Consider the following 121,896-nt stretch of genomic DNA (forward strand, 5'->3'; position numbering starts at 1 on the left):
GCACCCAGGCTTCAGCAGTTGCAGCGTGTAGGCTCAGCAGTTGCGGCTCCCAGGCTCTAGAGCACAGGCGCCATAGTTATGCTCAATGTGGGATCTTCCCGGATCAGGGAATCAAACCCACATCTCCTGTGTTGGCAGGTGAATTCTTTCCCACTCAGCCACCAGAGAAGCCCTGTGATGAGAACTTTTATGATTTATTCTTAGCAACTTTCACATATGCGATGTAGAGTTTTTAATGACAATACCCCCAAGCTTCTTCACATTCATTCAAAAGCTAGTCCCTGAGGGCTAACCACGTGCCAGGCCCTCTGCCCCACCACTCTCCAAAGGACTGTCATTCTGCACCTTCCCTCTGCTGTAGGGACCTTCCCGTAGCTTTGCGGCCTGATGAACTCATCTTCAAATTTCAGGCCAGGTTTCCTATCCCCACCCTCCCAGGGAACCCCCTGACCCCCGCTGTGTTGGGGGCCTCCCCACAGGTCTCCTACAGCCCCTGAGCTTCCCTGTGTCCTAGCACTGAGCAACTGTTTTGACATTGTCATTGCTCGTGTTCACACCTGTCTCCCCTCCAGACTGTGACCTCAACCTGGACAAAGGTCAGGTCTGATTCATCTCGGGGTCCCCAGCTCCAGCTTGGGGCCTGGAGTGGAGCCAGCATCAGGAAAGGTGTGTGGAGGGAATTCCCTGGCCGTCCAGTGGTTAGGACTCAGCACTTCCACCGCAGGGTGCATGAGTTCAATATCTGATGGGGAAACTAAGATCCCACGTGCCACTTGACACTGCCAAAAAAGCGTATGGAGTAAGTGGAGGAAAGGGGTGATAAATGAGCCAAAGGAGCGGAGTCCTGGAGTTTTCCAGGAGATTGTGATTTCAGTTTCTTTCCAGTTGCCCTGGTAAGAGCTCAGCTATTAGCAGACATGCAGAACTTGTGTCTCTACTGATGTTTCAGAAAGCACAGTCTGGGCAGAAAGCACCTCTGTGCAGGCCCAGGGCCTGGGAGGTGGGGTGGCGTACGTAGTGGGCTGTGACGCCTGAGTTGGGGTTTGAGCTGTGACTCTGCCTCAGTGGGTCCTTGTTCCCTCTGCTCCCCAAATTTCAGTCCCCACGCTGTGATTGGAAACTGGGAAGTGTTTGAGGGTCCTTGCAGGCAGCCATCTCGGCCCTCGCTGTGTCTTCTCCACGTTGCCCTTGGCTTTCACGCTCTGGTGCCTACGGCTCTGGGAGGTGAGACCAACAGCAGCAGAGGTGGAGCCCCGGCGCATTAATGGGACTTGTGTTTACCCAGGCCGGGCCCATAAAATGCCTCAAGCGGAACTGTGCTTGGCTTAGAGGGATCTGGCATTGTCCGTTCCAGCTCTTGAACCTTGGAATGGACCATCTGGATAGGCATCTCATTCCTAGACACCTTGGGAAACTCCAGAGGGAAGCCTGGCAAGGCCTCGGAGCAGAGGAGTGGACAAAGCTGGGTTTGTAAGACTTGGGGACCTGAGGGGTCAATTTGTCCAGCCCCCAGTCCCAGGTAAGGATCCCCTGCAGGCTGCATAATGGCCTAAGAGGAGAAGGACTTGAGCTTGTCTTGCATGCTACCTCTCAGCAGAACCCTGCACTGGTACCCAGGAGGTACGGCTCTCTGACACGTCACCTCTGCCCAGTCTGGTTTCTTTCCCTATATTGATTCTGCACTCCTGAGGGCAGGGATTTGGGTCTCCTCACCCTTCTGTCCCCAGCCCGGCCCTTCTAAGTTCCTCCTTTGTGCCCTGCCCTGTGCTGAGTTCTTGGAGCCAGAGAAGCATCAGATTCAGTCTTTCCTTTGGGTCATTTATGTCTAGCAGGAAAAATAGCTGGGTACCCAATGCACCAGAGGGTAAGTCAGGAATCCATCCATCCATCCAACTAACCACCTACTGTCCATCCCTCCATCTACCCATCCATCCTTCCATCCATCTCTTGACAATAGTCCCATCAGGTTCTGGGAAGCAAAGCTATAAGTGAAAGCTTTGGCGTCATATCATTTCAAGGTCAGAACTGTCCTATATTGCATGACCCTTGGCTTCTCTCTCCATCTCTCTCTGGGCCTCAGTTAAAAAACCTGCCTCGCTGGGTAGTTATGAGATTCCCTGAGACAAGACAGGCAAACTGATGGGAATAGTCCCTGGCACCAAGGCAGACTCAGCTGGCAGGTAATGAGTCCTCTGGAAGATACTCTCAAAACATGTTCTCACAGCCACATATTTTTTAAAGCTTTTGTAAAAAATAAGTTATTGGCCACAAAGGTAGCACTTTTTCTCCATGAATTCCCTCCATCTTCCTTTCCTATTGAATGGTGTTGAGTGGCTGAGGCACTTTGGAGATCTGGCTAAAGGGAAGTTAAGCTGAGGATACATCTACAGCATTGGGGGATGAGTGATGTGTATGTATACCCTTTGTAGTCACCTATGGGTACAAATATTGCTAGCTGTCCTGGAGTAGAAAGAGCTTCCAGCATGAAGACCCCTGCCGCCCACTGCGCCAACTCCCTTTAGCCTTGAAACAGCATGCAGCCCCGGGAAGTATCAGTGGGAGAAAAACAAATCTTGAAATGAATGCACCTGGAAGTTAGTCTGTGGAATATTCTTTCAAGCATCAGCTGTGCCAAACCACAGGCAAAGAATTTGGGCCTTATCAAAATAGAAACTCTCTCCTGTCGATAATGGCACTGATAACAAAGTCTGTATAATTAGAAATTATAAATATAGCTTTTTGTCTTGCTGGGAATCATGGGGAATAGAACTGATCTGAAGTTCTGTGTTTGTAGGGCACCATTTGTAGCTGTACACAAATGGTAAGTAGCTCTCGGTCGCAGGGGGCATATTGTATGTATCCCAACCAATAGTAAAGTAGTTTTAACTGATCAGACAAGAGGAAAGACTGAAATATCTTTCTACAGATGATATTACAAAAGTTATTATGAGAAGGCAAAGAAAGAGCATGTAACCCAAAATTACATGGAAAAAAAGTGTTATAAAGGTATTTGTGACAATTTTTTTTAAAGATTATATTTTTCTGAAATTTTTGGTGTTTGTGGTATTCATCCACTTTTTAAAATTTGTAATTAGTTGTGACCTCTTTTCTCATTCTGATTATTTACTTTTGTACTTGGTTTTATAGATTTTTGTGTGTATTTTCCTCTTGAAGATTGCTCCCAGAACTGTGCAGTTTTCGAGTCCCTCAAAACTGGATCAGGCCCCATCTAGTACATAGTAAATGCTCAGTAGTGCCGGAAACTTCTGAGTTGGTCCTTTTGCTCTAGCCAGGATGCCCGTCAAGGCCTTCCCTCTCCTCCCACCATAGAACCCAAAGCCCCCCACCCATGTTGCAGTTATCGGCAGATACATGGCAGCAGATAGCAGGGCAGATGCAAGGTCAACGCTGGCTTAGCCAGCCAGTGTCTCTATCACACATCTGTCTATCCCACCAGAAGGAAGGCTCCAAGGCAGAGATGTGTCTGACTTCTTTGGGTCCCCAATGCCCAACACGAGCCTGGTGTGGATGAGGCCTGCAAACCCTTGAAGCAATCTGTCTCGGGCTCAGTGCCAGCCACAGCTGGCACTAGTTCCTTCACTTTTCGTCCAATGGACCAAGAAGAGTATAGTTTGGTGGTGTTGAACTGAGACCTCAGGACCCCCAGAGGGGCCCGGGAGCAGCCAAGAGGGTGGAGGGAAGGCTGAGAGGTTGGGTTTCTGAGGCCCCCCTCCCCTCCCTCAATCCAGAGCACTTTCTCTTTGGTGGATGTATTCACTGGGGTTCTGCTTATGAGTTCCTCTGGAAATATGTTGTAATGCGAGAAACGGGATGGAAAAGCGGTGGTATGTCTCTGCCTCCTGTGCCTCACAGGCGTCCAGCTGGGCAGAAGGGATGGCAGACCTAGGCACTGCCGCACTAGGCTCACAAGTATTTGCTGAACAAATGAACAAGTGAGTGAGTGAGTGAGTTGGGTCCCCCTGGGCAAAGTGAGGACCAATAGAAAGGCAGCACAGGGAGGGAGAGGTTTGGACCAGTCACTCTGTGAAGGAGCCCGGGTCGGGATTGCTAGAGCCAGAGTTCCGGCTCCTGAAGATCTGGTGTCTCTGAGATTCTTTGCACGGAGCTGCTGGGGACCACAGCTGATCATGTCAGGAAGAGGAAAGTTCCTGCAGACTGGACATCCATCAGGCTGAAAGGTGACTCCTCTGAAGATCTGGAGGAGGCGGGGGCCTGCAGAGGACTTGAGGCCTCCACACCAGACAGCCTCCTGGTCTAAACGGCCCAGGCCAGCCTGCCACCAGCTCACCGTGAGGCTTCCTGTAAGTCTGGCCCCCTCAGTGCCCTTACCCGCTCTGTCTGCTCTCAGGGTTGTTCTAAGGCGAAAAAAAAAATCCTATCCTCCCACACAGTTTGCAAACTAAAGACACAGTTACATTACTCCACTTATATACAGTGGGGAAAAAAAAAACAACACAACTCAAGTTTGGATGCATGTCTTAGATGCAAGAATTTCTTACCATAGTTGGAGGCGGAGGGCTGTGAGATGGCCCCCAGAACAGTCCCGCTCTCATTCTCATCTTCCCCAGAGCCACCTCATTCTTCAAGTCCCTTTGGCTCTCCAAACCTCAGTTTCATATTCCTTAAAATGAGGGTATAAGACTGTTTTACAAAATCAAAACAAACTAAAAAAAGAAAAAGTTCTTAAGAAAGGGATGGCTCTTATCTGACCCCAGGACTTCAATGGCAGATGTGATGCCTAGCAGATGCCCACCCTGGGCCCGGCTCCCACGGATGCCCCCGTTGGCCCCCAGGTCAGGTGCCAGCATGGAGACTAGGCCAGCGTGTGGAGCAGCCCTACCACGTGCTGCTTCTGAAGCTGCTCGCTCCTCTTACTTTGGCCCCAAGCCGGGAAGACATGGAAACTCTGAGGGCCTCAGACTCCATGTGTTTTATGAGCTCCAAGAACACGGCAGCCCCATAAAGTCACTTCAGATGGCTTACAAGGCCCGAGACCTACCGGAATCACCTGACCCAGGGAGCCCTGAGCTCACTGGGGAGCGATGGGGCCTCAAAACCCAAGGATGGGCCTCCAGGGCCAAGGGACTGGACCACCAAAGTGAATCCCCCGCCTGCCTCGCTGCTCCTGTGGCCTGACACACTTGGGACTGCATCTCAGCCAGCCAGACCCAACTGAGAAGGCACTGCGAGACTGCTCCCCTGTGCACTGGGTGAGCTGAGGCTAGACTCATCCCCAAACCCAGGCTGAGCCTGTGTGGCTCCTGGAGAGCAGTAGTAGGAAGGGAGCCATCCCGCGGGGCCCTGGTCAAAGGTGCAGGCTTTGCAGTCAGCCCCGGGATTGATCCTGCTTCTGCCATTAACCCTGTGGCCTTAAGCACAGCACCAGCAAGCCAGCTCCACACTTTCTCACCTCTTCAGTGAGAGTAAGAGCAGCTGTTTCTACCTCACGTGGTTGTTTTGGGAGTCAAACAAGATAAATGTGCCCAACAGGTGCTATTATTTCATCCCAGCTTTGCCCTCCAGGCACGATGGTGTCAACCCCTGACTCAGTGGATGGGCACATTTTGTTCTCATCACAGTTGCTTCTCTCAGGGATTTACCCCACTCCACTCGACTCAGTCTTCTTGTTCCAGGATTGCCAAGATCTTCCAACAGAGATCTCGGCTCAAGTGTCCAATATCCACACCCAGTAGCCCCCCTCAAACTCTCTAACCTGATTTTCAGGGGGCCCTCCTCCACCCAGCCCATGTACACCTATCATTGCCCTCTGACTCCCCCAACCTGAAGGACCCAACGTGCTTCGCTCACACAGGTAATGTTATTACTACTACTAACAATGACTAGCATTTATGGAGTGCTCAGGCTTCCTTCCCAGGTGGCTCAGTGGTAAAGAATCCGCCTGCAATGCAGGAGACATGGGTTTGATCCCTGAGTCAGGAAGATCCCCGGAGAAGGAAATGGTAACCCACTCCAGTATTCTTGCCTTGGAAAATCCCATGGACAGAGGAACCTGGGGGGCTACAGTCCACGGGGTTAAAAAAGATTTGGACAGATCTGGGCCACTAAACAACAACAATGGAGTGCTCACTCACCGTGTATCGCGTGCGACACGTCATTGAGTTACACGAACAAACTCAATTAATCCTCACAACCACCTTAGGGGATAGGTACCCATATTATCCCACATTTCAGATGAGGACACTGAGGCCGAGAGAGAAGTAACCTGCCCAAAGGCAACTGAAAGGCAGCAGAGCTGGGTTTCGAGCTTACGCAGCCTAGCTCCAGAGCCCCAGGATGGCCGCTCTTGGCGCACACTATGTTCACTCACGAGCCTGAGCGGAGACTGGAGGGCGTGGCGAGCACGTGGAGGAGGGGCGATGTCTGGCCTTGGCACCTGGGGCTGCCCCGTCACCTGCGGTGCTATTCTTACCACACAGACAGCAAAGTGAGGCGGTGTTTCTGGGACATGCTCTCTGGACCACCTACCTGAACCGGAGCTTTTCACAGGAGCTCGTGGAAATGCAGAGGCCTTGCCCCCACTCCTGATCTGAATCAGAGTTTTGGGGCGTTGAGCTTGAAGGCCAAAAAAAGAAGTGCTACGGTAGAAAGTTCTGCCCAGACGCTTAAGTCCATTCAAATCCTGATTCAGGGGCCCCTGGGCAAGCCATTGAGTTTCTCTGAATCTATTTTTTTCATCTATAATTAAGCAATGATGATAAAATTGACTTCAGGAATGGTGTAAGATTCCTTGGAATAATGGTTATGTAACTGGCATGTGGAACAGGCTACATTCTATAGTGTGCAAAAGATTAAAAAAACTGAATTTTTTCATCACTGTCGCTCAAACCTGCCTTAAGGTCTCTCCCTCTCCAGCCCTAACAAGGACCTAGGCTGGACCCCAGCACTCCTGTTCCAGTCTCATTTTTAGGTGGAAACGGGTGCACTCAGTTTGACCTCAGAAGGTCACTCACACGATATAAAGTTCCTTCTCCCCCTACTCAGGCCCATTTCCAGATTTAGCCACTGGGAGGGGGAAAGGAGCTTAGGGGCTTCTATTTTCTCACTTCCCTCCACTCTGTGTCACTCACTGCTTTCAGAGTCAGGTCTGGATGGGGGGACAGAGTAAAGGGGGATGTAAGGGGGACAGACACAAAATGACAACAGCCAGGCTTGCCTAAGGGGTGCTGGAATCTGTCTTGGAGTTGTGGGGGGAGTCCCTTTGCGGGAGCAATGTCCCAGACCAGCTTTCTCTCTTTGGCTGTATTGTGGATTTTTCAATGACTCTCACTCCTTGCTAAGAAAATTGTGTTGACATAGGAGATGCCCCCTCTTCCAGTTGATGTCCACTCACTCTTCGATGCCAGGCAGACACTTTTGGGTTGGGTCACCTGATCCTGGCAGACAGCAGACCCTTGACTGGTCCTTGCTATATGATTCGTGCCTCACTCCATTCCAGAGCCCCCACTTGGCCCACAGAAATCTTGTGTTCTTTGTCTGCAAAGCCTAGTAGGGAAGGGTTGGACCCTGCAGCCCTCTCTCTTCTCTCTCCAGTCTCAAGGCTTCAGATGCTGTTTCAGGAAAGAATCAGACATACAGCCCTCTGTCCCCAAACTCCAGGACCAACACGAGGAGGGTACAGTCCTTGCACATCAAGCCTGTCCTTCCAACTCCTCCTTGGACTGGAAGTGAGGGTCAGACACAGAACTGGTCTGAGGTCATTCTTTTAACCTGTCCTGCACAGATGCTTTTAAATGTGGGGTTCTGGGTATCCGTGGTATGCAATTTAGGGCCTCAGCATCCAAGTCAAAGAAGGTGTCCATCAAGAATTCCAGGCCCTTCTCTTCCTAAACCAAGAGGAGTTAGGGATTCAGGGAAGGAAACAGAAAAGCAGAAGCAGGGCTACACAAAGCATCAGGCAGAGCAGAGCCTCCGTGGGCTCCCGGAGATGCACGTAAAACCAGGGATTGGATGGATTCGGTTTTAATTAAAAAGCAATCGAGGCCCAGATATAAAGTATCATGATACTAATGGTTCAGGAAATCTGGAACCTTAAATCATAGCAATCTCTCCCCAGAGGGCAGGCCTGGGACCCCAGGATTAGATAGGGGGCTCGGCGTGTGCCAAGGCAGGAAATGCTGAAGGTGAGTGCAGATTCCTCCCTGCTAAAGCATTCAGATAAACAGCGGGTGAGAGCTCAGAGGCCTCTGGGTCCAGTTTGGCACTGTCATTTCACAGATGGGGAAACTGAGGTTCAGAGGTGGGGTGGGTCCTGCCCCAGGTCACACAGAAAGCAGAAACAAAGCCAGAACCAGAACCTGAGCCGGAGGCCATATCCCAGTATCAGCATTGTGATCACACCCCAGGATGGATGCTTTCCCATGGTCCCTTACCAGAGTCCTCCAATGGGCTCTGGGAATCTGCCAGGGTCATGGAGCTGAATGGTTTTTTGAGTTTCAGCATGGCTCTTGGGTAGTGGTGGTGAACAGGGTTAACCCAGAAGCCTTGCAAACAGGGTGAGCCAGCTGTCTCCCCTAGGTCAGGGGCCACCTGCACTTACATCACCGTGGTCCTCACCACTGGCGGAATCGCCTTCCATCAGCGACTCACCAAGTGACTCTAGGAAACCTTGACAGCCTCTCCCTATCCAGCCTCGGTTTTACCATCTGTATGATGAGAAGGCTGGACTGGACCCTCTGTAGAGGCCCCTCAGTGCTGACAGTCTGTGAGTCTATGAGTCTATTAGCCTGCCATTCCATCCCCCAAAGAGGGGTATTGTGAAGACAGCGACCAGCAGGGTGGAGTGATGATGAATGAGGAGACAGGAAGCATTTTGAGCTCCCAGGGAAAGCTGCAACACAGCCCCCAGCTGCAGGGATCCTTCTGTGCCCCCCTAAATTCTCTGGATTTCCCTCCTCGGGGCTGGCCTGAGCCCAAAGTCAGACACTTCATTCATTCATCCCACAAGGATTTATCACTTCCTGGAATGCTCTGTGCTTCTACAAATCTTGAGAATGTCTGAGAGCATCTAGCCTAAGTGGGTGGGTCTCCCTGCTGCTGCTGAGTAAAAGGCAAGTGGCCAGCCATTGACTTCTTTGGCCATATCAATAGAGATTGTGTCCGAGTCCAAGGAGGTGATTTTCTCAATCTAATCCACACTGATGCGATTCCTAGAGAGCAGTGATCAGTGTGGAACTGTGTGACCAGAGGAGGTGACTAGGGAGGTGAGAACTCTGGAAGCTGGAGAAGAGCAGACTCGGGGGACAGAGATGCCTGTTCCAAACCTCTACAAGGATGCTGGGTTAGGTGGCCCTGTGTGTTTGGTGGAATAACAGACCCGAGAACCAGAAGACAGCGGAGATGTCTGGTTCAAGCTCTGTTCCCACAGCCTCCTTGACTGATAAACCCCTACCTGGCATCTGCTCCCATAGTAAGAAGACTTTGGCAAATAGAAAGCTCTGTTATTGGTGGTGCCCCCACTGGGTACCTCTGCGCCGACCTCTGCCAGAACCCGGGTGGGGTGTTTACCGACCTTCTTTTATTTAATTCTCACAGTTCCCAGATGTTTGAATTATATCCCATTCTCTACAAACTCTGAGGTGCAGACAACCCAGCAGAGTCCTACAGCTAGGAAGAGCAGTGCTAGGATTTGATCTCGGGTCTATTGCTAGGAAGAGCAGTGCTAGGATTTGATCTCGAGTCCTACAGCTAGGAAGAGCAGTGCTAGGATTTGATCTCGGGTCTCTTTGGTTCCAGAACCATTTACATCAGGAAGCAGTCACCACTTTCTTGATTCAGCAACATAGAAATTTGCACTCCTGTCCAAACCCACGACGCCCTTTCATGAGTCACTGCCTTGCCTAGAGCTTCTTCTGCTGGGAATGCCTTCCCTCCACACCGGTCTGAAGACTTCTTTTCTCAGGGTTATGTCTTTCTTCGTCTCTGTTTTACACACAGCATCACCATCTTCATCTAGTATGTTTTCTGACATAAAGTAGGTATTCACTCCATGTTTACCTAATCAATATATAAATGCATCAGCAATTCCATCCTCAACAAAACTCTCCCTCACTGTGAAAACTCTTTCCTGCCTTTTGTCCCCAGCTGAGTGACCTGGTTTGGGGGCTCCCCCAGTGCGCTTCCCTGTCCCCACCCTCCCACACGCACACCAACAGGCCCCCAGCAGCTCTCTAGACCCCAGCACTGGCAGAAGAACGAGCTCAGAAAGGAATGTGAGTTGCAGTGGAACATGAGACCACTAATAAAACTTGTAGATGGCTTTATCCAACCTCTGATTGCTACAGAAAAAGAAACTGAGGCCCAGAGAAGGCAGTCCTGATCGGAGAAATGTGAAGAGGAGGCCTGTGGCAGCACAGGGCCGGAGCTGGCCCCAGGCTTCCTGCAAGTCAGCCTTTCCCGCAGCTCAGCCAGCGAGGCCTGCCTCTGGGGCCTTGGAGGGGTGAGCCGGGGGTCAGGGGGGTTACAAAGGCTCCTGCCTCCTCGCGGATGCCTTTCGTTTTCCCAGCCAAGAGCCTGCTCCCGCTGGCTGGAGGAAAGGACCCTGGTGGGCTCTGAGTGTGGGGCTGAGATTCAAAGGCTGCCTGTAGCAAGCGCTGGCCCTCCGCTTCTGCCATAAATTTATAACCCCGAAAAGGTCCAGTGTTTTTGGACGGAGGTGGGGAGGGTGAGTTTTTCCGTGGTTGGCCCCATGGCCCTACAGAGTCAACGGCTTGTTGGAAAGTCTGATGGAGATAAAGTATACTTTCCACACGGGGCTGGGGGTGGGGGAGGCAGGGCCTGCCCAAAGGGACCGCACGTATAGGAATCTTAAGGCAAGTTTATTGCCTGAGCCCCAATCTGACCAGGCCATTTCCTGTCTTGCAGGGACTCCCACGTTTCTTAGGTGATGTTCATGCTTCCTTATCTGGATTCAAAAAACAGAGGGTCAAATTGAGGGAGAGGGGGAAGTTGACTCCATACCCATAGACTCTTCAGGGGTCTCTCTGGGGCTCAGAGCCATGCGGGCCTGCCTGACGTTCCCAGCCCTGCAGAGGGCAGCCAGGACCCCAAAGTGAAGTACCCCTGGCAGAAGTGGCAGCAGGGACCCAGCACACTGAGCATTTGATAAAGATCTGTAGAAAGAGCCCTGCCTGCCCAGGAGAAGGCAGCAAGGAGGCCCACTTCCTGGGAAACCCCTCGCGCAGCCTGCAGGCTGGGGCTGAGCCCCAGGGCCCACCTCTGCCACCCCTCACCACATAGCATCAGCACCGGCCTCTACTCTCTGCAGCCAGACCTACACCAGAAACTGCTGGAATACCCGAGCAGTTTCCCCAGGCACAGGGCACCGAGTGCTACACTCTGCAGAATAGGAAACCAAAGGGAAGGAAGTAACTGTCTCAGGTCAGTGGCTGAGCTGAGTCATGAACGAGGCACCTGGTTCTTCACCCAGTGTGGCCTGTGCAGCTGAATGATCACCCGGGCCTGGGCTGGGGCCTTGACAGGGTCACAGTATTAGCGCTGTGGGAGACACTTGACACAATAGAAACTTCCTTGGCACCGCCTCGGCACCAGGTTCTGTCCTGGCCCTGGGATCATAGGAAGGTGGGGGAAGTCAGATCTGCCCTGTGCCCCATTTCCTGGAGAGACAGGGGACTGCACTTAGGGTGTTAAGGGTAGGGATGGGGCAAGGATCAGGTGCTCTCTAGGGAAACTAGGGGAGAAGGACAGCCTGAACCAGGAAACCACAAGGGCAAAGGCCCAGGGAGATGGGAACAGGGGTGCAGGCAAAGCTCGCCAGTCAGAGAACTATAGGCAGATACAGAGCATCTCCAGTGTCGGGTGGGAGTAGGTGGGACAGAAGGAGGGGGGCAGGGCAGGGGCTGGATCGGGGGAGGGCTCTAGGAGCCTGTTAAGGAAATGGGCTTCACTGTCAGCCCAGAGGGGTTCAAATATATCCTTCACACAGCAAGCTGCAGGCAGAGCCCAGACAGCAGCCCAGATACCCAGCTCTCTCTTGCACCCACCCACTCACCACAAAGAGCCACATGTCCCCTTGCCTGGGATTGTGAGGGACAGAGGCTTGGCCATGGGTGAGGATCTCCCCAAGTGATCCCTTCAAGCCCCGCACCCACCCAGACCTTGGGAATCAGGCCTTAGCTAGATCTGCCAGTCCTTACCATCCCTAACCAGGAATTTGCTTCCTAAAGTCTTTGTTTAATGAGGGTCATTTTCTCCCAACTTGCACATCAGGCTGGAAACGAAACAACAATCCTGACCTCTCCCTCTGCAGCTCTGCTTTCCCACCAAGGAAGGAGCAAGCCCCCACACCCAGCTCACTGCTGCCTTTCAGAACTCCCAGGGGTCAAGGCGTGATGGGTCAGGCCTGCCGCACCATCGAGGGAGGGGCCCGAAGCATAGAGTCCATATAAATTAATTTAATTGGGCCCTATTATCACTTTGCTCCGAGCCTGCAAGTCTAATCTAGCGTTGAAGTAATTCATTGAGTGTGAATGTTCTGGAGCCAAGACTTCCCTCTGCTCTCGGAACAGAACTCTCCACGCTTGGCCTGGGCCCCAGGCCGCTGCAGCCTGGCTCAGCAGAGGGGCTGCGTGAGGAGCAGGGCGGGCAGAGGAGGCCTTAAAATAGTTCTTTGCTTTGGCTGCGTCCCCTGACTTTCCCAGAATGAGGCCCTGGTCCACACCTCCAGGACGCACACGCTCGGCCACAAAGGCACACGCCTGGTGACACTTGGGCCCTCGCAGAACCCAAAGTTGGCTGAAGAGTTCCCCGGAGACCTCAGTACACCCCAAATGACAACAAGAGGTTGGACAAGTCTTTCTTGCCCTTCTGTGCCTCAGTTTCCCATCCTGCCAAGTTTCCTGAAATCTCACTTTAGCAGCTGTGTGACCTTAGGGAAGTTATGAAATCCCTCTGAACTCAGCTTCTTCATCTGTGAGATCCAATGTTTATCCCATGGGGTCATTAGGGTGATGAAATGAATATATCTGTGAAATGATTAGAACCCTGCCTGGCATACTGAGTGCTCCACAGGTGTTCTCCCGTTATGGTTGTGAGACTCGGATGGGATGGGGGCAGAGAACCCTTCACGCTACTGTAATCGGTGAGGCCAAGGTACACATTGTAGTTATAACTTCAGAAAAGTAGGAGGAAGCTGTATGGAGTGGTTCCCACGGAAGTTCTGTCCCAGGAGCAGGGCACCGGAGAGCTGAGAGAATGTGAGTTTTGCAGCGTGGTATTGTTATGCTTAGATTTGCATACTTTATGGTGCAATTATTCATACCCTGATGCCAAGCTCATTAAGCAATCAGGCACCATGAACAGAACCTACCTGGGTTGGGCCCCAATCTGAAGGAGAGACATGGCCTGGGGGCCCTGGTCTGCGGGAAGAAGCAGCACGCCCACGGGTGAATGCAAGTGTGCATACCACACACCCACAGGGGACCCAGGCCCTGCCAAGGACCCTCTCGTGAAGAGGCAAGGGGCACAGGCCCTAAAAGGGGTGGGATGTCCTGTCTGCCTGCTCCTTCCCTTGCCCACCTTGAAATACCAACCAACCTGGGGCACAGGACTCCCTCCACAGCCATCCCCCAACCCCAACCCCTGTGCACCAAGCCCTCAGCCTATGCTAACCCCTGAGCCACACAGCGTCCAGAAAAGCAGAGTCTGTATATTAGCACCGCTGCTGCTGCTAAGTTGCTTCAGTCGTGTCCGACTCTGTGCGACCCCATCGATGGCAGCCCACCAGGCTCCCCTGTCCCTGGGATTCTCCAGGCAAGAATACTGGAGTGGGTTGCCATTTCCTTCTCCAATGCGTGAAAGTGAAAAGTGAAAGTGAAGTCGCTCAGTCGTGTCTGACTCTTAGCGACCCCATGGACTGCAGCCTACCAGGCTCCTCTATCCATGGGATTTTCCAGGCAAGAGTACTGGACTGGGGTGCCATTGCCTTCTCCAATATCAGCACTACTCCTAGTATTAACACTGATTTACAGATAGGAAAAGTGAGGGTTCGCAGGTCCAGCCAAAATCTCTCCCCAATAAAAATAAAGTCAAACCAGAGGTTCTTTCCCACTGATGTTTGCTTCCTAATTTGGGAATTATATGAGATGGGAGTTATGGTTTGGGGCAGTAATTAGGAAAAGTCGAGAGAACTTTAGGAGATCTGGGTAAGGCCCTGCATGTCTTTGGACCTCAGTCTCCCCATCAGAGCAATGGGAGTGATCAGCTCTCTCCCATTGGGCCCCGGTTTGGATTGGGTGAGACCACTGATTATAAGCCTTCACAGGGGCATGCACACGTCAAGTACACACAAGATAAAGCAGATGTGAACACAGTCCTAGAGCTGCCAAGTGAGGACCACAGTCAAATTGCTCTGGCAAGTCTTATTTATTTATTCTTTTTCACTGCACTGGGTCTTCAGTGCTTTTCGTGGGCTTACTCTAGCTGGAGAGAGCAAGGACTGCTCTTTGTTGCAGAGCATGGCTGCTCATCGTGTTGGCGTCTCTTGTGGACCACAGGCTCTAGGTGCGCAGGCTCAGTAGTTGTAGCACACAGGTTTAGCCGCTGCGCAGCTTGTGGCATCTTCCCAGACCAGGGATCAAACCCATGTCCCCTGCATCAGCAGGCGGATTCTTATCCACCACACCACCAGGGAAATCCCAAGAACAGGCTTTTTGATAGTAAATCCTTGACCCCTACATCTAGCCTTAGCTGGAGAATCTCTACAAGGGGTTGGAAGGTAGGAAATCAGGCCCCCAGCCTCCTCACCCAGGATGGAACTTCTCTTGTTCTGTGGCTAATGACTGTGTTGTCAAGGGAGGGCGTCTACTCCCATTTATTCTCTTCCTTCTTTCCAGGGCTCAGCAGAAGCAGAAGGAAGATTCAGGCAAGATTCATCCAGGGCTCTGAGGCTGAGGCAGCTTGAACCTGTCCCACTTCAACTCACCTCCAGGCATGGACTCAAGAGGAACTGGCCAGGCCTGCGCTTGGAGGGGCTTCCGCTCCACCCTCCTGGGAGGCTGCCAGAGCTCCAGGAAAGTGTGGTGGCTCCCCCTGACTCTCCATTCTGAATTCTCCTCCTCTCATCTATGTTCCTTCTGTCCACCATTTATTAATTGGATACCACCGTGCAAGTCACTGCAGCTCCCCAAGCCTCAGTTTCTCCATCTTTCAAATGGGATAATACATTGCACATCTTCACAGCGTTGTGAGAACTGCCGCAGTGTACACAGAGCGCAGGAAAGGCACTCACAAGCACTTCCAGACGGCTGAGGAGTTGAGCGTTTTGCTTTGCTTGTTTCGCTTTGTTGTTTATCCTGTCTAACCCATGATCCTGGGAATGGCAGGGCCCAGCTCTGCCTCACCTGTCTTTCCACTAAAACACACGACTTACATCACCTGCTGGCTCTCTGCCGGTACCCAGGCTGTGCTTCTGAAGGGCGTTGGGGGACCAGAGATGGAACCAAGGGCCAAGTGAGGACACTCCTGAGGCTGTGAAACACCAGCAGGAGGTGTGAGATCATCCCCTCCCTCTTGGGTCCCCCAGAAGTGGCTTCCGCAGCATTCTTCTAAGCCCCAAGTGAGGTCACCTGGCAGAGGGATCAGCCTTTCACGGTCCCTGCACTGGATCATTGAATTATGTGGCACCCCCTCAGACCCGCTGGTACTCTGCTGCCCCCATGGCTCCCAAAGGGTACAGCTGGTGCCAAGGGCAGAAAGAAAGGTTGGGGGCAGATGGACGAGCTGAGACTGAGAAGCCATGCCATCACAGAGCAAATACAAAAGCAAATCTTGGAACCTCTGCAAGCCTCATTTTCCCCATGCGTTACACATGGGTGACATGTACCTCCCATGTACTGTGCTGGGCCGGCCAGGACCTTCTTATGGAATGAAGTGCTGGGAATGCTGTGTCAGCCCTTCCCGAGGACTGGATGGCTCTGCTTACAAGGATCGCTCCCCCTTCTAGGGGAAGACTTTGTCAAGGATGGACCAACTTGCAGGAGGGAGGGCCCAGCTCCCCACCACTACTGGGCCAGGTCTGAGGCAGTCCCAGCTCCAGAGCTCCCCGTGGGTCTGGCCATGGCCACCTTCTCCCTCTGCCCAACCCTGCTTCCTCCTTCCCATCCATAGCAGGTGGTTCCAAGAGCACACCTAATAAACACCTTGCGAGCCTGTCTCCATCTCAGAGAACACTTCTCATGGAAGCCAACCCATGACAGATGCTGCTGAGACATGATAAATGCCTGTCCCAGTGTGTCATTATTTACAGGGCATTCTTTGTCTAATTAAGCCTCTCACTGGACTCTAAGCTCCAAAAGGGCAAGGACCACGCTTACTCTTGTGTATTTCTAAGCCTCGTATGTAGAAGGTGCTTAATGAAGATGGGTAGAGAAGGACTTCCCAGGTGGCTCAGTGGTTAAAGAATCCACCTGCAGTGCAGGAGACACAGGAAGCTCAGGTTCAATCCCTGGGTCGAGAAGACCCCCTGAAGGAGGGCATGACAACCCACTCTAGATATTCTTGCCTGGAGAATCTCCATGGACAGAGGAGCCTGGCGGACTACAGTCCATAGAGTCACAGAGTCACAGAGTCAGACACGAATGAACTGACCGAGCACCAGAGAGAAGGGAGGTAAGAAATGGAGAAGTAAAATGATCTTGACAGAGGGAAGAGAGGAGGGAGTCGGAGAGTATACACAGAAACGAACTGGATTCGAAAGGGCAGGTAAGACGGCTTCAGGAACGCGATGTTTAAACTGAGAGCTGACGGAGGGTGGAAGGTGGCCAGTAGTGGATGCCCGGAGGGGTGGATCGAGGGAGCAGAAAGACATATTCTTCCAGACAAAGACAACAGCCCAAGCAAAGACCGAGGCAGGAGTCTGGGGAGTTGAAAGAAAACTGGGCATAGATGACTGAGGGGCACAAGATGAGCCTGGAAAGGTGGGCACAGCTGGACACAGATCCACAGAACATGGCTTTAGTCTACAGGCACTGGGAACCTGGAAGAGTTTTCAGCAGAGAGAGACAAGTCAGGTGTGCATTGTGGAAAGATATCCCACTGCTGCGTGGAAGACGGGTGAGAGAGACCAGTCAGGTAATTGGACCTGAGTGACGAGGGTTCAAAGAGGGTAGTGCTGGTGGAGACAGAGAAAACGGGAAAAAGCAGAAACATATCTGAAGGTGATATCCTTAGAAAAACTATGACAAACTTAGTGTATTAAAAAGCAGAGACATTACTTTGTCAACAAACGTCCGTCTAGTCAAAGCTATGGCTTTCCCAGTAGTCATGTATGAATGCGAGAGTTGAACCATAAAGAAGGCTGAGCACCGAAGAACTGATGCTTTTGAACTGTGGTGTTGGAGAAGACTCTTGAGAGTTCCTTGGTCAGCAAGGCAATTAAACCAATCAATCCTAAAGGAAATTGACCATGAATATTCATTGGAAGTACTGACGTTGAAGCTGAAGCTCCAGTACTTTGGTCACCTGATGCGAAGAATTGACTCATTAGAAAAGACCCTGATGCTGGGAAAAATTGAAGGCAGGGGGAGAAGGGGATGACAGAGGGCGAGATGGTTGGATGGCATCATTGACTCAATGGGTGTGGGTCTGAGCAAGCTCCAGGAGATGGTAAGGACAGGGAAGCCTGCGTGCTGTAGTCCATGGGGTTGCAAAGAGTCAGACACGACTACGTGACTGAACAACAACAACAAGCCTCAGAGTTTACTGCTTGCTTGTTGGGTGTCAGAGGCAAATGGAAGAGAGAGAGGAGTCTGGAAAGATGCTGACATTTTAGGGGTCATTTACTGACCTGGGAAAACTGGAAGAGAAAAGTGTGGAGCTAATGATGCTCAAGTGGTCTGATTTGAGGAGCCTGGGGGCACCCAAGGAGTGAAGTTCAGGCATCTGTGAGATATAAGAACCCATTGTTCAGTCGCTAAGTTGTGTCTGATGCTTTGCGACCCCATGGACTGCAGCACACAGGGCTTTCCTGTCCTCCACTATCTCCCAGAGTTCACTCACGTTCCTGTCCATTGAGTCGGTGATGCTGTCTAACCATCTCATTCTCTGCTGCCCTCTTTTTCTTTTACTTTCAATCTTTCCCAGCATCAGGGTCTTTTCCAATGAGTTGGCTCTTCACATCAGGTGAGAGAATAAGAATCCATACTTGAGAATAAAGTCCAGGCTAGTGACAGAGATATCGGGACAGCTGGGAGATGGACTGTGGGTCTTTGAGGGCAGGGACCCAGTGGGGGTCTACTCTGCCATCATAGTATAGCCTAGGCTTGGGACAGCGACCCTGCTGGGTAAATATTTGCTGGGTGGATGGATGGACTAATGGATATATGTGTTCCCCCTTGGAGAACTTTAAGATCTCTCAGGCTGTGATGCCTACCACCCAGCCCAGGCCTGAAAAGCGACCAGGACACAGGATGGTGCTGTATTCACCACCCTCTGTGTGAGGCTGAGAGAGAGAGAGAACGGGGAGGAACAGGACATAGTCAGGGTCCTGTTTGTACAGACATGTTGCTGAGGTCCAGAGAGAGACAGAGCCAGGCCTGTCTCCTGGTCTAGAGTTTTTTCCCCACAAACAGCCGCTCCATCTTTACAAGCACCTTCAGGAGTACTGGGCAATAATTATCTTCTTGCAACAGATAAAGAAACGAGGCCCAGAGGAAGTCATCCACTTGCCCAAATTCACAGCTTCAGGCAGAACTGGAGGTTCAAGTTAACCAGTTTGGAGTTCAAGTTAACCAGTTTGGAGTTCAAGTTAACCAGTTTGGACTTGATTTCAGATTCGCAGCTGGGTCTCTGATCACTCAGTGCTAAGGGGCCACGTGACCCCTCCCTCTGCAGGTCCCAGATTCCTCACTGAGAGGCTGGTCCCCGGGCTGTGAGGAGGGATGCAGGCTTGGTGACCTGCAGAGCACTGCAGAACCATCCAACCCTGGGAGTGAATTCCAAGACCTGCCCCCAGCAAAGCCTTGGCTGATGTCAGTGGGTCTGCTGGCCAAGCAGGCTTGCTCAGGGCAGAAAGATCAGAGCTGAGATGGAGCAATTCTGAGATGAGATGATGTGAAGCAGCGTGGGGTTAAAGCAACTTGCTAGGCCCTTCTCACACCCTGGCCTTGTGGGGCTCAGGGCTGAAGGGACAAGAACAGGGCAGCGGCTGGGGGGCAGCGTCATGCTGGGCGTGCGCCTCACTCCCAGTTTCTGAGGGGCTGCTGGAGGATCCCGTCACCTCAGTGGACAGATGGGAGACTTAAAACCAGAGTGGAACAGGGCTCTACCCAACATCTTCAGGTGCCTCTTGGTAGAACCGAGGCCCAAAATTTGCCAGCTGGGGATATTTGACCTTTCTGATTCTTTCATACATTTATTTGTTCATTCATTCATTTATTCACCCATCCAACAACCTTCCTTCTTGGCTGTGTCATGGGAGCTGCAGACTCAGAGAGGAATCAGACAAGCCCTGCCCTCAGGGAACTCCTGGTCTGATGGGCAAACAACCACATTACTAGTCAATGACAGCATGGAATTGTGACAACAGCTCACAAGGCTGGAGAGCTGGGAGTGAAGCCCAGTCCAGGCTGGGGTACCAAGTGGCTTCCGGGAGCACGTGGAGACTGTGGGAGAAGAGGGGCCCCCCCGGGCGTGTTCCCAGCAGAGCGGGGAGCACAGAGATAGGAGAGCCACATGGGAGGATGAGACACAGGAGCCCAGAGGGGACACCCCACTGCTAATTCAGTGCCCACCCAACCCTGGTTCTCTCCCCCTCCTCAGACTGGCATTGCTTACCCCTCAATGAGGGGAAAGTGGAGAGGAAATGACACTCCAGCCAGTTGCCAGGGACAAATGTGGCTCTGCGTTCAGGGCCCCAATGGGCAGCCTTCCCTGGGCTGGGACAGAACACCGATAAGGGCAGGTCCTCTCATCCAGCCGCCTGTCCTTGAGACTTAGTTCATTCACTCACTCCTTCCCACAACAAACACTTCTTAGGCCCATACTACGTGGTCCATGGGGTCACAAAAGTCATATCAGACTCTCTGCAAGCCCATGGACTATAACCCACTAGGCCCCTCTGTCCATGAAATCCTCCAGGCAAGAATACTGGAATGGGTAGCCATTTCTTTCACCAGGGCATCTTCCCAGCCCAGGGATCGAACCTGGGTCTCCTGCACTGCAGGCAGATTCTTTACCTTCTGAGCCACCAGGGAATGGTTATTCTCACCAGTCACAATCATTTTAAGAAGGAGCAATCATGGTCTTTCCCTGTGCATGAATGGGGACAGCTTTTTTTTAAAAAAAAAAAAGGTATTTATTTGGCTGTGCTAGGTTCCAGCTGCGGCAGGCGGGATCCATCAGTTGTGACGTGCTACTGGACTCCCCAGCTGCAGCATACAGGATCCAATTTCCCGACCAGGTATGGAACTTGGGGGCCCAGCACTGGGAGCGTAGAGTCTCAGCCACTGGACCACCAGGGAAGTCCTGGGACAGCTTCTGAAGCTATGCAAGATTTAGAAAGGCTCACATTCAAGTCCTGGTTCCCCTGCTGAGTGACTTGGAAATTTGGGGTCTCAGCAGCCCATCGGAGTAGTGACACCCACACCACTCAGAGTGACTGTGAGGACTGCCCAGGGAAGGCAGGCACAGCAAGCGCCAGCGGGAGCTCAGAAGAGGCTTCTCCCCTCTCCCCCTGACCGTCAGGGCGAGCACCCTTCCCCAGGAAGGGAGAGGATGTTTCAGGGATGGGGCAGGGCCTGAGGAAGAGCCAGGGGGCCAGGGGCAGAGGCTCTGGAGCATGCTGAGACTCGCCTGATTGCCCCACTTGGGGAAGGGAGACGCTTTCCCCCATGAGTCCCCCAAGGCGAGCTGGCGGCACCATCCCAGGGGCTGATCTGACTTTTCCCACCAGGAAACCAGCAAGGATTCTCCACCAGAAACCCTGTCATCTAGAATCAGATGGCTGGAAGAGGTGCCCTATCCTGAGGCTGATGATCCACGGGAAGAGCTGCCTGCTAGAAGTGGCTGGGCCCCTCGGCTGAGTCCGCGAGAAGACCTGACTAGGACCCCATGGGAAGCCCCGGGAGCAGGCCTCCCCAAGAGAGGATGACCTCACCAAGCCGAGTGATGCCACTGGGTGGGCATGCGTCAGGCTGAGCTGGGCGTCACCACTAGGCAGACACCTCCCTCCTCACCAGCAACTCCACACAACGCCCTGTCCCCACACATCCCCAAGCAGCCTGGTTGCAGCTAGGGTGGGCAGGGGTAGACCCAAGGAAGTTCTCCAGCACTGCTCAGAGTGGATTTAGGCCAGCAAAGCACTCTGGACAGTACCTCCTAGAGGGTAAGGGTAAGTCCAGCTATAGGGGCAGCCCTAAGTGACCCCAGAATGTTCCCCCCAAAGAATCTGAGCACAAGTCTTAGAAGAACAGGAGGGAACGTGCTAGAGTCATCACCAAGTCAGCCTGGGAGTCAGGAGACCTGGGTCCTGGGCCTGGCTTGTGGGACTGGGCAGGCGCAGTCCCGCTCTGTGCCTCAGTTTCTCCTTCAGACAACACAGGGCTCAGGTTTCGACACCAAGGGCCCTTCTATCTCTGACTTGTGCGTGGCTTCAAAACTGGGCACCAGACACAGGGATCCCAAGGTGGACTATGGGCTAGAATTTTCCTCACTGGCACCTAGACCAGGCCAAGGTCACACAGCAAGCGGAGGACACACTCATCATTGTACTGTGACCCAGAAGTGCAAAACACTCTGTGGGCCCCTCCTTCCACCCATCCCCAGCCCTGGGATTCTCTGCAGCAAATACTGGCAGCTCGTTACCACGTCCTGCTCCTACCGGCCGGGTTCCTGGGGGCAGCCTGACCTCTGGCTGTTGCCAGCATCCGGCCCACTCACCACAGGGCTCCTTGGAAAGTCTTGGTGTTTGGGCCTGTTCTGATCTCAGACCATGAGCCACCCACCTGCCCAGCAGGGTCTGCCCCTCCCTGGATCACCGGGTCAGCCTCTTCCCGGGCCTCGGCCGCTGCTCGCTGTCTCACAGCCGCCATGTGACCATCTGGTACTCAGGCCCCAGGGCCTTGCCTGACTCAGAACAACTGAGGGCCTCCCAAGCCCCAAGACAGGGAGGGAGTTCACTTTTAAGGGCCATCTTCCCCAGGTACCCCTGGCGGCCCCACACAGGCCTTACTCAGACCCTTGGGTACTTGTGGCTCCTGCTAACCTTCAGCTGAGACCTTGCCCTCCCTGCCCACAGCCAGCCAAGCTCCATTCCACTCACTCACTCACCTTCTGCACTTCTGTTTCCTGTTCTGCAAAGCCAAGGTAATAACTGCAGCCTCTTACCTGCCCAGGCTTTGTTGGGATCAGAGAGGCTGTGAGTGTGCAAAAGCGCCTAGCACGGTGCCTGTCTCATGCAGCACGCACTGACCTGGTTAGCGCTCTGCCCTGAGTGCTCCTGTAGGTCACCCGGTCACCCAGAGAGGCTGCCCTGAGCTCCAGCTGGCACTCCCCGCCCAGAGGCTCTCCAGGGCACCCAGCAGAGGAGCCAAGCCCAGGGGTGCCCAGTCATACAGTATAGTCACAGCCTCAGGAGCCCAGGAAGGGGTACCTAAACTCCCACACCTCAGAAGCCCCACCAGGTCATGGAGGCTGAATAGGAGTCTGACAGAGGACAGGGAAGGATCAGCTTGACAGACCCAGAGCAGATGAGGTCTGTGAGAGAGACATGGGCCTTGTTCCAGGGCCTGAATTCCAGGCTCAGGAGCATCCCCCATGGTTGGTGGGGCAGGGAAGTGCTTCAGCAGGGAGGATGAAGGTCAGATCTGTATATGAGAAAAATCCTTGGCTTGAGTGGGGGCACGGTGGGGTGGGGAGAGCCACAGGCAGGCATGGAAGAGACCACCCTGCAGGGGGCTGCGAGGAGATGGGGACGAAGGTCCAGGCCAGGCAGATGGATGAGGACTGAGCAGAAAAGAGGCAGTGAGGATGGCGAGGCAGAGGCAAACTGGAAGAGGGACTCAGGAGGAGGAAGGGACAGCAGGTCTCCCCACATCAGGCACTCAGGAGCACCCCTGAGATACTAACCCACTTAGCAACTCGAGCAAGCTGCTCCCTCTCTGGACCTTAGTTACCTTACACATTCTGCAATTCTGTAAAGCAAAGCAAGTGGCCCTCTTTGCTCTTGGAAGAGGGGGATTAAAGCCCACCCACCCCGGGGAGTAAAGCCCACCCATCCCTGCCCCACACACATACACCCCAACCCAACCTTTCTCAGCACCTCATCAACAGAGATAGGGCCCAAGCAGGACTGGGGGTCTCCCTGCCCAGGTGAGGGGCAGGTAGCGCTGCCCACGGGGCTGGATGCACAGGGAGGCAGCGCCACCTACTGTCGAGCTGGGAAGAAGTCGCCATTCCCAGGAGCCTGGCTCCAACCTTGACAAGTCCCCAGGGACTGAAGCCTACGCAAGGGTTCCTACTAGGCCCTCTTCCCTGGTTCCCTCTCCCCTGGGCCTCTCCAGGTGGCTTACCAAATACATTTCCTTCTCTAGTGGATTCTGACCACATCATTCTCTTGCTCAGAAATATTTCATGGCTCCCCATTGCCCTGGGGTTCCATGCACACTCAGCTTAACAGTCAAGGCCCTACACCATTCCAGAGCCCCCAGCCTCAATTCTTAAACAGCAAAGCATGCAACAGCCTCCTAAACCCTCCACATTTTCCCAACCCCCATGACTTTGCCTTTGTAGAAAATATCCTTCTCTGCCTTCTTGGCTTAGAAAACTTCTGCATGGCCATCAGGTGAAAGCCGCTCAGTCGTGTCCAACTCTTTTCAACCCCATGGACTGTACAGTCCATGGAATTCTCCAGGCCAGAATACTGGAGTAGGTAGCCTTTCCCTCCTCCAGGGGATCTTCCCAACCCAGGGATCAAACCCAGGTCTCCTGCTTTGCAGGTAGATTCTTTACCCACTGAGCCACAAGGGAAGCCCAAGAATACTGGAGTGGGTAGCCTAGCCCTTCTCCAGGGGATCTTCCCAACCAGGGATCAAACCACGGTCTCTTGCATTGCAAGGCAGATTCTTTATCAACTGAGCTATCAGTGAAGCCCACACAGACATCAAAGTCCAATGCAAATACCACCTCTTTGGTGAAGCCTTCCTTAACACACCTTATATCCGAAGTTCAACACTGAGCCCCAAGCCTGCCCCACTGCAGGGATTCAAGCCAATCTTCTTCTGGGTACTCCTGCCAGTCCCTGGGCTGCCCTTTATTTCTGCATAAACCAGGAATGTTTCTGTGTTCATCTCTTGCTCTTCTCAGGCTCTGAGCTCCTTGAGGAAAGAGAGTGTGGGTGTGAACCATTGCTTCCCCACAAAAGGTCTGGTGTTCAATTAAGTAGCATTTATTAAGCATCTACTCAGTGTTATTGGATTAGAATCTTTCCCATGCCGTACCCCATTTCAGTAACTCAATTTACATGTGTTGAACAAAGAAGCCTTTACCATTTTGTTCCCACCAGTAGCCTGCTGCATGACCATGGGTGGCTCGCTTAATTTTCATTGGAGCAAAGAGAAGGGTGTGATAACACCACAGTAATGGTTCCTTTGGCTGGGCTCTCCCATGGCTCTGCTAACATATGTCTCATCCTGCTGTTCCCAAGATGCCCATGTCCCATGCCCTGATACCTGCTGCAGCCATTCCAAGCCAGGCCCTTGCCAGTTAGTCCTCTTGGAACTGCAGCTCGGGGCTTGTGCTCCAGATGCCTCTGCCTCCCAAGGAACCCCTGGCCTAATCCCATGAGACTCCAAGCCCTCCTGGGGGACTAGGCCCAGGTCTGGCCTCTAGAGGTCAGAAGGAGGGGGTACTTTTGCTTCCCCATGAGGATGGCTATAGGCAGAAACCAGATTCACAAGCTGGAGGAGGAGCTCATGGCAGCCTGGGAAAGAGTACGCCTAATCCTGCAGTGCTCAGGGCTTTCTGGGAGCTATGGAACTCCACTGGATACTGGATGACTGAAGGGTCAACAGTGGGGACTCCAGGAGCTCTGTTACCTACCCCTGCAGTCCAAGGTGGGCAAAAGGGCCCTGATCTGCCTTTTGGGAGGTCCAAAGCAGAGCCTTGTACCTTCCAATCCCAGCCTTAAAATCATTCTGCTAACCCACTCTGCGACTTCCTTCTGAAAGTTCCAGAAAAGAAGTTTTAGGAGACACTCTTAGAGACCTTTGGTTGGCTCACGGCTGACCAACTTTAGTTGGGGGGAAGAAAGCTCACTCATTGAGCACACCCCTCATGCCTGGCATACAGAACCCTTCAAGGGAGGATTATTATCCCCATTTATGGATGAGGAAAGCAAGGCTGGAGAGAATGAATGACTTTTCCAGGTCACAGAGCAGGCCTGCTAGGATTCTGTGATCTTAACCACCATGCTGGGCTCCCTTGAAGGCTGCTGCAAAATTAATTCTACAACAATGCAAGACAGCAAATAACCAAACACAAGTTCTGATGTTCTGAAATCCATAAAGGAGCAGGGAAGGCTTCCTGGAAGTGGTGGGGTGAGGCACACTGAATAAGGCCTTAGATCTAAGCTGGATGGATAGGAAAGGAGGCGCACATCATGGGAGGAACGCATTATCTTCCCCCTTGCTTCCTGCTTGGGAAAGGGCGGGCCACGCACCCGTCATCCTGTCTAGCACTGAGTCCTATCCATAGCCCTCACAAGTTTTCCAGGCCACCTCCTTTCCTGCATTCCCACTGTAGCCACCCTGGCCCAGGCACCATGACCTCTGTCTACAGTCTCCATACTCATGTCCTGCCACCCCTCTATTCCACCTCCCACACCATGCCAGAGTGCTCTTTCCTAAAAGCGAAGAAACTGGTCAAAACACATGTCCTGCTTACAAGGCTACAGTGCCTGCCCCACAGGGGATGGCTCAGATGGTAAAGAATCTGCCTGCAACGTGAGAGACCTGGGCTCCATCCCCGGGCTGGGAAGATCCCCTGGAGAAGGGAATGGCTACCACTCCAGTATTCTTGCCTGGAGAATTACTTCCACGGACAGAGGCTACATTCATGGGGTCGCAATGAGTTGGAAACGACCGAGCAGCTAACACTTTCACACCTTGCCGCTTTCTCCAGAGCCATCCTGTGACACTTCACCTTGAACTCAATACTTCATTAACACAAAATACCTGTAATTTCCCCAACTGCCACCCTCTTGGCCTTTTCATATTCTGTTCCTTCGGTCCGGATGCGTTCATCTTTCAGAGCTTAGCTTAAATATCCCCAGGAAGCCTTCCCTGACCCTTGGGTCGAGTGCAGAACCCTCCTGCAGATTTCCCTCATGGGTCTGTTTGCCTCCGCTGCCGGGGCCGGCACTTGGGCAGCGCGGGGCTGGAGCTCGGGCGCCGTAGCATTTACCCTATCCGGGACTGCGCATGCGTTCTCAGGCTTGCCGGGCGGAAACGCGCTGACTCGCGTCCAGGCTTCTGCTCGCACAGTTCGCGCGCGGAGGAGATGGTCCAGGTCCGGAAGGCGCGCTGGAAAGTCCGTTTCCGCCCGCTCTGACCCAGGGAATATTTATGGGCTGCTGGAGGCTGGTCGGAGGGAGGCGGGGGCCTCGGCTGCCCGGCAGGCGGGGAGCGCCGTGCACTCGGGTCCCCTGCGGTCCCCGCCGGGGGGCCGGCGCGTGCGGAAGGGGGATCCTGAGCCCCCAACCTCAGGGCGCGTCCGCAGCCTATTAGGGAGGCGACCGCAGCCTGGAACCAAAGAGCCCCCAGCTGTTTCCTTCCATCTCCGGGCGGGGGCGGGTGATTGCGGCAAGGGTCCTGGGGAGGCAGGCAGGTGTGGAAAGTGCCCGCGGCACTTCGGCCTTCGGATCCTCGCGTGACTCTCCCACTTCGCAGGCAGGAAAATGAGGCGGTCCCAAAACAAAGCCAAGAAGGGCGGTGCTGACTCCAGGGTCCCCGCTCTGCCCACTGCGCCGTTTGGCATCAGTGCAGGCCTAGGGCGGTTCATTCTTTGGTGAGCACAAGAATCAAGGGGACAGTTGTTAAAATGCGGATTCTAGGGTCCCGCCTCCCATTGATTAGGTAGGTCTAGGGTGGGAGCCAATAACCAGATTTTTTAAATAAGCAAGAGTCAAATATGAAAAGAGTTCTATTGGACTTAATGCAACTGTACACATTTGTCAAAGCCCATTGAACTGTACATTTAAAGCTTGTGAATTTTATTGTATGGAAATATTTCACAAAAGCTGAATTTGAAAAGTTGAAACCCCCTCCAAAAAAAAAAAGTAATAAAATAAGCAAGCGGGCCATACACCACGCATTGTGAAACATTGGTGAAGAGATATTTTGGAATGGGAAGGCTCCCCTCAACTGATGGCCAGGATAAAGCTAGAGTGAAGAGGGTAGGAGATGCAGGGAACCTGGAATTAGAAGGGATGGATTTGAAGTCCGAAACCAACATTTTCTTCTGGGTTACCAGGAGCTAGTGATAAACTTCTCTGTGCCTTCATTTTTTTCTTGCCTAAAATGGAAATAACCTTCCGCCCACTAAGTTCTATGATATCAAAGAGATCTCTGTAAAAATGCTTTGCACACTGACCCACCACCATCATTATTATTTGCTGTCACTGCCAGTCCTCTAGGCAAGGAGAGAAGCCAGGCTGAAGTGGTGGTGGTGATGAGGTCAGATGCCACCTCCTCTGTAAAGCCCACAGGGATTCAGTCACTTGGGATGAAGCCCTCCTTCCCCTGGACTGCACAGCACTTGACTTCTTCACCGCTATTCGGTGCTCCTTCTCTGACTGGGGCTGACTCTGCAGTACATACGCCATTTTTTCACCGGAATGTGAGCTTCTTTGAGGAGCTTCTGAGTTAAGGATAATGTCAGAGAGGCTGGATAGTAGAGACAGGAGTTCAGTCCTGTCACTCATTAGTTGTGGGATCTTGGTCTGTGGATCCACCTCTCTGAGCTTCTGTAGCTATAACCTATGAAAGATTAAGTGGAATGATGTCTGTAAGTTTCTGTAATGTCTATCACTCAGTAAGTCCAACTTGGGAAAAATAAGATATAAGCTTGGGAGACTGAGGAAGGCATCACAAGGGGTGGCTTTTGACCTGCGCTTTTAAAGCTAGGAGAGACTGTAACAGGTAAAGAACTGGTGGGCAGTGCCCCTACAGGCCCTCTTCATATTCTAGTTACACTCTATTTACTTCTGTAAATTGGAAGTAGAGAATTCCAGCTCTGAAATGTGTCGCTGTTCATTTAAAAATTGAAATGGGATAAAGATAGCAAGTTGAACACACACTGTGGTCTTTCCTGAAACCAACTAAAACAACAGTAAAGGAATTTAATCAAAATATTGGAAACCAGATGCAGCCAACAAAGAATGGTAACTAACTGACTCCTAAACAGGCAATAAAGAAAGTTGAAGAGCAGCCCAGTTTACACGTGAAACCCCCAAATGGTCCAGGAATTGGCTGTCCCAGGTATTTCTGGAAATTGGGTGGGTGGGGAGGCTTAAAAACAGGAAAATTGTTTGAAAATCTATTTAAGAAGCAGTCAGACTCCAGACTCTCTCCCCAGCTGGTTGAAAAGTGAAGGTCTATTCTCAGGAGAGGTAACGGAGGATTTCTATTCTGGGAGCACACTGACAACAGGAATAAAGCCAACACTTTGTATGCAATATTGAGGCCTCTAGCCTTCTTTCCCCACTCAGCTACCCAGACTCTGGCTGCCAGGAGAGTACCCTCCAGGCAGGAGACTGGAAGAGTTTTCTCTTGACCAGCTCAACAGATAAGACACGGAATGGCCCAATAGATCCATGTAGACAGCCCCAGTCATGACCATCATGTATCAAGTCTTTCAGTGTCCCATTCTTCATTATAAAAAGACAGTACAGGATGAGTAAATATTTGAGGAAGGCCTCTAATAAGAGTAAAGTTAAATATTGGGACAAAAAAAGGAACTTAAAAGATAGTGAGTACGCAAAAAGAAGACGTAGGAGAGAACACTGTCATTAATGTCTTAAGAGATAAGATATTGCATCCATGAACAAGAATAGGATGCTATGAAAAAGAAAAAGAAAAGAAAAACAGAACTCTTGGAAATTAAAACTACAAAAGCAAAAAAAAAAAAACCTTTAAAAAATGATTGGAATATAAATTTGAGAAAATAGAGCAAAAGGGCCGAGAGATGGAAAACAGAAAAGATATGATAGTTTGCAGACTAGTCAAGCGAACTCAACATCTGAATAACAGGAATTCTAGAAAGAGGGATTAGAGAAAATATCCTAGAATTGAAATACATCAATTTCAGATTCAAATGCCCAGTTGAGGATTCAGCACAACTGATGAAAGTAGATTGACACCAAGACAGCAAAATTTCAGAACCCTGAGAACAAAGAAGTCACAAAAGCTTCCAGTAAAAGAAAAAATAAGCAGGATACAAAGGCGTAAGTATCACAATGGGGACTTCCCTGGTGATCCAGTGGCTAAGACTCTGCACTCCCAATGCAAGGGGGCCAGGGTGTGATCCCTGGTCATGGAAATAGATGCTACAACCAAGTTCTCATGCCACAACGAAAAGATCCCACATGCCGCAAATAAGATCCACATCCCACATGGCTGCTCTGGTGCAGCCAAATAAATATTTTTTTAAAGAAAAGAATCATAGTGACATTGGATTCCTAAATAGCAAGGTGAGAACTGGGAGACAGTGGCAAGAGAAAGGTACTTAACACTAAAATGTCCCTTCAAAATGCTGAGGGAAATTATCTCCATCCCCAGATTATACCAGCCAAATGATCATAAAGATTAAAAACAGTCATGTAAGGTCTCTTTGCGCATCTTCTCAGGAAGCTACTGGAGGATGTGCTGCAACAGCAATGAGTGAGCAAACCAAGAGGAAGGAGGACATGGCATTGGAGGAGAAGACAACACAAAGGAGGAGGCAGAGGAATGCCCAGGTCAGTGGTTGTATGGTCGAAGGTAGCTGATCCTGACTGGAACAGGATGGAAGACTCTGAAATCAGAGATTCCTTCAAGAAGGTGAAATTGGTTGACTATCCAGTGCATTTAAACATATTGAGAGGAGATTACATAACTGTAATTGTCATGCAGGAAAGGAAAGGAAAAGTGATCATTGCCTATTACATGGCTCCCTTGTCAACGCCATTTATACTGCCTAATAATGCACACAGTGAATACTGTTCCAACCAAACCTGTGAGGTAATTATACTGGGAGGGTGACAGGGAACACCAAGTGGACATGTGGGTGTGGAGAGAGCAAGGATAGAGGGGGTGGGTGGGGAGAGAAAGGTACTCAACACCAACATAAATCAAGAAGTAGCAACATAAAGAAAGAAATTTAGAATTGAAAGCAATTGCCTCTGCAGAGTGCCAAGTGGCCTGTGTGTATGCATTGAGTGGGGGACTACTATTTTTTATTACCAGCCTTATAGATTTTCTAAACTACGTACATGGACAACTAAAGCCTGTAAAAACTGAGTGAATGGCAAAAAGCTCCTAAGCAAAGGTCACTAGTGCCAGAAGGGCAGTTTTTTTTTTCAGCACACGGCTTAGTCTGACACTGACCAACTCTGAAATGCTAGCAGGAGAGGAACATCCTGGAAGACTCTGGGGAACTGAGTAAATGGAATGCAATTCATCTGTCAAGGGCAAATTCAAATACCATGCCTTCCAGAAGCCACTTTCTGTGGTTCCTGCAACCTCATGGATACTTCCTGTCCCCTCGCCCCTTAGCCCACTGTCATTACTGTGTTGTCTGGCTTCAATGGGAGATATTCTGTTTGTCCCACCAAGCTGTGAACTCTTTTAGACAGTGACTTCAGCCAAGTGACATGGAGAAGCTGCTCAATACTTAGCTTGCTGAAAGCCTGAGTGGTCAGCACCTAGTGAGGCCTGGGCACATACTTATTGAACACAATAATACTTATTTGAACAGGGATCGTCTTTCCTAGAATCACTCTCGCCCGAGTTCTTGGGACAAGTCAAGTCCTTGATAAATGTGCATTGCCTCAGTGGAGCGCATACAGCTTCCTGGATTCCTAGCCTGCTGTATGATTTTATCAAATTCCTTAACCTTTCAGAAAGGTGCCAGGATTTCCTCATGTATCAATGAAGAGAACAAAAGAGGTAAAGAATGATTTTCTGCATCTAGGAGGGTTGACCTGGGAATTGAGTAGCAGGGAGAGGAGGTGGTGATGATGGTGCACAAAAGAACCTCCAGGGATTATTGTGTGTCTCGGTGTCGGGGCTGGGGGCCGAGTGGGTGGAAGAAAGAGTTACAGCTAATGAAAAGCAGCTAGCAGCAGCCTCAGTGGGAGCAATGATTCATCCCCGGCATTGCCTGCCCAAAAGCCACTCCTCCTCACTGTCTCTTGGCCCTGGCTTCCAGCAGCCAGCAGTGCTTCGTCCCACATCCGGAGGGACATTTGTCCAGATCCTCCCTATCTATCCCCCAGGACTGGGCGGCAGAATCCCAAGCCGGGACTGCTTCCCCCTGGTTGGTGCATCTCTGAAGATGCCAGTTCCAAGGACTCAGTTTGAACTGCAGGGTGCTCACCGTGCACAGGACATGAGGTCATCTAGCCACATTTTAAGTCTTACAGATGAGTAAATCTTAAATAAAGAGAGGGGAGACCAGCCTAAAGTTGCCAACTTTTTATTTCGCTTGGTAAAAAAAAAATTTTTTTTAAGAATTATCACAACGTTCTATTTCTTAATCTGGGAGGTGGTGATGGAGTGTGTTCACTTAGTGCAAATGCATCAAGCTGGACACGTGTAAGTGTGACTATGTGTTAGAATTTGTAAAAAGTTCACTCGTATAACTATCATGTACTATCACACCATCATTTCATCTTTAAAGACATTTTAATGCTATAAAATGGGAAAGGCATAATCTAAGGACAGTCAGTCCTTCTAAAAAGGGTTAGTAGTAAATTCACAATAGCATAGTTTGCATGTATGAGAGTAAAAAAAACCTCATCAGGGATGAAACAAAGCTTTATTTTACAAGATTACTCATACATCAGTTTTGTCAATTTAGGACTCTATTTCCAGGCTGTACTTAAGCTTTATCACAGTTCTTGTTTCATTTGTTTATCTTGAGGAAAATGGAATGTACTTCCACTGAATTTGGAACGTTCCACTAGAGCTGAGAGAGGCTGAGGACCAGGACAGCAACCACCAGCCCCTGCTCCCTCTACTGCTTGAGGGAGCAGGTGGCCAGGTGGTGTGGGACTCAGAGCCAACAGGCACCCTGATCACCCAGCACAGAGTAGTAAGACATTCACCTAAAGGGATGCTGCAGAGACTTTCTGGGGACCTTGGTCAATAAGTGCATCTGCAAGCTTTTGGACTCCACCCCTCTATTAGATTGAGGCCCAGAGACAGGAGGTGGTTTACCTAAAGTCACACAGCAAATTAGTGAAGACTTGGGGCTAGAACCTGGGTTTCTGTCCTGTCAGCCCCATATTCTCCCCACCCCTCTTGGCTCTGGGGCTCCTGGCAGTCTCCTTTCCTAATTCTGAAAGGGGCTCACAGGTCTTGCTGTGTTGCCATAAACTTTTCAAGGCTCCAGCTCTGGTGGCCAGAGATAGGCTGGTCCTGGGCTGCAGAGGATCAAGTTTCCTGCTTGGAGTGGGTCTCCCCCAGGAGCCAGCCGCTCTCCAGCTTGGCTGGAGGACAACTTGGCGAGGCTGGGTTCATGGAAGATGCCAGAGTTTCTACAATGGAGGGCTTCAGCGATCCAACACCTCCTTTGAGGCTGCTGTCACCAAACCCAAGCTGACACCCTGGCTCCAGGCAGAGGATGGTGGGGGCCACTACGGGGGTGGGGGGGTGGAGCATGGTTGGGGGGTGTTCAAAAGGCTCTGCCAGGTAGGGGAGGGAAGGGGGTGGGAAGGCCTGGCCTCTGCAAAACTTCTTTCCCTCCTTGAGGGCTTTGCTTAGGCCATGCCTTTTTCCTGCTTCTCTTTCCTCTTAGACACGCCTGCTTCCACAAAGCCTCTTTGACTAGGGACCCGAGACCTGTTCTACATTTGGGGCCTTCATCACCTATCTGTGAAATGGACAGTTGTGAGCATGGGAATATCTCTAAGGATCCTTTCAGCATAGACATTGAGCCTCTCGGGTCAGCTCTGTGGTGGGTGGGCTCCCAGATGAGGACATGGACTCCTGGCAGCCCAGGTGGCTGATTCCTGGCCTGAATAGAGAGGTAGGGACCCTTAATTTTTCTGCCATGTCAGAGTGCCTCAAAGCAGGAAGAAAATCCAGTGAACCATATGTTCCGGGCACCTGGAAGGTCTCAATACTTTGTTGAATGGATGAAAAAATATTAAGGTTTAGCTTAAAAGGTTGTTTTTAAGAAAGTCACCACTGCTTTAAAAAAAGACAATCAAAGACCTAGTCCAGCTGTGCTCATATGACAAAGAGGAAACACGCCTGATGAAGGCCTTTCCTTGCTGAAGGTCACACATGAAACACTCAGGGCCAGGCAGGTGTCCTGAGCCCAGCTCTTAGACTGCCGCTTTTCTGATGGGTGAGAGCCCATCGAGGGTCAGGGCTGAATGACAGCCTCACTACTTCACCCTCAAATTTGTTATTTCCAGATACACTCCCAGTTGGTACCGAGCTTCTTGAAAATCCCCTGTCATTCCTTGGGCTAGCTTGCTCCACTCTACACCCCCCTTCTTTTGAATTTTTCCCAAGTTCCTGAACCCCTGCTGTGTGACCTTGAGCAAGTTGTTCAACTTCTCTGATCTTGCATCATTACATGGAGAGACACAGTACTGACCTTGAAGGGTTGCTGTGAGCTTCACAAGCTCTAGGAGAGAGAGTACATGACACAGTCAACATTTGTGGGACACCCTTCCTTACTCTTTGCCAAACACATGGGAGACACAGGGTCATTTTTTGCACAAAGCAGTGTAGAGGTTAAGGAGACATTAGATTCACAGGCAGGACTAACCTGAGGTAGAATTCTGGCCCTACCTACCCCTGATTCACTATGTGACCCTGGCAAGACACGCAGCCTTTCTAGGACTCTCTTCTCATCTATTAAATGTAGATAATAATACCTACCTTGTTGGATTGTTGAGAGGGTTAAGTGTGAAACCTGTAAATGCTCAGTGCTTGACATATGCTAGGTGCTCAGTGAAGGGCAGCCTTCATGCATTTCTTTCTCCATGAAGTGCTCCCTGGGCCAGTGCTGCACTCCAACCCCCCCAGCCCTCACCCCCAGGTCCACAGGTAAGCCCTGGCCCCTAGTGTTTCCTAAGTCTCCAACTTAAGGCTGTGGAATCCTACTTGGGTCTAGCCAGGGGCACCAAAATATAGGAAAATGAAGAGGCCCCAAGATGGGGAGCTTGGAGTGGGGGTGCTGTGCTTGGCTGGCAGCCAGCAGGCCTGGCCTTGAGCCCCCGGCAATCACCTTTCTAAATCATATCCTTCCCTCTGAGCAAGTGAGCAAGCAGGCCCTGGCGGAGGCCCTGGCCAAGCACAGCAGAATCTTTGTGAGCTCTTGGCTCTCCCTGCAGCTCCCCGCCGTCATCCTGTCATCACCTACAAGGAGCCCTGGGGTGGGGCTCCAGGCAGGGAAGCAGTTCCCAGGCTCCCTGGCCCCCTTCACCTCCAGGAATCTCTAACTGCCTGAGCCTGACATTCAAGGCCCAAGGTTCTGGTCTCAACCCCCTCTCCTGTTATCTCCCTCCAGGGTCCTTCCTCCCCTACCTGCCTACCACCTGGTCTTTGAGTCTCTGGACAGATATGAACAGGGACAGGGTTATGGAGAGGCAGGAAGAGGACTTCCCTCCAGGAGAGGTCAGCATTGTCTTCCCACCAGAGAGCAACACTTCATCACCACCCTGGCCAGTCCTGACCACTCACACCTCGGTTTGAGTCTCCACTGGCCAGATGACTTCAGGCCCAAGACTCACTTTCTTCCCTTATACACAGAGAGGAAACCCCTGCCTAGAGCAGGCCCTAGTGGAGCAGCTTTCAGTCTACTCAGCGGCTCGAAGAGACTCCTTGGACGCCATTCCTTGGCTCCCAGATCCACACAGGCATAGCTGTGCCAGGTGTCTCATCACCCACCCAAGGACAGACTGGGCTCCAGAAGCCTGCCTCTGAAACCTGTCTCTTTGGGATTTAGACTTGTATGAGTCACTGCTCAGAACTTTTCCCCTGCAGCCTGGACCCTGGTTGTCCCTCCTCATTCATCAGATAGAGCCACGGAGGTGCCCCGGTGACATTCTCGCTGAACACTGCCTAACGCCCAATGCCCATCACTGCCATCACTGCTTGTCTCCTTCACCACTGGATTCCCAGGGCCTGGAACAAGGTAGGGGCTCAATGAAGAGAACTATCTACCTGACTTAGGACCCCCACTCCTTCTGCTGCCAGCACTCAAATGCAACTTCACTTTACTGAGAAGTGAGCGTTTCCATATTAAAAAAAAAAAAAGACAAATGACAAATGGAGAAAACATACCCAACAGACAAAATGCTAATTCCCTTAATTTTTTAAAACTCATTCATTTATTTTTGGCTGTGCTGGGTCTTTGTTGCTGCACCCAGGCTTTATCTAGCCGTGGCAAGCGGGGGCTACCCTCTAGTTGCAGTGCGCAGGCTTCTCTTGTTGTGGAGCACAGGTTCTAGGGCACACGGGCTCAGTAGCTGTGATACATGGGCTCAGTTCCCCCGAGGCATGTGGGATCTTCTCAGACCAGGGATCAAACCAGTGTCAATTGTACTGCAAGATTCTTAACCATTCCTAGGAAAACAAGGAAAAGTTACACTGCACTTCCTCTGGAAGGAGGAATTTGCGAGACCAGGAGAGCAAGGGTGGGAGCAGAACTTCTCAAAGCATACCCCATTGCTCTGTTTGAACTGTAAACAGACACTAACTTAAAAAAACAAAATTAACCCCCTAGTCCCCCAAATAAAGATGTCCCCAGAAACAAATGGATTTCTGGTGAAATAAGTTTGGTCCATGTAGAGTTAAGCAAAGTTAAAGTGTCTTTGTGCAGGATTTGGGGGTGAGGTGCCCTTTAAATACTACTGTGCCTTGTGGTTCCTGAGGAAGACTCTGCACGTGTAGCTTCCTACGCTAATTGCAGGACAGTGTTTCCACAGAGCATCTCTGGGGGCTAGTATTCTGTGACTAGATGCTGGGAATCCCCATCTCTAGGAGCAAGCACAAATGCCTTCACCCTCACTATATTCTCTCCCTCCCTCCTACCCGCCCTCCCTCTCTCCCTCTCTCTCTCACACACACATGCAAACACAGGATACCAAAGAATTTCCTCAAGGGCATTCTTTAGGTCACTGATCTCACAAGATGCTCCATGGTCAAATATTCTTGGGAAATGCTGCTCTGCCAGTGCGGATGACAGATCACTGCTTAACCCTTCTCCCAGATTTTACAGATTCTCTGTCTTTGCTCACACCATCCCTTCCATCTGAACTGTTCTTTGTTTTAACCCACTTCTTCCTGCCAAAGTTCCGGCTCATCTGTCAAGGTTTGGGTCTCATGTTTTCTGCACCATGATGAAGGCTTCTTGGATCCTGGCAAAATCCTAGAGATGCCTGACAAGTGTCCCAGACCCTTGTTGAAAGAAAGAAAGAAATTACTGAGTACAGTAGAGGAATGCCTGAGGGAGGGAGAAGGAAGGGATGCCTGAAGGATGCATGAGTGGAGGGTTAGCGTGTTGGGGGTGACTGTGATTGGGTTGAGTGGGGATACAGTAGCTTGTCATACCTGTGTCTGCAGATCTATTCATCACGGTTGCTGCAGCACAACTTCAGCTGCACAGATCTGACTGAGGGCCCCAAAGCAGCCTGTTGGCCTGCTCTTGGGCAGTCCCAGGCAGAGGGGAGAAGTCTCTCTCTCCAAAGCCTCTCCCCTTGGCCCTCATCCCTATCCAAAGCCCCACCAAGAAAAATGCCCACCTTTGGATGTGGATCCGGGGATGTCTTGCCACATTTTGTGCTCTTGCCCTTGTCTGCACAGGCACTTCCTAGGAGGTGGGTATCCTCTGAGTTCTTTTGACCAGAGAACCCGCAGGGGTCTGTAGAAACTAAGCTATCCTCACTCCCCACCCAGACTCTTCAGCCTGACAGACACCCAAACACACATGGCTCAGAGGCCGTATGAGAGTGGACCTGCACAGGGATCCAAAATGGAGAGGCCAGTTCTCCTACCTACCTGCTGCTGCTGCTGCTAAGTTGCTTCAGTCGTGTCCGACTCTGTGCGACCCCACAGACGGCAGCCCACCAGGCTCCCCTGTCCCTGGGATTCTCCAGGCAAGAACACTGGAGTGGGTTGCCATTTCCTTCTCCAATGCATGAAAGTGAAAAGTGAAAGTGAAGTCGCTCAGTCATGTCCGACTCTCAGCGACCCGATGGACTGCAGCCTACCAGGCTCCTCCATCCATGGGATTTTCCAGGCAGAAGTACTGGAGTGGGGTGCCATTGCTTTCTCCTACTTACCTACTTATCTTTATTTCCTCAAAGCAATTTCCTCTGGAACCTTTAGCAAATTGCCTAATCTCTTTGAACATTCTTTTCCCTCACTCCACAATGGGTATGTCTACCTCACTACTTATGTGTATTAAATTAAACAAAGTAGATGAAGGTATCTGGCACACAGTAGGTTTTCAGCAGCAGTTTCTCACTCCCTTTTACCCCAGTGTGGATTCTGAGCAGCTGGAGAGGCTGCTTCTTAAGTTTTCCACTGTGTAGTGTCAGCACTCTGAATGAAGGATAAACGGGGACTGATGGGAGAAGGCAGCTGTGGCCCAGTCTGTGCCAAGTACAGGTATGCAAATTTCAAAAGCAGCCTCAGCCCCAGGGAAGGCTTCCTTGAGCCTTTCCCTGCAAGGGTTGCTTTGATCATTTTGCAAGTGACCAGCTGCTTTTCTCATCAGTCTCCACTCTCACCCCCACCCACTATCCACAGATGTAGATTCCCCTCAGGTGCTGGGGATGACTCAGCTCTGTGTCCCCAGTCCCCCTCAGTGCTTGGCACAGAACAGGCTCAGCAGACGGAATACTGGGAAAAGCTAGTTTCTGCGGCTGTCACTGAAGTTCCCTTAAAAGACAGTTTGACTTGTTGCCAAGAGGGTATCACGGTCTCAGCCAGAGAGAGGAGGCACCGGGAATCCAGGCAAGAAGCGATGAGGTGGTAAGAGGCAAAGAGGTCAGAGGTGGATGAGGAACAAGTTACTTTGTGATTTGCCCTTGGGTATTCATTCATCAAACACAATGAACAGATATTAAGTGCCTGGTGTTTGCCAGGCTCTTTGCACTTAATATCTGTTCATTGTGTTTGATGTTTACTGGGCTTCCCTGGTGGCTCAGATGGTAAAGAATCCGTCTGCAATGTGGGAGACCTGGGTCTGATCCCTGGGTTGGGAAGATCCCCTGGAGAAGAAAACGGCTACCCACTCCAGTATTCTGGTCTGGAGAATCCCCATGGACAGAGGAGCCTGGCAGGCTACAGTCCATGGGGTCACAAAGAGTTGGATACAACTGAGTGACTTTCACTTGCACATTCCAGCTTGTGATACTACAAGGTGTTTGGTCAAGAGAATTGTGGATCTGGCTCTATGCATTCTCGGGCAAGTTGCTTACTGTCTTTGAGCCTCAGTGATAGCACCAGCAATAAGGCCATAATACTCAATGTTTCACAAAGTTGTTCTGAGAGTTGTATTAATTTATTTATGTGAACTGCTTGACACAATCCCTGCTAGGTTACTGTTTACAGATGTAATTGTTAAGGATGATAATAATCCTGACTCAATCCTGTGTGGTTAGAGCCAAGACTTCAGGAAGCCTTGGAGTCCAGGCCGGCAATCCAGCTTCCTCATCTGAGAAAATCAGGGCCACAGAAGACCAAGGAGGAACAGGAACAGAGCCCTGGCCAGGGGTGTTGAGGGCACTCTTTCCATCTGAGCTGTTGCTTCTGAGTTTAGAGCCTGCAGAGCAAGCGTGTATGCTGATTCTCCAAGCACTCCTCTGGGAAAAGTGGTATGTGAAGCTGGGGCGCAGTTTGCACATAACAGCGCAATAAAGGCGACTTCCTGCATCCACAGCTGAGGATATACTTAAGGCACAATCCACTGCTGGCCCGCAATGTGCTGCTCGGAGCACCTCCTCTCTCTGGCTGTCCCTTCTGCTGAGTTACAGCCTGGCCCAGGAGACTCGATTGCTTCACCCCTAGAACATTCTCCTATTGGAGTTGAGGCAATGATGATACAAGTGTATCTGTAAGACTTTCCAGTTTCCTTTGTGCTGTCATATCCATGATTTCATCTGACCTCCACAACACTTTTTTTTTTTAACAGATGGAGAAACTGAGCAACAAGGAGTTAAGTAACTTATCTGACGTCCTGGTACCAGTCACAGTATTCTCGCAAAGTCTAGTGCTTATTCAATTGCTTAAAATAAAGAGTGGACATTCACTAGTTGCCTCGTGGAAGGCAATCTCCATTCAAAATGCTCTACCAACATTTAGTCCTAGAAATTGTCACAAGCACCCTCTGTGGTAGAAACTTACTATATTCTTTCCCAGATGACAGAGGTCACGTTAACGGACCCAAGGTTACAAAGCTCTAGCAGGGGCCAGAGCTAGGGTTCAAAGCCAGATAGTTGGGCTCCACAATCCTCCTTCTGTTTTTTGACTGCACTGGGTCTTTGTTGCTGCACGTGGGCTTTCTCTAGCTGCAGCAACCAGGGCTACTCTTGGTTTCAGTGCGTGCGCTTCTCTTGTTGTGGAGCACAGGCCCTAGGTGCGAGGGCTCAGTAGGTGTGGCACACGGGCTTATTTGCTCTGCAGCAAGTAGAATCTTCCCAAACCAGGGATTGAACCCACGTCCCCTGCACCACCAGGGAAGATCTCAATGCATATTCTTAATCTCTATGTCAGCACTTCTTTGCTATGCACATTTGGGGCCAGAAAATCCTGTTTCGAGGGCCTGTTCTGTGCAATGTAGGATGTTTAGTGGTATCTGTAGACTCTGAATATTAGATGCCAGTAGCCCCCTCAACCACAGTTATAACAACCGAAAACACCTCCACACATTGCCAGATGTCATTTGGGTGGGTGGGGGGGGGCGGTGTGTAAAATCACCCCTCAGTGAGAAACACTGCTCTGTGTTATGCTCTTCTAAAATCACAATATATGTAGTTGTTTTTTTAATATAGCAACCTCTGATTTCAGACAAAATATGTTCTACAGATCTCTCTCCGAAATGAATCAACATTCAAATTCAAACCACCTTAACTGCTCACCTCCTATGCCCAGGCAATTTATAGACCATTTTAAAAATGAATTGATGCTTAGGGAACTTAAGCAACTTGCCCAGAATAACAAAGTTGGTATGTGGCAGAACAAGAATGTGAACATCTGTCTCAATCTCTGCAGACAAATGTTTCTGGTAGTATTCATTCTAAAGTGACATATACTGTATTTTCTCAATGCTAAGATACATTCTCTCCCTCCAATTTAATAGCTTTGAAACTGAGATGCAACTAAAACCCAGTTTGTTTACATAGAACTATTGTTTTAATTCTCTCCAAAGCTATTATTTAGTTAAAAGTGTCTCACAACTAACAGCCTCTTAGAATTGAGAATTGAGGGCAGGAGCTGTGAATGTGGGAGATGCTGATGGAGTCAGATGGGAAGGAAAGAGACAGCAGTAGTGCTCCCTGCAATGGGATGTTGCCTGGTTCTCTGCCCCAGCTGTCCATCAAAACCCTGCAATCCTTCCCTGCTGATCCCCATCCAGCCTCTGTGACCTAGCTCATACCACACTCCTCCAGAAGTCTTTCCAGGTCCTTTGGCATGAAGTTCATCCTTTCTAATTTCATCTAGAGGCGTTTCTCCTTTCACAGCATTGCAGGGACATGACAGAACACAGAGCTGACCTTCTCCTCAATCATGGGTGATATTTGCAAACTTGCCTTAACAGATGAGAAGACTGAGACCCAGAGAAGGGCAGCAACTTGCCTAGCCTCTCTCTCAAGAGCACGGAAGAGAAGGGAGTGTCCAGGTTCTTTTCGTCAGTGCTCAGGCTTGTTCTGGGATCGATAACCATAACCATCTGATTAGCCGTCACGTTAGCAGTCACTTGACCTTGGAGAAAGTGGCGTTCCATGCTGTGGTGAGGTCTATGACTGTACAATAAACACCATGACATCTAAGCTCAGAGTGGTGAAGTGGTTTGCTCAAGGGCCCACAACTCCAAAGTAGCAGCCCTTGGACTGGGTCTCCTCACACCAGACCTCTGCCCTTTCTCCTGTTCCTTATGGCCAGGTTGTCCAACCTTCTCTCACTCTGATGTTTCCAGGTCTTGGCCAGGCCTGCCTCCACTCTCACCAGCAGGAAAGGGACAGCAGCTCTTCCAGGCCTCCCTCAGAGAATGAGAACCCACCCCCCTGCTGCCACTGATGTCACTGGGACTGTGGTCTGTTCACCACCCCGCCCCCCCAACACACACACTGCCCATCAATGATCTAACTCTTCCAGAGCTGGGTTCGAATCCTGCACCCAGCACAGCGACAAGCACAGGTCCCTGCTCAAGCCCCAGACTCCAAAGCAGGGAGCAGTAGGGCTGGAGGAAGTCCCCAGGCTGGTGCATTGTGACAAGTCAGCTGGGAATGACTCTGGCAGTCCTACAGGTTGTCATGAAGACTGAATTGACAATGTCTGTGAAGACCCTTGGTGCACTCTCAAGTGCTACAGCAGGTTGGGGCTGGCTGTGCAGTGTGTACAAGGACACAGGCTCTGGCTCTGGACAGACACTGACCATGTGACTGCAGGCAAATAATGTCTTTGAAATTCAGTTCTCTCATGGGGATAAAATACCAACCTCATCAAAATAGGAGCCTAAATGAGATTATACATTAAGCATCTTACACAGTGCCTGGCATATAGGAGGCACTAAATAAATACTCTTGGAAAGAAAAGTTATGACCAACCTAGATAGCATATTCAAAAGCAGAGACGTTACTTTGCCAACAAAGGTCCATCTAGTCAAGGCTATGGTTTTTCCTGTGGTCATGTATGGATGTGAGAGTTGGACTGTGAAGAAGGCTGAGCACCGAAGAATTGATGCTTTTGAACTGTGGTGTTGGAGAAGACTCTTGAGAGTCCCTTGGACTGCAAGGAGATCCAACCAGTCCATTCTGAAGGAGATCAGCCCTGGGATTTCTTTGGAAGGAATGATGCTAAAGCTGAAACTCCAGTACTTTGGCCACCTCATGAGGAGAGTTGACTCATTGGAAAAGACTCTGACGCTGGGAGGTATTGGGGGCAGGAGGAGAAGGGGACGACAGAGGATGAGATGGCTGGATGGCATCACGGACTCGATGGACGTTCTGAGTGAACTCCGGGAGATGGTGATGGACAGGGAGGCCTGGAGTGCTGCGATTCATGGGGTCGCAAAGAGTCAGACACGACTGAGCAACTGAACTGAACTGAACTGAAATAAATACTAAATTCCTCCCTAAGTATAAGCGTCATTACATGAAGCACAGCAGAAATCAATACCTTAATTCTATTAATTACACTGACAAATCTTATGCTATGAGTAGGGACTCTAACCTCAATGAGAACTGAGATCACTAATGACTAAAGCACCAGCAGCCATCTTTGTGTTTAGTGATCTGTCCTTCAGGAGGACTTCAAAGCTGGAAAATGAATTGCAGCCCAGAGGAAAATGCCACTATGTAACGGAGGTAAATTAACAATGCACATCTCCTTCCACACTGTTTCAGGTCTGCTCCCCTTTCCTATAAAAAGGTTGGAGCTGAGACACAAGCAGGTTCTAAAGAGGGCAATGAAAATTATATGGGCTGTGGTTTGAGAAGGGAAGGAAGAGAAGAAAAAAACAAGGCAAAAAATTACTTGACTTGGAAAGGAAAGGGTAAGACGGGTGATAAATAGAAGGGTATTATATGGCAGGTGAGGGTGGTAAGTCACATGCCAAGGCTGTTTTTGTGGCAGGGTCTTGGGGGACCAAAGGGATCATGTCTCAAGACTTGGAACACTTTGGAAGAAAGATTATACAAATCACAGACGCTATTAATTATGATTAACAGTGACCAACGTGGGATTTGCTTTTCAGTTCAACCATGTTCTCTTTTTCTAAACATGCCCAGAAACTGCAGGCCAGACTTTACCACACAGCCCACCTTTGAAGGCTCCATTCCTATGGCCAGTTCACACAGACAAAGGACTGAGGCTCAGCATCTCTTGGAGGATTCCTCTGACCAGAGGGTAATGGCCAGCTCCTAAGCATAAATTACAAGGGTTTTCATGGATTGGTCCCTAATTGCCTTTACATCTTTATCTCCAGTTTCTTCCCCCGCCCCCCCCGGCCCGAATCTTCCAGCCACTTTGAATTTTCCATTGATCCTAGAACACATCATTTGTGCATTCATTCAACAAATATGGAGCACCAGCTACATGTCAGGCACTACTAAAGGCAGTGGGATACAACCACAGCAAACACTACAACCTCCCAGCCCTTGTAGAACTTATATACTAATGTAGGAAGTCAACTCATTTCTAGAAAAAGGTAGGCTAGTTTCAGAAGGGTCAGCAGAGAAAGTTGTACTGTGGAAGATAATATTTAAGCAAACATCAGAATAGTGCAAAAAAAGAGCTAGGAGTTAATTGGGCTAACAGCTTTCAAGGCTCAGCAAGTGTAAAGGTCGTGAACAGGCTTCTCTCAATGAGCCTGATGAGTGATCATCACAGCTGGGCAGAGTGAACAAGAATCAGACTAGGAAATGCGACCAGAGGTAGGCATGGACCAGGTTACACAGGGCCTTAGGGTCATGGTCAGAGTTTGGATTCTGGCCTAAGACCACTGGAAGGGTCTGTGAAAAGGAGGTTCATGATAACTCTGCCTGTTACATGGAAAATAGCCTTGGAGAAAAAGGTAAGTGAGAGGCGATAGGGGTTTGAACTGAGGTGATAATAGCAGAGGTCCTAAGAAGTAACCGGGAGCAACTGATTCACTTGCACTTGAGCTGGGACTTGAAGAATCAGCAGCCTAACAACTGGGCACCAGGGTCAATGACTTATCTTTGTAGACAAAACACCTGGCATAATGCTTGGCATGATGTGTATTAAATGGAACTGGAAACAGCAACAAATCTTTCGGAAGAAAAATTTTCATGTAACTAATCTTGAGTTTTCCATTTCAGAATGCTACACAATCCTTCCAAAGACGAGAAAAATAAATATGTTGTAGAAAATAAGGAAAAGATTTAATTCCCCATACTCTCACCACCTAGAAACAAACGTTAGTAATTTGATGTACTTCCTTCCACCCCAGTCTTTTCACACCTTTTTTTTTTTTTTTTTGAAGGTGAGGATTTCCATTCTGAGAAGCAGCCTGCTCTACCAGCATTGGTTGGTCAGGATTTGACTCTCACTCCACAGCTGAATGGCCTTTTGCAAGTCACTTTCAAATCTAAAAACAAGGATAGTAACACCTACTGCTTCAGGTTACCGTGAACCTAAATAAAATGATTCATACCAAGTGCCTAATACGATGCTTGGAACATAAGTGCTCAATATATGGTAGTTGCTATTAATAAAAGGAAGTCCAAATCCCACAAGACACAATTATAAGGAAAGTTTTCAACATCTCATTTTTTAGGAAAAAGGCTTTGCAAACCCACAATCTAACCGCATGTACCATTCCAAAGAAAAATAATCATACCAAGAATAGGAATTTGCCAAATAAGATGTAAGCAATACCAAATATTTTTAAAAACCAAAATTTTATGGTAACACAAAATAGCAATGTGCCAAGAACTAACCCCCGGCTCTGGCCTGTATAATAAATCTCTCTCCTATAAAGCTGACATACTTATGGGATTACCGTTTACATTAATAAGTTTTAAGGGTGGACACTGCTCACCTGCCAAGAAATGGTTCTCTCAGGCTTTCCATCTTCAGCGTTGGCTGTGTGGCAGGACAGACCACGGCACTGTCAGGAACGTCTGCTCTCCCTGGCCTCTGCCACCACCGAGTGGTGTGATCCTACGCAAGCTGTCCTGTTTAGTTGTCTGTAAAATGAAGTGCTGGCTATACAATTCTGCTGCTCTAAAGCTTCTACAACCATGCAGATTTTAATATGTATAAAACTGGTTTAAGTAAGAACTATCGCTTCTTAAATTAGCAATTTTAAAAACCTTATATAGCATACTGAATATCAGAATGATCTGGGGCTTTTTTTTGGGGGGCGGGAGGGGGCGAGAGATGATTCACATTATATGGATTTCTATACTAAAATAAAATTGTCATATTTTCTTTGAGAAGTAAGAGGTTAACTTAAAAAATATTGGGGGTTATGTGGTCCCATGGTACATACCATTTCCAAGGTGGATCTTCTCTTAGCAAATGTCACTTTCTCAGTGGCTTCAAACTTATTCCAAATGGATCTCTTATTATGTTAGTGGTCAATTTGGCTTACTTTTACATACCATTATCACTCATTAATTAGATGAGGTAATATATGAGAAAATAAACGTTGCTGTTTTTGTAGATTTCTGCAAAAGCTGTTGCCTAGCCTTTGAATTTCTATGCTCAACGTTAGCCATCTACTCTTAGCTATATTCAGGGAGATGTGCTGGACCCACACAGGTTCTTGCTGGACTTCCATCTAGTAGAAGATCCATCCAGGCAAAACTGAGAGGTCGTGTAAGGAACACTTGACTCAGATTTCAAGGGAGGGGAAGGCCCTAGGGAAAGTGATTCTCAGCTGAAATCTGAAGATGAACAGCAAGGGTTTAAGGGTGATGACTGGAGACAAGAGCACGCCTCACCCTTCTCTAGGTCTAGCTAGGGCATCTCCTCCTCTAGCTGCTCAGGGCCCTCCCTTCACACCGTAGGTTTTCCTGAAGCTGGGTGACTAAGTCCTGGTTTGTTCCAGGCAGTCCGGTTCTGTCGATCTGGCACTAACTAGTAATAGTGACCCCTTACACTATCAAAATGGCAATCCACTCCAGTACTATTGCCTGGAAAATCCCACGGACAGAGGAGCCTGGTAGGCTACAGTCCACGGGGTTGCAGTCGGACACGACTCAGTGACTTCACTCCACTTTACACTATCAAAAGTGCCCTGGTTGGGATGATCAATGATAGGATTACCCTATCCTAGTCTTGCTCCTGGCTTGCATGTCTGGCTCCCCCACAAGACTGAGCTCCCTGAGGATATGGGCTCCATCGTACCTCTAAATCCACGGAGTGGGCTTCATCTTATTCATCTTTGTATCCATAACCCTAGTCTCATGCCTGAGGCTCAATTCAGATTGAACATCACAGGCTTTCAATACAATATTTGAAGTAAGAATGAAAAGCAAATATGAGGCAAAGAATTAGACTTGCAATCTTTACATCATGTTAAAAATATGGTTACATCTTTCACTAGCTGTGTGGCCTTCTAATCCTTAGGTTTTCACCTAAAAACTTAGGGATAATATTACCTTTTTCATAGGTGGAAAAGTTTAAAGGAGACAATGCAGGTAAAGTGCCTGAGCACAGCACTGAAATTCAGTGAGAACTCTTGCTTGCAGCAGCTGCTACTGGACAATGATGAGCACAGCTCCTGCTGCTGCAACCCTGCTCTAAGAAAATTAAACTAAAACCTAACAAGTATCCAGTAGGCATTTAAGAATTGTGCACTAAACAAATTTTGGCCTTATGCTAGACCAAGCTGGCAGCAGACCAGATTCTTGGATTAACAAAATGCATTAAATTACAACTTAGTGAGACTTCCCCAGTAGTGGTCCAGTTGTTAAGATCCCATGCTTCCATTGCAGGGGACACATGCTTCCACTCCAGGGTTTGATCCCTGGTCAGGGAACTAAAATCCCACATGCCACAAAGCGTGGCCAAAAAGATTTTTAAAATTACAATTTGAAAGTCAAAAGATTGGACTCTTTTAAGTTCAGTTTAAATAATAACAGAATAAAAACCCACCTCATATCCACAAGAAGTACAGAACATAGAACACAGAAGCACTACCTGGCCACATTTTAGACGTTAATTAACAGCATTTAAACTTCATCTTTGTTAGAACCATGCCCTCTTTTAAAAGTTATTTTTCTGTAAGCATGCCAACTTGGATATTTGGGCCCATCTCCTCTCTTTTTGAACTGTCAGCCTCTCAAGTTTTATGTGATTAATGTATATAGAGAAAATTAGAAAAGGCTTCAGATTGAGTCAACAGTAGTTTTCTTGATCCCTCAATTATAATATCCTTTTTGCAGTATATCCTTGTTGAACATTTGGAATGAATTAAAACTTTAAACTTCCAGATGTTTAAACTACTACTGTAAATTCAAACTCATTAAAAAGGGCAGATTTACTACCTCTACTTAGTTTTGAAGTCTGTTGTTCACCCTGTCCAAATAATTTATGAAACCAAATACAGTGGTTAAGTAGTGTATTCTTTTTATATAGTTTTCATGGTAAGAAATAAGGGGCATGTAAAGAGGTCTGGAAATTAACTGCCATTTTAGCCAACCTATAGATCACACTTATTGTTGTTTCTAAGCTAGTAATTGTTTCCTGAAACTGATCTAGAAGATTTTTATGCTAATCTGTACTAAAAATTACTTTGCTTTTTCTGGCCACAAAAAGCTGGCTACAGAAGAACATTTGATTACAGTAGAAGACAGCTGCACCCACTCTCATGAAGTAAATGGACCTGGATCTACAGTCCTTTGTGGTAGTGCCTTGGCAGCCAAACAAAGGTGGCAGCATTTCTACACCTAGTTTGTAAAGTCTCAGAAGTTTTGAGCTTCACTTTTTTTTTAACAAGGAACCCATGTTGACTATAATGAGCACATTTTTAGAGATGCTGTACTGAATATTGGCAATGGATAAAGCAAGAACATGAAAGAAGCCCATTCCTAAAGCAAATATTTCTTTTACAAATCTTAAGAATGAAGTGGCTTTCACAATCAATTTTAAGACTGAAGGACTGGATTGAAGTACCTAGTTCTGGCATTTATTAGCTGTATAATCTGGGGCAATTCATTTACCTCTGTGAGCTTGATTTCTCAACTGAAAAATGGGGATAATTCTTGCTTGAATTTCTTTTTAGAACTTGAATGATATATAATCAAGGTGCTTTGTAAGTTCCAAAATATATAACTATTAAAAAAATTCCAAGTACAATTTTTGTATGTTTAATGAATTACTTTAAACAGCACTTAAAAAGTAGCTATCTCTAATATGAAACAAAAACCAGATCCAACTAAGTTACTGCAGAGGAACTGGTCTCAAGAGGGGTGGGAAGTGGGGTCTCTCTCAACTTAATCAATTATCACTTACTTCATGGGGTAATTGCTAAGAGTGAAATAAAAATTATAAAAAAAATCAATAAAGCATTTGTTCTCATTTACAGGTAACAAATCCTATGTTAGGCTTTTTAACTTTTTATCCCCCAAAATAAGAGTGGATATGTCAAAAGCAAAAATTCCTCCAAATATATATGCTATATCTTGAATACATTTCCTAGTCTCTTTTAAAAATTGTTTTGATATGACATACAATCTTTTAAAAATCACACAAAGCTTTTATGGGTACCCTGTGTTATTTTCTTTTAACTTCAGTAATATGATCCACTTAACTCTGTGAAGTATGTTTGTGCATGTGTGTGCAGTTGTAAGTACAACTGTAGTCCCATGGGCCAGCTCTAGGCTGTAAGTTCTGTAAGAAAGCACATCGGTTATTGCCAGCAGTTAACCCAGAAGCCTGGCACACAATAAGCATTCAGCTAATATTTGTGGAATAAATAGTGACTACACCAACCACACCAACCAAAATCAGATTGATTATATTCTTTGCAGCCAAAGATGGAGAAGCTCTATACAGTCAGCAAAAACAAGACTGGGAGCTGACTGTGGCTCAGATCATGAACTCCTTATTGCCAAATTCAGACTTAAACTGAACAAAGTAGGGAAAACTACTAGACCATTCAGGTATGGCCTAAATCAAATCCCTTATGATTATACAGTGGAAGTGACAAATAGATTCAAGGGATTAGATCTGATAGAGTACCTGAAGAACTATCGATGGAGGTTCGTGACACTGTAGCAGAGGCAGGGATCAAGACCATCCCCTAGAAAAAGAAATGCAAAAAAGGCAAAATGGTTGTCTAAGGAGGCCTTACAAATAGCTGAGAAAAGAAGAGAAGCCAAAGGCAGAGGAGAAAAAGAAAGATATACCCATTTGAATGCAGAGTTCCAAAGAATAGCAAGAAGAGATAAGAAAACCTTCCTTAGTGATCAATGCAAAGAAATACAGGAAAATAATAGAATGGGAAAGAATAGAGATTTCTTCAAGCAAATTAGATACCAAGGGAACATTTTATGCAAAGATGGGCACAATAAAGGACAGAAATGGTATGGACCTAAGAGAAGCAGAAGATATGAAGAAGAGGAGGCAAGAATACACAGAGGAACTATACAAAAAAGATCTTCACGACTCAGATGATCGCGATGGTGTGATCACTCACCTAGAACCAGACATCCTGGAATGTGAAGTCAAGTGGGCCTTAGGAAGCATTACTACGAACGAAGCTAGTGGAGGTGATGAATTCCAGTTGAGCTATTTCAAATCCTAAAAGATGATGCTGTAAAAGTGCTACATTCAATATGCCAGCAAATTTGGAAAATGCAGCAGTGGCCACAGGACTGGAAAAGGTCAGTTTTCATTCCAATCCCAAAGAAAGGCAATGCCAAAGAATGCTCAAACTCCTGCACAAATGCACTCATTTCACACACTAGCAAAGTAATGCTCAAAATTCTCCAAGCCAGGCTTCCACAGTATATGAACTGTGAACTTCCAGATGTTCAATCAAGTTGGTTTTAGAAATCGGCAGAGGAACCAGAGATCAAATTGCCAACATTTGTTGGAGCATCAAAAAAGCAAGAGTTTCAGAAAAACACCTATTTCTGCTTTATTGACTATGCCAAAGCCTTTGACTGTGTGGATCACAACAAACTGTGGAAATATCTTAAAGAGATGGGAATACTAGACCACTTGACCTGCAGTCTGAGAAATCTGTATGCAGGTCAAGAAGCAACAGTTAAAACTGGACATGGAACAACAGATTGTCTCCAAATAGGAAAAGGAGTACATCAAGGCTGAATATTGTCACCCTGCTTATTTAACTTCTATGCAGAGTACATCATGAGAAATGCTGGGCCGGAGGAAGCACAGCTGGAATCAAGATTGCTGGGAGAAATATCAATAACCTCAGATATGCAGATGACACCACCCTTATGGCAGAAAGCAAAGAACTAAAGAGCCTCTTGATGAAAGTGAAAAGGACAGTGAAAAAGTTGGCTTAAAGCTCAACATTCAGGAAACTAAGATCATGGTCCCATCTGGTCCCTCACTTCATGGGAAATAGATAGGGAAACAGTGGAAACAGTGACAGACTATTTTTTGAGCTCCAAAATCACTGCAGATGGTGATTACAGCCAAGAAGTTAAAAGATATTTGCTCCTTGGAAGAAAAGTTATGACCAACCTAGATAGCATATTAAAAAGCAGAGACATTACTTTGCCACCAAAGTCTGTCTAGTCAAGGCTATGGTTTTTCCAGTAGTCATGTATGGATATGAGAGTTGGACTATAAAAAAAGCTGAGAGCCAAAGAACTGATGCTTTTGAACTGTGGTGTTGGAGAAGACTCTTGAGAGTCCCTTGGACTGGAAGGAGATCCAACCAGTCCATCCGAAAAGAAATCTGTCCTGAATATTCCTTGCAAAGACTGATGCTGAAGCTAAAACTCCAATACTTTGGCCGCCTGATGAGAAGAACTGACCTTGATGCTGGGAAAGATAGAAGTTGGGAGAAGGGGATGAGAGAGGATGAGATGGTTGACATGGATGACATCATTGACTCAACGGACATGAATCTGAGTAAGCTCTGGGAGTCGGTGGTGGACAGGGAGGCCTGGAGTGCTGCAGTCCATGGGGTCACAAAGAGTCAGACACAACTGAGCAACTGAACTGAACTGATTCATTGGAAGGACTGATGCTGAAGCTGAAGCTCCAATACTTTGGTCACCTGATGTGAAGAGTTGACTCATTAGAAAAACCCTGACGCTGGGAAAGATTGAAGGCAGGATGAGAAGGGGACGACAGAAGACGAGATGGTTGGACGGTATCACTGACTCAATGGACGTGAGTTTGAGCAAGCTCCAGGAGATGGTAAAGGACAGGGAAGCCTGGTGTGCTGTAGTCTATAGGGTTGCAAAGAGTCAGACATGACTGAGTGACTGAACTGAACTGAACACCAACCTCTATCTAATCTTGCAAAAATGATAATCTCTATTTCATCTATGGAGAGACTACTATTAGACTCAATCTACCTTCCAAGACCAGAGTTTATGAAGATGCTTAACAAATCAGCGTTTTCAAGCTTCTAATAAATTCCCCAATTAACTTGGAGAACTATGAAAACAAATGGTAGGCATCTTAAAAGCTTAATCAATGCTTGCTACGTGAATGTTTTGGATGAATTATTATAGCACACTGAAAACAGGGCCCTATTTTACAGTTCTGGTCATAACGATGAGGAGTCTATTATCCTTATCCCTTCTGAGCCAGCCTTGTGACTTGTTTTGACCAAATTATGTGCTGAAAGTGACATTCTGTGAGTTTTGGAGCCCATGCTTTGAAGCTATTGCCTCTGCATTCTTGTACTCTGAGACCAGAAGTGTTAGTAGCTCAGCTGTGTCCCATTCTTTGTGATCCCATGGACTGTAGTCCACTAGGCTCCTCTGTCCATGGAATTCTCCAGGCAAAAATACTGGAGTGGGTTGCCACACCGTTTTCCAGGGGATCTTTCCAACCCAAGGATTGAACCTGGGTCTCTCGCATTGCAGGCAGACTCTTTACTGTCTGAGCCACCAGGTAAGTCCCTATAACCATGCCACAAGCCCAAAATAAAAGACCACATGGACAGGCCCAGTTGTCCCATCTAGGACCCCAGCCAATCTGCCAACTGAATGAAGAGCCCAGATGAGATTAGCAAAAGAACTATTCAAAACCGGTGGTTTAGCTTTTTTTTTCTTTTTAAGCCACTAAGTTTTGGGATACTGTCAAGTAGAAATAGATGATTAATGATAAATTATCTAACCCTCATAGTGCAGTGTGTGGTTTTACAGTTGAGAAAATATACCCAGATTACACAATCTGCCAAGGTCAAACCGCTACTTAAGTGTCCTAAGAACTAGATGCAGCTATTAAAAGGCCTGCTCTGTGTCTCCTCCTCTGTCATCCTGCCATCATGAACCTGAACAGTTCTGTCAAGGACAGAGGTACCTCTTAGAGCTTTGGATATAAGAAAAACCCTGTTATCATTTTTATAGCTTGCATGGGTAATGCGTCCTGATTGACACATCTGCCCTGTTTGTCTTTAAATGCACTACTATCAGTTCAGTTTAGTTGTTGCTCAGTCGTGTCCGACTCTTTGCGACCCCATGATGCGCAGCTCGCCAGGCCTCCCTGTCCATCACCAACTGCCGGAGTTTACTCAAACTCATGTCCATCAAGTCAGTATATGCCATCCAGCCATCTCATCCTCTGTTGTCCCCTTTGCCTCCTGGCCCCAGTCCCTCCCAGCATCAGGGTCTTTTCCCATGAGTCAACTCTTCGCATGAGGTGGCCAAAGTACTGGAGTTTCAGCTTTAGCATCATTCCTTCCAAAAAAATCCCAGGGCTGATCTCCTTTAGAATGGACTGGTTGGATCTCCTTGCAGTCCAGAGGACTCTCAAGAGTCTTCTCCAACACCACAGTTCAAAAGCATCAATTCTTCGGCACTCAGCTTTCTTCACAGTCCAACTCTCACATCCATACGTGACCACTGGAAAAACCATAGCCTTGACTAGATGGACCTTTGTTGGCAAAGTAATGTCTCTACTTTTCAATATGCTATCTAGGTTGGTCATAACTTTCCTTCCAAGGAGTGTGTGTCTTTTAATTTCATGGCTGCAGTCACCATCTGCAGTGATTTTGGAGCCCAAAAAAATAAAGTCTGACACTGTTTCCACTGTTTCCTCATCTATTTCCAATGAAGTGATGGGACTGGATGCCATGATCTTTGTTTTCTGAATGTTGAGCTTTAAGCCAACTTTTTCACTCTCCTCTTTCACTTTCATCAAGAGGCTCTTTAGTTCCTCTTCACTTTCTGCCATAACGGTGGTGTCATCTGCATATCTGAGGTTATTGATATTTCTCCCAGCAATCTTGATGCCAGCTTGTCCTTCTTCCAGCCCAGCGTTTCTCATGATGTACTCTGCATATAAGTTAAATAAGCAGGGTGACAATATACAGCCTTGACGTTCTCCTTTTGCTATTTGGAACCAGTCTGTTGTTCCATGTCCAGTTCTAACTGTTGCTTCCTGACCTGCATATAAGTTTCTCAAGAGGCAGGTCAGGTGGTCTGGTATTCCCATCTCCTTCAGAATTTTCCACAGTTTGTTGTGATCCACACAGTCAAAGGCTTTGGCATAGTCAAAGCAGAAATATATGTTTTTCTGGAACTCTCTTGCTTTTTCGATGATCCAGCGGATGTTGGCAATTTGATCTCTGGTTCCTCTGCCTTTTCTAAAACTAGCTTGAACATCTGGAAGTTCACGGTGCACGTATTGCTGAAGCCTGGCTTGGGGAATTTTGAGCATTACTTTACTAGCGTGTGAGATGAGTGCAGTTGTGTGGTAGTTTGAGCATCCTTTGGCATTGCCTTTCTTTGGGATTGGAATGAAAACTGACCTTTTCCAGTCCTGTGGCCACTACTACTATCAGTAAGACCCAGCAACTGGCAAATACACTCTCATCCTGTTTTCTGAAGCTTGAACAGCACTAACTTATCCCAACATAAACAATTCAATGTCTCTGCAATATTCATTCATTTACATTTTAGCCAGCAATAATTATGTAAAAATTAACTATATCAGGGGTCATATAACATATAATATTTTAAAAGTTAGATAAATCTTACATTTAATGACTTCACAATTTAAATAGGTTTTTAAAGAACTTATCTTCAATTGTGAAGGTGATATTTTTGACAAGAGAATTTTATCACAAGAATCTGTTTTGTCCACACCAAAAAAAATATATCTGAACTTTACACAAAATTCACATTTTATTTAGGTTGAAATAAACTATACAAAATTGATTTTCTTCACCAAAAATAACAGCAATATTTTCTGTATTATTCCTAGATAAACTACAAAACACTTATTTTTGTAGACTTTCTAGGCTTTGCTTGTAAATCAAGATGAGGCAGTAGATAGAGTCATGGAAAAAGCAGAAGAAAACAGACAAATCAGCTGTCAGTATCCATGGCCTCTGATCCTTTCTTGACCATGAAACTGAAGTGTTCAACACATACCTGCCAAAAAGCTTACAAAGACGTAGGCTCAATAAAGGAATGTAAACAGCAATACCAGATGGGGAACAACAATGGCAGGCTCTTCCATTCAAATTTTAACTTGTTGCTTTAACTTCATTTGATAAAGAGAAAATCTACACTGAAATCCTTGTTGGACAAGCTAACACGTTTCTCTTATAGTCTGATAATTTTCTTAACTGTCCTTTACAGATTTTTAATAGCAGACTTATAACTCCTATTATTTAAAAGTCAGTCATGAGCTTCACTGTAACATTTTACAAAATGCATTCCTTCCTCCCATACCTCCTGTAATTTTATTTTTTCAAAGATCTGATAACTTAATACCTGACAATTTGATCCACAGTGATAAACGTAATGTCTAAAATCACTTAACTAAAACAATTCCAAAGTGCCATTAGCAGAGATCACATAAAACTGTAATATGGTACTTTCAATGCTATCTTCTGGAAGAACAGTTAGGTCTCCAAAGCATGGGCATTCGAATAGGCCACTTAAACAGGCAGATTATCAATGACTAATGTACTCAACGGGAGGCCTACAGGTCAAGATATTCAGTGATTAAGCGGCCTACCCTTACAACTTTTCTGTAAGATATTTTTTAATTTCTCACATTTTTTTTTGAATATCAAATATAAGAGACAGTCTAGGTTAAAAGTCTTTTAGGTATTTTCAATGGTTTCTGAATTATCTGTAGGAAGCTCTGACTTACTTGTATACAGTTTGATATATGTATCCACCATTAAATCCAAATCGTGTTTTATATCAAAATTTATGTTAAGCAAAGCCAAGTTACTTGATCTTTGATCTGTCAAAGTGTTCCTCAAGTATGCTTTGAGACGCTTTCGCCCATTTTCATAGCGTTCATTCTCAACTTTCATCACAGGAAGAATACACAAGACTTTCAGCAATGCGTAAACATTAGGGAAAAACTTGATGTCTGGCAGATGAAGGGCTTCATAAATAGTGGATGGAAGTTCTATATCTTTCCCTCTGTGTTTCCATTTGATTCTCCAACAATGCAGCTCAGCAGAGAGTGTGTCAGGATTAGGTAAGTCACTTCGGTACATGTCAGCATGGTGCTCCTCTGATGTATTGAATTTGAGCTGTCCCATGACAGAGGGTACCAGGGATAAGCATTTAAGCGCTTTGAGGTGCTGTTCTGAGAATATATCCTTCAGTTCCTGAATAATGTGTTCCACAGTTGGAACACTTAGAGTTTCTTTATAATAACTCTCAGAGGTTAGCTGAGATTCCAGGTTACTGTGCTGAGCTCTGCGAAATTTCCCTGGGAGTTTCATCTGAATATCAAGTTTGGTTGCCAAATTTGTGGCTTCCTCAAACCAAAATTCATGATAAACTTCAATATTTTCCATCACTTCATTTAGTGAATGTAACACTGCAGTCAAGCTACTGGCTGCAAAAAAGACATCAGAGGTTTGCCCCTGAAGATTTTTCCCAAAAGCTCTTGTAAAAGATAAAACATTTTTAAGAACAACAATGGTAACAATGAAATCAAAATCTGTTACCGCACTACAGAGCACAAATGCTCGGCCAGCTATACAGTTATTCCATCTAACGTTTGTGTCACTATTTATACCATCTAAACATAAAACAAGTGCTTGTAGGAGGTCCACTAAGATTTCAAAAGCATCATGCCTGCCTGTCCACTGAGAATGGCAAATTTCCTTCAGTTCTTTGCCCCTTTCTTCATTGTTCTGAAAGAGGACAGAAATTACACTTTCAAGCTCTAAAAGCAGTTGTGGTGATCGATGAAAAAAAGAACAAACTTCTTCGATTGTTCCTAATGCAACAGATACTCCCATAACAGGCACTGATTTTGCCAACCACATATTTAAGGCACAGGAAGAGCAGAGTGTGTAGATAGCTTGGGGATATTTCTCTAAAAGTCTAGAAGCAACAACTTTCATTTTGGATGAAAATCCACTAGATACAATGTAAGCCTGGCCACGACAGTACTCCATGTTTAATCCCCATTTCTCAGTTATTGTAGTGTGAAATTTCACAGCCAAAATTTCTGCATCAGCTTCATAAGGCAGGAAGCCTACGAATTCCTCTCTCAGGTTGTGAGCTTCATCGACAAACCTCACCAACACAGGCAGGTGCTCTTCCCCTGCTATGTCCACCACATCATCAGTGATGATGGAAAAGAAGTGAGAATCTCTTACTTCCCTGAGGGTTTCTTCCCGAATGCAGCTCTCACAGATCTCCAGCATCTGTTTCTGCTGTGTTTTGGAACAGAACAATGTGTTAACTGCTGTTGTCTCAAAGCGCTTTCTCAGAACCTCTTCACCAGAATTGATCCGGCACTCTAGCAGTGCTTGAAAGTTATCAGGAGTAAAAAGACCTTCTGGGATTTCATCAGCTTCATGTCCATCTAGAGGTATGTTTTGTTTTCCCATAAGAATCAAAATTTCAAATAAAGATTTTAAATATTCTTTGTTTTCCTTCTCTTCAAGAGTTAAAGGTAAAATGTCTTCATCCTGCTCTTCACCCCCTTCTTCTGCACTGGGATTCTGAGCATTGCTGTTGTTTATTTCCTTATGTTTTGGTTCCTGTTCAGAAGTTTCATCAACTGGAAAACAAAGAATTAATTTTATAAGCAGGTTCATAAGGAATCATACAAACAAAAAATTACATATTTGACTGGTTAAATATTTAAAATTCACAAATTCATTCATTCAACACTCACGAGGCACCTACTAGACCACAGACTAGGATGCAGAGATTAAATTAAGACACACTCTAGTGGAGGAGACAAATACTGTGAATGAATATATATTCATCCTACATGTCAATGCTATTATGAAAGGAACAATTTCTTATAAATTTAAGAAGGCACATTACATATACAGAGTAATAACAGTCCACGCCGTCACAAAAAGGACCGGAAGGACTAACATTTACTGAGGCACTGTATTGTCCTCTTATATGTAGCAGACTGCTCCCTCTACAGGCATGTTATCAACCTCATTTACAAATGAGGACAGTAAATAACTGCCAAGGTCAGAGACAGAGGTGAAAATTCAAATCCAAGCTTGTCTGGCTCCAAGGTCCATGCTGACACTTTTAAGCAATACCTTTATATGGGAGATGAGACCATATACTACAAATTATATTCATGCAATTTCTAGGGCACTATTAGTATATTATTAATAGAAATCTCTTCATATGTAGATGGGAGAACTGAAGCCCTGAGGTTAAGGGTTCTGACCATAGTCATACTCTCACAACCCTGTAAGTCCTGGCCCCTGTGGCCCCTTTTTTAACCATCAGTTTTTAACCATCATGGGTTCATAGAAGCTCCAAAACAAAATGAATGTGTAGTTCCCCAAATCTGGCACCCTGTTTCAAGACACAGATATCCTTCATTCCTTTCTTTGCCTGACTCCATGTCTCTTCAGCTATAAAGGGGGAAAATAATAGTACTTACCTCAGGGCTACCGTGAGAATTACATGAATTAATATATGCAAAGCTCTTAATGACTTGGCACACAGTAAGCACTCAGTAAAAAGTTGGGTTAATAATAACAGCAGTAGTAGGAAGAGATAGGAAAGGAAGATTAAAAGTAAAAATTGGTAAGAACAAAACCCCATCTAGTCCTCATTTTCTGGTGACACAGTTCAGACATCAGCACCTGGAGAACAGCTACTGTGACTCTTACTCTCTGTAAAGCCAAGTATCTCAACAGCACTGAGTCTTTAAATTTTTACCAAGAACTTAGTATGCACCACAGGTGGCATGGACAGAGATTCGGCTCCTTTCCTTCCCTACAGTGAGTGAGATACTTACTCTGCCTTGTGCCCTACCACACTGGGAGCACCTAGTGGAAAGAGAGAAGGCCAAGTACATGGCATAGTGGTACTCAATAAAGACTAACTGAGCTAAGATTTTATCTCACAGACAATTCCAGACCACAGGACAATGCCTACCACACTCTTACATCATTCTCACAATAGGTTTTTGGACATAAAACATATTTATTTGTCCTTACCAGGTCAAGGCCTTTTAAAAAGGCATTCAGAAGTTGAGTCATTAACACTATCACTTACTTTTTTTCTGTTTCAGTGTCCTGATTTCATCTTCACTCTAAATGATAAGAAAAAGAGAAAAAAATATCTTTAAGAAAACTGAACTCCAGTATATCATCACAGACTCAAGTAAAAAGCATATTATGAGTCAAATTTAATTCTTTTTTTTTTTGGCCATGCCATGCAGCATGTGGAATCTTAGTTTCCTGACCAGGAACTGAACCTGTGCCCCCTGCAGTAGAAGTATGAAATGTTAACTACTGGACCACCTGGAAAGTCCCAAATTTAATTCTTTCAAGAGCATAAATTCTTCATAAAGAATACATTCTTCAAACAGACAGATGACAAGCAAACTAGAATCATCTGCTAATGACTCCAAGTTTATAATAAAATACTAGAGGGTAAAGAATACATCATTTAAGTACTTAATGCCTAAATCATCATAACTTGAGGTTACAAGTATGTGCTGGCTAATACAAGGCATGAACGTATATGACGGCATTTAAGGTCAAACTCAAGGTCCATAAATCATGCCCCTCTCCCCTAGTCTAACCTCAGGGGATGTCATGTAAAAGGGAGTTGCTGGAGTCCAGAACCTAACACAAAAGCTGTGAGCAATCTCTGAGAAGCAGAAAGTGACAATGCCAAAATGGAAGAGAAATGGATATAAATAGCATAGAGAGCCAAGTGGCATATTCAGGCTTAGACTGAGGGAGAACTTTCCAAATGTGTCCTTTTCTCCCTCTAACCCACTGTAATTATTAGCTCACACCCCACCCCATTACTATTGTAGGGCATGAAAGCAGCAGTACCAGTGACAGCTAGAGACAGCAGGGTACCTGCTGGGCAGCACAGGACATGGTACTGAAAAAAGGTGAGCAGGTTAGCCAGTCTGGAACATTCCCTCCTTATCCTATGGGCTGTGGAGTTACAAGGATGGCAGATCTGGAAGTGAGCCTGCTGTAAGATATCTGAGGTTCTTTGAGGGGCAGAGAACAGGAAATGATAGCTACAGGATGGGAAGTGATTGAGCTCCTCACCCCTGCTTCATATTACTAAGAAGAAAGCAGATGTGCAGTGTCAGCACTCATTTATGAGAAGTCCCAGAAAAAAAACAGAGCGGAAGAAAAGCATGAAGAAATAAAAACTGAGGATTCCTCAGAACTGTACAATGTAAGTCTGGATAAGAAAAAACCTCACATTCAGATATAGTTTAGTCAAATTTGAAATATCAAATATAAAGAAAATATTTAAAGGAGAAAAAAAGCATTCACCTAAAAAGGAACAAGAATGAGACTGGCATTGATGTCAACAGCAATAATGGATGAAAAAAATTAGAAAATATCACATAGAATATACATACCCTCTATGCATCAAATATTTGGGGACAAAAAGTTTTACAAAATAAACCCATGTCTAGAAACTAAAAACAAAAACAATCTTATGTTAAAGAAGTAGGGGAAATTACAAAACAGTCACAGTTGAACAATGAAAGCACTACATGTCTAAAATTGCAGGATACAGCTAAAATATAGACATTTATAGCTTTGAATACACATAAATAAGTTAAACATTCAAGAAGTTAAAGAAGAGCCAAACAATAAATTCTTCAAATCTAGCAGAAATCAATAAAATAGCTCATAAGTACAGCAATCAGTGATAAAACTCACTACTGTTTCTTTGAAAAGACTATTAAAGTTATTTTAGGAGCAGAGAAAGGCAAGCAGCCTAAAACTCTAGGTGAAGCTCATAAAGTTTTGGAAACATAAGGCACAAGAAGAAAGAGAAACAAATAAATGAACAGAAATGGTAATCAAAATATTCCCTCATCCACCCAAAGCCCTCTGATGGTTTTACCAAGTTCAACCTAACTTTCAAGAGCAGACAATATCTACCTTATATAAGTTTTTCTAGGAAAATTAAAAGAGAAAAAAAATGTTATCTAACTCATTTTATGAAGCCAACAGATCCCTGAATATCATAACTGTGTAAGAAGAATACATGAAAAGAAATTACAGGCCAAGACTTATAAACGCAAAACTGACCAACTAAATCGAACAGTATATGAAAATTAAAAGAAATATACTGCAGTCATTTAGGCAAAGATGGTTCAACATCAGCAAATCCATCAATGTTATTCACTAAGCATTAAAGAAGGGGGGTAAAAAAGAACAGATACAATGAAAATACCAATAAGCTCCATAAGTTAAGACAAAAAAATAACCTCTTAATATGAGGACTAAAAGAAAATAAAGGGTATTTCTTTAACTTGATAAAAAAAAAATTACTTAACAATACCAATGGAAACATCACATTTAATGGAACAAGACAAGTGTACCAGCCATGACGTTCCTGGGACTACTCGATAGAGTACTAGAGACAATCCTGACCAAACAGTAAGACAGGCAACGGAAAACATTAAAATTGGAAGACTGAAAGAAGAGGCAAATCTGTTCTTATTTATAGATGATACAATCAACTACACACAAAACCCAGTAGACTATTAGAATTAACCTAAAAAAAACGATCTTCAAAATTGGTGGCGGGACTTTCCTGGTGGACCAGTGGTGAATCTGCCTTGCCACGCAGGTAGCACACGTTTGATCTCTACTTGGGGAACGAGGACCCCACATGCCACAGAGCAACTAAGCCCTTGTGCCACAGGAACGGAGTCTGCACACCACAATCACACAGAGTCTGTGGACCACACTAAAAGACCCCGCGTGATGCAGCCAAGATCCCATGAGCCTCAACTAAGACCCCACACAGTCAAACAAATAAATAACTTTTTTAATTGGTGGAAACAATCTCTTAACCAGAAATACGTAATCTTACCCTAACTTAGCAAGTAATTAAGGAAGGATGTACACGTTCTCTTCTAAAAAACAACAAAAATCTTGAAAATTTTTCAAAATTTTTACTCTCTGCACTTCTAAATTATTATACTTTTTCTTTTTTCAGTGCTTATTTACTTGGCTGCGCTGGATCTTAGTTGCAGCACACGAGATCTCGAATCTTCACTGCAGCATGTTGTTTAGTTGCTCAGTCATGTCCAACTCTTTTCGACCCCATGGGCTGTAGCCCATCAGGGTCCTCTGACCATGGGATTTCCCAGGCAAGAATACTGGTGTGAGCTGCCATTTCCTTCTCCAGGGGAGCTTCCTGACCTAGGGATTAAACCCGAGTCTCCTGAAAGTCTCCTATATTCCAGGCAGATTCTTTTACTGCTGAGCCACACTGCAGCATGCAAAATCCTTTAGTTGCGTGCGGCATGTGGGATCTAGGTCCCTGATTAGGGAGTAAACCTGGGCCCCCTGCTTTGGAAGTGACGACTCTTAGCCCCTGGATCACCAGAGAAATCCTGTTTTGAAAGTCTTTTCAAAGAACTAGTAGCTTTGTCAATGACTGCTCTGCTACTTGATAGCTATTTTATTGGTTTTTTTCCATTCATGGATATGACTAATTAACATTGTAAAAATATTAATTCAAAGTATTTATAATGAAAATCTCAACAGAATTTCTAGAATATGACAAAAGGATTCTCAAATTCACATGCCAGAATAAAAGTCTACAAATAGCTAAGACAACTTCGAAAAAGAAGATTTAAGAAATCACTCTATTTGAAAATTATATAATCTAAAGCAATGTAAGGGGCAGCATCTTATCCAGACTGATTAACAGACTATGTTGGGAAAACCTGATCCCTATAAATAGAAAGGTAAATTAGATCTCTACTGGACACTATACAAATTCAAATGGATCAAAGATCTGATTACAAAAGGTAAATATAGAAGAAAATGAGGAGAACTAGACAAATGTTATCTTTGAGAAGCACATAGCCAATGGATTGAAATGACTCATTAAGTACAAGAGCACGGATACAAAATGGAGGAAGGTGGGAATGGTTATAAGGAAAAAAAAATAAGGGGCTTCCTGGTGGCAATGATGACAGAAAACCATGGCCTGAGGAGTCTGAGTAATTTCATTTTGTTCATCTGAGGTCAACAAAAAACAGGTAGGTTTTAAGGATATCAAAGGTTTATAAAAAACATGCACAAAGATGCCATACAGAGAGACTTAAAAGCTTTTATAAACCCTGTGAGTACTTAATAGTGATGGAATCCTTATCTCTAGTAAAACTACCCATGTCCTAACTTTCACTCTTTCCCTTTATTAATACCTTTGTGCCAAAATATTCTAGAAATATACCTCAGTCCCACTTTCTTTACCACAAAGGAAGCAGTGAGTTTTTTTTCCTGCTTTCCTGGAGGAAAATGATCTACGAGCCCATAATTAACAGCATGAAATTAACATGAAATTAAAAGACGCTTACTCCTCGGTTATAACCAACCTAGACAGCATATTAAAAAGCAGAGACATTACTTTGCTGACAAAGGCCTATCTAGTCAAGGCTATGGTTTTTCCAGTAGTCATATATGGATGTGAGAATTGGACTATAAAGAAAGCTGAGCGCTGAAGAATTGATGCTTTTGAACTGTGGTGTTGGAGAAGACTCCTGAGAGTCGTTTGGACAGCAAGGAGATCCAACCAGTCCATCCGAAAGGAAATCAGTCCTGAATATTCCTTGGAAGGACTGATGCTGAAGCTGATACTGCAATACTTTGGCCACTTGATGCGAAGAGCTAACTCATCTGAAAAGACCCTAATGCTGGGAAAGATACAAGGCAGGAGGAGGAGCCAACAGAGGATGAGATGGTTGGATGGCATTACTGACTCAATGGACATGAGTTTGAGTAAACTCTGGTAGTTGTTCATGGACAGGGAGGCCTGGCATGCTGCAGTCCATGGGGTGGCGAAGAGTCGGACATGACTGAGCAACTGAATAGAACCAAACTGAATTAACAGCACACTTTGGCTCAAGTCAACAAGTATCAACTGGCTAAACTTAAGGAAGATTTTCCAAAGCAAATACTAAAACAGACTGAACACCTTAGGTCTATGCTACTTCAATAACCATGGCATTAATCCCCCATAATGCTACACCTGATATAGAGAGTAACTTGGTTCAATATTAACATGAATGCATCTATACTAGATTTCATAATATTATAGAGGATAGAAAAGCTGGAAGCACACTGACATACCAGTTCTTTTATTCGTTTTCTGTGTCTACTATGTGGATTATTCAAATGGCTGGTAAGATCGAATATTGTTGGTATGGCATTATCTCGGAGAACTGTCCTGTAAGGACTCTGAAAAAGAAAAATGTGTTAAGGCAGAAACAGTCCTTAAAAATACATTACACACAAACAAAATTGATTGTTAATGATTTCCCCAGTACTACTTCAACTCCAATTCTAAAGTGTAGAGACCTGCAGAATTGATGATGTCAGTCCAGATCAGCTAATTATTTCTAACTCCTTTTACATTTGTCCTTCTGGCAATCTTATAAATGAAGGAACTGAACTGATGATAGGCATAAAAAGTAAAATGTATTTGTATTATATATACATTTTTCTAATTCAGTCTTCTAGCTACTTTTCTGTTCTTCCATGAGCCTACAAAGCAAAGCAGGCACAGAAGTTTCTCAAATAAGCTATCCTCTTATAGGTTTCATAATAACTCTTCCTCCTTTACCTGCCATTCACTGTTCTTTCGCTACTATTACTGAGAAGCATTAAGGCACTGTGAAATAATACTGACGAGGACCCAAGAGACCAAGAGCTTCCCTGGTGGCTCAGACAGTAAAGAATCTGTCTGCAATGCAGGAGAACCAGGTTTGATCCCTGGGTTGGGAAGATACCCTGGAGAAGAGAATTGCTACTGACTCCAATATTCTTGTCTGGAGAATTCCATAGACAGAGAAGCTGGTGGGCTACAGTTCATGGGGTCAAAATGAGCTGGACACTACTGAGCCACTAATACTTTCACAGGAGGCTCAGGGGCTAGTCCTTATTCTACCAGTGACTCACTCTGAGACCCTAGACAAATACTTTTCCTTTCTACAGTCAGTTTCTTCTTTTGAATAAAACTCAGGTATTGAATTAGATGAAGTTATTCACACACTAATGATCATAATGCTCATCATTTCAGTTACCCAACCACCTATACTTTTTCATAATTGACTCACTTTTCTAACTAACAAAATCTTAAGGAATAAAAACTATAAAATAATGATTTGATAAGCTAGTTATATTTTTAACACATATTACAAAATTTAAGATAAAAACTGACTCATGTGCCACTTAATATCATTTATATGTCACAAGTTATACACATAATCACATTTTTACAAACACTGAACCAGGTATTTCTAAATTTCCTTCTAATTATAATATTCTTATCACTGAAGGGTGACCACTCTCTATCCTTATAAACTAATTCAATCCGACTAGAAGCTGGATGCAAATTTAGATGGTGACAGTCTCCTACAGCCAGACAGACCAGAGGTCAGGTAGGGACAAGAAGTTTATTAAGAGGCAGAGTAACAGATGAATAACTGCTACTACATTCCCTTAGCTAGTCCAAAGAAACTGTGCCTTTAATGTCTTCCCAAATTTGCACTGATAAAAACAAAACACGCTTCAGTTTAAAAAGCTTTTGTGGGAGCAATGATTGTTTCAAAGCTAATAAAGCAGATTCAAAGTATACATCAAACCAAAGTAAAAATCCCCATATTTTTTTTAACTCAACGAAAGGAGGTTAGGAAAATATGATGGAAAAATATATAATTAAAGAGAACACACAAGTTTTATCTAAGGAACTGTTAAACACATTTGAGAAGAATTTCTATTTCTATTCAATATTTTCTAGTTCAATCACAAGCCTCAGGGAAAACACAAAGAAGAAAATCTATTTCTTAATGACATTCAACTTCTAGTGCTGGGCCAATTATCCTCAGTCTACTATGGAGTTTGAATCAGGGATTGATATGGTACACAATCACTGAAGGGCACAAACACAATACTATACCCTAAGTGCTTTAGCTTTCCTGCTTGGCCAACATCTCAAAAAGCAAAACCATATCCATATACAGAGTGAAGTCTTGATATCTTCCAATTAAATAAACAGAAGAGGGATAAAACACTATGAAGAACTTAAAAAATTCATATAAAATTAATCTATAAAGCAAAGGTATTATAGACCAAAAAACAATACATGAATAAAAAACATGCAATATTTGTACACCTACTCATAAGTAGCCATGCCAAAAAAGGCTACATTCTATTCCTGTGCATGACAATTTTTATTCAGTATCAAAATTTAATCTTTAACTGCTGAATGAGGCTTGAATATAAAGTAATGATCTTACTTTAGCATCAGAGATAATATTTAGCTTTGGTTGAACTAACCACAAATGTCTACTGATGAGATCTTAAATGCCAAACTAATGAATTCAAAACTCTTAACAACATTTGGGTATAAATATTAGATAATCCAGCTTTTAACAGCAATATCTTCTATATGTGGAGAATGAAAATCTCTCACATTTGTAATAACTGATTCAAGATTAAAAAATTATGTGGAAATTTAAAAAGTGAAAATAGTTCTGTTCTATGCTCTGACTAAACAAGAATAGAAGTGAACTATATATTTTATATTTCTCACATTAATCTTGTTGGAATTAACTGATTAAGAAATGGTATTTATTAATAAAATAAAAATTTAAAAATGCATATGGTGTGTGTATCCAAAATAATTTGGGATATTTTAATTTAATGTCAAGAACATACAGTTTGCCTTTTAAACATATGAAATCTTTGATTTTGATCATTACCCTGTTAACAAAGCAAGGCAAAAATATCCCTCAAATATTTGTGATTAAACTGTTGAACCGGAATAGGCTCACCTCCCAATGACTTCACAAGTATCTGCTTCAATTAATTTTGAGAAATAAAATAACCCAATCATTCTTTAGTTTTCTGATGCCTCTGCAAAATGTATCTGAAAAAAATATCAAAATAAATTGCTGCATAACAATATATAGTGTATCTTCAAATTAAGTTTATGTCTATCCCAATAACTGATGACAGTTATGCCTAAACAAGAATATTTGTTTTCATACCTAAGCAAGAATACTTAACAAAATTGTCTTCCTAACTAGTTTCGTGCTGTGATTCATGGGGTCGCAAAGAGTCGGACACAACTCAGTGACTGAACTGAACTGAACTGAACTAGTTTTTAAAGTGTTTCAAGTCTGCTTTATTTCAATCAAATCTGTCTTTGTGTGCCTTTTACGAATCAAAACAGTAACAGAATCACAGACGGTTAAAAATCTTAGACCTCAGGAATTATTTGGTCTAAATTCTTCATTAGAAATTGACGCTAAGAGAGGAGAAGTGACCTGGACAAATTTACAGTTAACTGTAATAAGATGGAGAAATTCAGGTCTTGATATGAAATTGCAAATTACTGATGAAAATGTTTTCATCACATGAACTGTATGATTTGCTTCTTGTTGTATCCAGCACATAAAAATCAAGGGTAGGTTCTAACAGTACACACAAAAATTTGCAAAGAGCTCTATCCCTTGATGAAGATTTCACTCATATAAAAGCTCTAGAGAAGCTGTTCCAAATAAAAATGCCAAATTCACCTTAAACATACACATTTATAATCATCTAAAATTTTCTGAAGGCTACAAAAAAAGTTTAAAAAGTGGTGACCTTTGATAAAGTGGGAATGGGGCATCAGAAATAGAAGGGTTAAAACACACACACACATATACACAAAGGTTTTTAAGAACAAAACAGGTACTATTAAGTTCCAAATCTGTCTTCATCTTAAAGGAAAAAAAGTGGCAGGGTGTAAGGATACTCTTTAACATTAATATATAAAGATTTACATTTCCAACCAAATAGTGAGTGAAAACGAAACAAACAAAAAAGCAAACCCTCTGCTTACTTACAGTTCTGCAGATCATAGAAGTTTCAAAGTGTTTGGCACACAATCGATAATGTTTATTTAGTTGATCAGGTGTTTTATCTTCTAAGTCTGCTCTCCTACAGTTCTCCACCCACTTCTGGCATCTACAAAAATAAAGCCAAAATAAAACTACAGAATATGAGCTTAACATTCAAATTTCAGCATTCAGTTTTAAGGTAAATACCTATTATGGATAATAGATTTCTGCTCCTCTAGACACAAAAAATATAACATGATTTGGAGCAGCTGATTAACAACAAAATGAGAGCTGGTAGAAACCTCAGAAATCATTTAGTACATTCATTTACAGACAAGGTTAAGAAGTAACTTGTCAGAGTCATATACAAAATTAGCAGTAAAACTAGAACTTAAACTTGAATCTTTCAACTCCCAGGACATCCTAGCATCAGAGAGGACTTAATGATCAGCAGTACAAGCAAAAAACTGCACAACCAAAAGGCCAGTGGCTTGACACTCCCCTTAGGATTTCAACTTAAACAAGCATATGAAAACACATTGTCACTGTAGAAAATTACAAAGTAGATGTTCTATAAATAACTAGAGTTTATTATGGAAGCATAATGGCTATATTCATCTGCTTTATTATAAACATGATTATCTACAATGATATGTGCAAACTAGATTGTAAGCTCCATGAATGCAGGGATTGTGTCTACACAATCTAGTACACAGATGGTGTTAAGAGATAGTGACTGAGACAAAGTCCATGTCCTCTTGGTGCTTAAATACCTGTAGGAAAAAATTAACATCATCTTCATCATCATAATGCTTATTAAGCACTTATGAAGAGCCAGCTGCTGCTGCTGCTGTTTAGCCACTAAACCATGTCTATTTGTGACCCCATGGACTGTACCAGACACTGCTCTAAATTGTTTTCAAAGAGGATAGAAATGTTCTATGCACCTAAAAGAGCAAAACTAAGCTCTTGGTAGAAATTTCAGGAAAACAAAATTACCATGGTGAAATGTTGATTATCTAACCTAAAATTGTAAAGCATTTCATTTGACCAAGAGGTATTAATTACTATACACAGTAAGGATGCCTAAGATGTCTGTATTTTAATCACATTCTTACATAGTTGTACAATGTGATTATAAATATTTTGATGTCAACATCTAAATTATTGGGTATAAAAACTCACTATAAAACAATTGCCATATTGCTAGAGTTAAGTTTGTTTCTTAATTCTTAAATCTCTGGAGATCTTCCACACAGAACATCACTGTCTGTATTATTTCTGAACCAAATTGAAATGAAGGCTGAACTAAAGGCTAAATTGAAATAGCCTTCTGATAAAAACAAGACTCAGATTCAATCAAGAATAAGTTGAGCAGTTCAGTTCAGTCAATGAGTCGTGTCCAACTCTTTGCAACCTCGTGAAATCACAGCGCACCAGGCCTCCCTGTCCATCACCAACTCCCGGAGTTCACTCAAACTCACATCCATCGAGTCGGTAATGCCATCCAGCCATCTCATCCTCTGTCATCCCCTTCTCCTCCTGTCTCCAATCCTTCCCAGCATCAGGGTCTTTTCCAATGAGTCAACTCTTCGCATGAGGTGGCCAAAGTACTGGAGTTTCAGCTTTAGCATCAGTCCCTCCAATGAACACCCAGGACTGAATTCCTTTAGCATGGACTGGTTGGATCTCCTTGCAGTCCAAGGGCCTCTCAAGAGTCTTCTCCAACACCACAGTTCAAAAGCATCAATTCTTCAGCGCTCAGCTTTCTTCACAGTCCAACTCTGACATCCATACATGACCACTGGAAATACCATAGCCTTGACTAGACGGATCTTTGCTGGCAAAGCAATGTCTCTGCTTTTGAACATGCTATCTAGGTTGGTTATAACTTTCCTTCCAAGGAGTAAGCGTCTTTTAATTTCATGGCTGCGATCACCATCTGCAGTGATTTTGGAGTCCAAAAAAATAAAGTCTGACACTGTTTCCACTGTTTCCCCATTTATTTGCCATGAAGTGATGGGACCAGATGCCATGATCTTAGTTTTCTGAATGTTGAGCTTTAGGCCAACTTTTTCACTTTCATCAAGAGGCTCTTTAGTTCCTCTTCACTTTCTGCCATAAGGGTGGTGTCATCTGCATATCTGAGGTTATTGATATTTCTCCCGGCAATTTTGGTTCCAGCTTGTGCTTCCTCCAGCCCAGCGTTTCTCATGATGTACTCTGCGTATAAGTTAAATAAGTAGGGTGACAATATACAGCCTTGACATACTCCTTTTCCTATTGGTGATAGAAGCAAGGTCCGATGCTGTAAAGAGCAATATTGCATAGGAACCTGGAATGTCAGGTCCATGAATCAAGGCAAATTGGAAGGGGTCAAACAGGAGGTGGCAAGAGTGAACATCGACATTCTAGGAGTCAGCGAACTAAAATGGACTAGAATGGGTGAATTTAACTCAGATGACCATTATATCTAGTACTGTGGGCAGGAATCCCTCAGAAGAAATGGAGTAGCCATCATGGTCAACAAGAGTCCAAAATGCAGTACTTGGATGCAATCTCAAAAATGACAGAATGATCTCTGTTCATTTCCAAGGCAAACCATTCAATATCATGGTAATCCAAGTCTACGCCCCAACCAGTAACGCTGAAGAAGCTGAAGCTGAACGGTTCTATGAAGACCTACAAGACCATCTACAAGTAACACCCAAAAAAGATGTCCTTTTCATTACAGGGGACTGGAATGCAAAAGTAGGAAGTCAAGAAACACCTGGAGTAACCGGCAAATTTGGCCTTGGAGTATGGAATGAAGCAGGGCAAAGACTAATAGAGTTTTGCCAAGGGAACACACTGGTCATAGCAAACACCCTCTTCCAACAACACAAGAGAAGACTCTACATATGGACATCACCAGATGGTCAACACCGAAATCAGATTGATTATATTCTTTGCAGCCAAAGATGGAGACGCCCTATACAGTCAGCAAAAACAAGAATGGGAGCTGACTGTGGCTCAGATCATGAACTCCTTATTGCCAAATTCAGACTTAAATTGAAGAAAGTAGGGAAAACCACTAGACCATTCAGGTATGACCTAAATCAAATCCCTTTTGATTACACAGTGGAAGTGAGAAATGGATTTAAGGGATTAGACCTGATAGAGTGCCTGATGAACTATGGACGAAGGTTCATGACACTGTACAAGAGACAGGGATCAAGACCATTCCCAAGAAAAAGAAATGCAAAAAAGCAAAATGGCTGTCTGAAGAGGCTTTACAAATAGCTGTGAAAAGTTGAGCATAGGGCCCAAGGAACTACACCTACTTGTTCCACATCAAATACCTAGAATAAATCTAATGAAAGATGTATAAGACTTCTAATAGAAAATACTTTTAATTTTTATTGTTTCTTTTAGAAAAAAAATTTAAATAAATAAACGGAGCTATACACAAGTTCATGGACTGGTACACTGAATCCTAAAGATATCAATTCTTCTCAAAATGATTTATTTATTTAATATAATCACAATCTCAAGAAGTTCTTTTATGCATGTCTCTGTGTGAGAGAGAGAAATAACAAAGATCATTCTAAAACTTTTTATACAGAAATTCAAAGGATCAGCATAGTCAAGACAATCTTGGGGGAAAAAGTTGAAAGACCTATCTTACCAGATAGACTTATTATAAAGCTTATTAAAACTGTGGTATTGGACTTCTCTGGTAGTCCAAAGGTTAAGACTCTGAGCTTCCACTGCAGGGGATGTGGGTTTCATCTCAGGCCGGGGAATTTCACATGACTCAAGGTGAAGTCAAAAAATACAAAATAATAAAATAAAAATGCATATATCTTTTAAAAAAAGTGTGATATTGGCACAAAAACAAACAAAAAAGTAGAACAAAATGGACAGCTGTGGATGCTTAAGACAAAGGAATCATTGCACAGCGGTAAAGTTAAAAGTTTTCCAATAGTTCTGAACTGGCCATCCATATGGGAAAAAACTAATCTTGACCTGCACTTTCATCTACGGAAAATAAATTCCAAGTGAATTATAGGCCTAAATATGAAAGGTAATACAATACAGTTTCTAAAAGATAACATAAAAGACTATCTTAATCACCTTGACACAAAGAACTCTTAAAAAGGCAACAGAAAAAAAGTCTAGAGGAAAAGATGAGTAAATTAGGCTACTTTATAGTTAATAACTTATTCATTAAAAGAATCATTAAAGAGTGAAATGGCAACCCACAAAATGGAAGAAGAGATCTGTAATATACCAATCTAACAATGAACTCATATTCAAAATATGTATGAAGAACTCCCTACAAATAATTCAGACAATCTAATATAAAAATGAGAAACTTGAATTGGCCAACACACATGAAAAAAAAATGCTCAGTAAAAAGAAAAATAAAAATTTTTTAAAAGCTCAATCTCACTAGTCATTAGGAAAATACTAATTAAAACTGTAACTAAATTATTAGCACATACTCATAAGGATGAGTACAATGTAAAAGAAATAACATCAAATGTTGATGAGAAGGTGAAACAACTTTGCCCATTAAGGATAGAAAGGATAAACTGTGGTATACTATTACATACAGACTACTATTTTGGCAATGGAATGAATGAACTAGCTAGATCTCACAAACGTGTTGAGCAAAATAAGTCAGGAGTACATACTATAGGATTCCTTTCATATCAAGTTCAAGGGTAGGCAAAACTCATACATGGTGATTGTACAGAAAAAGATTTCTGTAACACAGCAGGCCTCAAGTTGCTATCTTCAGAAAGACTTCTTTGTAAGGCTGGTCTTTTGGCTGATGTTGGAACTTGGCTTCTCTACACTGATATAAAAATTTCCTCTAACTGATAAGCTGACTTTTAGTGCCTTGACTGTTCATGCAAACAGTATGACTTTTAATCAAAGTCTGTCCTTTTTCTGGGAGTCTGGAATTTTAGCATATGCTAAGCAGAGAGTGTCTAAGTGACCAGAACTCAATAAAAACTTTGGGCACTGGGTCTCTAAGGGCTTCTCTGGCGCAAATGCTGCATTTTCACTGCTGGAGAAAAGTGGACTCTGAGTGACCAGACATGCGAGGGAGAGAACATAAGGAAGACTACAAACAGATCCTTCCAACTCTACCTCTGTCTTTTCCCTCTCTTAGGATGCAGATGTGTGCTCTTACTACATCGCTGTAAGAAACATTAGCTGTGAGTACAACCATATACTTAGTACAACTATATAGTGAGTTCTATGAGTCCAAGTGAATCTCTGAATATGGGGGTGGCTTGGAGACCCCCTCAACATAGTAATGATAGTGAGAACAATGGATACATTTAGGGAGAGGTTAACAACCAGGAGTGGGCACTTTCTGAGGTGCTGGCAATGTTTTCTATCTTGAACATGACCTGTGTATATTTACCTTACAAAAATTCATAAAATTCTAGACTACCATTTTTGCACTTTTCCCTATGGATGTCATATACCAATAAAACAGCTTTCCCTCACTCTTCCCCTCCCCGTCAATAGCCAACTAATCTAATGTGCATGTAGTTAAACAGTGCCTACCATGGGGGAGAGTAGGATAATAACTGAAAGGACCACAAGGGAGAGGAAGTTTAGGATGTTAGTAATATTCTTTTTTTTTTAAATCTGGGCAAAATTTTCATGGACATGTTACTCTGAAAATCTAACAAGCTATATACTTATGATTTGCAATGTTCTGTGTATATATGCTTTACATCAATAAGTTATAAAAATTACATATGACCACAAGTCTTTTTTTTTACACATACATATATTTGTGTACATGTTAAAATGTGCACTTCTACAGTTATCTCAACCTTTTTTTAAAACTAATGTCTTCCCTGTCCTAGCTCTCCCTGTCACTGTTCTGTGTCCTTTTTTTTCCCTTGGCACAGCGGAATGATTCCCCACGTCCATCAACTTCCAAACTGGTCTTACCTTTCTGTGACCTCTTCTCCAAGTGGAAAATGCTTTAAAAAACCAATTTGAGAATACTATCTTTCTCTGATTAAGATCCTTTAGCGACTTCCCATTACTCTTAGGATAAAGAACCAACTCCTCATGAGTCTTACAAGATTCTGTACAATCTAACCCTTGTTTTCTTTTCCCTCTTCATATCACACCACCCTTCCACTTTAGTACCTCACATGCCTTATTTCAGTTTCATGAATGCACTGTGATTCCTTTTATCATAGGGCTGTTCCCCATGCTGTTTATTCAACCTAGAATACTCTTCTTGTTGCCTTTTCCCACTTCCTTTGCACAGGAAAATCTATGCAAAGATCTGTCTTTAGATCTTCACTCAAATGTCACTTACTGAGGAAAATTTTTCAGATTTGAAAAAAAGTACGTACATCACACACAAACACCCAGGTAGGTAAGACTATTCTACCTCCATGTACAGTAGTCTCCCCCTTATCCATGGGGGATATATTCCAAGACCCTCAATGGGTGCCTGAAACCATGTACAGTTCTGACCCCTATAAATACTATGTTTTTCCAATACTAATGGGTAGGTAGTGTATACAGTGTGGATAAGCTGGACAAAGGGATGATTCACATCCAGGACAGGACAGAGTGGGCCGGTGTAAGATTTCATCATAGCTACCCAGAACAGCTAAAGGTTATGAGTTTCATCCTGCCAAATCCAAAGGTCACTTCCTATCTTCAACTTAATCACCCTTTCAGTACCAGTCAACCATTACTGACCACTCCTTTTTAAGGTTTGAAATTTTTTCTTTCAATGGCCTCCTACTAATGCAAGATTTCCAAAACATATTCCAAAGAACACTAGTCAAAGAAATGCTCCAACTAAAAACAAAGGAGGTTTCATGGTCAAATAAATTTGGATAATATTACATACTTTATCCTACATTTGGGGTTTTAGATACTTCTCGGGGATCTTGAATAATTTAGCTAACCTCTCTGTGCCTGCTTTTCTCATCTGAAAGCAGAGACTATCTCAAAATTTATTGCAAGGGTTAACTGAAATAGTCTACATAAAACACACAGAATAGTGCTTGACACACAGAATATGAAGCATTCTATAAGTATTATTGTTATTATTACAATTCGCAGCATTGTTTGGAGGATTAAATAAGATCATATGAAAGTACTTTAAGATTGTATCTTATAGAAGTGATTCTCAAACATCATCGTCTCAGGAGCCCTTTACCCCTTAAATTATTGAGTAACTAAAGAAATTTTGTTTACACGCATTTTATCTATCAATATTTATGACTACAGAAACTGCAACTTAGAAATTTAAAAATATTAGTTTATTAAAAATAGCAATTCCATTACAAGTTATCATAGATAACATTTTAATTAAGTAACTACATTTTCCAAAACAAAAACCATTTAGTGAAAAGAATGGCACAGTTCACCATCTTTGCAAATCTCTTTTATGTCTAACTTTATAGAAGAAAGCTACAGTCTCACATCTGCTTTTGCATATAATCTGTTGCCATACTTTGTTTTGGCTGAAGTACAAGAAAGAAATGACTTCTCAATGATATGCAGTTTAAAAGACTATTACAATATTCCTGTTCCCTACATAATTGTGGATGTTCTTTGATAGGACACCGAAACTCCACAAGCGGTGGTTTCTTAAAGATTAGCTGCAATGTGGAATCTGAAACCAGACCAATGAGCCTTTGCATACTGCTTGATTAAAATCCACTAGTCTAACTTGCACTTTGAATAGAACTTTCATCCACGTATGTCTTTGTAAAATCATGAATTTATCAGTTTGGAAAATCTTAGTAAGTTTGGCAGACTGGCTAAATGGTAACACATTTCATGATTTTTTTTTTTTAAAGTCACATTTATCAATATCACCACTGATCTCATCAGAAAAGTCTCATTAGAGAGTTGTCTAGCTCAAGATAATGAATATAAATTTTCCAAAATTCTAACTTTTGCTTGAATGCTTGGCTATCAGTTGTTTTTCTTTAAGTGGCAGGCTTATTTTGTTCATTTCCAAGAAAATGTCTACAAACACCTATATCTGAAGTCATACTTAGAAAATTTTGTAAAACACAATATATAACTTCTCTGAGTAGTGACTTCATAATGTTATAAAGTCCCTGAAAAACTCCATGGTACACTACTGAGATAATGAGCACAAAAAAGGCAAATAATGTCAGTGTTATTATGAAGTAGTTTTCACCTTTTTGACTCCCTGAAAGGGTTGTGGGGACCCTCCTGAATTCCTGGAAACCACCATTTTACGTTGTACGCATTAGAGTATATCAACTCTCAGTTAACTTTGATTAAACTACCAAAGAATCTTATAAGACCTCACTACCTCAGGGGAAAGTCAGTACTGTCTGAGAAGAAAAAAGAATGTTTCAACTGCCCAGTTCAGTTCAGTTCAATCGCTCAGTCGTGTCCGACTCTTTGTGACCCCATGAATTGCAGCACACAAGCCTCTTGATGAAAGTGAAAGAGGAGAGTGAAAATGCTGGCTTAAAGCTCAACATTTAGAAAACTAAGATCACGGCATCTGGTCCCATCACTTCATGGGAAATAGATGGGGAAAGAGTGGAAACAGTGTCAGACTTTATTTTGGGGGGCTCCAAAATCATTGCAGATGGTGATTGCAGCCATGAAATTAAAAGACGCTTACTCCTTGGAAGAAAAGTTATGACCAACCTAGATAGCATATTCAAAAGCAGAGACATTACTTTGCCAACAAAGGTCCATCCAGTCAAGGCTATGGTATTTCCAGTGGTCATGTATGGATGTGAGAGTTAGACTGTGAAGAAAGCTGAGTGCTGAGGAATTGATGGTTTTGAACTGTGCTGTTGGAGAAGACTTTTGAGAGTCCCTTGGACCGCAAGGAGATCCAACCAGTCCATTCTGAAGGAGATCAGTCCTGGGTGTTCATTGGAAGGAATGATGCTGAATCTGAAACTCCAGTACTTTGGCCACCTCATGCGAAGAGTTGACTCATTGGAAAAGACCTTGATGGTGGGAGGGATTACGGGCAGGAGGAGAAGGGGACGACAGAGGATGAGATGGCTGGATGGCATCACCGACTCAATCGACGTGAGTTTTGAGTGAACTCCGGGAGTTGGTAATGGACAGGGAGGCCTGGCGTGCTGTGATTCATGGGGTCGCAAAGAGTCGCACACGACTGAGCAACTGAACTGAACTGAACTAACCTTATCTTCCTGCCACTGCCCTAAGGTAAGTTGATTATATACATATATATATATTTAAAGTGCATTATTGCTACCTCTTCTAAACCAATATGAGGTATTAGGGTATGAAATTCCACAGAGTGCCATGTATTAATTATACTCTTGAATTTTAAGTTACTTCTAAAAAGCTGTTTTTAAAAGTGTGCACAGGGACTTCCCCGGTGGTACAGTGGGTAGGAACCCATCTGCCAATGCAGGGGACATGGGTTTGATCCCTGATCCAGGAAGATTTCACATGCCACAGGCAACTAAAGCCAGTGCACCACAAATACTGGAGCCCGCATGCTCTAGGGCCTGCGAGCCACAACTAATGACCCCCTGTGTCACAGCTACTGAGCCCTGTGCACCCATGCTCTGCAACAAAAAACCACAATGAGAAGCCTGTGCACCGCAAGAAAGAGTACCCCTCACTCACTGCAACTAGAGAGAGCCTGCGTGCAGCAACAAAGACCCAGGGGACCAAAATTCTTTTTTCATGTACATGGAATTTATAAATAAAATGAATGGGAAATATACTATTTAACAGCATTAAGTATATTTATATTTATGCTTAGTTAACAATGTGAGTTAACTTTTGAATAATAGATGGGCTGGCAATGTCACCTTTTATCAACCCTCCCTACAACCCATTTACAGAAGGAAAAAAAAAAACTACAACCACTAACCCTAACAATACAATTATTAATTCAGTAAGCAACTCTGGAAACTATTTCTTTATTATAATAAACTGGGCAGGCTGAAAAATTGTCAAATACAGTAGAATTTGAAATCCTATAGTATTGATTTTTGGTTCTGATACAAAGTTAAGACCTTTAATACATTAAGCAAAATTTGACAGACATAAAAGCACTAGTACTGTATGACTGACTTAGATAATATGAGTATAAAGTACCTAAAACAGAAAAATTCATGAAGACTGAAAATGGACTGGGGTAAAAAGTTACTGCTTAATAGTTAAGTTTTTGCTCAGGATAATGAAAAAGGCGTGGAAGTATACAGTGGTGATGAATGCAGAACACAATGAATGGTAACTAATGCCATTGGATTATACACTCAAATATGCTTTTTAAAAAAATGATTAAAATGGCAAATTTTACACTACTGCCATTTACATAAGGTACTTGAGCATACATGGATTTTGGTATCCGCAGGGGATTCCTGGAAACAATCCTCTACAGACACCAAGACACACCTGCGTATTTTTATCAAAAAAATTTTAAATTAATAACATGATACACCAAAAGCCACTTAACTGCACATTTTAAAAACGTGAATTGTATGGTATGCGAATATCTTAATAAAGATGTTTTTAAAAGAGTTTTTAAAGAGCTCGTAATTTGGTCATGAAATACTCAAAGGGCTCTTACATACAGGTTGGTGCAAAAGTAATAGCCGTCTCGCATTGTTGAACTTTGCTGTTTGACAGTGGAATACATTCTTATACAAATGTGGCTATACATCATTTTAATGCTACCCGTCTGATCCACTACAGCTTTCTGAATCCTGGTGAAACTATTACATCTGAGAAGTACGCTCAGCAAATCAGTGAGATGAACCAAAAACTGCAACGCCTGCAACCAGCATTGGTCAACAGAATGGGACAATTCTCCACAGCACATCACACAATCAACGCTTCAAAAGTTGAATATACTGGGCTACGAAGTTTTGCCTCATCCGCCATATTCACCTGACCTCTCATGAACCAACTACTACTTCTTCAAGTATCTGGACAACTTTTTTGCAGACAAAATGCTTCCACAACCAGCAAGAGGCAGAAAATATTCTCCAAGAGTTTGTCAAATCCAGAAGCACCATTTTTTATACTACAGGAATAACAAACTTATTTCTCATTGGCAAAAATGTTTTGATTGTAACTGTTCCTCTTTTGATTAATAAAGATGTATTTGAGCCTAGTTATAATGATTTAAAATTCACAGTCGAAAACCACAGTTACTTTTTCACCAACCTAATAAAACAGGGCAGAGTCCAGCGCCAGTCCCTGACAGTCCAGTGGTTAAGACTCTACTGCCACTACAGGGGACACGGGTTCAATCCCTAGTCAGAGAACTAAGAGCCTGCGTGTCACAAGGCCAGGCCAAAAACCAAATTAAAAAATAGATAAAACAGGACACAGCTTTGTTCGCTGTCACCTGAGAACAAAAGACCTCTAAAGCATAAATTATAAGGGGGAGGCACATTTCCACTCGACACAAGGAAGAAACAATAGTCAATGCTCAAGTATTCCCTCACAAAACTGTAATTCAAAAGACACATGCACCCCCATGTTTATAGCAGCGCTATTCACAATAGCCAAGACATAGAAACAATCTAAATGTCCATCGAAAGATGGATAAAGAAAATGAGGTACATATCTATAATGGAATACTACTCAAGACATAACAAAGAATTTAACAATATCATTTGCCGCAACATGGATGGACTTAGAGATTACCATACTAAGTAAGTCAGAAAAAAAAAGACAATACCATATGATATCACTTATATGTGGAATCTAAAACACAACACAAATGAACCTATCTACTAAAGAGAAACAGACTCACAGACATAAAGGACATACCTGTGGTTGCGAGGAGGGTTGGACTGGGAGTTTGGGGTTAGCAGACACAAACTATTACACATAGAATGGATAAACAGCAAGGTCCTATTGTGTAGCACAGGGAACTACATTCAATATGTGATAAAACATACTGTAAAAGAATTTTTAAAAGAATGTCTGTACTGGAAAAAATTTTTAAAAGTGTATGTGTGTGTGTGTGTGTATATATATATATATAACTAAATCACTTTGCTGTGTAGCAGAAATAATACAACATTGGAAATAAACTATACTTCAACTTTTTTTTTAAGGCAAAAAATCCTAGAGTCATTCTTCACTTCTGTTTTTCTCTTACAACCTATATCTACACCATTAAAAATCCTGCTGGCTTCACCTGCCAAATAAACCTCAAACGCAACTACTTACCACCTCCACCTCTATAAACTTAGATTACTGCAATTAAACCTGGATTACTGCAACTGCCTTTAACTGGTCTTTCTGCTCTCACCTTTGCTTCCCTACAAGGTACTCATCAAGTTAGCCAGTGATTCTGTTAAATATTTAAGTCTCTCTTCTAAACCCTTTGAAGACTTCCTATTTCACTCAGGATGCCATTGTGCTTTCCACAGCCTACAATAACCTACACAATTTGCACCTACCACAAACACATGTACATTTTTCTGGTCTCATCTCTTTCTCTCCCATGTCCCTTTGGGCTTCCCTGGTGGCTCAGAAGGTAAAGAATCTGCCTGCAATGGGGGAGACCATGGTTTGATCCCTGGGTAGGGAAGATCTCCTGAAGAAGGGAATGGCAACCCACGCCAGTACTCTTGCCTGGAGAATTTCATGGACAGAGGAGCCAGGCAGGCTACAATACATGGAGTGGAGAAAAGAGTCAGACGCGACTGAGTGACTGACCTTCCTTAAATCAGCTTGAGGACTCCTGCTTGTACCTCTAACAAGCATGCCCTGCCTTTACATTTACTGTTTCTACAGACTGAAATGTACTTCCCCTGGACACTTCCATGGGTGACTCCCTTACCTACTTAGGGTCTTTGCTAAAATAGACTTTCTTAGTGAGGCCTTCTCTGATAATCCTATTTAAAATAGCAACTGTGCCTCCCCTGCTGCTGCTGCTGCTGCTAAGTCACTTCAGTCGTGTCCAACTCTGTGAGACCCCATAGACGGCAGCCCACCAGGCTCCCCGGTCCCTGGGATTTTCCAGGCAAGAACACTGGAGTGGGTTGCCATTTGCTTCTCCAGTGCATGAAAGTGAAAAGTGAAAGTGAAGTCGCTCAGTCCTGCCGGACTCTTAGCGACTCCATGGACTGAGGCCCACCAGGCTCCTCTGTCCATGGGATTTTCCAGGCCAGAGGACTGGAGTGGGTTGCCACTGCCTTCTCCGGTGCCTCCCCTACTACTCCTATTCCCCTACCCTCCCGGGCCCCTCCCATCAAACATTTGCTTTTTCTCCATAATATTATGACTGTGTGGATCACAATAAACTGTGGAAATTTCTGAAAGAGATGGGAATACCAGACCACCTGACCTGCCTCTTGAGAAACCTCAGGAAGCAACAGTTAGAACTGGACTTGGAACAACAGACTGGTTCCAAATAGGAAAAGGAGTATGTCAAGGTTGTATATTGTCACCTTGCTTATTTAACTTCTATGCAGAGTACATCATGAGAAATGCTGGGCTAGAAGAAGCACAAGCTGGAATCAAGATTGCCAGAAGAAATATCAATAACCTCAGATATGCAGATGACACCACCCTTATGGCAGAAAGTGAAGAGGAACTAAAAAGCCTCTTGATGAAAGTCAAAGTGGAGAGTGAAAAAGTTGGCTTAAAGCTCAACATTCAGAAAACAAAGATCATGGCATCTGGTCCCCATCACTTCATGGGAAATAGATGGGGAAACAGTGGAAACAGTGTCAGACTTTATTTTTGGGGGGCTCCAAAATCACTGCAGATAGTGACTGCAGCCATGAAATTAAAAGACGCTTACTCCTTGGAAGGAAAGTTATGACCAACCTAGATAGCATATTGAAAAGCAGAGACATTACTTTGCCGACTAAGGTCCGTCTAGTCAAGGCTATGTTTTTTCCAGTGGTCACATATGGATGCGAGAGTTGGACTGTGAAGAAAGCTGAGCACCGAAGAGTTGATGCTTTTGAACTGTGGTGTTGGAGAAGACTTTTGAGAGTCCCTTGGACTGCAAGGAGATCCAACCTCTCCATTCTGAAGATCAGCCCTGGGGTTTCTTTGGAGGGAATGATGCTAAAGCTGAAACTCCAGTACTTTGGCCACCTCATGAGAAGAGTTGACTCACTGGAAAAGACTGATGCAGGGAGGGATTGGGGCAGGAGGAAAGGGGACGACAGAGGATGAGACAGCTGGATGGCATCACCGACTCAGTCGACGTGAGTTTTGAGTGAACTCCGGGAGTTGGTGATGGACAGGGAGACCGGGCGTGCTGCGATTTATGGGGTGGCCAAGAGTCGCACACGATTGAGCGACTGAACTGAACTGATTCATCACCATCTGATACACGGTGTATCTACTTATTTTCCCCCACTAGAATGTAAACTCCATGAGAACAGAGTCTTCGTTTTAGCTATCTATTCTCTCTCAGTGCTCAGAACAATGTCTAGTACATAGTAGGCCTTCTATAAATATTTGTAGAACAGCACGCTATATTATAATCGGCTACTTATATATATATTATATATCTACCTCCTTAAATTGATTGTAAGCTTTCTGCAGGCAGGAACGCTGTCTCGTAAACTGAATTTCTGGGACCTCTAACGTTAGTGCCCTGACACACACAGTAGATACTGACCTGAAATGAATGAACCAACAAGACATGCCAAGGAAAAATCCTCAGACTTTCAAATACAGTCCCTACTCTATCACTCTAAATATAAGTGAGAGCGGGTGTGTTACCTCAAAGATGACGTTTCAATAACAACTACCAAGCCCTCTCGCGTACCCGTCCTCTCCCACGCCCGTTATCCCCACATTAACCAAGTGAGATAATGAGTAACGGTCAGAAACAGAATTTGAACCATGAACAAGTCCGAAGGAGGGAGTAGTTGTGACTGGAGATCAAAGGTGGTCAGACTTCGAAAAGAAACATTGTCCCGGGGGTAGAAGGGCCCCGGAGACCACAACCATAGATTCCAGGTCCCTCTTTTGACAGCTAGGCTAACTAAAGCCCAGAGAGCAAAGCGGCTTGTCCGAGGTCACACAGTAAGCAAATCAGGGCGAGAACCCACCTTACCCACTCGCGCCGCCCAGTTGCCTCTTATTCGAGTGGTGCCCAACACGCAGAGCCCCCGCGGACACACGTGCTCCGAGGCCCCCGAGCGCCCGCCCACCGCTCGAGGCCAGCTCCCCACCTCGGAGCCGGGTTGGGGTCAACAATTGTGCCCCCCCCCCCCCCCCAACACGCTCCTCTTAGCCCTGGAGCCTGCCCAGGGCCAGCGGTTGGCAGCACGAACCGCCGAAGAGGGCCCGGGCTACCAGCTCCGCGCCCGCCGCTCACCTGGCCGGATCCCGCGGGAACCTAAAGAAGGCCAGGTCCGATTGCGTGCTCTTCCGCGTGCAGTTGGGGGCCGCGCAGAAGTTCGGCATCGTCGTCTGCCCGCCGGCCGACCCAGCCCTCCCCTCCCCGCCTCCTCAGGGCAGCCCGCCCGCCCGTCGGGGCCGGGGAGGGGAGCCAGGCCGGCCGGCCGGCCCGTGAGGGCCGGTTCGCTGGGGGGGAGGGGCGGGCGAGAAGCCGCGAGGGGCAGGAGGGGCGCCGCGGTCCGAGGCCGGGCTGGGGACGCGGCTCCACAGTGCTGTGAGCGGCCGGGAGGATTTACCGCCGCCGCCGCCGCTGGTGCACCTCCCGCCCGCCCGGGACGCTGCCGCCTCCTTCCCACAATGCACCCTGGCGCCCGGGGGTGCCCTCTCTTCCCTCAGCCTTCCTTCCCCGCCCCCTCCTTTCCGCCGACTTCTCCCCGGGCGGGTACGCGCGAGGAAGCGCGCCCGCTCGGGTGTGGCGAAGCAGAGGCGGGGCCTGGCGCTGGCTGCCGCAGTGCGCCTGCGCACGGCCTACCCGCGAAGGGAGGGAATGGCGCATGCGGGCGTGTCTCCAGGGACTCTAGAGGCTCCAAGCCCTCTGCAGCTCCGGTAGGTTTGGCGTGCATGGGTTTCCGCAGAGCCTGCACGTTACAACACCGATGCGTCGTTTCTTGCTTCTTTAAATTGCCACCACGTAGGCTTCTACTGCAGAGATTGCCTTAGACTCTTCAGAGCCGCGGGCAACTGGACGATCTTGGTGACTGATTTGCACACCCCCATTAGATCTTCGTGCCCGAGTTGGACGCAGACGTGGGTTGTGGGAGATTTCATTTTACTCAGCTTTGCAGCTACACTGTGGCCCCGTTAGCTTCTAGATTGGAAGCCCCAGGGGTTAAGATTCAGAAAAGCAATTACTCTTACCTCATGAGGCTTCCAGAGGAGCAAGAATAGCGGCATGATTCCACCTGCACCCCTATAGAGATTGATCCCTCTGTCTCTCCTTCACAGTTGTGGCATTTTAACGTTCTGTGTTGCTTAAGCCCCAAAATGAGTGACCGGTACCTAGAACAAAGGATTAGTATCAAATTTTGCGTGAAACTGAACAAGTCTGCAAGTGAGACTCACCATCTTTTAAAAGAAGCTTACGGGGATGAAGTCATGTCAAGGGCCAGAGTTTTCGACTGGCACAAAAGGTTTAAAAAAGGACGCGAAGACATTCGAGATGATGCCAGAAGTGGTCGTCCTGTCACCCACCGGACGGATGAAAATATTAAGAAAGTCAAGGACTTGGTCTGTTCGAATAGGCAGTTAACCGTGAGGATGATGGCCGAAGAGTTAAATTTAGATAAAGAAACTGTTAGGCTCATTCTGAAAGAAAACTTGAATATGAGGAAAGTATCTGCAAAAGTTATATCGGGTATTTTGAAGGATGAACCGAAACCTCGGAAACTTGGCTTTTGCTCTGATCTTTCAAAGGAAACTAGGAAAAACAGCTCATGTGTGAGGAAAAAGGTAAGGAATTCTGAAGCATGCAGTCATCTCCAATGAGAAGCTGGTGAGGAAATGCCTCTGCCCGTATCCCATCCCAAAATCCGTTTCCCTGCCAGCCAGCTGCTGCAGACTTGTCTTCAACCAGCCTTCCCAGCAGGACAGCTCAGGGTTGGTTCACACACTGTGGTGAAAGGAATGTGGGGTGGCTGAACCCAAACTGGAAAGCTGCCTAGCAGTTAGGCACCTTCATTTGCTGCTCATTTATTTTCAGCTTCTTTACTGCTCCTCTCTGTATGTCATATCTCTGCTAGTCACTCTTTACTGAACTCTTGGGCCAGCTTCCTTGCCATTTTCCACAACTTTGAAGAACTTTTGGCTATTGACTTCTGGTACTTGCTTGTGCTTAATTTTTTCCCCTTAACAAGTTTTTTCTTCACTGACCAGACCTTAGCTTGATGTGGCTGTCCTCTTCCTTTGTTCTCAGTATTCTGCCTCGGATCATACGAATGAAAGGTGGGAGCATGACCTCTTGGAGTCTTTCTCTCTGTGTGCCTAGGGAGGCATACTCTGCTGGGAGGACCCTGAAGGAAGGCCTCCAGTTCCAGCTTGCTTCACAGTCAGGGCCTGAGGTATGGTACAGAAGGCAGTGGCATGCTGACATATGGAGCAATGCTAAGGGCCTGTCCAGCCCAAATGACTCAGGGAGCCCCTCAGAACTCAGGAGTTAGCCTCCCATCCTGACTTTCTCACAGACCTACCCCTCACAGAAGAGCTGGGTTTGTTTCATTCTAATCTTGTGCTTTGGACTCCTCTCCACCCACTTCATTTGGGTGTATCCTGTCTCATGGAGAAGGAGGATCTGGTCCTGAAAAATATAAACCAGAGGATTCAGGTCCAGGCTATGATGTGTATAGAGGAAGAAAAGGTAACACTCTAGACCTTGAATTCAGGCAGTCTTTTGCCTCTGTGCTGATCCCACATATCAGCTATTTTTAGTAACTAATACCAACGTTGTCAGGTATTTTTTTGAACACCTTCAGTGTTTAGAACACTGCTGAGCATTGACAGTATGAGGTTATGAAATAACCAAGGGCTGGGTGGACTTCATGCATGAGGTGGTTCCTGGACTGGATCCTTAGGAAATTAGGCACATTTCCAGGCAGGTAGAACAGAATGAGGTTTTGAACCTCTTGTCAGTAGGAAGATGAGGGCACTATTGGATGAAATAGCAAAGTCTAAAGAGGAAGATAATAGTGTTGTGCAGAAGATGAACAATTTGAGATAATTTGCTTCCTCTCCTCTGCCCCAAACTCTGTTCTAATAGTTTATAAATTGCTTCCCCCTGAGTCTGTAGGCAAGTTTGTAATAGCCCACTTATTTGAGTATCTAATTTTCTCATCAAACCATCAAAAAGAAGCAGTCTTTACTAGTTTAGACTCCCATATCTCTTCCTGGCTCTCTGCCAGGATTTATGGAGTGGAACTTTTCCCAAATGGGTTCCAAGAAATACCACATAGACTGGAAACATCTCAGAATGCCTGGTGGAGGAGTGTGTGTTGGGTAGAGGTAGGGATGGTTAGTAACAGCATTTCACAGAATTAGCCACTGTCTATGTTTTAACCCAAGGATTTTTACATATAATGGCTCCTATTTTTTAACTGGTAAGTTAGTAAACAGTCCTGATTGATGGTAGAGGCACAACATTTATTCAACACAGTTGTTTTTAGTTCTTGCACTCTCACCTTCAAAAAATTACAAGTTTCCGACTAATACCTGTCAGTTTTGAGGCACCCTGAAAACTAGACCTTATCTCGCAAATAAAAGATATTTTTCAGGAAAACTGTAAGCAACAGCTCACAGACTCCTGCCTGCAGAGCAGCTTCTAGGCATTTCATCTCAGGATCATTACATCTTCCTACGTCAGATAAAGCCCTGGGCTCCCCATAAGGCCTTTCCAACAAGGGCACTGCACTTCTAGGAAGAAAACCCCACAGCTGGCAACCAGAAGCAGGTAATCAGGAGGGTGAATTCAAATTGTTCCAAGTAGCTGTGATGAGAAAGACTTATTTATTACCTACCTTACCTTAGATCGGAGAAGGCAATGGCAACCCTCTCCAGTACTCTTGCCTGGAAAATCCCATAGATGGAGGAGCCTGGTAGGCTGCAGTCCACGAGGTCACTAAGAGTCGGACACGACTGAGCGACTTCACTTTCACTTACCTTAGATCATGTCCTAGGCAGTAGTCAGGTTGAACTATATCACCTGAACCCATTACCCTTTTGCAAGGTCTCTCAGAAAATAGTCAATAATATCATAATACACTCTAGAAAGCCTTAAGTTTGGAGGGAAATAAAGATACTCATGCAGGCCAAATCATTCACATACGGCTTCTCAGGATCTCTACACCCCATTTTAGAGCATAATCTCTAAGGAGTATCCCCAGACAAGAGAGTTCTCATGTAACAGTACCCTTTTTGCGTCCACCCGTCAAACCGGTTTTATTTCTGACAAGAATTTTGCCTGCCTGCACCTTGCTGCCTAGGCCCCTCGAGTTTTGATCTTATAATCTCAGGGATCCACCCATCATCAAGCCCCAGGCCCTTGGCCTTGACTTTTCTCAGATATTGCTCAGTTCATTCTCCAGTCTACTCATGCTCCTCTGCTTCCCTGGGCTTTGTTCTCAAATTCTGGACCACACCTGCCAGTAGCTGCTCTTGGCTTCTTTGGTATGCTGACCTTGAATTCCCCTTTTGGTCTTGATTTTCCACTCAGCAGCAGCTCTTCTCTCTTCTAATTTTTAGATCCCTCTTTGGCTCCCTAGTTCAGCCCTGTAGTCTTCCTTTTTTATTTTTTTTTGTTAGTTTGTTTTTGGCCATGCCATTCGGCTGTGGGATCTTAGTTCCCCAGCTAGGGTTTGAACCTGGGCCCTTGGCAATGAGAGTACAGAGTCCTAATGACTGGACCACCAGGAAATTCCTGGCCCTATAGTCTTGAGTAAAGAAATTAGTCCATCCCTGGCCCCAGATTGCCTTCCTATCCTCAAGAAGAAGGGTGGGGGCTCATGAGGAAATGCTATCTTTTTTGTTTGTTTCTAGCCACCTGTCACCCTTAGCCACCAGGGGTTCCACTCCCCAGAGGCAACCAATATTACTAGTTTCTCAAGGCAATTTAGTTACCTCTGGTACTCAGGAACTGTAAAAGAATTTCAGAGGTATAATATGCAAATCCATTCTCCCAGCAACTGTATTTTCCTGGGCAGGAGAAGCTCCATTTAACCATAAGAGATGAAGCCTGGCTCTCTATAAGTTGTCAGGAAGAGAGCTGGCCATCTGCAAACCTTGAGTATAATTCTCAAGCTCAACACACAATCAGGGAATCTCTTTGGCTTTCAGGCTGATCTTCCCCATCCCTATTATGGTTCAAAATCCACATGGAATGTTATATATGTTATATGTATATATGTTATATACCATGGCTACAAGTCTGGGACGAACAAACACTTTCCAGGGCAGATCATCCCATCATTGAGTTTATCCGGTTCTTTCTTCTCCCATTATCGCTCCTTCCTTCCACCTGTCCCACTGGTACTGGGACAGAAAGAATAAGATATTCACCAATCTTTGATTTCGAAAAACATGGGTAAGTTCTGCAGTCTTCTGAATTCTGCTCCCGGCTCTGAATTCTCATTGAAATGTCGTTGTCTGGGAAGAATGTGTACCTGGGACCTGCTTTCCAGAATCTTCTTTTCAGATCCGTTTCTTAGCATTCAGACTTGCCTTTGGAGATGCCTAAGTAAATCTGGATGCTGAATGACGTGAAGATGTCTGCGGAAATGGGGTACTATTGGGAACTGTCTGTCACTATATCACATGTACTGATCAGCCAGCCTGCTATCTGCAGATATCATTGCCAGCAAGTCTTACTGGGCTCATTGGAATCGGTTACCAGTGTCCTATGTGGCTCACTTTAAGAGTCTTTTTTGCTGCTGGGATTGTATATGTAACCCTGCATTCTCCAACTGCTCCTTAGTTGGATTAGACCTCTCAGATTTTATCAGGCTTTTGCATCCTGTATGAGGCAACACTCATGTATTTATCTTCTACGGTCCTGCCTTGTCAGGTTCTTACAAATCTGTCCCAATTGTATCACCCCTCTCCCAGTATTAATATCCAGGAACAAAAATTCTGTAGGGAGAAACTTTAATACCTCTAAGGACACACTTGGATTTAATGAAGAGATCAACAAACTTCTGTAAAGGAAATGTCCTAGGTTGTATGGGTAACTTTCTCAACATTTTAATGCAAAACCAGACATAGCTAATATGGAAACAGATGAGCATGGCTTTGTCATAATGAGGATGATTGACCCTTTTCCATCAATAACATTGTTAATGTTAAGTTGATCTGGCAATATCTGGCAATTTACTACTATAGAAATGGTGGAATATTGAAGGGAATCTTTATGGTGCCAGGAGAGTGAACCTGAGCTGAATGATTGACTATTTTACCTTGACCATATTCTGATTCACAAAATAAATTTTATGCCATCTTTAATAAAAATTACAATATACAAACTACTACCTATATTTTGCCCTTGTAATATCTCAAAAAAAAAAAAAAAATTGGCAATACTGAAAATGGTGCCAAGTTACAACCAGTGATAACAGAATAAACTGAAGGTAACTCCAAAACTGCCTTGACCATGGATAGCGTTTGAATAAGTTTGTTATCAGGAGGTGACAAAACTCATTGAATTACATTTTTTACATGCTTGTAAAAAAACTACACATATATGTATATATATACTTGCAACTGATACTAAGCTGTGTTCTTTCAGATGTGTTTACTTGTTTTACTCCCAAAGAGAGCCATATTGTGTCACCTTCATTTAAACTGATTTTCCAAAGTTGAAATAGAATCTCAGGATTGAACAGACATTTGCAAGGGTGTTTAATCCAACCAGTCATGTTGCCTTTGAATCCAGGAGTGGCTAAATACTACAGCTACTGAAAAACTGCATCTGAAAGAAGATTCTGTGTTAATTCAGCAAATTTTTATTGAGCGGCTCTATGTGCCAGGCACTGTCCTGTTTGCTGGGGTACAGGAATGGACAAAGCAGACACAAGCCTTAGGTTTGATGGTCTGAAATCTAATTATATTACTCTTCACTCTTGCAAAACTTCTGTTCCATGTGCTCACGCTAACTCTTTTTCAATTGCATACCTGGAGAAAGTTGTGACCTTTGCCACAGGCCTCTCTTCTGTGGTCATGATGCCTCTCCAGCTGCATTAATAATTTAAGAAATGTATTATATTTTATTATCCTTTAGACCAATCTCTATTGGTAGAAAAACATGCTGGCAATGTTGGAAGTGTAAATTGGCAACAGCTTTCTGAAAAGCAATTTGGCAGTATCTATTAGGAACTTTAAAAATGTGTATATCTTCTGATCCTCTAGTTCCACTTCTGGGAATCTGTCCTAAAGAAATAGTCTAAAATGTGGGCAAAATTTATGCTCTAACAATCCAGAAGTCCAACAGTAGAAGCCTGGTTAAGTAAATTACAGTATGACTGTACAGTAGACTCTTATGCAGTCATTATAATTAATATTTGAGTTAAAACAGCATGGCAAAATGCTTAGAATGTTAAGTGAAAAGAGTGATACACAAAATTACATACATAAATCCAGAAGTATTTTTCTAAAATATTATTACTTTTATTGGTAATAATAAAAGTGCTATTTAATAGTAAAGTGCTTTTATAAATAAAAGTTTTATTTATCAGAATAAAACAATAGCACCAAAAATTGGCAACAGAGAGAGTCAGGCCAAACCATGAGTTTGGCCCAGGAACTGTTAACTGGCTGGGTCCACACAGAGACTGTTTGATACTATTGTGTTGGTAGCAGGAGTGGAACAGGAGTGAAAAGGGCCTTTCCGAAAGGAGAAGGTGACCAGAATCCCTACAGAAATCCCAGGTGGCGTGAGAAGACACCATGAATGGCATGTTCCTGTTACATGGTCCTAGGGAGGTAAGGAACACATATGGACCAAGTATGTTCTGACAGATGGAAAGGATTTGAAGTACTCTCCTGGGTAAAATTAACCTCGTCTTGCATTCCCTCATACAAAATGAATATTCTTGAGAAGTTTTATTACCGCTGATTCTCTGAAGAATCCTTGAGCCATCCATATAGTTTCTTTAGGACAGGAATGACTTTCCATGTGCCAAGTCTACCTCCTCCCATACTGGGACACTCAACACGGATGTGCACAAGAATATTGGATATTCTGCACGGAGAATACCACACACGTATTGATAGTTATCTTAATGATGTAACTTACAAACTCTAAGGCTTGCAAATGTTTTTTGATGGTGTCCAGAATTACTGTGCGTTTATTTATATCTGAAGAGTAATCATGTCATGGTATTTTCAAGTGAGAAATGATGTCGATAATGTCATAGAAGAAATGTTCTGTTGGGAAAGTGTGTCTTTCGTTGTTACTTTAGCAAAATGTTTGTCATTAAAATGCCAAATACATCTCCTTGGTGAATTTCTAGTCTTCAAGTCAGTACACAAGGTAAATACATGTTTTATAAGCATCTAGATTACAGATTTGTCGAGCTGGAAGGGTTCTTCAAGGTCTAAGTCTCTTGGCTGATAGAACAAAAGAATGAAACCGGGGTTTTAGTCCTGCTCCTTAACAAGCCATGTGACTTTAGGCAGTTCATTTGCACCACTGGAGCATTTCAGGTTATTCATCCATAGAAGGAGAATAATAAAACCTACCTCATGGAGGGGTTCATTTGGTTCATTCAGCAAATATTTACTGATCGCATATATGTATCAGACTCTCTTCTAAACACTGAGGCAGCAGTGAACAAGACAAAAAATAATGTTCCTCTTTATGAGCTTACCTTTAAGTAGGGGAGACAGACAAGAAATAAATGAGTGAAAATATGGTATGTTCGTGATTATTAGATGTGAGGCTTACATTAGAGTAATGTATGTGAGGTGCCCAGCGCAAGATCTGGCGTGTAGTAAGTATTCAATAGAGAATAATTTCCTTTGCTTCTTCAGTCTTCCTAACTGCTCCTCAATTAGTCTCTAGCATGGTAGTAATCAGCCAGTGCCTTCTACCTCTTGCCAGTTAATAAGGCCTACTTTGTTTAAGAAGACAAAAGAATTCCTTCAGACGTGTTTTGCACTTCCTGTGTGGCAGGTTAATCAAGGTGGTGCCTAAACACTGTTGATAAACATCCTTTTCTGAAACCAGTTGGCAAGGGCCCTTGCCTGGAGCTAGATGACATTTGTCCACAAAGACAAATGCATGGTGTCTTTGCTCTTTAAGCACAATGGACTAGGAAACTATACTGGCTGTTTCTCTTAAAGAAAAGATGTGTGACCTAGATCCTGTCCCAAACATTGCAGAACTGGGCAAAGTTTACATTATTTATGGGAAACCAGGGCATTGTCTAAAAGCCAGGAAAAAGAAGGTTTAATACTTGTGGTTTCTGTGTATTTTTTCCGCATTGTAGAAAATTTGGGGAGTTCAGAAATGTTTAAAAAAAACAGCCAAAAGTTTACCTCTAGGGTTCAGGAATTTCACCATTTGCAGTGGCTTCTCTTGTGGAACACAGGCCCTAGAGCATGGGCTCAGTAATTGTGGCGCATGGATTTAGTTGCTCCACAGCATGTGGAATCTTCCCAGACCAGGGATCGAACCTGTGTCCCCTGTACTGGCAGGAGGATTCTTATCTACTGCACACCAGGGAAGCCCCTGAGTTCCTTCTTTAGGCCTGCATCTGTACTTGGCACAGAGGGTATAGCCCTTGCCCTCAGGCAGTACCAGCCTTGTATGGTAGGGAAAGGCCAGATGTGGAGAGACCCCTGAGAATGGGCTCCTACCTTAGACTGTCAGGCTTTTTCCCACAAGTCAGCTCTAGAACAAGCTTTTGTAAAGAATTGCGAACAAAAGTTGGAATTGTCACACTTAGGGTGATTGTGGGGATGAGAAGGGGGAGTATAAAGAGGCAAAACACAGAGAGCAATGGTAACTGCCTGACTGGCATTGACATCCCCAGTTCCCGTTGTGTAAAAGCTCCTCTTGTGTTAAAGGGCCTTCAGTTCTGTCCTGTGATGTTACCTCTCAGAAGAAACCGGACGTCAGGCTGTGGGCCATCACTCCTCTGACTTGCTTTAAGAACCTAATAAGTGAAAATTCAGATTCACCCAGATTAGATGAGGAAATTGGCCCAGGGAGATTGAGTGAATTTTCTTGAATCACACATCTAGTTGGTGACAGAGCCAGGATAATAATGAAGGACCCTGAATTTCACTCAGTCCAGTGACTTTTTTTCTATTACTCCATTGGTAATAATTTCCTTCACTAAAGTGTACATTCTTCAGATAACTTTAAAATAATGGTCACTCTTGCATTTGATGAATATGGTTTATCAATAACTGATTTACATGCAATTTGGGGAGAACATATTTATGGCACAGAAGGTGGTAAAAAGGTTTTTCCAAGTTTTTCTGGGATGTCTGGGCCTTCTCCTTCTCCCAGAGGTATGTTTTCACAAGTAAATGTTGGCATTCTGTCATTCATTTTTTTTCCAGATGTTCTTCCCAAGTAGTGTGTTAATGTTTTGTGTTTTTAATATTTATCACATTTTTTTAAATCTGGGCACATAAATCTTAATAAAATTCTCAACTATCTCCTCTCTGCTGTCTGAAATTTCCGGGTGTATTTATATTCATGACAGTATCTGAAAGCATGAACACTGTCACATTATTAGGGCTTATATTCCTAAACCCTAGATTTGTGTTTCTAGATGTTCTGAAAATTCTTTACACTTCACTTGTAAATGCCACTATACTGCACCATGACATTTCCATAGTAACATATATTTCAAACAAGAAAACAGAAGAAGCCCAAGAAAAAGGGAAGAAGGTCTCAAATACAAAAAAAAAAAAAATTAAAAGTAGACTACATAAGATGGGGAGGAGTAGAAATTCTAGTTTGATGTCCCATTAAGAATTGAATGTCCTGCAGGCCCCCTTTAAGGACTGGCAATTTCCACCACCAACAAAGTAGCCCAATTTTGGAGTCACACTTCCTTTGACCCTTACATCCTGTCAAGTCCAGGTCATTCCCCTAACATGTCTTAGTGTCACATACTGCATCCAGACAGGGGTGGTCACCTACCTGTCACATCACTGTTCTGAAGTCCATTCTCTGCAATGCTGCGCACATCCTATTTAGTTTGGAGTTTGCTTTAAAAAAAGCCACAGGCTTTTTGATGCCCGCTTTTTGAGCTTGATTAAGTCACACCCTCTGCCTGGAATCCATCCTTGCTGCCATCCACCTGGCAAACTCCTACTCAGCCTTACCATTGCTGTCCTCTACCCCCTACTTCTTGGTAAAGCAGACCCCACAATGTACAGTGCCTATTCTTATGTCAAGGAAACCATAACACTTACCTGAACTTAATTGTTTGCAGAATGTTTTTCCTTCCCTACCAACCCAAAACCACATTTGATTACTCTCTGTATTTCTTGCATCCAGAATAAAGCTTGCCTGGAACTGTTCAATAAATGTTTGATAGATGAATGAAAGAATAGACATTTATGGTGCTTTTGTGTGTGTGTGATTAAATTCACCATTTTAATCAAAGTGTGCATTTCAGTAGCATTTGGCCCGTTCACGGTATTGTGCGATCATCACCACTGTCTAGTTCCAGAACATTCCAAAAGGAAATTTTGTATCCATCAACTATTCACTCATTTAACCACTTCTGCAGCACCTGGCAACCACTAATCAACTTTATGTCTCTATGTATTTGCCTATTCTTGGCATTTCAAATAAGCAGAATCATGCAATATGTGGCCTTTGTGTCGGCTTATTTGAACTAGCATAATGTTTGCTGATTCATCCATGTTGTAGCATGCATCAGAACTCCATTACTTTTTAGGGCTGAGTAATAGTCTATTGTCTTGATATACCACATCTTTATCTATTGATGTTTAAATGTCTGATAGACATCTAGGTTGTTTCCACCTTTTGACTTATGAATAGTGCTGCTATGAACATGTATGTACAAGTTTTTGTTTAAATATTTGTTTTTAATTTTCCTGAGTATATACCTAGGAATGGAATTGCTGGGTAATATGGTATTATATGTTTAACTTAGTAAGGAACCACCTGACTTTTCCACAACAATTATGCCATTTTATGTTACCACCAACAATGTATAAGGTAAGGGTTTCAATTTGTCCACATTCTCTCCAACACTTCATTTCTTACTCTATCCATGCTAATGAGTGTGAAGTGGTATCTTTTGATTTTGATTCCCATGTCCCTAATAACTAATGATACTGAGCATGTTTTCATGTATTTTTTGGCCCTTGTGTATATTTTCTTTAGGGAAATGTTAATTCAGGTCTTTTGCCCATTTTATTTGGGTCATTTATCTTTTTGTTGTTGAGTTGTAAGAGTTCTTTATATATTCTGAATGGGAGTTGATGATGGACTGGGAGGCCTGGCGTGCTGCGATTCATGGGGTCGCAAAGAGTCAGACACGACTGAGCAACTGAACTGAACTGAACTGAAACCCTGATCAAGTACATGCTTTGCAAATACTTTCTGCCATTTTGTGGATTGTCTTTTTATTTATAAAAGTTCTTAATTTAATTTAATCTTTTTGGCCACGCTGCATGGTTATGGGATCTTAGTTCCCCAGTCAGGGCTCAAACCAGTGCCCACCTGCAGTGGAAGAGCAGAGTCCTAACCACTGGACCACCAAGGAATTTCCATGGATTGTCTGTTTACTTTCTTGATAGTGTCCTTTGATGCACAAATTTTTTACATTTTGATGAAGTCTGGTGCTGCTGCTGCTGATCTATTTTTTTCTTGGTTGCTTATGCTAAGAAAACATCGCCAAATCCAGAGCCATGAGGATTTGCCCCTATGTTTTCTCCCAAGAGTTGTATAGTTTTAGCTCTTATATTTAGGTATTTGATCCATTTTGAGTTTGGTTTTGTATATAGTGTGAGATGAATGCCCACCTTTATACTTGCACATGTGGATGTCCAGTTGTCCTTACACCATTTGTTGAAAAGAATGTTCTTTCCCTATTTTCACATTTGTTTTTGAAAAATATTTTCGAATTATAAGTAAACAATTCTTTTTTTCTTTCATTCCATATTTGAAAGATTTTGCTTCACTATCTTCTGGGTTAATTCTTACCTTTGTTCCTCTGTATGTACTGTTTTCTCTCATGCTGCTCTTCTTTTTGGCATTCTTCTCTGTGAACTCAACACCTCAACCACCCCAGATTCTCCACTCCATCTCCTCAACTCAGGGGAACTATTGAGTTCTGCCTGGGTTTGCTCTCTTGGCACCAAGGCTAGGAAATCCTCTCCAGGAGGAAAGCAGAGATAATCACAGGGCTTACTTCACTTACTTCCTCTTTTAGGAATCACTATGTTTAGTTACCTGATATCCAGTGTCTTAAAAATCATTGTTTCATATATTTTCTCCAGAAATAGGTCTAATCCCTATTACTACATCTTGGCCAGAGGCAACAGTATAAACACAGAAAATCAATAGAGCTAGGGCTTATAATTAGCTCATGGGCATGCATACCATAAAACTTAAAGATGTAATATATATAGTGGTTAAGAGTATGGACTCTGGAAAAAGACTGCCTGGATCCAGACTCTGGTTTTCCATCTTACTAGCTATTGTCAGCTACAAATTGGCACTTGCTGTCTACACAGATTAAATCGTGCTGCTGCAGCTGCTGATTTTCAGCACTCCCTGAAAGGAGCTTAGAGTGGAGAGTAGAAATGAGGCACTCTGTACTCCGGGAAAAACTGGCAGAACAGGTCTTCAGATATTTGGATATTTTTAGGAGCTGATTTCATGAGCTCAATTCTTATATGTCCTCATTTCTAGAAAAACACTAAAATCCTTCATGGTGATGACTTCTCGTGACTAGCAAAAGCCTTCTGCAAAAAATTATGTGCTTGATTGCATGTAGGTTCCCTTCACCAAAATCACATATATATTGACCTTCTCCTCTACCTCTCTGGAGCAGTTTCTCAGAGTTATCTGAGATGCTGTCTCCCAGGTGATAGTCCTCATTTTGCCCTAAATAAAACTTTACTCACAATTCTAATGTGCCTTTTTTTTTTTTTTTAAGTCAACACTATAAACCCTGTGCCAGTCATATAATCATTCTGGGTCTCAATTTCCTCATCTTTAAGAGAGGATCTTAATGATCTTATCTCACTGGAATGAGATGAGCGTTAAACAGTACATGGAAAGCATTTGGAACAGTGCTAGGTTCAGAGCAAGCATTCAATAAATATTAGATATCATTATTCTGAATACAGTAGTCTCCCCCTCTTATTTACAGGGAATGTATTCCAAGACCCCCAGTAGATGCTTGAAACCACAAGTAATGTGAACCCTATATATACTGTTTTCCTATATATACATATTTATGATAAAGCTTAATAAATTAGGCACCATAAGAGATTAACAACAACAGTGAATAACAAAATAGAACAATTATAATGAGGTACTATAATAAAAATTATGTGAATATGGTCTCTGTCAAAATATATTGTTGTCGTGTACTCCAGAAAAACATCATTTCTGCTTTATTGACTATGCCAAAGCCTTTGACTGTGTGGATCACAATAAACTGTGGAAAATTCTGAAAGAGATGGGAATACCAGACCACCTGACCTGCCTCTTGAGAAACCTATATGCAGGTCAGGAAGCAACAGTTAGAACTAGACATGGAAAAACAGACTGGTTCCAAATAGGAAAAGGAGTATGTCAAGGCTGTATATTGTCACCCTGCTTATTTAACTTACATGCAGAGTACATCATGAGAAACGCTGGGCTAGAAGAAGCACAAGCTGGAATCAAGATTGCCAGGAGAACTATCAATAACCTCAGACATGCAGATGACACCACCGTTATGGCAGAAAGTGAAGAGGAACTAAAAAGCCTCTTGATGAAAGTCAAAGTGGAGAGTGAAAAAGTTGGCTTAAAGCTCAACATTCAGAAAACGAAGATCATGGCATCTGGTCCCATCACTTCATGGGAAATAGATGGGAAAACAGTGGAAACAGTGTCAGACTTTATTTTTTTGGGCTCCAAAATCACTGCAGATGGTGACTGCAGCCATGAAATTAAAAGACACTTACTCCTTGGAAGAAAATTATGACCAACCTGGATAGCATATTGAAAAGCAGAGACATTACTTTGCCGACTAAGGTCTGTCTAGTCAAGGCTGTGTTTTTCCTGTGGTCATGTAAGGATGTGAGAGTTGGACTGTGAAGAAGGCTGAGTGCCAAAGAATTGATGCTTTTGAACTGTGGTGTTGGAGAAGATTCTTGAGAGTCCCTTGGACTACAAGGACATCCAACCAGTCCATTCTGAAGGAGATCAGCCCTGGGATTTCTTTGGAAGAAATGATGCTGAAACTGAAACTCCAGTACTTTGGCCACCTCATGAGAAGAGTTGACTCATTGGAAAAGACTCTGATACTGGGAAGGATTGGGGCCAGGAGGAGAAGGGGACGACAGAGGATGAGATGGCTGGATGGCATCACGGACTCGATGGACGTGAGTCTGAGTGAACTCCGGGAATTGGTGATGGACACGGGGGCCTGGCGTGCTGCGATTCATGGGGTCGCAAAGAGTCGGACATGACTGAGCAACTGAACTGAACTGTACTCACTTTACTTTTTCCTGTGATGGTGTGAGATGATAAAATTTCTATGTGATAAGATTAAGTGAGGTGAGTGAAGTTGATATTGTGATGTAACGTTAGGCTAGTACTGACCTTCTAATGCGTTGATGAGAATCATCTGCTCCAGATGATACTGGATCATTGAGAACTGTGACAATGTTGATGGTTGGATGTCAGGAACGAATGACACTATGGTTGGCGATCCTGCATAGAATAGAGCAGGCAGCATGAGATTTCATCAAGCTACTCAGAATAGAATGCAATTTAAAACTTATAAATTATTTCTAGAATTTTCCACTTAATATTTTCTGACTATAGTTGACCACAGGTAACTGAAACTGTGGAAAGCAAACAGCAGATAAAGGAGAACTACTGTACTTATTAAAAGTAGCCAGCAAGCTTGGCTGTGAGTTCTCTACTGACCCTAGTAAAGTGGAAATGTTGTTTACTTGATTTAGTGTTCATTAAATACGTACAAACTCTTGTATAAGAGACACACAGATTCCAGAATATTTCCTCCCAATATTCCTCTCAAAGAGGTTACACTGTGTGCCTGGAATAATATACCAGCCAGAAGGAGTTTCCCAGGATTCTGTCTTTACATCCCTCCAAATAGCTGATAACCTCACACCAGAGCTCAGTTCAGTAAAAGTAATTCCACTGGGACTGAAATATTGTAGTACTTTTGGTCTGGTTTAATCCAACAATAAAATGTATAGTGTCAATATGAAACTCCTAAACCACATGTCATCTGGGCAGTTCTCTATAAATATAGGGGGATCAATTAGGAACCAATTACAATGGTTCAGGCAGGAAAACTAAAGCCTGAGCCAAAGAATTAACTCCAGGATGAAAAGATGTTGGCAGGAAACCAGCCCACTTTACAGTGAGAATCCACAAGGCTTGGCAGTTAACTCAGTGTAGAGCTATAGGAAAGAGGAACTTTCAAGGCCCAGGAATGGACGTATGGAAAGACAGAAAGAAAAAGTGATCTTTGTGTTGCTCAAATCTTCTATCAGCTCAGTTCAGTTCAGTTACTCAGTCGTGTCCGACTCTTTGCAACCCCATGAATTGCAGCATGCCAGGCCTCCCTGTCCATCACCACCTCCCGGAATTTATCCAAACTCATGTCCATCGAGTCAGTGATGCCATCTAGCCATCTCATCCTCTGTCATCCCCTTCTCCTCCTGCCCCTAATCCCTCCCAGCATCAGGGTCTTTTCCAATGAGTCAATTCTTCGCATGAGGTAGCCAAAGTATTGCAGTTTCAGCCTCAGCATCAATCCTTCCAATGAACATTCAGGGCTGATCTCCTTCAGAATGGACTGGTTGGATCTCCTTGCAGTCCAAGGGACTCTCAAGAATCTTCTCCAACACCACAGTTCAAAATCATCAATTCTTCGGCACTCAGCCTTCTTCACAGTCCAACTCTCACATCCTTACATGACCACAGGAAAAACCACAGCCTTGACTAGACGGACCTTAGTCGGCAAAGTAATGTCTCTGCTTTTCAATATGCTGTCTAGGTTGGTCATAACTTTCCTTCCAAGGAGTAAGTGTCTTTTAATTTCATGGCTGCAGTCACCATCTGCAGTGATTTTGGAGCCCAAAAAAATAAAGTCTGACACTGTTTCCACTGTTTTCCCATCTATTTCCCATGAAGTGATGGGACCAGATGCCATGATCTTCGTTTTCTGAATGTTGAGCTTTAAGCCAACTTTTTCACTCTCCACTTTGACTTTCATCAAGAGGCTTTTTAGTTCCTCTTCACTTTCTGCCATAACGGTGGTGTCATCTGCATGTCTGAGGTTATTGATAGTTCTCCTGGCAATCTTGATTCCAGCTTGTGCTTCTTCTAGCCCAGCGTTTCTCATGATGTACTCTGCATGTAAGTTAAATAAGCAGGGTGACAATATACAGCCTTGACGTACTCCTTTTCCTATTTGGAACCAGTCTGTTTTTCCATGTCTAGTTCTAATTGTTGCTTCCTGACCTGCATATAGGTTTCTCAAGAGACAGGTCAGGTGGTCTGGTATTCCCATCTCTTTCAGAATTTTCCACAGTTTATTGTGATCCACACAGTCAAAGGCTTTGGCATAGTCAATAAAGCAGAAATAGATGTTTTTCTGGAACTCTCTTGCTTTTTCCATGATCCAGTGAATGTTGGCAATTTGATCTCTGGTTCCTCTGTGTTTTCTAAAACCAGCTTGAACATCTGGAAGTTCACAGTTTACGTCTTGCTGAAGCCTGGCTTGGAGAATTTTGAGCATTACTTTACTAATGTGTGAGATGAGTGCAATTGTGTGGTAGTTTGAGCATTCTTTGGCATTGCCTTTCTTTGGGATTGGAATGAAAACTGACCTTTTCCAGTCAGTCAAATCTTCTATAGCCTTACAAATATTTTGTCTTCTTACCCTATTAGCTACTGAGGGAGATGTGTCAAAATCTCCCACTATGTGGATTTGTCCATTTCTCCTTGTAATTCTGTCTTATGCATTTGGAGGTAATATTTCCATTTGGAACAAATACGTTCTGGTCGTTATATCTTCCTGATGAACTGTCCCTTTTATCATTAAGGCATTTTACTCTATCCCTAACAATGCTTTTTGACTTAAAATCTATTATTGTTGCATTATTTCATTTTGTATTTGCCTAGTATATCTTCCCCATCCTCTTAACACTTCTGTGTCCTTAACTTTTGAATGCATTCTTGTAACCAACACACAGCTGGATTTTTAAAAATCCAATCTAAGAATCTTTGTCTCACACCCATGTTTACATTTCTTCTCATTTTGATATATTGGAGATATCTTCCCCCTTTGTTTTGTCATTTGCCACGTGTTTTATTTGCTTTATTCTCTTATCCTGTCCTCTTTGGTTATTTTCTTTACCCCCTTTTTAGTCTCACTAGTGGTTTGGAAATTATACTTTCTAATTATATTCCTTCAGTGGATGTTCCTCGGTTACTAATGCACATGCTCAACCTAACATTGTTAAGTTAATCACTAGCTCATTGTGAAGATTTCAGGAACTTTAGAATTCTTTAAGTCTGCTCTCCACCCCCTTTTGTCTTCCAGGTAATTTGGTTTTCAGTGTTTTGGTTCCAACTTACTTTTAACCACTCAACTCCCTCCATTAGATGTTTTAACAGCCGGTATTTCTTTAGATTTACAAACACACATACCAGTTTCTCTGCCTACCTTTCTTTATTTCTTTATTATTTTAGCTTTTTATTTCATGTTGGAGTATAGTTGGCTAACAATGTTTTGTTAGTTTCAGGTGTACAGCAAAGTGATTCAGTTATACAGGTATCTAGTCTTTTTCAAATTCTTTTCCCATTTAAATTGTTATATAACACTGAACAGAGTTCCCTGTGCTATACATAGATCCTTGGTGGTCATCCATTTTAAATATAGCAGTGTGTACATGTCAGTCCCAAACTCCCTAACTACCCCTTCCTCCTTCCCCAAGTCCTTTCTTGCATACAATAAAATTCACCCTTTTACAGTTACAATTCAATAATTTTCAGCATATTCACAAGATTGTGCAATCACTATTCCCCAAAGAAATCTCATACTCATTACTGGTATTACCCCCCACCTCCTATCCCTACACCCTCAGTTCAGTTCAGTTCCACTGCTCAGTTGTGTCCAATTCTTTGCGACGCCATGGACTGCAGCACACCAGGCTTCCCTGTCCGTCACCAACCCCCAGAGGGTCCTCAAACTCATGTCCATTGAGTCAGTGATGCCATCCAACCATCTCATCCTCTGTTGTCTCCTGCTCTCAATCTTTCCCTGCATCAGAGTCTTTTCCAATGAATCAGTTCCTCGCATTAGGTGGCCAAAGTATTGGAGTTTCAGCTTCAGCATCAGTCCTTCTGATGAATATTCAGGACTGACTTTCTTAAGGATTGACTGGTTGGATCTCCTTGCAGTCCAAGGGACTCTCAAGAGTCCTCTCCAGCACCACAGTTCAAAAGCATCAGTTCTTCCGCACTCAGCTTTCTTTCCCTAGCCCCTGGTAACCATTAATCTACTTCCTGTCTGTACGGATTTGCCTATTCTGGATATTTCGTATAAATGGAATCATATAGTATATGGCTTTTTGTGTCTAATTTCTTTCATTTAGCACAATGTTTTCAAGATTCATTCATGTTAGAATATGTACTTCAGTACTTCATTCCTTCTTATGCCTTAATAATATTCCATTGTATGACTAAGCTACATTTTATTTGTCTGTTCATTGGTTGGTGGACATTTGACTTATTTCTGCTTTTTAGAAATTATACTAACTGCTGTGAACATTTGTATCTAAGTATTTTTGTGGAGATGTGTTTTCAGTTCTCTTGGACATATACCTAGCAGTGGAAACCATTATTTCTTATATTTAGCAGTGTGCTGATGCATGCTGTCACTTAAGTTGTGTCCAACCTCCAGGCTCCTCTGTCCATTGGAATTCTGCAGGCAAGAGTACAGGAGTGGGTTGCCATGCCCTCCTCCAGCAGATCTTCCCATCCCAGGAATTGAACCCACATCTCTTATGTCTGTCTCCTGCACTGGCAGGCGGATTTTTTATCAACAGCCATACCTGGGAAGCCCCATGTGCTGATAGATAGTAACAATCAGCTCTCACGTGGTAGGGAGTAAGGGAGTCTTTTTTTTTTTTAATTCATTTTGGCTGCACTGGGTCTTCCTTGCTGCATGCAGGCTTTCACTAGTTGCAGAGAGCCGGAGCTACTTTCTAGTTACAGTGCTGGGCTTCTCATTGTGGTGGCTTCTCTTTTTGCAGAGTATGGGCTCTAGGGCTCACAGGTTTCAGTCATCGTGGTGCACGGGCTTAGTTGCCCTGTAGCATGTGGAATCTTCCCAGACCAGGAATCAAATCCATGTCCCCTGCATTGACAGGTGCATTCACATCCATTGTCCAAAGGGAGAACTCCAAAGGTAGTCTTGATTTGTAGCATTTGTTGGCCTTTGAAGTGCTCAAGCTATATTCAAGCTAGCAATGTGACGTCACTGAAATCTAGAGAAAGGGAAAAGATGCCCAGCAGCACACCATTTACATAGTATTTCCACCATACGGAGATATAAATAACCTCAGGAGCATAGATAATAGCAAAGTTGTAGTAAAATAATTAAGAAGTGATACATTGTGAGGATTTTAAACCTTTATTTTAAAGTAATTCATTTAATTGTAAGTTTGTGTGATTTAACTTTTATTTATTTTTTAAAATATACATGTATTTATTTTAATTGGAGGCTAATTACTTTACAATATTATATTGGTTTTGCCATACATCAACGTGAATCCGCCACAGGTATACACATGTTCCCCAACCTGAACCCCCCTCCCTCCTCCCTCTAGCAATGACTGTTTAACATCCAGTTCTCAAAATTCCTGAAATTTTAAGTTGGCTCTTTGGGCTGATGTGAGCTGACTCTAGCGCCTTGATTGCATCCCCCTCCTTACATCTAACTTATTTTTCTGGATTGAATTATTTTCTTCTTACTGAAGTATATCCACTCGTATTCTTTCAGCAAAGCTTGTGTAAGGTAAACTCATCATCTTCGCTTGTCTGCAAATGGCTGAAAATTTGGTGTCGCTTATGAATTGAACTTGTACAGAATTGTAGTTTGAGGTTTATTCTCTTTCCACATTTTGAAGATATTATCCTCTTGTATTTTGGTTTCCATTGTTGCTGATGAAAAGGCTGCTGTCATAGTTAACATCCCTTTTGGTAATCTGGCCCTTTTCAGTGAGGGCTTTTATAGTTTTCTCTTTGCCTTGTGGTTTTGCAGTTTCATCAGGGTATGACTAGTTATGAAATTGTTGGTTCTGTTTCCCTGGAGAACCCTGACTTATATAGCTGTAATATTTTTAATAATGATTTTCCATCATTCCCTCTATTAAATCTTTCTGGAATTCCTATTAGACATCTGCTTGACTTTCTCTTTTTATCACTCATATCTTTTAAATTCTTGTTCAGGTTTTTTATCTCTTTATCTCTTTTTATTCTGTTTTGGGTAATTTCCTCAAATTTCTCTTCTAAGTCCCTCTTCAGCTAGATCTATAGGTAGTTTAATATCCTTTGAGTTTTTAATTTCAGTGGCAGTGTCTTTCATTTCAGGAAGTTCTAATGGTTGTTTTTCAAATCTCCCCACTCTTTTCCTCTTATACTATTCTGTTATTTTATTATGGCTTCGACTGCTTCTCTTATGTCTATTTTAATCATCCTAATTCATAGTCTCTTTCAGATGGTTCTGTTTTTACCCTTCTTCTTTCTAGTTTGTTATGTCGAATGACTCTCCATTCTGCTCATTTCTTTCCTCATGGGGTGGATCCTTTTTGTGAGCGTCCTCATCAAGGATTGCTTTTTCTCGTGGATCTGCAAGCCCTGAATTGTTAAGCATCCTGCAGAGCTATTTTGAATTCGCTTCAGCCTAAACCTAAGAATTTTAATAGGTCTTACTTCAGCCCTAATCCAAGAATTTTATGTTAACTTCTCAGTAGCTGTTTTCACATACAGGTAAAGTAAATTTAAACCCCCCATAAGCATTAAGCATTTGGCCATGATTAGAATTTCTGTTTCTCATGAGTGCCATTTTTTACCCTACCCAAGGCCTCATCAGACATATAGCTTCCTTGAACTTCTCTGACCTTGGGATAGAGTTTTGCCAGTCTCCTTTTCATGGAGAGAGCTTCCAATGTCAGGGCTTTTTGCAGCGGGCTCTGTTCCAACTTTCTTACTTGTCCAGAACTGAAACTCCATCTCTACTCCTTAGTGTACAGTGTAACCCTGGCCTGCAGCTCTCAGGATCTATAACTAAGTGTGACATCTCTGTGGCAGCTCAGGCACATCACCTGTGCCCTGTTCTGGCTTTGAGTTTTCCATTTCTTTTTCATTTCTTATATCTAGAGTTTTCTCTTTATATTTTTTTCAAAACTGGCAATAAAAGTATGACTTGTCTGTTATAGTTCATACAGCATCTCCATGTGTCTATAGTTGGTGGGGGGGGACCCATCTATGTTAGGATAATTGGTCACGTTTCTGAAGTTTCTCAGATCAGAAACAATCATCCTATGAGGAAGACATGTATTGTCTCCATTTTGTGGGTGAGAAAACTGAAGCTCAGAATGGTTGTCTACATTGCCAAAGCCATAAAACTTCAAATGGGATTTTTGTCCAGTCTGCAAAATCCCGTGCAAGATATCTAAGCATCTTCAAGTTGACTTGGTACCACTGGCTTCTCTCCATTATTAACTTTTATGGATAATTCATCTCTGGCATTTTGCTGAAGCGAAGACTCTCTAAAAGATTCTTCCTGCTTCTTTAGGTAAGACTGTTTAGAAGAGAAGGGAACGGAGTACAATGCAGGTCGTGGAAGCTGGGCTGTCCTGAGCCTGAGAGCCCTTGGTAGGAGCATTTGCCTGGGAGGAGGTGAAAGCCAACAGGCGTTTCTGCCACCATCCAGAAGCACTCCCAAACTCACTCATGCAGTGGGTAGTGAAGGGGACATACTGAGGGTCCTGCACATTGTCTCTGGCTTGCCTCTGGAAAAAGGAAGAAGCCCAGGCAATGGCAAGACTTACCTGTAAGTTTAGGTGAGTTTAGGGATGAGCGACTGAACTGAACAGTAGAGACCATCACACGCTGAGGCTTTTCATTTTGCTCCTTAGACTAGCACACCTTTTGCACTGTGTGTCCTGCACAGAACCTGACCCTGAGTGGGTACCCTAAAAAGGTGATATGGATCAATGAGTGTAACTGAGGAAAAAGAGGACACATCAAATATTTACAGTGGAGGGACCTAATGAAGTGGACTGGTTACACAGGTGATAGGATAGGGGGTGGAGAGGCAGCCCAGAGCTTAGGGAAACCAAAAGGGGCAGAGGGGGAAGGCAGTCTCATAGGGGATGGAGAGCCAGGAGCCACGTGGTCAGAAGCTTGAACTCTAACATTGGGAGCAGGAGCCATTGAAAATATGCAGCCAGAAATGCCACTGAGGTGTTGGGACCTAACAAATGCCATGACAGGCTTCAGGAACTAAGGTAGGACTCACGGGAAAGGCTGAGTCATTGCCCAGTGAGGTCATCCCCGCGGATGCCAGGACTTGTCTAATCAGCATACTCCCCGTAACCTTTGAGTTTATCAGGATGTAAAAGACATCCCCCTGCAGCCAATAGCCAGTTAGTAAATACCAGGAAACCCCTGCAGCCAATAAAGATTAGCCAATTAGTAAATACTAGGAAACTCCTGCAGCCAATCAGCCCTTGCCAACTCTCTGTTCTAAAACCTATAAATACTGCTGTAAATCTGGGCTCGGGGATCCTTGCTCCACTCCACTGTGTTGGATGTGGTGGGAGCCCTAGCTCGAGCTAGAAGTAAAACCCCTTCATGCTTTTGCATTGCTGTGAACATCTTATCCTCTCAGTTTTGGGGATTCAGACTCTGGGCATAACATGAGGCAGATAGTGGTGGGGGCAGGGGGCAAAAACATCCCAGCCTCTTCCTTCCCACCCCCACCTACCCCCGATCTCCTGCTAGTATGATACTTCCTCTAGGCCAAAGTCAGATGTGTTGGAACCTGGATTCCCAGCCTGAATAGATCAACATCCCTGCATAACAGAGCAGAAGGCTGAGGGGTGAGTCTGAGAAAAACAGGCCCAGGGTTGGCATAGAAGGAAAGAAGGAAGGAAAAAGGGAAAAAAAGAAAAGAAGACAAGCCTATGTGTAACATATTAGCATTCTAAAATACTTATTAAATAGCCTTTTGCAATTGAAAAGGATTTTTCAGATAAAAAAGTTGCCTTCCTTACAGAGTTGTAAGGAACAAATGACAAAATAGATGTGAAAATCTTTTGAAAATTGCCAAGTGCTACATAAATACAAGATGATCATCATTCATATCATTAGTTCTCTGAATGGAGGAACTGTGTTTGAATATGAGTATCAATGGGAACACTTTATAAGGCATTTTATTATGTGTGGATATCTTTTATGCAAGTGTATTAGAATATTATTAGCTGCAAGCAATAACTAGCAGTGACTTAACCAAATAGGTAGTTACTTTTTATATAACAGAGGTGCTCCTTTGGTCTTTCCATCTAGATTACAAGATGGTTGCGATGCCCAACCTTACCTTCAAGATCAAGGCTGGAAAGGGTGGGGGTGGGAAAACAGCTTAGACTTAGCAGTCCAGTTTCCTTAGGAAAGCAAAAGCTCTCCCAATAACTCCCAGAAGGGTTTTACCTAAATCTCACTTGCCAGAACTGGGCTACACAATCACCCCTAAAGAAGTAGCAAGAGAGAAACAGCTTCTAGGTGGTCGAACAGCGGTGTTGGCTACATGCATATAAAGCGCAGTGCTGGGCACAGAGTAAGTACACCTTAGCTATTTTGTGTGAATGTGCATCTGTGTGTGTCTATGTTGGTGTGGTTCTATGTAGTTCCCGTTTCTAACAATCCTGTGAAGTAAAATCATTTAGGTGCCTGCTCAGTCTCTCAGTCGTGTCTGACTCTTTGTGATCCCATGGACTGTAGCCTGCCAGGCTCCTCTGTCCATGGAATTCTCCAGGCAAGAATACTGGAGTGGTTGCCCTCCTGGAGGTGATCTTTCCGACCCAGGGTTAGAACTAGTGTCTCTCACATCTCCTGCCTTGGTAGGGGGGTTCTTTACCACTATTGCCACCTGGGTGAGGTAGCTGAGTGCTTAAAGCGACAGACTACTAAATCCATTGTGCTCTGCACGTGTGGGTTTGAATCTCATTCTTGAATGCTTGCGCTTCCGTGGCCTATGTTGTTTTCCGGGGATTTCCCAGGGGTTGCTAGCTGTAAAGAACCCGCCTGCCAATGCAGCAATGCAGGAGACTACTGCTGCTGCTAAGTTGCTTCAGTCATGTCCGACTCACCCCATAGACGGCAGCCCACTAGGCTCCTCTGTCTCTGGGATTCTCCAGGCAAGAATACTGGAGTGGGGTGCCATTGCCTTCTCCAATGCATGAAAGTGAAAAGCGAAAGTGAAGTCGCTCAGTCGTGCCGACTCTTAGCAACCCCATGGACTGCAGCCTACCAGGCTCCTCTGTCCATGGGACTTTCCAGGCAAGAGTACTGGAGTGGGGTGCCATTGTTTTCAGGGGGTTTCCCAGGGGTCGCTAGCAGTAAAGAACCCGCCTGCCAATGCAGCAGTGCACGAGACACCCTCCCCCTAAACTGGCCCTTTAAGATCTTGGCCCTGGAGTCACATCAGGGTCAAGTGGCCTCGATGAAGAGAGAAAGTGGAACAGGACCAGCTCTGAAATGAATTGATGCCTGTACCTGGGGCTATAATGAAGTCCTAGGTAGACAGACCATATATGAGCTAGAATCATGCCTCCTGCCTGTGCTCACTTTGGAACGGTCCTGTAGGGAGGCCTGGCACTTGTTACGATGATGCCGCTTCTGCCCAAGAACTCCTGTGGGAATCCTCTTTACAAGTCACAAAAAGACCTCAATCTCATTACTGTAAAATTACACCTCATTTCTGACTCAAACCCAGCTGCAGCTCCTCATCTCATTTGCCATGAGTTCCAAATGGCTTTTGATGGTTGCTGAAAATAAAAAATCATTCCCCAAAGACAGAATTATATTGCAATTGAGGTGCACAAGAGTGAAGTTTCTGCTCTTTGGGCAATTTTCAAATCAAAATTATAGAAATATTTACAGCAGTAAAAGATCTGTTCAAACAAATATACCCTCCTTAGGTTAATAGCTCAGAAGAAGACAACTCTGCATGGTTGAATAATTTTTGCTGTGTTTAGGAAAAATTACCCACCCTAAGGGAAACTGCAAGAAGATCGCTGTGGTTGGTGAAGATTCCAATGAGATAATACTAAATGTAGGTGAGGACACTGTAAGATGGGCACACTCATGCACTACTGGAAGTGTAAGTTGGTTCTTAGAGCAGTTTGGCAGTGAGCATCAAAAAGCAGCTCAAGGAATTCAAACCAGTTGACCTAGACATTCCATTTCTAGGAATCTTCCTGAGGGAAATAGTCAAAAATGTAGATAAAGACTTCTGTGTACAGCTACTCATTTTATTTGGAAAAGCAGTAAAAAGAAGTAACTAGCCTAAATGTCTCTCAATGAGGAAACTGTAAGGTAAATTGTGGTCAACTCATTGAATGAAAATAGTGCAGCCATTTAAAATGATGTTTTTGAAGAATTGTCAATGATGTGTTTATGTTCAAAATGGAAAGATGCTAAAGCCAGACGGTGAAACCGCATGCATTATATAGTCCATTTTTACTTTCTATATGCTACAAAAAAGCTCAAGATATATTAAACGTGTTACCAGTGGTTTTATCTGGGTGATGAAATTATAGGTTATTTGAAATTTTCTTCATTATACATTTATATATACAATTTTGATCATTATAACTATAAATATTACTTTTATAATTAGAAAAATATGTATGATGAAAAGTACTTTTTAAGAAAGAAATGAGTTTAACTAGGAGAGAAGAGATCTGTCATCAAGAAATTGATGGTTTAATGAAGGAAATGAGACATGTACACAAATTCATTACAAGGTAATAAGGGGTCTAATGGATGCTCTACAAAGTGTGGAGGGAAGGATTAGCTCTGCCTGGGAGAGTTGAAGCTGAGTGAAAAGAGGTGCAGGGTCTTGAGGGATGAACCGGAGTTCTCTAGGGCTTTGTAAATTGTCAAGCACTGTATGTATAAGTTAGTTTGGGGCCTTTATTATGACTGTCAAAGCTTACCTCATACAAAGCTCTCTTTCTTGTCCCTCTCCCATGCTCCCTAAAGCCCAGCATCGCTGGGACAGGAAGCAAAGGCAGTTAAATAGTCACACATCAGTGCTCCAGCAAGTGAACTGAGGTGCATCCAACGAAGAAGCAGATTCAGGACCAGAGGACATAAAATTATCTGGGAGCAGGGCCAGGAAGGTGCTGGTGGTTAAACAGTTCCACCTTATTTGCCGCCCTGTGGAAAGGCTATCCTTGCATGGGGCCCCCACCCTGAGTTATGGGGCCATCTCCATGTGGGGGATGGTAAAAACTTGAGAACAAGCATCACACATCAGTTCATGATTTACATTGGCAGGAAATGGTGTGTCAGATGTCCTTACAGACTCCAGACAGGGTGGGGTAGAAAGGAGGGGTGTGATGAGGAGACTCCAAAGGGTGGCAAGAGATGATTTGTTTGGGAGATAATCTTAGAAGCTCAAGGTTGGAAGAGATTTAAAAGCTATCTTACTTAATCCTCCTGATGCCCTTCTAACATCCCCATCATATTGTCACCCTTCTTGGCCTTCAGGGAGCAGCTCAGAGACCACCTCTTCTGTTACTTCCCATCTCAATTCCTCCAGCCTGTGCTTTAGCTAAGACTTCCCAGGTGGCTCAGCAGTAAAGAATCTGCCTGCTAATTCAGGAGACACAAGAGATAGGGTTTGATTCCTGGGTCAGGAAGATCCCCTGGAGAAGGAAATGGCAACCCACTCTGGTATCCTTTTTAAAATTTTTTAAATTTATTTATTTTAATTGGAGGCTAATTACTTTACAACATTGTGGTGGTTTTTGCCATTCATCGACATGGATCAGCCACCGCTCCAGTATTCTTGCATGAGAAACTCCGTGGACAGAGGACCCTGGCAGGCTACAGTCCATGGGGTCACAAAGAGTCAGACACGACTGAGCACGCATGTGCTTTAGGTATTTCTCGTTCAATTTTATGAGAAAAAAAATTCAATGCCAACAGTGCAGCAGGCAGTGTGTTTATATTTCCTTGATAGCAGTATGCCTTCCTGAGCCTCCTGAAGTTTATTTATTTATTCAGGCCACAAACATATATCAGACACCACAGTGTGTCAGGCAATGTTCTAGACGCTGTGATAGAGTGAAGAGAAAAGACAAGATCTTGTGTTCTCTTGGATCAGGCATTCTAGTGAAGGAGAAATACAAGAAATAAAGGAATAAATGAGAAAACACCAGGTTATAAATGTGAAGCAGCCACCTTTGGGAAAACCTAAGGAAAGAGCTTTCCATAAAAAGAGAGAAGCTGATTCCAAAATCCCAGGGGATAATCGTTGCTTGTCCTAGAAACAAAAAGAACATTGTGTTACTGTGCGTGGACTACCCTTTTGTGTTCTAGATGCAAATGAAAATCTCATTTTTCAGGACTTGGCCCAAACATTGCCTTTTTAGGCATATCTATCCTATTTCTTTACCCTCAGTAAGAGTGACCGTTGTCTCCTTCCCTCCCCACTGACTCAGAGCACGCTTCTCTCAGCACACCTATAACGATCTGCCATTCTTACCATACATAGCAGGTTTCCGGTGGCTCAGGTTAAAGAATCCGCCTGCAATGCAGGAGACACAGGAGACTCGAGTTCGATCCCTGGGTCAGGAAGATCCCCTGGAGGAGGGAATGGCAACCCACTCCAGTATTCTTGGCTGGCAAATCCCGTGGACAGAGGAGCCTGGTGGGCTACAGTCCATAGTGTCGCACAGAGTTGGACACAACTAAAGCGACTTAGCATGCACCCGCACCGGCCATACTATATAGCATTGTTACTACCTAGTGGGCCTGTCTCATTGCTGGCAGAACTTCTTTTCTTAAATCCCTAGAGCCTGGCACAGAGTATGTGATTGGTAAACATTTGTTTCCTGAATACATGAACTCTCACATAGCACTTTCTTAGAACCTCCCTGGTGATGCTTATTCAGAATTGGCAACCCATTTTTGATCAATGCCAGGCCCTGGACCCTGTTCTTTCAACTCTACAACATCTTATAAGCTTCATGATTACCCATGAATATCCAGTTTTTATCCCATTCTGTAGTTAAAACTCAGAAAATTGGAGTGACTTCTGCGATGACTCAGAAATAAGAATCAGAGCTAAGATTTGAACGCCAGTGTTCTTCATGGCAAACCTCAGTGTTTCATTTTCTGTGATGCAACCGTATGCATTAGTTCTTCTGTGGCCCTGCCCTCTCTTTTCTCTAGTCAACTGTTTTCCTTAGGGAAGGATCTGTACTTGACTCCATTCTGTATTCCCCATGACACCAGAACAGTGCTATGTATTTAAGACACACTCAGCACAAATCTCCAAGGAGGAAAAAGAAAGAATGAGTGTGTGAATGAATGCTTCACCCAAAGTGGATCAACATCTGATATCAGTTCAAAAGATGTTGATGTGCTGGAGGAGGAGATGTTTCTGAGGGGAGGGGCCTTCCCAGATACCTCTGCGCCCATCTGGGAAAGCCAAGTGTGCCGTCTCCACACTAACGCACTCATTTCTCAGAAATCACACCTTTCACTCGGTTGTACATCTCAGCAGGCAGGCAGGGGCACAGAGGGGAACATGCATGGCTTCCAATGAGTTGGGAAAATGAGGTTAGGTTTCGATTCAGATAGTTATTTGTGTTTTCTGGGTCTGCACGGTCGATAAATTTTCAACGAGCAGTGATTCTGTTCCTCATCTTTCATTGCTTTATGGGACTTCAGGGAATGAAAACATAACATCCTGCTTTCCCATAAGTTCTCTGGCCGGTACCCTGGCACCAATTAAAGACATGTCCATGCAATTAATCAAAACCAATTTGGAAGCACTCTGGCACTGCTCCTCTGATGTGCTGTCTGCTCCACATACAGTAGTTCCTCAGCCGCAGTGATGGAGTCAGGCACATAGGAGCTTTTGATGAACTGGTTGTGCTGGCCCCAAGTGTTAACTATGTCATCTGACATGACTAATGAGGCTCCCAACTTGATCCGTGTGAGCAGAGCAGCCCTGCTGTCTGCAGGAGGCTCAGTTTCCATGGCCAGCTTGGGAAGAGACTGCGACGTGCTGGGTACACACTCCATCATGTCAGCTGGAGTCCTGGAGGCCTCTAGCGTTGGAGCTGAGAGTCGTCCACGAGGAGGGTGATGGAAATTGTGCGCCAGGCTCTGTGCTGGGCGCTGGTGGGAATGTGACCTGATTTAAACTTCTAGCTCAGCCTCCTCATTTTACAGACATGGAAACCAAGACCCAGCAAAACTGAGGGGCCTGCCAAAGGCCTGAGCTGTGGGAAGAGAAATAAAGGAGTAGGCATAGATTCTATCTTTGAGGAACTGAACCCCTAGGTGAGAAAATAAACATGCATGAGGATAACAACTGGAGTCTGATGCAGGTAAACCTTCTCAAGGGCTAAACTGGGTATTCTTCTTTCATTCCACAAACATTTATCCAAAGTAAGAGAGTCTGTGTTCTTGTCACCTCTGCAACCCCATGAGTGTGTGATTTGAAATCAACAGGTCTGGCTTGGAGTCTCAGCTCTCCTTTGAGTTGATGTAATCTTGAGCAAATCATTTTTCTGAGCCTTTGGTTCCTCGGCTGTACATTGGGACAAGCTGAATATTGCCTACCCAGCCTACATCCTACAGTCCTTGTGAGACCCAGCAGAGTTAATGGGTGTGAAAGTGTCAGAGTCTATGTACATGTTAGTTATTATTCATATTACTACCCTCTCCAAGGACCCCTGGCTGAAATCTCTGCAATATGGATCCACAGATAGCTTTAACTCTCTTCCTCTTCCTGCCCCTTTCAAAATGCACAGGAAAGAAACAGATATAAAACCAACTGGTCATCTGCCTACAACCTCAACAGCCTTCCCAGAGAGTCCATGACACAAAAAGAGGAAGAACTCAGCTGTTTTAATTTAATGTCATTCCACACTTTGATTGAGCACCTACCATATGCCAGGCAATGGCCAGGGTGTGTGGGGAATCAGAGTTGGATAAGACAGGCTCTTTGGCTACCTTGAGAAACTCACCATTTAGTGGGAGAAACAGACATGGACATAAATAACTATAATATACTGCAGAAAAATAGAATTGCCATAGGAAAAATATAAATCAAGTGCTGTGGGAGTCAGAGAAGGGAATGATTTATTTCTGGAAAGGAGATGGGGAAAAGCTTTATCAAGGAAGTGCTATTAAAGAATGGGTGGGCTTTGGCTCTGTCAGGAAACACCATAAAGGGTACCCTAAACTGAAGGAATAGCATGGCCAGTGCATAGAATCCTGAAAGGAACGGCGATCTAGAGGACAGAGTAAAACTGAGTGAGATGGGGAGTGTAAGGGCTTCCTAGGCGGCTTAGTGGTAAAGAATCCACCTGCCAATGCAGGAGATACAGGTTCGATCCCTGGGTCAGGAAGATCCCCTGGAGAAGGAAATGGCAACCCACCTCAGTATTCTTGCCTGGGAAATCCCACTGGACAGAGGAGCCTGGTGAGCTACCGTCCTTTGGGGTCGCAAAGAGTCAGACACAACTTAGTGAAGAAATAACGACAAAGGAGTGTAAGGCTGAACAAAAGAAGACTTGCTGGACCCTAGCTCTGAAACCAAGGCATGGATATTTCTATTTCACTATTCTCTTTGCTGGCTGAGGTCACCTTGGCCTCTGTCCCTCAATCAGAGAGAATCCTATACTGGCTGTTCCTCCAGCAAGCCCAAATCCAAGCCAGGTAGCCAACAATAAAAATGAATGGGGAACAGCAACAACCATCGGATACAAAGTGGCCTGGTCTGGGAATCCCTGGTTACAGTGATGCCTCCTCGGTCCAGGTGAGAGGCTCACCAGTGCAGCCATGACACAAACATCTGAAGCACGACAGCGAGGACCTGAGGCCTCCTGGCTTGGGTCGTGCAGTACATTTCTCTCCTTTCCTCCTTTGTCCAGAAGAAACCAACTTCTTTAAGTGTGCTGCCATCCAAATGGCTTTGGAATGCCAGGAGCTGCTGCTGGTCTCAAGGCATAGCCACGGGACACCCTAGGGTTTCATATTTTCCTCCCTGTTTCCATTTTTCATTGTAAATTGGTTTTTTGTGTGCAAATAAAATAGTGATAAAAACAGAAACGTCAAAAATAGGAGAAAGAAGAAAGAGAGCATTCACTCACTCATCATCTGTTTCCATTTCTTCTTGCCCCTTCCTGCTATTGACTGTGAGCACAATTTGGGGGAGGCAGCTTTTTTTTTTTCATTGTAAGACCTTCAACTCAGACTTCCCTGGTGGTCGAGTGGTTAATAATCTGCCTGCCATGCAGGAGACACAGGTTCGATCCCTGGTTCAATCTCACATGCTGCAGGGCAACTAAGTCTGTGTGCCATAGCTACTGAAACCTGCGAGCCCTAGATACCCCGTGCTCCACAAGAGAAGCCACCGCAATGAGAAGCCCAAGCACCGCAATTAGAGAAAGCCTGCGTGCAGCAACAAAGATCCAGAGTAGCCTAAATCAAATAAAGTACAAAGGCCTTCACCTCATGCACTTTATTATTTTTTAATATTTATTTATTTATTTGGCTGCGTCAGGTCTTAGTGGAGGCACATGGGCTCTTCATTTGCTGTGCAGGCATCTCTGCAATCTCCAGAGCATGTGGGCTCAGTAGTTGAAGTTTGTGGGCTTAGTTGCCCTACGTGTGGAATCTTCGTTCCCCAACCAGGGATCAAATCCATATTACCTGCATTGGAAAGTGAATTCTTAACCACTGGACAGCCAGGAAGTCCCTGGGGCGGCAGCTTTGATCACTGATACAATTACGTATCCTTATTGCTCAACATTGTATCATACAACTTTTTCTGTTTTGCTGCTTACTGTCAATCTCTGGTGTCCACACAATCTTGACCTTGTTTGCTCGCTCAAGACTGAAGAAAGATTGCCAGCGTCATGTAAAAGGGATGCCCCATAGATAACATCGTGGTCACTGACTCTTGGCTTCATGGTGCAGAGGAAAGCACTGGCTGCTCTGCCATTGCATAGACTTGGGCTGGAATCTACTTCGAAGCTGGATAGCCCTGGGCAGATCACTCCATCCCTTTGAACCTCAGGTCCTTGTCTATATTGTGGGGATGCAGTTCATACCACCCTCATAGGATTGCTACTGCTGTGAGGATTAAATAAGATACCAAAAGGCAAATGCCCCATAATGGTGGCTCCCCTGCCTCTGCCCTTGCTGGGACTGACATAGGGTCTACTCTGCTCTGCAATTCTTCTCTTGCCCACTTTGGACCTTCTCGCCTCCACTGAGCCCAGAAAGCCTCCTGGATGAGTCCACCTTAATTCCGACAAGCACTCCAGCCTGTATATTTATTGTTCACTGGATGAATGCATCATCTTTTACTTAGGCATTCTCCTCTGATGGAAACGTTGCCTGTTTTCCAGTTTTTCGCTGTTTCCAATAATGATGCAATAAATATCTTCATATATATTGCTCACTCCATCCTTTAAAAAAAGTTTTCCTTAAGAAGAACCCCCAGGAACAGGATCACAAGAACAGATGTCAGACTCATTTTAACAATGTCTCATGTATATTTCCAAGTTTTAAAAATATTTTTATTTTCATTTATTTATTTGACTGTGCCGAGTGTTAGTTATGGCACACAGGATCTTTGATCTTCATTGTGGCATGTGGGATCTTTAGTTACAACCTATGGGATCTTTAGTTACAACCTGTAGGATCTTTACCTGAGGTATGAGGGATCTTTTAGTTACAGCATACAAACTTAGTTGCAACAAGTAGAATCTAGTTCCCTGACCAGGGATCAAACTGGGGCCCCCTGCATTTGGAGCTTGGGGTCTTAGCCACTGGACTACCAGGGAAGTCCCTCCAAGTTGTTTTTCAGAAGACTTGTATCTACTGTTTTGCCACCAACTCAAGAGATAGGACCACTGGGACTACATTACAGGCTCTTGGGTTCTGGCCACAAACTCTCATTCCTGCTTTATTTTCCACCATTTTCTTCCCCAAGATGTCTCCCACACTGCAATTGCACAGAACAACTCAATATTTTCCCTCCAAAATAATGCTCCAATACTTCTGTCGCTTTGTACTTCCTATTACTCCCCATCACCCTTGCCTGGAATATCTTTTCTCTTAACATATCCACTCACCACAGATCTCATCCTTTGTGGAACTGAGAACTTCTATGCTATCGTCAAGACCCAGCTCAAATATCCCTTCTCTGTGAACTAGTGCCAATCCTCCTAAGTAGAGTTAGTTACTTTTGCTGTACGTGGTGATTGGAGGGATCCTTGGCATCCAAATGTTTGCCAAGAAACAGTCACCCTTGTGACTTCCCTGGTGGTCCAGTGGTTAGATTCAGTGCTTCCATTGCAGGGGGCCCAGGTTTGGTTCCTGGTCAGGGAACGAGACCCTACATGCCACAGGTAAGACCTGGTGCAGCCAAATAAAATAAATAAACAAAAGCACTGCATCTCCATGGTAAAGAAAAAAGGGAAAAAGCAGCAGTCCTACTCTAACCCCAGTTCACACCCCCAAATCTGTGTGATTCTGCTCTCTCCTCCTCCCTCACTCTGCACCAGGCAATTACCAAGTTATGCTAATTCAAATCCTAATTATAAGTTTGGATCCATTTCTCTCTCTCCTTGCCATCACCATTGACCATCACCTCTCACCAGGATTCCTGGAATAGTCTCCTAAAAGAAAAGAAAAGGAATATGTACACAGTTCAAAAGTCAAATTTTCTCTAAAGCTTATAATAAAAAATGGTAGATTATAGTCCCATCTTTCCTCATACTAAGCCCTTCTCCTTGGAGATAACTAGACAATTTCAACTCTTCCAGCTGTTTCTTTTGGGATTTACTTCTGTTTTCCAAATAATACAACTACCCTTTTGTTTCTTGATTTTTAAGTGCATTGTATATTGATTTTGAACAATGGAAGATTTCTCTAACACCACTTCCCTGCCCCATCTTCCAATATAATTGTATCACAATTTTTTGTTACATATTATGACAAGGAGTACCATTAAAAATATTTGCCTTCTGAGATGCCAGCATTCTCTCTAGGACCACTGTCTCTAGGAGGGTGAGGTTTGAGCCTGCTGGGGGAAGGCAGAACAATTAGGAAAAGGGGTAGAAGTGTGGGAGAAGGGGCAGGCTGACCACTGGCTGACAGCCTGGTGTTCCTATGCAGAACTTCCTGGGCCCATGTAAGTGTAGCAAGCAAGGCTGAGTTAAGCCTTCTGGGGATGCAAAGGTAGTGCCCAGGAGGGGCTGGAGACTGCCTACTTACACAGGCAGTGACTGATCCAAACAGATGCTGGTCTTTCCAGCAGGGTCTGAAGCCCCAGGCTGTGCTAGCTGTTGTCTCTGCAGTTGTGAACCCTGGGAAGATTCAAGGAGTTCTAAGATAAGCAGGGTGGGGTGGGGTGGGGGGTGGGGGGGTGAGGGAGGTGGGGAGTGCAGGGCAGGCAGTGAGGGCAGCTGGAACAGTGGCAGTGGGGTACTCAGGGAGCCTGGGGTAGCTACTGTTTACTAACCAGTGTAGGAAAATGTCAAAATGTTAACAACTTATGAAGTCTAATGTAATTAATACAGTCCTGTTGACCCTGATTTTGACTATGTAAATGTTATTCATAGTCAGGCCTCATAGGACTTTGTGATTGCATTTCCATTTTTGTTAAGATTTTTCCTTGGACTTTTTCCTAGAGTTAATAATTGTCCTGTTATTTTATTTTGCTTAGTTTCAATACACTCATCACTAAATCTTCTCCCAAACTCTTTGGTAGGATATGACTACCAAATCCATCAAGTCAACTCTCACTTTCAGTTATATCCCAGGCACCATGCTAGGCACTGGGGACTGTGTCTAGAAACTGTGAACAAGAAAGATGTGGTCTCTGCTTTCACTGAGTTCAAGTCCAGCAAGGGTTAAGATATAAGTAATTACAGTAATTTTAAGAGTCACAATGAGAGAGGTCTGGGTTCCTCTTAGAACATACAGCAGAAATACCTCACTCAGCTAGAGAGACAGGAAAGATTTCAGACCCAAAGACTGGAATGAAGCAATTCATCTAGACAATATATGTTTATTGAGAGTCTCTTATATGCCAGCCACTGTTCTAAATGCTGAGAGTACCAAAAAGGCACACCAAGCCCCTGCCTTCCCGGAGCTTACATTCTAGGGAGCGAAGACAGATAATAAACACAAGATAATTTTCAACTGAAACAAGGACTATAAATAAACAGGATGATTTAATGGCTGAAGCAGGAGGTGGGGGAGATGAGGTTAATTTAAACAGTTTGGCAAGGTCATGGAAAGTTGCTCTGAGGAAGTGATATCTGATGAATAAGAATAGCCAGGTATGTGAAGAGCCAGAGAGAGCGAGTTCCAGGCAGAAGGAACAGTATATGAAGACTCTGAGGAGGAGAAAATCACAGTTTTAGAGCAGAATTGAAAGCAATTCCATGTAGCTGGAACACAAAGGACAGGGGGCAGTTGCTGGAAAAAAGGGGATGGATGTGAGCTACAGGATGGGAGTTCTGGCATCTGCTAAGATTATTATTTGTTGCTCAGTCGTGTCTGACTCTTGAACCCCATGGGCTATACCACGCCAGACTTCCCTGTCCTTCACCATCTCTAGGAGCTTACTCAAACTCATGTCCATTGAATCAGTGATGCCATCCAACCATCTCGTTCTCTGTCATCCCCTTCTCCTCTTGCCTTCAATCTTTCCCAGCATCAGAGTCTTTTCTAATGAGTTGGCTCTTTGCATTTGGTGGCCAAAGTATTGGAGCTTCAGTTTCAGCATCAGTCCTTCCAATGAATATTCAGGACTGATTTCCTTTAGGATTGACTGGTTTGATCTCCTTGAGAGTCCAAGGGACTCTCAAGAGTCTTCTCCAACACCACAGTTTGAAAGCATCTGTTTTTCGACACTCAGCTTTCTTCATGGTCCAACTCTCACATCCATACATAACTACTGGGGAAACCATAGCTTTGACTATTTGGACTTTTGTTGGTAAAGTAATGTGTCTGCTTTTTGTATGCTACCTAGGTTTGTCACAGTTTTCTCCCAAGGAGCAAGCACCTTTTAATTTTGTGGCTGCCGTCACCATCTGCAGTGATTTTGGAGCCCAAGAAAATAAAATCTATCACTGTTTCCATTGTTTCCTCATCTATTTGCCATGAGGTGATGGGACTGAATGCCATAATCTAAGTGTTTTGAATGTTGAATTTTAAGACAGCTTTTTCACTCTCCTCTTTCACCTTCATTAAGAGGCTCTTCAGTTCCTCTTTGCTTTCTTCCATAAGAGTTGTTATTATAATTATATATATTATTATATTATAAATATAATATTAGAATATTATAATTATTGATAAAACCCCTATTCTGCAGTTGTCTGTTTGCTCTAAGACACATTTCCCCACTCTTTGCTTCCTTCAGTATAATAAGTAATATAGAAACTTGAAAAATACATTTTTTTAAAGCCTCCCTTGCCAGGAGAAAGGTATTGGCAGGAGACTGAAAGGCACTGTGAAGGGAAGAAGCCATAGTTTTGGCCTGGTTTTTTGGTGGTGCCTCCACCAGCAGCACCCGTAATAGATGAGTACCTACTGTGGGGTGGCTTCTCCCAGGGTGACAGCACCTTCTCCATCTCCCCTTTTCTCTTCTGACTCTCATAAGCTGTTTCTTCCTTAGGCTACTCTCAACAATTTCTTGTTCTCAACCCTTTTCTGTGTGAAATGATCTAGAGCAGTACGGTCCCATATGATGTTCTGTGGTGATAGAAATGTCCTAACTGCACTGACCTATACAGTATCCATTAGGCATATATGGCTACTGACTTCTTGAAATGTGACTAGTGTAACCTAGGAACTGACGTTTTAATTACTTTTCATTTTAGTAATTTAAATGTAAATAGCCACACGTGGTTAATGGCTACCATACAGGACAGCACAGACATAGAAGAATTTGTTTTTCTGACGGGAGATTGGCTGATACAATAGTTGATATTGAACGTGGTTGTGGCAAACCAACTCTCAAATATAGGACTCTGGGAGACTTCCCTGGTGGTCCCAGTGACTAAGGCTTCCTGCTCCCAATGGAGTGGGCTCGGGTTCGATCCCTGATCAGGGAGCTGGATCCCTCATGCCACAACTAAAGATTCTGAGTGCCACAACCAGACCCAAGACAGCCAGATAAATAAATATTTTTTAAAAAGGTGGGACCCTGGGATTGTCAAATGACCTCACTGGGCTTGAATTCAGTGATGAGCTCATTGCCAGTGGAAAACGGGGTACTAGGCAGCAAAGAACCCCAACCTCATGGAAGATGGCAGGCAGTAACAGGATTCCAAGTTGGTTTGACATACTCCAGAGGTCCCAAAAGTAGTCAGATTCAGTGGAACAGAGAAAGACAGTATATTTCACAGGCAAACAGCAGGAACAATAGCATGATACAGCTGGTTTTATTGCTCTGAAGTCCCTTGTGGCAATGCAACGGGCCTAGATGGCAGCTACACACCAATGGATTTGCACTGTTACTGAGGAGCCCTGGGCAAGGGCTCAGAACCTTTTATAACAAGAGCCAACAAGCCAGTCTCCTTCCCCATGGGAATGAGAAGAGCTGTGCAACAGTCATGCTGTAGTCACTTTGGTCTACTTCATTGTCTTTGAGACTAGTTACAGAAATGACCCAGAGTCTGAGCATGGATAGGCCTCGCAGTTTGGTACACTTAACAAGGATGTACAGAGATCCTTGGGGCCCCTGGTGGATTGCCTCTTCCAGTAACTAGTGATCCATAACTTGGAATAGCGAAAGAGTTGCTTAAACCACCACCTGTGAAATTAAAACAAAAAGAATTTTTTTAAAAAACCTATCACCTGTGAGTACCTGGGATGAACTGCCTTTTGGGGGCCAGTCTTTAGGAGAACAAATTTCAGCAGACTACTGAAATTATTGTTATGGTGAGAACTGTAACTACAAGGGTTTTGAGACAGGTTGGCTGCTTCTGACTGCACTAGAAGGCTTATTGGAAGAAAATCATAAGC

General features: G+C 44.3%; 2 protein-coding genes across 2 annotated transcripts; one reads left to right on the forward strand and one right to left on the reverse strand.

Moving 5' to 3' along the window:
* Nucleotides 1–54,296: 54,296 nt before the first annotated feature.
* THAP12 (THAP domain containing 12) lies at nucleotides 54,297–82,862 on the reverse strand. The gene is made up of 5 exons (XM_052653366.1): nucleotides 82,774–82,862; nucleotides 67,443–67,563; nucleotides 63,679–63,786; nucleotides 58,595–58,631; nucleotides 54,297–57,116 (listed from the first exon to the last, which is right to left on the reverse strand). Exons 1-5 carry the CDS (start codon nucleotides 82,860–82,862, stop codon nucleotides 55,183–55,185), a joined length of 2,289 nt encoding a protein of 762 aa, XP_052509326.1. The 3' UTR covers nucleotides 54,297–55,182.
* A 978-nt stretch (nucleotides 82,863–83,840) lies between these two features.
* On the forward strand, nucleotides 83,841–112,730 carry GVQW3 (GVQW motif containing 3). The gene is made up of 2 exons (XM_052653369.1): nucleotides 83,841–84,305; nucleotides 112,470–112,730. The coding sequence occupies exons 1-2, from the start codon at nucleotides 83,841–83,843 to the stop codon at nucleotides 112,728–112,730; spliced, it is 726 nt and encodes a 241-aa protein (XP_052509329.1).
* Nucleotides 112,731–121,896: the final 9,166 nt, after the last annotated feature.

The sequence above is a fragment of the Budorcas taxicolor genome, chromosome 15, assembly GCF_023091745.1.
Source record: "Budorcas taxicolor isolate Tak-1 chromosome 15, Takin1.1, whole genome shotgun sequence".
Lineage (NCBI taxonomy): Eukaryota > Metazoa > Chordata > Mammalia > Artiodactyla > Bovidae > Budorcas > Budorcas taxicolor.

Excerpts from the sequence above, each read along its gene's own strand:
- THAP12 (XM_052653366.1), bottom strand. The coding sequence starts at position 82,862 with ATGCCGAACTTCTGCGCGGCCCCCAACTGCACGCGGAAGAGCACGCAA. Across the intron at positions 58,632-63,678 it reads GAAAACGAATAAAAGAACTG|AGTGAAGATGAAATCAGGAC; the intron begins GTATGTCAGTGT and ends CTTATCATTTAG. Across the intron at positions 57,117-58,594 it reads GACACTGAAACAGAAAAAAA|TTGATGAAACTTCTGAACAG; the intron begins GTAAGTGATAGT and ends TTTGTTTTCCAG.
- GVQW3 (XM_052653369.1), top strand. The coding sequence starts at position 83,841 with ATGAGTGACCGGTACCTAGAACAAAGGATTAGTATCAAATTTTGCGTG. Across the intron at positions 84,306-112,469 it reads GCTCATGTGTGAGGAAAAAG|ATAGTTATTTGTGTTTTCTG; the intron begins GTAAGGAATTCT and ends GTTTCGATTCAG.